Source organism: Rhinoraja longicauda, chromosome 25, assembly GCF_053455715.1.
Source record: "Rhinoraja longicauda isolate Sanriku21f chromosome 25, sRhiLon1.1, whole genome shotgun sequence".
In the NCBI taxonomy this organism is placed as follows: Eukaryota; Metazoa; Chordata; class Chondrichthyes; order Rajiformes; family Arhynchobatidae; genus Rhinoraja; species Rhinoraja longicauda.
The window spans coordinates 12,868,733-12,975,097 of record NC_135977.1 but is presented as its reverse complement, the minus strand read 5'-3'; the positions used below and the strand labels follow the sequence as shown (position 1 = coordinate 12,975,097).

General features: G+C 41.4%; 2 protein-coding genes across 4 annotated transcripts; both read left to right on the top strand.

The window, feature by feature from the left end:
• The first annotated feature begins 8,020 nt into the window (after positions 1 to 8,020).
• LOC144605750 (ras-related protein Rab-35) lies at positions 8,021 to 69,001 on the top strand. Of its 2 annotated transcripts, XM_078421265.1 has the most exons (6): positions 8,039 to 8,555; positions 28,918 to 28,968; positions 30,416 to 30,539; positions 55,607 to 55,731; positions 63,447 to 63,571; positions 64,059 to 68,992. In XM_078421265.1, exons 1-6 carry the CDS (start codon positions 8,504 to 8,506, stop codon positions 64,185 to 64,187), a joined length of 606 nt encoding a protein of 201 aa, XP_078277391.1. In that variant the 5' UTR covers positions 8,039 to 8,503; the 3' UTR covers positions 64,188 to 68,992. The 2 variants fall into 2 exon arrangements, with proteins under 2 accessions (XP_078277392.1, XP_078277391.1); XM_078421266.1 differs by lacking the exon at positions 63,447 to 63,571 and having other exon boundaries at positions 8,021 to 8,555; positions 64,059 to 69,001.
• Positions 69,002 to 74,211: 5,210 nt separating this feature from the next.
• Positions 74,212 to 105,774, top strand: top3b (DNA topoisomerase III beta). 2 transcript variants are annotated; one of them, XM_078421929.1, is made up of 17 exons: positions 74,212 to 74,320; positions 77,174 to 77,305; positions 79,032 to 79,138; positions 83,861 to 83,935; positions 84,699 to 84,895; positions 86,493 to 86,649; positions 87,705 to 87,818; positions 88,878 to 88,968; positions 90,628 to 90,782; positions 91,254 to 91,359; positions 95,462 to 95,608; positions 97,631 to 97,804; positions 98,079 to 98,207; positions 99,118 to 99,267; positions 101,464 to 101,564; positions 102,297 to 102,498; positions 103,872 to 105,774. In XM_078421929.1, exons 1-17 carry the CDS (start codon positions 74,251 to 74,253, stop codon positions 104,348 to 104,350), a joined length of 2,586 nt encoding a protein of 861 aa, XP_078278055.1. In that variant the 5' UTR covers positions 74,212 to 74,250; the 3' UTR covers positions 104,351 to 105,774. The 2 variants fall into 2 exon arrangements, with proteins under 2 accessions (XP_078278055.1, XP_078278056.1); XM_078421930.1 differs by lacking the exon at positions 97,631 to 97,804.
• Positions 105,775 to 106,365: the final 591 nt, after the last annotated feature.

Genomic DNA, 106,365 nt, shown 5'->3' with positions numbered 1-106,365 from the left:
TCATAGGGAAAAATATTCTACCTATGCTTCCAGTTATATACATTTCTATCATTGCCCCTTAACCTCCTTCATTGCAGAGAAAACAAGCCCAACCTATGCTATCTCTCTGACAAGAGTCTACTAATCCAAGCAACATCTGATGAATCTTCACTGCACTCGCTCCAGTGCAACCACATCCTTCCAATCAAGTGCCGACCAGAATTACACATAATCCCCCACATGTGTTCTAAGCAGAATTTTTGTATAGTTGCAACATCCCAACTTTAATACAGGTAGTTCTGCTAAAACATGAAAGTCACATTCCTAAGAAATCTCATGTTGTAGGAAATTGCATCAATGAGGTAAAGGGGATTGGGAGCCGGAAAGTTTGATTCAAACAACTTTTGTATTCTACAGGATTTTAAAAAAAAGGGTATTTTTAATACCTATAATCTTATTTTTGGTACTGCTGAAGGTTGTATGTTACATTGTTCAATAGAATATCACGCACAAGTTTTGGTAGAAGTGATTGCTTGTCAATCGGGTTTAAGATGAAAACAGAACCTTTGAGGAATATAAAACAAGTAGGAAAGAACTCAAGCATGCACTTAGAAGGGTCAAATGAGGCCATGAAATGTATTTGGCAAGCAATATTGAAGAAAATCCCAAGGCTTTTTTGTTTAGATATAGAGATACACGCGGAAACAGGCCCTTCGGCCCACCAGGTCCATGCCGCCCAGCGATCCCTGCACATTAACACTATCCTACACACCCTAGGGACAATTTTTACATTTGCCCAGCCAATTAACCTACATACCTGTACGTCTTTGGAGTGTCATGGTAGGAGATTAAAATGTTCCCAATATAGACTAAGACTATCATAGTGCCAAGGGCTTAGATCGGATGGAATTTGTCAGGTATGTCAGGAAAATTTCCTTGGGTAATATTTGGAGAGTACTAAAAGGGAGAGGGCAAACCTTAATTTATTCTTTATTAAATGGGAAAGGCAAGTGACTGAAGGGTCCACGAGTGACCTTTTTGGGACCTGCAACTACAATTCTATTAGCTTTAAAATAGTTATGGATAAAGACAGGTCGGGCCCACAAGTTAAAGTTCTGAATTGAGGCAAGACCAATTTTGAAGGTATTAGACAGGAACTTGTTAAAGGTCATTGGATTAGGTTGTTTGCGTGCACAGGTATGTCCAGAATGAGGGATGATTTTAAAAGTGTGATGATGAGAGTTCAGGGAATGCAGTATTAGTGTAAGGCAGGTGGGAGTAAGGAAGCTTGGATGATGAGAGAAATTGAGGCTCTGGTCAGGGGAACAAAGGAGGCATGGGACAAAAATTGGCATCAAGTGCATCCCTGAAGGATGTTTCGGGAACTGAAGAGCACACAAAGGAAGAATAGCAGGAAGCAAATATGGGGCAGGTTATCTCTGGCAGATAATATTAAGGAAGATCCAATGGACGTTAAGGGGAAAAAAGATTACAAGGGAGAGAAAAAGGTACCTCAGAAATCAAAGCAGTCATCTCTGTGTGGAGCCTCAGTTGTTGGACAAGGTCCTCAATGAGTATTTCTCCTCTGTTTTTACCATGGAGAAAGACATTAAACCGGGGGACCTGGGACAATTAATGGAGATGTTATGTGAACAGTCTGTATCATGCTAGACCTCCTAAGGTAAGATACTGGAGAGGATTTGGAGGGATAAGATATATGTATTTGGATAGATGGGCGGATTAAGATAATTGGCATGGTTTTGCACATGGGGGATCGTGTCTTATGAATCAGTTTTTTGAAAAATAACAAAAATCTGTGAGGGCAAATATTGTCCATATTGACTTCAGCAAGGCATTTGATAAGGTTCTGCATGGTGGGCTGCTCTGGAAAATTAGTTCACATGGGATCTTGACATCATGTTTGGCAGACATTGGGACAAATGGTCTGATAATTTGCTGCGCTTTTCCATATTCCAATTTTAATAGCCACCTGCAGTTAAAGTTAAAGAGGCAATAGTGGCTGATTGCTGTGTTATGATCAATTTGGCCCTCCTTAATGCAAAATGTTCCCATTTCATCCTTTGTGTTATTTTCAATTCGTGTTTTGGAAAAATATTCGAGCAGAACTATCTATTGTTTTACTGACCTACAAAGATAACAGTCATATGTTTTCTTTACTACCCTATCTGAGTTGCTACTTTCAGAAAACAGTGGAAACTTGAAGCTGTAAACTTGAAGCTCAAGGTTTGTCTGTTGATCAATATTCCTTAGCACCTTACAATTTACTATGTATGTCCCACCCCTATTTAACTTCTCAAAATGCATCAGCTGGCATACCCAATGATTAAATTCGATCTGTCACTGCTCACTCAACTTTCCATCTGATCTATAGCCTGACAACCTTACTCGCGATCCACAAGGTCAGCCATGAATGGGTGCAGTGGTAGCGGGTGTATTCTATCACTATAAAATTGTATATTGCTGGCAAGGACAAGATTGTCACTATAATAACAGATGGTACAGTTTTGGTGTGTAGAGATCTATTATTACATGGGAGTGTTGTTCTACTAGGTACAGGCCTGTCACTGTAAGTCTAGGGAGAGGTATCTGAATATATCTTTAAATATATAATACCAGTGGTGAGGGACTGCCATTATAAATCTTGGATTGAGTAATCTTGAGCACAAATCTGCAGTTGGCATTAATAGGATTTTTAAAAGCTCCAAGGCATTACAGGCTGTAAGATTCTTTGAATTCTCAACCCTCCTCTGGCCTCCCTCCAGATTCAACTCTTACTAAAGACAAGCACATGTATGCAAAAGTACAATTTGGGAGCTGATGCTGTGAAGTACCATAGAATATGAGGATGCAAGAGGATCCACTTTGGTGATAAGAATAGGAAGGCAGAGTATTATCTGAATGGTGTCAAGTTAGGAAAAGGGGACGTACAACGAGATCTGGGTGTCCTAGTGCATCAGTCACTGAAAGGAAGCATGCAGGTACAGCAGGCAGTGAAGAAAGCCAATGGAATGTTGGCCTTCATAACAAGAGGAGTTGAGTATAGGAGCAAAGAGGTCCTTCTGCAGTTGTACAGGGCCCTAGTGAGACCGCACCTGAAGTACTGTGTGCAGTTTTGGTCTCCAAATTTGAGGAAGGATATTCTTGCTATTGAGGGCGTGCAGCGTAGGTTTACTAGGTTAATTCCCGGAATGGCGGGACTGTTATATGTTGAAAGACTGGAGCGACTAGGCTTGCATACACTGGAATTTAGAAGGATGAGAGGAGATCTTATCGAAACATATAAGATTATTAAGGGGTTGGACATGTTAGAGGCAGGAAACATGTTCCCAATGTTGGGGGAGCCCAGAACAAGGGGCCACAGTTTAAGAATAATGGGTAGGCCATTTAGAACTGAGATGAGGAAAACCTTTTTCAGTCAGAGTTGTGAATATGTGGAATTCTCTGCCTCAGAAGGCAGTGGAGGCCAATTCTCTGAATGCATTCAAGAGAGAGCTAGATAGAGCTCTTAAGGATAGTGGAGTCCCCACCACTGATGTCAGACTAACTGGTCTATAATTTCCCGTTTTCTCTCTCCCTCCTTTCTTGAAAAGTGGGATAACATCAGCTACCCTCCAATCAACAGGAACTGACCCGGAATCTATAGAACATTGGAAAATAATCACTAATGCGTCCACAATTTCTAGAGCCACCTCCTTAAGCACCCTGGGATGCAGACCATCAGGCCCTGGGGTTTATCAGCCTTGAGTCCCATCAGTCTACCCAAAACTTTTTCCTGCCTAATGTGGATTTCCTCCAGTTCCTCTGTCACCCTAGGATCTCTGGCCACTAGAACATCTGGGAGATTGTTTGTATCCTCCTTAGTGAAGACAGATCCAAAGTACCGGTTCAACTCATCTGCCATTTCCTTGTTTACCAAGTCCATGCTAACTATCAAGCAGATATTACACTAATCCCATATTTATTCTCCCTTTATTCCAAGCACCCAAGATCAGAATTAAACTGGGTTGGGCAGCAACATAACTACATGTACTACTGGTTGAGCTGCTGCCTCAAAACGATTTTTTTGGTTTAAGCTGAGGTTTATTATTGTCATGTGCACTGAGTCTGTGTCCTCTATACAAGGCATGCTTTTAGCACTACAGTCCTTTTTTCAAATTTTGGGTAGATGTCAGAAATGGACCAAACTATATTTTCTTTTAATTAAGATTATTTATACAAAGTCCACTCTACATAGTAACATTGTTCAGCAGCTAATAACATTATGGTTGTACAATATTTCCATCTCGGGGCAGTCTCACAAATACTTGGGACAACAATAGACAATAGGTGCAGAAGGAGGCCATTCGGCCCTTCGAGCCAGCACCGCCATTCAATGTGATCATGGCTGATCATTCTCAATCAGTACCCCGTTCCTGCCTTCTCCCCATACCCCCTGACTCCGCTATCCTTAAGAGCTCTATCTAGCTCTCTCTTGAATGCATTCAGAGAATTGGCCTCCGCTGCCTTCTGAGGCAGAGAATTCCACAGATTCACAACTCTCTGACTGAAAAAGTTTTTCCTCATCTCAGTTCTAAATGGCCTACCCCTTATTCTTAAACTGTGGCCCCTTATTCTGGGCTCCCCCAACATTGTGAACATGTTTCCTGCCTCTAACGTGTCCAACCCCTTAATAATCTTATACGTTTCGATAAGATCTCCTCTCATCCTTCTAAATTCCAGTGTATACGAGCCAGTCGCTCCAGTCTTTTAACATATGACAGTCCCGCCATTCCGGGAATTAACCTAGTAAACCTACGCTGCACGCCCTCAATAGCAAGACTATCCTTCCTCAAAATTGGAGACCAAAACTGCACACAGTATTCCAGGTGCGGTCTCACTAGGGCCCTGTACAACTGCAGAAGGACCTCTTTGCTCCTATACTAAACTCCTCTTGTTATGAAGGCCAACATTCCATTGGCTTTCTTCACTGCCTGCTGTACCTGCATGCTTCCTTTCAGTGACTGATGCACTAGGACACCCAGATCTCGTTGTACGTCCCCTTTTCCTAACTTGACACCATTCAGATAATACTCTGCCTTCCTATTCTTACCACCAAAGTGGGTAGCCTCACACTTATCCACATTAAACTGCATCTGCCATGCATCCACCCACTCACACAACCTGTCCAAGTCACCCTGCAACCTCATAGCATCTTGCTCACAGTTCACACTACCATCCAGCTTTGTATCATCTGCAAATTTGCTAATGGTACTTTTAATCCCTTCATCCAATTCATTGGATGACCATCACTTGGGTAAGGACAGATGGCCATCAACTTGGGTAAGGACTGGTGGATGAAGAAGCAATGCTATTGCTGGTTATGAGAAAGAGACTACACATCACAAATCGGTTTAATGTAAACCTCTTTAACATAGTCACTAGCCATTAAATAAATGGTGGGTGGGAATGTGTTGGGAAGAATAAGCAGATAAAACACACTGTAAGCAAAATAATGAGCTTGGTAAAATGTTGACTACAACATGACTTTCCAAAGCATTTCCACTGCCAACTTACTTTGGAACTGTTGTTAATGTGATGCAGAAATACAGCAAAGTATGTACAGAAAGGTCCCACAAAGATTTTTATTAAGTGTTTTAGTAATATTGGTTGAGGCATAATTACTATAAACTGCTATCAGCTGTGGCTCAATTCATTGCACTCAGCTCCACTGGCTTTCAAACCCAATGCAAAAGAATATTTTTCACCAGAAGCATCTGTCCATACACCACCTCCTTCACCCCCATCCAGGCACACCAGCAGCACTTCCAGGTGAGACGCAAGTTCACATCTACTGTATCGATATGGCCTTTACATCAGTGAGTTCAAGCATAGAGTAGGCAACCTTTTTACTGAACACGTGCTCTCTTTGCCAAGGCCCGCTGGATCTCCTGCTTGCTAATCATTTGAATTCCCCTTCCCATACTGACCCCTCTGTCTTTGGCTCCATGCCAGAGTGTGGCCACACACAAACTGGAGAACAGCACCTCGTATTCTGCATGGGTAGCTTATAACCCAATTGTATGAACTTTAATTCCTCCAAATTTAAGTAATTACCCCCCGCCCACATTCTCTCGTTCCTGTGCACAACCACATGAACACACTCATTTCTGCCACTATCTCCTACCCTCCACTCATACACAATGCTCATTTCCCCTATTTTGTGCACTCATCTACCATCCCCAAGCCCCTCATTTCCCTTTTATCCCATTTATTTCCGCTTCCCGTCCCATTCCTGTATCCTTCCCGATGGCTTTACATTTCACTCCACCACTTCTCACCTTATCTGACACCATGTTGTCTCCATTTCACAATTGTCTAGTATTTCTCAATTACTCCATCCACCTGCCAATCAAATGCTCCCCCCTCCTTGCGTATCTTAATCTATAACCTATTTGATATTAACCAGTATCTTTAGTTTCTTGTGTTTATTATCACCAAGCTGTGACTGGCCACACATTTTTCCAGCTTTATCTCCACTCTCTAGCCTACCCAAGTCTCAAGAAGGGCCTGAAAGGACCTAAAACCTTTCCATTTCCTCCACATGTGCTGCCTGGCCCACTGAGTTACTCCAGGACTTTTGTGTTTTGCAAAATAATCTCTCTTTTATCACATGGGTGCACATTGGGAAGGTATTTCCCAATATCTCGGCCAATATTTATCCTTCACTCGACATTTTTAGACATATCTCATTGCTGTAGGTTAAATGACTATTATCTTTCCTTTCGTGTGCCATTGACTCCATTTCATAAATATTTCAAAAGCAAAAGGCTGCAGATGCTGAAAATCTGAGGCAAACTGGAAAATAAATCAGCAGGTCTGACAGAAACTGCGGGAAGTGTAAACATTATTAATGTTTCGGGTCCAAACCCTTAATCAGAACTGGAAAGGTGTGAAAATAAATCCGTCCTAAACAGGTAATGGAATATTTTCAATCTCCATAGAAACAGAAAATAGGTGTAGGAGGCCTTTCGGCCCTTCGAGCCAGCACCACCATTCATTGTGATCATGGCTGATCGTCCCCAATCAATAACCCGTGCCTGCCTTCCCCATATAATATAAGAAGATAACTGCAAAATGCTGGAGTAACTCAGCAGGTCAGGCAGCATCTCGGGAGAGAAGGAATGGGTGACGTTTCAGGTCGAGACCCTTCCCCATATAATACCTTGAATCCACTAGCCCTTAGAACTCGAACTCTCTCTTAAATCCATCCAGTGATTTGGCTTCCACTGCTCTCTGTGGCAGAGAATTCCACAAATTCACAACTCTCTGAGTGAAAAAGTTTCTTCTCACCCCAGTTTTAAATGGCCTCCCCTTTATTCTAAGTTCTAGCCTCGACTGGAACTGGCTGTGAAGTATTTGGGGTTCTGAAAGATATTTAAACCACTTTATTAGTGAACCAATCTTGCCTTTAATTACCGAGCGAACTATCTCGAGTTAATTGAGTAGGAAAGAACTGCAGATGATGGGCTAAACTGAAAATAGACTCAAAATGCTGGAATAACTCACGGGTCCGGCAGCATCTCTGGAGAGAAGGAATGGGAAGAAGTAGTCTGATGAGTCTCAACCCGAAATGTCACCCATTCCTTCTCTCCAGAGACGCTGCCTGTCCCGCTGAGTTATTCCAGCATTTTGTGTCTATCTTCGAGGTTAATGGAGGTTTACATTTAAATATGTAATATGCATTCATTTTGAGACCGCATTAAAATACTTAAGTGCTTAACTCTTGGCCAGCCTGCTGTGTGTGACTGCACCGTCATCGATTGCAGACTGGTGAAAGAGCATTGGGGAAGTTAGGGGTTTCCCTTCGCCTCAGTCTTAAACCAGCCAGATGACTGAACACGGATTTTGAAGTTCAAAATACGTTGGTCGTCACCGGTGCGATATTTCCTTGAGGTTTCTGAAGGGGGTTCACTTAAAAAATAGGACGCGTTCAGGCTCGACTACGTCCAAGTGGTCAACCCTTCAGGATATCGGAGCCAACACATTAGCCCAACCGAACACTTTGCAACTACCATTCTTCAGAAGTCGATTTCTTTCAGAGGACACTGCACCGTCTCACAAAAGTCGCCCTCGTCGTGCAGGCCGAGCCCAGCGTTCGTGGCCCGAGAGTCGAATTGAAGTCACGGAAATAGCCGAAGTCGCTGACTGAAGAACCGAATATTTCCGGCAATAATCGGCTTCAAAAAGCGGAGCGAAGTGATTCCGGAAATAGCCGAAGCCGCGACAAGGAGCCGGAGCGGAGCGGAGCCGAGAGCAGCAGAACGCAAGGAGCGCGCGGAAGCGGCCCGAGCTGTTTCCGGAAGTCGCTGAGCGCGCAGGGAGTCGGCGCTGTGAGCCGAGCGTTTCCGGAAAGAGCCGATCCGAGCGGGTGCCGGAGAGCCGAACCCTGTCCTGCTCAAAGACTCGAAGGAAGCGGCGCCGTCACCGAGACACTGAGCCGAGCTGCCTGCTCAGCGCCGCAAACATGGCCAGGGATTACGACCACCTCTTCAAGCTCCTCATCATCGGGGACAGCGGTAAGAAGCCACCGGGAAGGTGGAGTGGCGGAACCGGGGCGGCGGCAGGAGGAAACAGGCCGAGTCAAAGGCCCGACACTAGTGGCGGAATGGGCCGGGCAATGGAAGCCCGAGATAGAGACAGTGAAACAGGGCGGACAGGCCGCGGCCGCCGGAACCCCGCTTGTTTCCTGTCAGAAGAAGCCTTCCGGGAGCGGAGGCTGAACTGTTGTCACGAAGCGCCTTCTGAAAGAGTGGGAGGGCGGAGGGAGACTCAGTGAGTGGGTCCAGCACAGGCAGTCTTTCAGGGAGGGAATGAGTCCGACACAGCGCAGACTCTCGGGGAGGGAGCAAGGCAAGGGAGGGAGTGAGAGCTCGGCCAGGGGCAGACTCGGAGAGGGAGTGTGAGAATCTATCTGTTTAGATAGGGACAATTCAGTTAGTGGGTCAGGACTTTGAGACGGCGGGGCAAAGCTAGGGTGGAAGTGATTGAGCAAACACCTAATGGTATGATGAATTTGTGAATAAATTCTAAATTGCATACAGTTACGGCAAGTACGAAAGTTGGTGTGTCATTGTTACAAACAACCTACATAGGAAATTGGTGTTTTAAAAGGTTGGTTTGCTTGAGAATATGCTTTGTGTGTGTGTTGGGGTTCACTTGGCAAAGAGGTATGGTAGTGTTGAAAGCTTAATTGAGTGTGACAAACCTCGGAGGGGATTCCGTGATGAGATAAGGTAAATGGTGAGCTATGCCTGAAAGTTACTGAGGTGGAGCTAGGTCAAAGGACTGGGGCATTGGTGAGTACAATTGTCTGGAGGTGGTGTCATATTCATCGATGAGGTTTCGCACTTTTGTATGGCAAACCAGAGCAGAACTTGCACCGTAAGTGGTAGAATCCTGTAGAATATTGCAGAACAGAGATCTAGGAGTACAGGTGGACAGAGTGGTGAATATGACTTTCGGCCCACTTGCCTTCGTTGGGAGGAGTATTGAGTACAAAGGTTGGAAGATCATGATGCAGCTTTGCTAATCATAGGTGAGACCACACTTTGAGTACTGTGTACAATTCTGGACTGCCAGAAGGATGTTATTAAGTTGGAATGGGTGTAGAAGAGATTTATCAAGATGTTATATGGACTTGGGGGCTTGAGTTATAGGAAGAGGATGGATAGGCTGGGACCCTTTTTCTTTGGAGTGTTGGAGGCTGAAGGGTGACCTTATTGACATGTACAGGTTCATGAGGGACATGGATAAACTGAACCCTGTCGGTTACCCAGGGCAGTGGATTCGATAGGTAGTGGCGTATGCTTAAGGTGAGTTGGAGAAATTTAAGCGGGACCTCGTGGGCAACATTTTAACTTGGAGGCTAGTCCAGATCTGAAATGAGCTACCAGAGAAAGCTATTGTAGGGGATACAACTTTCAAAAGATAGTCGGACAGATATATGGATAGGAAGGGTGTAGAGGGGAATATGGGTGAAATGCAAGCAAATGGGACTAGCCCATAATGCCAAATGGCTTGGTTATGTTGATTGACTCTGAGGAACTGAACCCAGAGATGAGCCAGTGTAAATAAATGTTTCCAGCGTAGAGAAGATGCCTGATCACTGGTGTGTGTGTGTTTGCCCTGGCATGGGGTTGTATACATGAGTTTCTGTATCAACACACAGGGACATGACTGTTGCTTTACGTGCATGGTTGAGCGTGTCAAGGTCAGAGCCTGAATGCAAGTGTAAAAACTAGCCTAGATGGGAACCAGTTGGTTGTGTTGATGCATGGGAAAGAATTGAGGAGAGGCACATGCACGCATGTAGAAGTTAAAGCGTACGGAGGAATTCTGGAGTTTGGGGCCTAGAAGGTTGCAGGAACAACTTGCAGTTCAGCCAGAGAGGGATGGAGTTTGTGCTGCTCATTTTGTCTCCAGAGCATAGTTTTATTGGACTGCTTGAATTTTGAGGTCAATTTGGTTAATTCAACCAGGTTGTTTGTGGTCTGCAGGCCATAATAAACCATCAGATTCCCCAGAGATATTTCAAAATAATCTAGTAGTTTTGTGGTAATCATTCAAGATGCCAACTTCTTACTCTAGAATTAACCTAACTTGAATTATCCCGCTGTTAGGTTTTTGGTTTAAATGTGTGTTCTCTGATAATTTGGCCACGTTTCTGGATTTATAACCAGTATGTTGCTGCAGTCACTGGAAATCAGACAAGCAGACTGATAAATTATTGGAGGCAACAAGGTAGGTGTCCTATCCCCCCTGGCCAATGTAGCATAGATGTCGGGGGAAGGTAATCTCATCATTCATGTCAAAGTTAGAGAGACTGAGAAGGGAAAATGTCAATTTCAGTGAAATAAGTGGTTCATTGGTAAGAACCTGCTCAAACAGTATTAGATTGTTGTAGTGCTTGGTGGTTTACTTCAATTCCAATGACAGGCCTTGGGGACATGGGCCTGTTCAGGAAATCCAGTCCCTGATTTACAGTTTGTGTAACAAACTATGATCTGTTAAGCCCCTGGCTGTGTACGACAGACTGAACACTTGTTACTGCACCGTTTTGTGTAGCTGAGATTCATTAAATTGAAAATGTTGTATGATCTGTCCAGCGAGTAACTAATTGTGCAACAGTGATGACTAAATTGAAAGATCAATAATTAAGATTCAGACTATACCAAAAATATTTAATGATTTTTGTTATTTCAAAGGTAAATCAGGAAGGAAACGGTTTGTATGACTATGTTATTAAAAGTTCAAATTGTTCACTAATATCAATTCAACAAAAGAAGCTATCCATCATTATCTGGTTTGGCATTTCTTTAACTCTAGTCTCACACCAATAAATCAGATTTTTGCCTTCTTTCTACAAGTCATTCCATGTATCAAACTTTTACTTTAGGGCAACTAGGCATGAGTAATATAAATGCTATGCTTCTTGTGAGTTTTCTTTTGTTTAAATTCAAAAGTGCACAAGTTTGGCAGGTTGCACATTGGACACTTGGTGTGCAGTTTGGTGGTGATCGGGTTGTGGTGGTGGGAATGGAAATCTTTAGACATTAAACTTTGGGACGGATGAATATCTGGAAACACAGCTGTAGGTTTATTTTTCTAAATTTGGAGTCTTTAAGGATGTCATTGAGAAACAGTTCTCAAGCCATTAATGACGGGAACAATTTGAATCACGACGCATGTCACAGTAAAAGAGTATTTTATCATCTGCTACCTATTTCATTTCTGGATTGTCTAGGTACTACCAAATATATGGCAAATATGCTAAAGAGTACCCAATAACATTGACAAATAGGATATAAAGTAGAATCTTATGTTGATTGATCTGATCAACTTCAAACTGGTCATGTCTACAGTAAAGATAAAAGAGGGATTCTTTGTACACGGGTTTAAGAAAGTATGGAATAATTAAAGTTAGGATTCATTGCATTGTCACTCTTTAGTGTTGACTATATTAATGACTGATTTAATGAAAGCAATGAGCTGAATTCACCTTCTTGAGACTCGCTTTCCTCAATTTGAATAAATACAGCTCACAGCACTATGTTCCATCTGCTTTAATGCAACAGACCTGGCTGAAAAGCGCCAGAAAATAATCATAAACAATCAGTTACAAGAGAAAAGATACCAACAAAACTAGAGGCTGGTAAGTTCCCTTGATCATTAGCCACATCCAGGGTTCTTGAAGCAAGTGGCTGCAGAGGCGGTGATTTATCGTGGTCTTCCAAATTTCCATGAATAATAGGTTAAAGACCACGATGGATATGTTTGTTCAATAGTTGAATCTTGTCATGTGAAAAGGGAAGGAAAGTGGTGCCGAGACTAGGATGACATTCAATGGCGAAGCAGGCTAAAAAGGCTGTATGACCCACTCCATTCTTAAGTTCTTTTAATTAGCACATGACAAGAAGCTTAAGAATTAAGGTCCGAACATAAAGTGGTTGTGTTGCAAGGAAATTGGTTGGATTAATCGGGCAATGCAGTGAAATTTAATTCCAGAAGGTGTGAAAACCTAGTCATATTTATGGTTACCATGAGAATAACCTGAAATTATCCAGCAAGATAATGACAGCTTGTTATTTCCACTGCTGGTTGTCATCCCCTTGCAAGTTTGTGTGGTTCTAATTATTCAAACTGAGAAGGAATGTGACAGTCTCAAGTAAGTGAATTCAGCTCATTGCTTCCATGTTAAAGTGGACTTAAGGATGAGACAGCTATGATGTCATGGATGGTGATAAATAAATGTGAAGATTGGAGCAGAGAATGTAGCCTCATGAACTTTATTTATCTAATCATAGAGTCAAACAGTCCTTTGGCCCATCAAGTGCACATTTACCCTAATCGAACACTTATCCAATTTCTATTCTTCCCACGCCCCCAACTCACAAAATGAATTCCTTTTATTTTAAAGAGTGAGAGCTTTGAAGCAGAAATCCAACGTGTTTACACATTGAATTTTGGCGCAATGTCCTCGTCCTATTAGGAAAAGGTTCTATTTTCTTTTACTTTGTGAAGTACCATCATTAATAAGTTTGTTTTCAATTAAGTATAGGGGATGAGGGTGCTCAGAGAGGAAGAAAATCAACAATTGTAACATTGAATTTACTCTTGTAGCTTGGGTCAGAAACAAAATGGACAGATAAGCTAACTGCCTAATGGACTATATCCAGGAAACAGGCAAGCTCAGACTTGGAAGGGGTGGGTGGGCTGGCGAATGGTTTTAAGTTATTTGGCATGTACGTAGTTATTTGCTGTGTACTCCCGGCTCTTAAAGTTTTGGTTGGACAAACCAATTGGCAATACAATAAGCTTGGAACATGCTCTCACACTGTTGTTAGTTACTGCTCTGCCAGCTTCATAAAGTTGTTTTATGCCATTCCAGGCCACTTTCCAGCAGTTCTTGTGAATTGTGATTTTTGGATCATTGCAAACAGAAGCTTAGTGGAATGAGGCTTGATAAGATGTTAGAGTGAGGAGATAAGTTCACATGATTTGGGATGTTAAAATCACAGCACATTTCATTTGTACAATATGTAATCCAGTTCAAAAAGGTCAAAAGGTGCAGGTCTTTCATATATTGTGATGTAATTTTAAGTTTAAATTACAATGTGGTGTTGCTTTCAAGTAACATGTTAACTCCCAATCAGCTAGAGCTGGGATTGACTAAGTTGTTTACCACTGCTCATTTCCTGGTCTTCGAGACAAATCTCATCTGGAGGGCAAGTAACTAATGGAGACTAATCCTTGGATAATAGTTGATGTGGTCTTGTGATTAGCTATATACGGCTACATTCCATATTGTTGAGTAACTGACCACTAGCTGCTGGTAAAGTCCACAGACATGGATTAGCTTGTAGAAGAGAAGCCATAAAAGTTGGAGTTTCTCTCTCAACCCAAACAGTTGTATAATAGTTTTGTTGCTGGACTATTAATCCAGAGTTCAGGTTCTCTTGGTACCACTTGACTGCAGATTCTGAGTGTTCCCTTATCCACGTGTGGGTAAAAGAGCTGACCACCTGAGGTGAGATGGTTTACTCTGGATATCTTAAGTCACATTTGGTTGGGTGTAGTATCAAGTTAATGAAGATCAATCCTGAATGGGCTAGGAGTCACAAATGGCAAAAAAGAGGTTGATGACGCTGGTAGTTGTTGCAGATCAGCCATCTCAGTCCCACAATATCTTTACTGAAATTGGATGCATAGCAGCTCACTGCATTGTAACTGTCAGCTGTATTTTCAATCCCTCAGTTGATGTAAAGGTTTGCACACATATTCGGCAAATCCAGAAAATATCTAAGGTTGTCAGGTAACATCCATAACTCAAAAGTGCTAGGCATTGGCCATTAATGGGAAAATGTAATTATCTTCCTTTAAAAGTGTGCAGCAAAGATATTGCCATATTTTTTACGTTCAGCATCCCGAGACTCACCAAATGGGAGAGCCACATAAATGCTATGAAAGTGATCTAAACCTTGGGTTGGGTACTATGATGAGTGACCGACCTTCTGGCTCGCAAAGCATCTTCATAAAAGACAAGTCAGAAGACCGTCTGAAGAAGAGTCCCGACCAAAATGTCATCTATCCACGTTCTCCAGAAATGCTGCCTGGCGCACAGAGTTGCTCAGGCCATTTATGTCCTCTTGCATATACAGGGGCACCATTAATTTTCTCGCACTTTTGGTTCCAGAGCCTTGCCGGATTATCCATTTTGCAGGACCAACAGAGGTCATGTAATAATAATTCAACAATACAGCTCTGACCAACGAATTATACTCTTTCCATGTCTCTAAAACACCATGGACTGCTAGAAACTTAAATAAAGAATTAATAATTAAAGAAATAAATTAACTCTCAGGATGGAGGCACACATCCTGAAAAAGGATGCGTCACCCGCAATGCTCTCATAATTTTGTCCGAATTAAAGGAAGTGCCAGACCATCTGTTGCTGGAAAATCAGTGACGAACCTGTATTAGCTGCAATAATCTGAATTCAACATCTGGGATAGAAATGGAAAATGCTAGAAGTTACCGGCAGGTCAGGCAACATCTGCGGAGATAGAAACAGATTTCAGGTTAAGGACTGTTTATCAGAATTGAGGTAAAAATAGAAATGAAACAAGTCTTACAAAGAAAGGGAGGGGAAGGAGAACAAAAGAGTCTGTGGTAATGTGGGAGAGCAGGAGAGAATGAGTAATAAATAGACACCTTTTGTAATTCACCTGCCTTTGCCATTCTCTGCTGGTATTGAAAGAGAATAAAAGCTGATGAGGAACAAAAGATATCTTGGGAGAGGTGAAATAGATCTGAAGCTAACAGAAAAGATGTAAATAAACTGGTTGGTTTGATTGATAATCTGAAACTATTAAATTAATTGAGTCCAGAAGATTATAATGTGCCTTGTCAGAAGGTGAGGTGCTGGTCTCCAAGCAGAGTAGGCTTGAAGGATTGCTGTAGAGAGCTCTTGCTTCTGTCCATTAGAATTTTCAGGTTTATGTAGTAGATGTGAAGCTACATGATTTTACTGAGTTGTATGGAAAACAAAGCATTTCACTGTACCTAGGTACGTGTGACAATAAAGTGTCATTGAGATGAAGGGGAGATCTTTCTTACCCACAAGACAAAATTCAATCAGAGTCGAAGTGCAGGAAATTGAACTGTTGGGGTGAAAGATGTCAGTGGGGGCATGGGTGCATAATCAGAGGTTGTGGTGGAGACAGAGAAGCTTGGTGAAGCCTTGGTGCAAGGTGGGAGGAATTGTCCTCAAAATAGGTATATAAACTTGTGGTCTTGTCATGGTTAATGGTTGTTAACTTGTTCCCTAAAATAGTCAGTAAAGCCCCAAAAGATCTGCATTATTTTGCTTTTGGACCATCCAAGGTAATGCTGAATGATTTACATTTCTTGCATTCATCTCAACATCCACCACTGCCTGGCACACCATTAACAATCCAGGACAAGGAGTCCCAGCTCACAACCTCCTTCACCTGCAAACAACAACATCATTGTCATTCTATCACCTTCAAGATCTCTGCCGAGTCACACAATTCTGACTGCCTGATCTCCTGAGTATTTTAAATGGTTTTTCTTTTTATTTCAGATTTCCAGCACCTGTGTTTTGTTGCTTTTTGAATGACCTTGGATTAATAGAACAGCCTTGGGTTAACAGAACAGCGACTTCCTTTATGAAGCCGGCATCTGTAAATTTATATCCCAAATTCTAATTTATTTCCCACATAGAAGCATCCAGTTCGTAGAGTTTTTTTGAATCTCTGTACCTGTGAATTTGCTCAGTGACCAGTTTAAATCCACGAGGATCACTAGTATTTCCAAAATATTTAATTCATTCAATTTGGTTACAGTGGCAAAAAATGATTTGCGTTGTGGGACTCAATGCTGGGCAGCCACAATTAGCTTGAAAAATGTTCTCGGGTTTTTAAACCGGCAAAGCTACCATTTATTGTTGGAAAATAACTGCAGATGCTGGTACAAATCGAGATCTGAAGAAGGGTCTCGACCCGAAATGTCACCCATTCCCTCGCTCCTAGATGCTAGAGTCTGAAGAAGGGTCTCGACCCGAAACGTCACCCGTTCCCTCCTTGATGCTGCCTGACCTGCTGAGTTACTCCAGCATTTTGTGATACCGACCTTTTGATTGTTTATTGCTTGATTGGGGTAAAGGATGATTGACTTTTTCATTCTATAGATTTTGTGTAAATTTATTCCTATAAATGCTATAAGACTGCACATTTCAGGCTTCAGCACAAACGGGAATGAAGAAGCAACCATACTATGTACTCCCATCTATGCCTCTCATAATCTTGGAATGCCAAATTGTGCTTTTTCACAAGTTCCATGTGAGTGCTAAGTTTGCATGCTAAAGTTCTTGAACGTCAAGAAAACAATGTTAAATTATCACAGCATTTGCAATTATCCCTCTAAAGTGCAGTGTAACAGATATATGATCAGAATAGAATTTACTCTATCAATAGCAGCACACGCAAACCAACTAGTCTTTGCCATTGTTTTTGTTTCCCCTGAGCCTCCTATCATTCCGTCACCTGCTATCAGCATCTTCCATTCATTTCAACTTTCTTCTCGTCACGGTTCTAATCACTATGTGTGGAGCAATTTCTTTGTTTATTAGCGTTACTAACTAAAAAGTTGCGAACATTTTCAGTGTCCATCTTCTATTTCTGAAGCCTACTTTTTGAATGCACCAGTGAAAACATTTCTATTAAGTCACCCCATACCCTTTGAACACTGCCTGCAAGCAAGAAATCCACCTATTTTCTGACTCTTGTTTGCAGTTTGTGTTCCTTAGCAGCAGAGAAGAGACTAAGTTAGAAAGGTTTATATAGAGCAGAACATTTTATAGAATAATTCTTAAAGCTTTTGAACATGATTGGAAAGACCAGCATTTTTTAAAAAAATGTTCCCCCATCACTTATTGCCCTTAATAAACTGAAGGAAGTTGCTCTCTTGAAAATCTACCATTGTTGAACTTCAAAATACTTGCTGAGTATACACCGCTTTCTTGGTTAGTGAGTTAAAGACATTTCTCTGCATCTGGCCTCATATCTTAAGATCATGACCCTAGTTCTAAATAATCCAGGCTGAGTAAACCGCCTCTTGGCAATCTGAGAATATTCCAGAACGTAGGGAATTTTGGACATGCATCTCAAATGCAGCCACTCCTGCAGCATTTCTTCAAACCCTTTCATGCAACCTGTGAGTTCCAGGGAATTTGTCAGGTTTTGGTCCCTAAGTTCTCCACTATTTGAGTAACATTAAGTACTAAGCTCTTCATCTCAAAGAGAATATCAAAGACAATAAATTGTTTAATGTGTCAGTAATTATTCTCTATGAATTCTTCTGTCTCTTTCCACATTTATTTTAACTACCATTTTTACACATCAATCTAATAGTTGCTTTTTTTCTTTAATTCGCTTTCCTATTTAAAGACCCCAGTTTTCCATCATCACTGAAAGTTATTAAACCTCTTCCAAGCTAGACACATGCTTTTTATTTGAGGGGAATTCTGCAGACTTTCAATTTAATGCTATCTTTAAATGCTTTAGTTAGCTGGAGCTTTTCCTGAATATTTTTTTATTTCTTTGGGGAATTACATTAATTATAAATAATCTTTTAAATATTTGCCATCTCTACAATCAATTTAACACAAGATAGTCACAAAATGCTGGAGTAACTCAGCAGGACAGGCAGCATCTATAGAGAAGGAATGGGTGACGTTTCGAATTGAGACCTTTCTTCTCTTGACCCGAAGCGTCATCTATTCTTTCTCTCCAGAGATGCTGCCTGTCCCGCTGAGTAACAACAGCCTTTCCTTCATACACATCAATTTAACACCGACATCTTGCTTGTAAATGATGAGCATTGGCTAAGGAAGAGAATAATGCATCTTTGCGACTAGGGTATTTCAGAAAAGGGAAGCATTGCTTAATTTACTTAAGTTACTGGGAAGCTCAGAAACATGAACCGGCAGTGCTCTTGAATAACCTTTCCCTCCAAATACTGGAGGGACATCTCTGGAGATTAATAACTAAAGAAGTATGGTACTTGCCATTGTATCGAAGATGGTGTGTATATTATGATAGTACAGGATTTTCTTGTGGTTTGGAGCAAACTACCTTTCAACCCAGTAGCATGGAGTCTTTTTAGAATTGCAAGGAAGTAATAGGAAAATTTGTAATTTAACATTTGGTGGTCATAAAGCAACTATTAATAAATTTCTGACTATCCATGAGTTTGCAAAAATATTGAAACCAAAAACATTCTGGATGGCATCCATCATTTTGTTATTTAAGTTATCAGCTGCTGCATCTAATTTAATCTCCCTCCACTCCTCATTATCAGCACATGAACCAACTGGTTTAAATTAAATTGTGTATTTGCTCAACAACACTTGAATGTGCTTAACATTAAGCAGCCCACCCCTTTAATGTGCATCAGCTGATACAGAGCACAAGCCAAGTGATGGATTGGGCTCATAACAGCATTGACTGCACTTCAAACTATTTCATTGGTATGGAAGCATTTGGTTGGGTTTGGAGAAGCAACAGCATGAAGCAGGCCTGGGGTGGAAGTGGAGCAGAGATGTGGTTACATTGGCCCAAGATTGTTACGTTTCAAGATATTTTCTGTCAGTAAAGAGAAGTGGAAGTATTTTTGCCCATTCTGTGACTTTGCTGTAACAGGTTTGCATCAGAGGAAATAAACCATTTATGCTGTATTCTGCCATTTCAATAATTAGTAATTGTTTGAAGTTTGGCTCATTCCACTGTTCAAGATGACTGCCTGGATTTATGAGTTCACACTTATTACACTTGGCAAGAGCTCCTCTCTTAGTGGAGCAAGTTCTGTGAATTACTCAGTGAAATCATTGCTGCCAACAAAAGAAATGGGAGGTGGCTATTTTGCCCCTTGAGGCTTTCCACCATCCAGTGACATCATGGCAGATGTGTGACCAAATTCCACATTGCCCATGTTGCCTTGTATTGCTTCTCATTGCAGATCTTCCAACCCTTCCGAATTTGGCGGAAAATTTATGCTTTCTTATTTCATTTCCGCCATTCCGATTTTGACTCACATTTTACCGCAATACACATGCCTTGCCGCTCTCCCTGCCCCTCACCCCGCCTCGCTGCTGATCTGGCCTCGCTCCATAGCGTGAGGCCCGTTGTTGTTGAGAGGGGATGGGGTGGTTGAATGGGGAGAGGTTGGGGTGCGGGGGAGTGGGGATCGGGGGGGCGGAGGAAGGGAGGGGGAGTGGAGGTGGGGGAAAGGGGCGGGAGGGTAGGGGGGAGTGGTGGTGGGGGGTGGGGGAAAGGGGAGTAGTGGAGGTGGGAAAAGGGGGGAGGAGAGTAGGAGGTGGGGGTGCGAGGGGGGAATGGAGGTGGGAATAGGGTGGAGGAGAGTAGGAGGTGGGGGTGGGAAAAGTGGGGAGGAGAGTGAGAGGTGGGGAAAGGGGGGAGGGGATAGGTGAGAGGTGGTGGGGCAGTGGGGGTGGGGGGAGGGTAGTGGGGGTGAGGAGTGGGGTGGGGGGAACATGGACCGTTGTGATTTGATGTTGAAGATCACTGGAGCAAGTATGTCTTCAATGAAATTAGGTATGTGCCGTTTTAAAGGAAACTCTTTCTTCATAACATAGTCATACATTTTATGACCATTGTTCTTTTATTCAATACCAAGAGAATTGGGATGTGTAAGAAAAAAGCAAAATAGGAAAAACAAAACAAAATTTTCTTTGTGTTGTAACAAGTATTTCTGTTCAATAACCTTTCTATAAATAACAGAATATACTCCTGATAGGCCTGACATTGTACATGTAGTCCAAGCACTACAGACTGTTGGAAATAATAGTCGTTTTTCACACATGAATGTAGCGCAACGTGTATGCGCATTTTGCTTGCATACTTTTTTTTGTTGAAAAGTTGCATTACGTGCCATATTGTGAATGTTGATGTAAAATTCTGAATTTTGGACATCAAAATTATGAATTTGTAAAATCAAATGTTGGGAGGTCTGTTCTTGTATCCTCTCCTCATCCACCCTGGCAGGAGCCCTCAGAATCTTGCATGTTTCAATCAAACCTCTTGCTCTTTGAAACTGTGGTGATGCTGCCTCATAGCACCAGGAGCCGGGTTTGATCCTGACTTTGAGAGCTGTCTAATGTTTTCACATGCTTCCTGTGACCGAGTGAGTTTCTGCTCGATACTCCTGTTTCCTCCGACATCCCAAAGACCTGCAAGTTTGTAAGTTAATTGGCCTCTTGCAGTTAATTGTTCTTAATGTGCGGGGAGTAGATGAGAAAGTGGGATAACATAGGATTACTGTAAACTGGTGATGGATGTTGGCGTGGGCTGAAGGTCCTGTTTTCCTGCTGTATGTATCAATGATTAGTGGATACCAATCTAGCCTGATCATTCTTTCCTTAAGATATCCGGCCCATTCTGAGTATTATTATGGTAAACCTCTGAACTGCTTATAATGACAGACAGGAAGCAGTATGTGAGGCTGGGAAAGCACATCTCAGATCTGCAGACCCTCGGCATAGGAGCACCGCAAGGCTGCTTAATCTCCCCTCTCCTTTAAGGGCCTGTCCTACTTAGGCGATCTTTTTGGCGACTGCCAGCGACTGTCAAAGTCGTAGAAGATCGCCAAACTTTTCTTTTACCCGACGACAATGACCACGACAATGCCGAGTCAGGTCGAGATTCAGCGTCTTCTGAAACATCGCGAAAATTCCCACGCTGTCAATGCTTCTCCGGCGTCCTGGTTTTCGCTGAAATCACTTGACAAGTCAGTAAGTACTTGAGAGCTTTGAACTATAATACCTTGTATGGGTTACTTAAAAACCAAGCTTCACTGTAACAAGGAATAAACCGGATTTACTTCCAGTTTACTAATAGCTGTATTTATTTATTTTTATTTAAAAAGTGGTTCAGTGGATTTTTGTGAAAAGTGTGGGCATTCTTTGAAAATGTAAGGGAGATGCATATCTGGTTTCTGGGTTGAATATCTGGGTTTGGAGCCCACTTTAAATGTAATGGCTGAAGCCAAAAACATCTTGTAAATTCCCACGCTTACCTGACCATCAAACTGTCGGCTCCAATCTACCTGTCAAATGTCCTGACGGTAAATAAATTGGGTAAACACAAGCATTTTATGGTATTTTGAAATGACTTTACTTATTTTAATATTATGTGCTTCTAAATGCATCTTAAGAGAACCTATCAAACCTGGGTATAAGAAAATAACTGCAGATGCTGGTACAAATCGAAGGTATTTATTCACAAAATGCTGGAGTAACTCAGCAGGTCAGGCAGCATCTCGGGAGAGAAGGAATGGGTGACGTTTCGGGTCGAGACCCTTCTTCAGACTGATGTCAGGGGGCGGGACAAAGGAAGTATATATAGGTGGAGACAGGAAGATAGAGGGAGATCTGGGAAGGAGGAGGGGAAGAGAGGGACAGAGGAACTATCTAAAGTTGGAGAAGTCGATGTTCATACCACTGGGCTGCAAACTGCCCAGGCGAAATATGAGGTGCTGTTCCTCCAATTTCCGGTGGGCCTCACTATGGCACTGGAGGAGGCCCATGACAGAAAGGTCAGACTGGGAATGGGAGGGGGAGTTGAAGTGCTCGGCCACCGGGAGATCAGTTTGGTCAATGCGGACCGAGACAGGTGTTCAGCGAAGCGATCGCCGAGCCTGCGCTTGGTTTCGCCGATGTAAATAAGTTGACATCTAGAGCAGCGGATGCAATAGATGAGGTTGGAGAAGGTGCAGGTGAACCTTTGTCTCACCTGGAAAGACTGTTTGGGTCCTTGGATGGAGTTGAGGGGGGAGGTAAAGGGACAGGTGTTGCATCTCGTGCGGTTGCAGGGGAAAGTGCCCGGGGTTGGGATGGTTTGGGTAGGAAGGGACGAGTGGACCAGGGAGTTGCGGAGGGAACGGTCTCTGCGGAACGCAGAGAGGGGAGGGGATGGAAAAAATATGGCCAGTGGTGGGGTCCCGTTGTAGGTGACGGAAATGTTGGCGGATGATTTGTTGGATCCGCTGGCTGGTGGGGTGGAAGGTGAGAACGAGGGGGATTCTGTCCTTGTTGCGAGTGGGGGGAGGGGGAGCAAGAGCGGAGCTGCGGGATGTAGAAGAGACCCTAGTGAGAGCCTCATCTATAAGGAGGAGGGGAAGCCCCGTTTCCTGAAGAACGAGGACATCTCTGACGCCCTAGTGTGAAACACCTCAACCCGGGCGCAGATGCGGCGTAGACGGAGGAATTGGGAGCTGGGTATAGACTTTTTGCAGGGGACCGGGTGGGAAGAAGTGTAGTCCAGATAGCTGTGCGAGTCAGTGGATTTATAGTGAATGTCCGTCACTAGTCTGTCTCCTGTGATGGAGATGGTGAGGTCCAAGAAACGGGAGGAGATGTCGGAGACAGTCCAGGTATATTTAAGGCCAGGATGAAAATTGGAAGTGAAGTGTATGAAGTCAGTGAGTTCTGCATGGGTACAAGAGGTAGCTCCAATGCAGTCGTCGATGTAGCGGAGGTAGAGTTCGGGGATGGGGCCGGTGTACGCCCGGAAACCTGGGGACAGCATGCGACAGCGACCGCAATAAGCTACGATGCCTGGCGACAAGCCAGCTGTCGTCGAGAGATTTCAAACTGTTTGATTTCTCGGAGACGCGCCGAGATCCACTACAATCTTTGGAAGACTCCTCACGATCATGCCCTCGACACCCCGGCGAATGTTCGGCGACAGCCTAGTCGCCGGCAGTCACGTTAAAATCGCTTAAGTGGGACAGACCCTTTATTCTCTCTACACCAACGACTGCACCTCCACAAACTCCTCTGTCAAGCTCCTCAAGTTTGCAGATGACACAACCCTGATTGGACTGATCCAAGATGGGGAGGAATCTGCCTACAGACAGGAAGTGACCCAATGGCGTCTTGGTGCCATCGCAACAACCTGGAGCTCAATGCTCTTAAGACAGTGGAACTAATTGTAGACTTTCGAAGAGGTCTCCCTCCCCTCACTCCACTCACCATCAACAACACCGCAGTCACATCTGTGGAGTCATTTAAGTTCCTTAGAATCATCATCTCCAGGGAACTTAAATGGGGGGGCCACCATCGACTCCACAGTCAAAAAGGCCCAACAGAGGATGTACTTCCTGCAGCAACTGAGGAAACACAATCTGCCACAGGCAATGATGGTCCAATTCTATACTGCTATCATTGAGTCCGTCCTCACCTACTCCATCATGGTCTGGTTTGGCTCAGCCACCAAGCACGACATCCGGAGGCTGCAGTGGATCATTTGATCAGCTGAAAAGGTTGTTGGCTGCAGCCTCCCCCCCCCCCCCCCCCCCCTCCTCCCATTGACGACTGTACACTGCAAGGGCCAGGAAGCGAGCGGGCAAGATCATCTCTGACCCTTCTCACCCTGGCCACAAAATCTTTGAAGCACTTCCCTCTGGAAAGCAACTCCGGACAGTCAAAGCAGCCACAGCCTGACATAATAACAAGTACAAGTAGTAGTTCTTGATAACATTCAGACTTATGGAGTAAAGTGGGGACACCTTGTAAAAAGAGATGGGTGGCTATAGGTACTCCATCCATCTGTCATTCAAGGCCCCTCTGGTCTGCATACGCCTATCATTTGCCAGGCTTTATCCCGCCCCATCACTTTTCCAGTTTTCTCCCTGCTACTACAATGTCTGGCAAAGGGTTCCGACACAAAATGCCCATTCATTCCATAGATGTTACCTGACCCACTGAGTTCTTCCAGCACTTTGTAGTTTGCTCAGGATTCCAATATCTGCAGATTTTTTGTGCCAATAACATTGTTGGTTTACTCGCTTTACCTGCTAACCAGCTTTTTGCAAGCTGTGCAGTAGAGCACCGAGGGACCCTCTGCATCTCAAATATCTGCAATCTCTCAGCATTTAGATATGTGCCTTTATTTTACTAAACTGATCTTTACCACTTAGTTGAACCATTTGTATCTTTTTTGTAACTTGGCTTCACTGTTTACTTTCCTACCTATCTATGTGCCATCAACAGATTTACCATTAGCACCTCCATTTCATTTGTATAAATGTAAAAAATAATTGCATTTGCTAACCTGAGAGAATCCTTGTATGCAAGCTGTCTCTTTCCTGTTGCCAGCGATTCTGCTATCCGTACCAAATATTTAATCTTCTACACCATGAATTTTCTGCAATAACCTTCAATGTGGCACTTTAACATATTGAAAGACTCATTCCTCCAAAATGGATGCCCTCACACTCTGAGTCATAGTCATATAGCACAGGCCCTTCGGCCCAAGGAGTCCATGCCAAACAAGATGCCCCATCTAAACTCGTTACATTTTCTCACATTTGGCTCATATCCATCTAAATCTTTCTGATCCATCAAATTTTTTTAAAATGTTATTTTACCCGCCTTAATTCCTTCCTCTCATAGCTCGTTTCATATACCCACCACCCAATGTGTGGAAAAAGCTGCCCATTGGGTTCCTATTGAACCTTTCTTCCCTCGCTTTAAACCTATGCCCTTCAGTTTTTGATTTCTCCTACCCTGGGGGAAAAAAGATTGTATATGTTCACCCAATCCATTGCCCTCACGAATTTGTATGCCTTTACAAGATCGCCTCTCAGTCTCCAGCCTTCAAAGGAATAAAGTGCTGAACACAGTATTCTTAGTGTAGCCGTACCAATGCCTTGTGCAACTGTAACATAAAGTCCCAACTTCTATACTCTCTGACTGATGAAGGCCAGTATGGCAAAAGCCTACTTCACCACCCTCTCTACCTTTATTTACCTACGATGCAACTTTCAGCAGACTATTTCCATTCCTAGATCCCTCTGTCCTACAATACTCCTCACTGAACACTGTTCACTCTGCAGATCCTGTCCTGGTTTGACTTCTCAAAATACAGCACAGAACACATCTGCATTAAACTCCATTTGCTATTCCTTGACCCACTTGCCCGACTTATCGTGATCCTACTGAAATTCTTTTAAAACATTTTCACTATCTAGGTTACTGCCTACGTTAGTGTCATCTGTAAACTTACTAATCATTCCTTATACATTCTCATCCACATCGTTGACCAAAATGACAAATTCATGAGCCACGATCTCCCATGAACAAAACCATGCTGACTATCCCTGATCAACCCCTATCTTTCCAATGCATCTGTGTCTTGCACCTCAGAATCCTTTCCAGGAACCTTCGTACCACAGATGTTAGGTTTACCCGAATATAAGTTCTTAGGTTTTTCTTTGCAGCCCTTTTATACAGAAGCACAACATTGGCCACCCTCCAGTGCTCTGGCACCTCACCCATGCACTGGAATCTGTTTTACACAATTTGATCTATTCACATAATCTATTAACATCTCTGCAGCTTGATGCTTCCATGCACATAATATCCATGTAATTTGTTTTTAATCACTGGCAAATTTGAATAATTTTACCCTATTTATACTTGGAGATTGCAACCATAATCCTTGCAGGAGGGTCACCTGTCAATTTGAATATCTGCTTGCCACCTTTATGCTTTTGGGTCACATTGCTCCTGTTACCTGGGTTTAATTTTTATATCCATTGCTGCCTGTGGAATTTGTACATTCTCCCCATCACCTTGTGGGTTTCCATCATGTGCTCGCTTACCATCCACATCTGAAGGACATGTGGATCGCTAGGTTAATTGGCCACTAAATTGAATCTGGCATATGTGAGGATTAGTGGGAATGTTGGATTAGTCTATATGGGTGGTTGAAAGTCAGCATGGTTTTGGTGGACTAAAGGGTCTGTTTAGCACCTCTTATTGCTGATTAGTCAGTTTATTCAAGATGTCTGTTTCTGGCTTCCTCCACCTGGAATAACTGGAAGTAGTTATTTCCCCTGTTTGCTCATTCCTCATTTTTCTTTGCAATATTCCTATTGTCATTTTTAAGTGGTTCTGGCCACCCTTTTCCCCTAATATGGTTCTTTCTGTTCCCTCCTTTCTATTTATTCTTTACTTTTTTTCACTTTCGCTCTCCAAGTGGCTAGAATTTCTGCCAGATTTCAGATGTTTTAAACACTCTCCTCTTATTTTGTGTTGCTCCTGACAATTTTAGTCCTCCACCACTATTTTCTTTCATCAAGCATGTTCCTGTTTCCATCCACGCTGGAAGGGTGTGTAGGTTGGTAGATTAATCGGCAACTGAGTTGCCTCGAGGGGAATTGATGGGAATGTAGAATTGATGTCAATGGGTGGTTGATGGTTGGCATTGACTCATTGGGCCAAAGGCCCTAGTTCCATGCCTCATGACTTTATGATATGATGAGTGAAGTTGTAATCTCCAAATGAATTGCCAATGTATCACATTTAATTCTTTGCAACACTTCCCACTGGCCGTCTGTCATCCGGTCCATTAGCAAATTTGCACATTTTACTCTGGACAGTATGCCTCGTTGCTTTGAAGCAAATCTCGTCTCAATCTAAAATCTTTGTGGCTTAATGTTTTTCCTTTCGAACACTGCATTAAGTTCTGACAACTATATTTTTAAACCTGGGCACCCCTTCGTGTGATGTGGTAAAATTAGAAGTAGGATGCAATTATGAAAAGTGTTTTTATTGTGTTTTTATAATTAGAGCAGAGAAGCGGGTGGGCAGAATAAAGCAAACCCCCTCAGGGCGGCAGCTGCAACAAAAATATGTTGGGAGCGTTAACTCATCGTGTTATGATGACTAATGTTCAAGCATTGTTTGGCTCTCAGCTCGATCTGACTCAGTACTCATTATTAAATCCAATGTGGTCTGTCAGTTCTGGAGAAAATAGATGTAGAGAATTATTCTGAATGTTCTTGGGTGAATCGGAGATGGTTTGCAAAATAGGCTTTCAACCGATCATGTCTGTGCTGGCTTCAGATGAGTTCTCAAGCCTGATTCCCATCTTGCAGTGCCAGGTCCGTGGCCTGTAGCTCACTGTTATTCAACTGCACATCCGACAGTTGCTTAAATGTGATGAGGCTTATGGCCTCTATGAACCTTTCTGACAGTGAGTTCAACATCCTCCTCCTCCCTGCCACACCCCTCCAAAAAAATAATGTGAACTCTCCACTAAGAGACAAAGTAAATGGAAAGATTCAAAAAGCTGGAGTAACTCAGCGGGACGGGCAGCATCTCTGGAGAGAAGGAATGGGTGACGTTTTGGGTCGAGACCCTTCTTCACCGGATATGTAACCCATTCCTTCTCTCCTGAGATGCTGCCTGTCCCACTGAGTTACTCCAGCTTTTTGTGTCTATCTTTGATTTAAACCAGCATCTGCACTTCCTTCTCACACAAGTAAATGAAAAGGCCATTATGGCCCTCATAATTTTGTGTACCTCAATTAAGTCTCCCATCAGCTGCCTCTGTTTGAAAGAAAACAAGCATAGCTCATCCAGTGTTTCCCATTAGCAAAATTGTTCCAGTCCTGGCAACATCATCTAAATCATCTCTATATGCCCCTCCAGTGCAACCACCGTTCTGTGGAATGGTGACCAGGGCAACATGTATTTTAGTAGGCTATGGTCTAGCTAGACTTTAAGTAATGCAAGCATAACCTTCTGCTCTATTGTTCTGTCAATTGTCTATTTTTCAAATTCATTTTTGGGTATTGTGTGGACTGCTATTTATTATACTTCTAACTTTAATCAAAAGTGGTGGTAAGGTGCTTTCTTGAGTCCTTGTGGTAAAGGGGAGCATGCAGATGGCATGTTCCTATGTGCCAGAGCTTTTGTTCTCCTGGGAGGTAAAGGTGACAAGTTTGGCAGGAGCTGTCAGGGTAGCCTTAGGAAGTAACTGCAGGACCATTTAACTTGAATTATTAACCATTAAAACTTAGTTATGATTTTTTTGTGGTTTACTAATATGACCATACTATTTTGTTTAGTTTGAGGGCATAATTTTTGTAATTGAGGTAATTAACTAATGTTCTGATCTTATAATTTATCAAAATATTTCTGCTTGTTTCAGAGTTTAAACCAGTCAGTGATATTGTACTTTGATATACATTTTATTTTAATTTGAATAGTTTACAACAGAGGCAGCCTATCAGTCTGTAGATGATCTGTATTGCTTTTGTCCATGGCTATTCATGACCAGTTTTTAAAGATTTTGTATTTGATTATATGCTTATTGTATACATGCATATAGATGTTTTCAGTTCCAGTGCATCAAATTTGCAGCCAAATGCAAGTGCAAATTAGATTATCGATTTCCACTTGGAGAGATCACAGGTGTGGGGTTGCTTTTCATTCTGTAAAATGTGCTTTTGATCAAGGATGTATCTCCATTCTTCTGCTCTGTTTTACAGGTGTAGGGAAAAGTAGCCTCTTACTACGATTTGCAGATAACACATTTTCAGGTAAGCGCAGTTGGATTATTGTTTTTATCGTTTAATAGGCAATGGTTCATTCCTGTGAGGACAGAAATTTTCATTTTGCAGTTTCTTAGGTTTTTTTTCTTTGTCTTTTATTCAGATGTAGTATTGTGACACTCCTGATGGCTGTATTAGGTCATTGCTTCAAGCTCCACACCAGATTGCTTGAGTTTCCGAACCAGCCCATCACTGCAATCCCCAAATCTTTTTTTGTTACCTCGGGCAAAAGCTTTTTTGGCATTGTTGTGAAGTCAAGAAGTCTTCCTTTTAAACCCTAGAAAATAATTTAACATCACTAAAGCAGATTATTTGGTGTTATTACTTTGTTATTTATGGGATCCTGATGTGTGAAAGTTAATTTTTGTTTTTTATATCACAACAGTGACTACACTATAAAAGTAAGAGGTGTTTTATTTGTCACAGAGCACGTTGAGTTTTCCTCGGGTTATAAATTATTACCCAACATCGTTTAACTTAATATTGTTCAGAAAATTATAGTGTCCCCGTGAATGTAAGTTCTTTGTCTTTTTTCTTTTCCTATTTGTTTCTTTCATTACTTTCCAGGCGTGTTATCCCGGGCTGTCATAATTTACCACTTTCATCAGTTTCAGATTAATGCACTAATTCTTCTCAAATCTTTCCATCACAAGATGATTGCATCAAATTCTTAACTGTTCAGACAGTCTTGGGAGTTTGAACTGTACATTTGAAATGTGCTCACTACTGTAATGAAAGACATATGACAGTGGTTTTGTTTTTTAGTGACCAGTGTATTTTAATGAGAAATAGATGCTGAATGATGAGCCCTCAGGGAGCAGTTTATGCAGCATTTAAGCTTCGGTACTATGTTAATTTGATTAATGGTACACAATAGCTATTCATAGTGATTAAGAAGGAACTGCAGATGCTGGTTTAAACCGAAGATAGACCAAAAGCCTGGAGTAACTCAGCGAGACAGGCAGCATCTCTGGAGAGAAGGAAAACTTTGAAGAAATCTGAAGTCACGACATGAAACGTCGCCCATTTCTTCTCTCCAGAGATGCTATGCTGCCTGTCCCGCTGAGTTACTCCAGCTTTTTGTGCCTATCTTCGGTTTAAACCAGCATTTGCAGTTCCTTCCTATATACAACATCTGAGGTACATTTTGTAAAAATCCAACCTGTTATTTTGAATTTTGTGTTTTTAACGGGAAAGGAATGCCAATGTTTATGCATCGTGTTTGAGGGGAAACCCTGTTACTCTAGGGAAGCACAGTTTATGCTAAAAGATAATGAGTCTAATTCCTCTGCTCGGCTTGTATTGGTCTTCTGACAAAGTCATTGGCTACACTAGTTTGAATTCTCTGCTTTGTCTTTTTGCATCAGAGCATGCAAGAATATGTCTTTCTGTTGTGAATTTTAAGAAATTATACTCTGTTTTCCTTTGTCTATAGGCAGCTACATTACTACGATAGGGGTGGATTTTAAGATAAGAACGGTGGAAATCAATGGCGAAAAGGTTAAGTTGCAGATCTGGGACACAGCTGGGCAAGAACGATTTCGAACCATCACTTCCACGTGAGTGCAGTTCCCACCCAGGCCAGTTTATAGACCAATACTGTTAACCCTCATGCAAATGTCGTCTTAAAGGGGATGCTCATTTGATTGTACAATGGAGTATACTGCCTACCTGATAACTGGAATCCATAGCTCAGATCATAAAGGGATTATGTGAGTCACTCATTATCATTGCCTCGGAAAATTGGAATTCTTTGCAGAGAGCACCAATGAAATCCATAGATGTTACAATTATTTGTTTCCGATAGTATCAATTCCACATGAAAGCAAAAAAAAATTTTTTAAATGTATATTCATTGTTTCTGCTATGGGAAAAAAAGAAGTTTGTGATAACTGGCACAGATTAAAATAATACAAAAATACACACTATTTAGAATCAGATCTCATTCCTCCTTTGAGGAGTGATTTAAGAAATGTGGACAAAACAGCAGACATGGTTATCTCTTGAGAAGTACTTGAAGGCTTATCTCCACTGCTTTGTTCGAAGGTTGGAGTTGTTAGTTCACATTCAGCCCTGTGTTCTTGGACCGTGTCACACGTCAGAATTGGGAACTGATCTTGAACCACCAACCCACAACTCTCCAACTTGGAGTGTTAAGAAAATGTTGCTGTTAATTAATGCGCACTTGTATTTACCTTGTGATGACAACTTTGTGGGGGAGATTGGATACATTAATGAGAGGTCAGACTTTGAGTGTTGTACATCCAATCCCAAATGTTCATTTGTTCTTAATTCCATTACTGTGTTGTAAAGAGCATCGTCTTGGGGCAGTAAGATTAACAGCAGGTTGAAATGCAAAAACATTGATGGAGTCATTGACATCACGTGACAGAGCTTCATTGGTAATGGATATTTGGCAAACAACATTGAAGCTTATTAAAGACTTTGTTTCGGAGCAATCGAAGAGGCATATAAATTCAGAAACATTGACAAATTATCAAGAGATGTACACTGAGCAAAAAATCTAAGGATGTGTTGACAATTCTTTCTACCCTATGTGGAAGATTATGAATGTTGAAGAAACTATCAGTTCAATTTTGACTTTTGGCTTTTTCAAGCAAAAAGTGCAGTTAAAAATCATTTACAACTTTTAGCCCATTTCTAGCTTTTATCACACTTCTTGCCATTGAACTCTTTCCCTGGAAATACAACCAACTGTATTTTAAATCCATTCTCATTTAGTTCAATCACATGTAAACAGGCCCTTTGGGCTAACTTGGCCAACCAAGTTGCCTAATTGGATCATCCCACATGTCTGTGCCTGATCCATATCCTTCCAAACATTTCCTATCCATGTATGTATCCAAGAGCCTTTTAAATGCCATCACTGTACCTGCCTCTACCACTTCCTTTGGGAGCTCATTCCATTTGTGCACCACCCTCGAAGGAAAAAAAGCCCTAAGGTCCCTTTAAAATACATGCTGCCCAAAATGCCCATCTAAGATATTATTTGCCCACATTTGATCTGCATTCTATCAACCTTTCCTGTCTATCTTGGATAGCCATAACATGACGTCCCAATTCTTGTACTTAACACATCATGCCGACGCCGCCTTCACCACCCTGTCTACTTGTCGCCACTTTTATGGAACTGTGTACCTGCATTCCTAGGTCTCTCTGGTCTACAACACGCCCCAGGGCCCCACCATTTACTGTTCAAGTCCCGCCTTGGTTTGCCTTGCCAAAATGCAGCACCTCACCTTTATCTGAATTAAACTGTATGCTAGGCATCTGGAGATCTGTGTGCCATATTATTGAAGAGTCAATAACATGTGACCCTTCACAGATGTAAATAGGATTTGCACTTGGCATGTGCTGTATTTTACTGGTCAATACTTATGGTACCTGAATGTGAGAACAAGAGAAAACTATTCACCATCTTCAGGTTTATTCTGTCGTTTGGTTTTATCCTGGCCCCCCTATGCCTAATCTTCATCTAAATGCTTTGGTTCTATAAGCTTTAATACATCTGGCTAACCTAATAAAAATAGTTAATTTGGTTACGAACTTGATATCCCCAATTTTTTTTTGGGGGGGGACTGAGATTTTCAGATTTCTATCGCCATTGCTGTGAGGAAGTTCTCATTGACTTCACCACTGAGCCGAGTAGTTCTAAGTTTAAGATTGCGTTCCACATACTGGACTCTGACAAGTCAGCTAATCCTGACCTTCCTGTTATTGAGCTGTGGTTTCCTAAGCACTTTCCCAGCGCCTGATGAAAGCATGAACAGCCACATGCGTTGAAACTTTTAATATTGTTAAAGATAAAGAAACATGTGAAATCAACTTTCAATTGTAATGCAATGTTCTTTGTAACGTGAGTACGAGAGAGACTTTTAGTTATAGGGAGAACCCAGATGAGTATGTTGCATCAGTTTTGAGGGGTTTTTCTCTGTTCAGTCTATACTGAGGATTGTTAACTGATCAGTGATCTTCTATTCACTTGTTCACAATTTTATGGCCTTTATGGTACTTGATTGTTACTGATCATCTTTGATTTGCCAATAATTTTAGAAGCAGTTGGTTTCAGTAGTGTTAGGGGTGATAATTTACCATTCACAGGAATAAACCATCCTACCTTATCTGCAAGGTATTGACAGCCTTAATTTGGTTATAATCAGGTTATGGTTTCGCTTTAATTAGATCATTTCCTGTGGCATTCTTGCTTTGGACAACGGGCAGGAAATGGACAGCAGAATGACTTTGATTAACTTGTTAGCTTAAAGTGTGCCTGCATTATTTGTCCCTTTTACTCTCAGCAATTGTCTTTGTTTGCCTATCTGAACAGGTGTTTAAATTCACTCTTCTACGTTGAATAATGATCTGGTACATCTAAATTGTTCCAAACTAAGAGTAGAATAGTTTTGTGAAGGCTATCATGTGTTTACTGTTTGATTATCAAGATGATGTGGGGAAGCTGACAGCTAGTAATAGTGGTCAGATCTAATCTTGTTCAGAAAGAATTTGTACCATTAAAAGTTGAGTGGAAATTTGAGAACTTTTTGTTCTGTTTGGACAGTAGTTTGGTATAGAGACATAACTATTGTGACTTAAATCATTTTTTCTCCCAACTGGAGGATCTGGTAGAAAGTATCCGGACTGGCCTCTTAATTAATTGAAAGGATGTCTATTGTGTGCACTTGTTCCCTTCTTGGAAAGTAAACCGTATGTTCAACATTCATAAAAATGACACTGAATTAAGTGTTTATAATACTGTCAGAAATAGATTGGCTGTACTTATGCTGAGAGTGTTGTGTTCGCTAATCTTTAATTTGTAGCGCTAGTTACCAACAAGCTGTTGTTGCCACGAGTGGCTTGCCAATGGATAGGAGTGATATTGAAGCAAAAGTAGTAGGGATATTTTATTTGAATTCCTACTTTTGTTTGGTCTGCACAGACTGAATGTATATTATCAAGTCAAGTCAAGTCAAGTCAAATTTATTTGTCACATACACATACTCGATGTGCAGTGAAATGAAAGTGGCAATGCCTGCGGGTTGTGCACAAAAAGAATTACAGTTACAGCATATAAATAAAGTTAATAAGTTACTAAACATAGCACAAAAAGTGTCGACAAAAATTTAGTCTCTGGGGTTATAAAAATTGACAGTCCTGATGGCCTGTGGGAAGAAGCTCCGTCTCATCCTCTCCGTTTTCACAGCGTGACAGCGGAGACGTTTGCCTGACCGTAGCAGCTGGAACAGTCCGTTACTGGGGTGGCAGGGGTCCCTCATGATCTTGCTTGCTCTGGATCTGCACCTCCTGATGTATAGGTCCTGCAGGGGGACGAGTGTAGTTCCCATGGTGCGTTCTGCCGAACGCACTACTCTCTGCAGGGCCATCCTGTCCTGGGCAGAGCTGTTCCCAAACCAGACTGTAATGTTGCCGGACAGGATGCTCTCTACAGCCCCAGAGTAGAAGCAATGAAGGATCCTCAGCGACACTCTGAATTTCCTCAGTTGTCTAAGGTGGTAAAGGCGCTGCTTAGCCTTACCCACCAGTGCGGCAATGTGCGTTGCCCACGTCAGATCCTCTGCGATGCGGACTCCCAAGTATTTGAAACTGCTCACCCTATCCACAATAGACCCATTTATCTCGAGTGGCGTGTACGTCCTTGGATGTTTAGCCCTTCTGAAGTCCACAATCAGCTCCTTTGTTTTACACTGAAGATAAGAAAGGATTCTTTAAGTCTTTTTTTCTTTGTTTTATTTTTAAACACCATAGTTAACGTCAACATCTTGAGTCTCTGGTTGGACTTTTTAAACAATTGCTGCCTATTCTTTGATCAGGTATTTTTCCCAAACCTGCATTGTATTCTGATCGTCAGTCCATTATTGATCTACACAACCAACGCACAGGAGGTCTTTCTGCATAAATAATAAATGTAATTTCTAACGTGAGCACTAGTTTAGGCCATGACAATATTTAAAGTATTTATTTAAAAAATGTAAGCAATTTAGAATTGCCTCGTTTATGCATCTTTGTGCGTCACAAATTTTTTGTTGTTCAAAAATAGGGAAGTAATGATTAAGGGAAGTAAGCATCTTTCATTTCAATATGCTAAAGCATTTTACAGTCATCAAAAACGTTTCTTCTGGTAATATAAGAAATGTAGTAGTCAGATTGCAGGAAAGTCCTACAAATAGCAATGGAAAAAATAAGTGATTATTTTTGATATTGGAAGAGTAAGTAATATCCTGGATGTTCAGAAGAACTCCCAAACATTGTTTTAAAACTGAGCCATAGATTTTTTACATCCACCTGACTTGGCAAAAAGGAACTCATTTGTATGGTGGCAATGCTGCTCTTTCCACATCATGTTGGATTCTAAGATCAAAACTGGAATTGGGTTAAAAATCACTGCCAACTGACTTGCAAACCAGATAATGGTGGATTGATTGAGGGCAGAAAAAAGTATTTAAAATTGACTTTGTTGAGATGGCTGGTCTGGCATTAATCCCCATAAAGATAAATTTGTAGTTTAATAGTGTAATATTTCAGCCATGCAGTAGGGGAGTTACACTGGTAGGAACAGTTAACACAATAAGTATTTGCTCAATTTGCTTGATAGATAAAAATATTCTTTGTAGATAAGTCAATTGCGCGTTGCCCACTGTACAATCTGTAAAAGCCCAGGTGATCATGGAAAAGATTAATTTGTATCAATATGTCTATAGCTGATAAGATGCAGTAAATTCTGCAATGAACTATCTTGATGCACAGCAGTATGTTTAGATTGTTAGTGATAGACACAAAGTGCTGGAGTAACTAGCGGGCCAGGCTGCATCTCTGGAGAACATGGATAGGTGACATTTTGGGTCAGGACCCTTTTTCAGAGTAAAAGAAGGGGGTGGGGGGAGAGCAGGATTGCAAGATTTTCGACCAAATACGGTTTTTCTCTTGAGCTCTTTTGTTTGACTGTTGGTAAAATGCAATCATTCAGTAGGTGAAATTAGAATTATTATTAGCTCGCTCCCTTTTTTTCTGAATGGTGAATGAAGAACATTTTGATGTGGTTGTTTAAAACAAAATATTTCAACACTTGCTGTTAACGCACTTCACTCAAACTTTCCACAATGGCTTCAAAGGTACTCCCTGTTGTAGACATCCGTTGGTGAAAACCACACTTGTTCAGTGACAGGAAGTTAAGTCTCCATTAAGGGGTTCATTCTGCTGACGCCAGCCAGCATCCAGATGACTCTCGAACTTTTACATTCGTCTTCAGGCTGCGGGAATGCACTGATTGTTTGAATTAGTAAATAAAGATTTTTTAAAAAGAAAATAAACAGTTGGATTTGTTTCAGATAAAAATGAAAAACAGTTACAGTGCCCTCCATAATGTTTGGGACAAAGATCCATTTATTTATTTGCCTCCATACTCCACAATTTGAGATTTGTAATAGAAAAAAATCACATGTGGTTAAAGTGCACATTGTAAGATTTTAATAAAGGTCATTTTTATACATTTTGGTTTCACCATGTGGAAATTACAGCAGTGTTTATACATAGTCCCCCCATTTAAGGGCACCATAATGGTTGGGACGTAGCAATGTCATGTAAATGAAAGTGATCGTGTTTAGTATTTTGTTGCATATCCTTTGCATGCAATGACTGCTTGAAGTCTGCGATCTATGGACATCACCAGTTGCTGGGTGGCTGGTGATGCTCTGCCAGGCCTGTATTGCCGCCATCTTTAGCTTATGCTTTTTTGGGGGGTTAGTCCCCTTCAGTTTTCTCTTCAGCATATAAAAGGTATGCTCAATTGGGTTTAGATCGGGTGATAGAAACATAGAAAATAGGTGCAGGAGTAGGCCATTCGGCCCTTCGAGCCTGCACAGCCTGATCATCCAGCTCAGTAACCTGTACCTGCCTTCTCTCCATACCCCCTGATCCCTTTAGCCACAAGGGCCACATCTAACTCCCTCTTAAATATAGCCAATGAACTGGCCTCAACTACCTTCTGTGGCAGAGATTTCCACAGACTCACCACTCTCTGTGTGAAGAATGTTTTCTCATCTCGGTCCTAAAAGACTTCCCCCTTATCCTTAAGCTGTGACCCCTGGTTCTGGACTTCCCCAACATCGGGAACAATCTTCCCACATCTAGCCTCTCCAACCCCTTAAGAATTTTATATGTTTCTATAAGATCCCCCCTCAGTCTTCTAAATTCCAGCGAGTATAAGCCTAGTCTATCCAGTCTTTCTTCATATGAAAGTCCTGCCATCCCAGGGATCAATCTGGTGAACCTTCTCTGTACTCCCTCTAAGGCTAGAATGTCTTTCCTCAGATTAGGAAAGACTTGGCTCAGATTGACTTGGCCACTTAAGAATTGACCATTTTTGAGCTTTGAAAAACTCCTTTGTTGCTTTAACAGTATGTTTGGGATCATTGGCTTGCTGTAGAAGGAACCGCCAGCCAATGAATTTTGAGGCATTTGTTTGAATTTGAGCAGATAAGATGTGTCAATATACTTCAGAATTCATTATGCTACTGCCATCAGCAGTTGTATCATCAATGAAGATAAGTAAGCCAATATCTTCAGCAGCCATACATGCCCAGGCCATAACACCCCACCACTGTGTTTCACAGATGAGGTGGTATGCTTTGGATCTTGGGCAGTTCCTTCTCTCCTCCATACTTTGCTCTTGCCATCACTCTGATATAATTTAATCTTTGTCTCATCTGCCTTTTTCCAGAACTGTGGTTGTTCTTTTAAGTACTTCTTGGCAAACTGTAACCTGGCCATCCTATTTTTGCAGCTATCCAGTGGTTTGCATCTTGCAGTGTAGCCTCTGTATTTCTGTTCATTAAGTCTTCTGCAGACAGTGGTCATTGACAAATCCACACCTGACCCCTGAAGAGTGTTTCTGATCTGTCGGACAGGTGTTTGGGGATTTTTTTGTTATTATTAGAGAGAATTCTTCTGTCATCAGCTGTGGAGGTCTTCCTTGGCCTGCCAGTCCCTTTGCGATTAGTAAGCTCACCAGTGTTCTCTTTTTTCTTAATGATGTTCCAAACAGTTGATTTTGGTAAGCCTGAGGTTTGGCTGATGTCTCGAACAGTTTTATTCTTGTTTCTCAGTCTCATAATGGCTTCTTTGACTTTCATTGGCACAACTTTGGTCCTCATGTTGATAAACAGCAATAAAAGTTTCCAGATGGAAAGACTGGAGGAAAGACTGGGTGCTGAGAGCTCTCTTATACCTGCATTAAGGAAGCAATTAAACACACCTGAGCAATTACAAACACCTGTGAAGCCATGTGTCCCAATCATTACGGTCCCCTGAAATGGGGGGACAATTTATAAACACAGCTGTAATTTCTACATGGTGAAACCAAAATGTATAAAAATGCCCTTTATTAAAATCTGACAATGTGCACTTTAACCACATGTGATTTTTTTTCTGTTACAAATCTCAAATTGTGGAGTACAGAGGCAAATAAATAAATGGTTCGTCTTTGTCCCAAACATTATGGAGGGCACTGTATAATCAAACCATCAGTTACTTTCAAAGAACTATAAAACCAATGATGTATTTGGTTATATAACCTGCATGTGGCATTTAGCCAACTCCCACAAGTAGCAGTAATAATGTTCAAAAAATGATTATTTTTATCAAGATGATTTATTAGCGATAGCTCCGGGGAGAACACTTGTTCTTTGAAATCGTGCTGTCTATGATTATGTGTTTCCACCCAGGATGGCAGATGAGTTCTTACTTAGAAATCTAAGCCAAAAGTGGCACCACCTCGTTGGACCGCTCTCGACTGCACTGGAATGTCACCCTGGGTTTTTGTGCTAATATTTCTGAAGTGGAAATTGAGCCACAAACTCTTTGATTCTGAAGGCAAGTATGCTGTCAGCTTCTTCTTATCGAGTCCAAATCACAAGATTAGAAATTGTTCAGCTAGAGCTGAACACATTTCTCGGCATCTGCATACAATGGCGTCTTGCACTTGTGCATAGTGGTGGAAACAGGGCTGTGACTCGAACGCTCTATCCTTGACCCCTGCTATCAGCTGAGCCACAGGTCACATACTTTTAGTTTTCTAGACTATAGATTGGAGTTGTCTCTCTCAGATTGTCTATATGAAGATAAGTGCAAATATCTCAATCTAGATTTGGAGCCTGCTGCTGGGGTGGTCATATAATGATCTTATGATCATGTAATCATAGTATGGTTATATAATTTGGTCATACCACCCTGTGCAAGTGCACGTTATGTTGTACAGTATCTTCAGTGTGGTGTTGTATTCAGGGCCATCTAACTGAAAGAGGAGCATCAAGCCGAAATTAGAGGGTGACTGAAAAAAATATCAAAGAATTGTGAAAGAGGAGAGCAATTTTTTAAATCTTGGTTCATTCAGAAAATTCCGACATTCCTTCTGCCATAGTCTAATTATTTTCTCAAGACAAAATAATTTTACTTTACTACTCTTATTCTGATGTGTTACTCATGCTCTGTTAAAAAAAAAAGATCTCGTTGAGCCTTAAATGTACCTTTCACTAGTTTGAACGTGTGTTTAATCTTCTCATTTTGTTTTGCTATTTAAGGATGTGGACTGGATTTGCCCTCTTCACTTCCGTAGCTGTATTCATCATTGGCAGTGTTAGAGCTCTTATTTTCAGGACAAAAATTTATTGTAATTCCCCAGGTCTGACCTGTCACAATGAGGGTTGGCTTCTCGGTACCTTCTCTATTACTGGAACATTTCTGTGTCTTGGCAACCAGAGCTGATGTTATGTTTGAGCACAGTTCCCACTGACTTATATCTTTTTTTTCCTCTAAGTGGATATATTTGCCATCAAATCAAATTTTCAGAACATTTTCAGTTTCATTGCTATTTCAACAGCTTTTGCCAAACATGTTTCACCCATTATTTCTACCTGCCTATGGATTTTTACCATTTTTCTGTAGTTTCTGAGGTCCTTCAATTCCATTGCTGCTTCTAGTTTGACACCAACAAATCTGTTTTAGTGTCCATTTTGAAATGCACTGCAAGCCAGCAGAGATTCATGGAATAGATTAGATGAGTGAGAATTAGTGCAAACTGATGTGTAGACAGTGTATAAAATGCTGGAGTAATTCAGCGGGACAGGCAGCATCTCTGGAGATAAGGAATGGGTGATGTTTCGGGTCGAAACCCTTCATCAGATTGAAGTTGAGTTAGACAGTGGAGTTCAGTATTAGCCAGTTAGATCATTTACAGTTGTGAACTATGAAGCCAGAAAGCAGAACATTAAAGAGGGATTAAACCTGAAAGTGACTGATGTGTGTATTTGATGTGGTTAATTTTAAAGCAACAGATCGTGCTTATCGACGGGATGTTTGCTCTAATCCTGAGGAAGAACAGTAAGTTGGAACATGTGGTAGTGGATCGATGTTAGAGTGCAGAGTTTCTAAAGCAACTAGTTTTAGACCTGAAAACATGAAGAGGTTGTTATGTTTTGAACACCTTGATTATGAACAGATCCGAAGGTGTCAATCATGGAATTGTTCATTCCCTTACCGAAGTGGGTGGTGAAAAAGGGGCTGGTGATATTTGAATGGAAAGAGAGCAAGGTTGACTTCATATTGTTTAGAAAAAGAGCATGAATAAAACAAGAATATGCCATTTGGCCCTAACACCCTTGTGCTTTTCCTTATAATTGTGGCTGGTTTTCTATCTCCACTGCCTTTCTAAGCCTGTACCCCTCGATTATCTGCAAATCCAAAAATCTGCTATGCTCTGCTGGAATATAATGAATGACTGACTCTCCAAAGTCCCCTTGGATAGAGAATTGCAATCATTCAATGCAAGGATTTTTCTCCTTTCAATCCAGAATGGCCATATCTTTGCTCTGAAGTTGGACATGCAAGCCCATCCCTATCCTGTCCCACAAGAACGATAGGAGGAAATTCCTTTGCTTGAGAGCTGTACATTTTTGAAATTCCCCACCACCGAGGGTTTGAATGACCACTTACACGACTGATAATTTTGTGCATGCTAAAGGAGTTGAGAAATCTGGGGATTGATTTGGAAAGTAGGTATTTGAGTTAATGTTTGAGTCATCTGGCATGTTTGAGAGAAGGCAAATACAGTATGGAGACAATTAATGAAAACACGCTTGTTTGAACAAGTGATATTTAAAGCTCTTTGATATTGATGTTTGAACCACCAGGAGACCAGCAAGCAAGCGGAGATCTGGAATTGCGAAATGCTTTGCCCCTGGTATTACATTACAAGTGTGCCAGTAGTCCTAGTTTTACATATGCAATTATTATGCTGACTTGTTTACATGCATCACTACATCCCAGATCTCCGATTTTGCACATCAGCAATACAAGCCCGTGTTTGTTTGTGCTGCTTTTCAACCAGTCATTATTGGATGCACAGACTAACTATACTACTGCACATTCTGTGGACTGTGCCAAGAAGAGTCCCCAGCTTATTAAACCTGTGTCTAACAATTGTACAGATTTACATGTAAATGGTCAGTGTCTGTCTTTCTCACCAAATTACTAACCATTCACATAAAATCCTGGAATTGTGATGCAGACGAAAATTGAACAATTTGAGCAACACTCCAAAGAGAACAAAATCGTTTGGCATGATTTCTCAAACCATGCACCCAGCATTGAAGCCACCACATAACCCACACCACCCATCATTCTGCAGCATGAGATAGTTGTGCTAGTAAATCTAAAAATCTTGTACTATTGACACGATGACCCTTCAGATCAATAGAGAGCAAGTCGTTCGTGCTCTTGCATTTGCAATGTCAAGAGTGTTTAATTGTCACAGGACTGGGACCAGAACAATGAAATCCTTTAATTGCTGCTGCTTTACAGGCACAATATATGCAACAAACAATAAACACTAAATTGTTCAGTTACCCTTGGTAAACCAGACCACGATAGTGCAAGCTAAGCTACATAGTGCAAGATCTGTAATAGTTTGGCGTTGGCCAGGATGATATGGGTATCTGTTAGTAGCTACCACCTTGAGACAGCTCTTCCTGTAGATGCCTTCGATAGTGGGGAGATGGTATATCTGATGAACCAGGAAATGTCCACCATTTTCTGCAGCATCCTTCATTCTTGAGTGTTTGTGTGTATTATGTGTGCAACTTGAATACATGTGTGCAACTGTAAAATATAGGACAAAAGAACAAATTTGTGTCAATATTTTGTATTCTGTATTATCTAGCTTCTTCGCATGCATTGTATTCCTGGATCCAGTTTACTAATTAGCTGCCCTGAGCTAATCTGAGCAGCCGGTTTTATTTTTCCATTTGAGCAAACAGTGAAGTCATTTGACTTTGGAATAATCCGAGGCATAGGATATGTTTGTTTAAATTGCAATTTGTAGAGGATTATCTTTATTCTGCCAGTTGATTAAAATTGCATGATCTGGACAATTGTTAATGGTAATCCCAGGAACTTTGTAGATTGCAATGTAATTAGTGCATACATTAAACAAAAAATAAGATTTTATTCTTTTAAATAAGATGGGATAATATCACAGCATTATGGCCAATTTTGTATCAAAGTTGAGAGCTGCCAGGTTGTAAAACTGAAAACGTACCATTCATCTTCAAGAAGGATCCTAAGGTCATACTACAGAGAGTACACACTGTGGTCTGTGAGATCAGGGTCTCCTGAGGAGAACGCAAGCCTTCAATATTGATCCAGAGATAAATAACATATCATATCATATACATACAGCCGGAAACAGGCCTTTTCGGCCCTCCAAGTCCGTGCGGCCCAGTGATCCCCGTACATTAACACTATCCTACACCCACTAGGGACAATTTTTACATTTACCCAGCCAATTAACCTACATACCTGTACGTCTTTGGAGTGTGGGAGGAAACCGAAGATCTCGGAGTAAACCCACGCAGGTCACGGGGAGAACATACAAACTCCTTACAGTACAGCACCCGTAGTCAGGATCGAACCTGAGTCTCCGGCGCTGCATTCGCTGTAAAGCAGCAACTCTACCGCTGCGCTACCGTGCCGCCCATATATATATACGTACATACATAATAACATACATTCAAACATTCAGCCTAATATAACTAAGGTGGCGAAAAGTGTCTATACAAAGAGATGGCAGGTCAGAGGTGCACATTTCAGCAGTTACGTTTTCCCAGTCCATTGCTTTGTCCACACTTTTGCCCACCCCATTTATTTTGCTCTGTAAATAGAAGCTGTTTTTAATGTTTGTACTAAGCTGAAATGGATCTGGCTGGTTTTGTCTCTCTAATAACCCTAGTCCACCAGGAATCAGCAGCACAATCCCAGTATAAAGGATTAGCATTGTCTGCCTTTTTCCTCATTTATTGTGGAGCATATGTCTGATGCAAGTTGTTGACGAGGACAGATCCCCACTGCTTGCCAGTGTAAGAATGAATAATTTGTGTCCATGACAACTCCATGGTATCAGAGTGAAAGTCTGTATCAATGTGAGCAATGGGCCAATGAATGCTGCTGATTCTGCAAGTGAGGCATAATCATATAAAAATAATCGGTCCCACACTGTTCCAGTTTTTAACCCTTGTCTAGACTTCACTTGTCCACTCCCAGGGAAAAACCCCTCTTCTACACGTCTCCCCACATCTCCCCAAAAATTTTGAATCCTTTGAATCACTGACACCTTTCTTTTCAGAGATTATTTTACTTTCCCTTTCAACCTCCTTATCAAGTATTTGGATGTAAATTTCATGCAGTATTTAACCTGTGTAGGAAGGAACTGCAGATACTGGTTTAAACCGAGTTGGACACAAAAAGCCAGAGTTACTCAGCGGGTCAGACAGCATCTCTGGAGAAAAGGAATAGGTGATGTTTCGGGTCGAGACCCTCTTCAGACTATGAAGACTGATTCGGTCTAAAGAAGGGTCTCGACCCGAAAAGTCACCTATTCCCCAGAGATGCTCTCTGACCCGCTGAGTAACTCTGGCTTTTTGTCTATATAAGAACTCGTGATGTCCAATCATCACCCTACTCTGACTGTCTGAGCCTGTTCTGTAAGAGAATTGTGTCCCAACTGATATGTAAATCAAATTACTACTATTATTGGGCCTCGCTTCTAAATGGTATTTGGTACTTGGCTATGGCATAGAATGTCAGAATACAAACTGATGTTCTGTTCTTTGGCGGGGGGGGGGGGGGGGGAAACAGTATTTTTTCTCAATAAATTCCAACCCTTAGCTATCATATTTAATTTGTGACTTTTTTTCCACTAATGATTACCATGAGACTAGTGAATGAATTTTTTTTAAACTGCAGATGCTGGAAATCTCTAAATTAAAACAGAAAATGTTGGAAATACTGTAGCGGTCAGGCTGGGTCTGTGGGAAGAAAAATAGTCGCGTTTCAAGCTGGAGACCCTTTGTCAGACTGGGAGAGAAAAGAAGCTTGTTAAGCTGCCGGGAGAGTGGGAGGATGTCTCTGAGGGTAAAGCTTGGGTGACGGTGGATAAGCTGTAAACAAGGCTATCTGATCAGCGATTAGCGGGAGCAGATACAGAGTGAGAACATGGGCTCGGTGGGAAGAGAAACAGTGAAACAATCATCCCATTGTCACACCTATTGTGTCCTTAAGGAAAAAACCTTCCCACCTCCAATCACCCAGCAAGTTAGCAAGTTTCTTTTTCTACCTTTTGGCAAAAGATCTTCAACCTGAAACATTGAAAATGATCATCGAGGATGTTTTGTCACATATCCTCACTGATTGTGGCCTATGGATCAGAAAGTAAACTTTTAGAGGATCAAGACCATCTGTGCACTATGACCAGCCTCTCAAAGCACTTCATGATGGAGGCCTAACATGCTGTGTGTTTCCAGCCTTTTGTTTTAATTGTAGGCTAGGGGTTACATGTGGACTTGTGCTGCTTCTAATGGGCAACGCTCACAGACTGCAGGAAGAAAAACCTTCAAGAAACGTCCGCTGCCAGTTTCATTTCTCTTAAAAATAACTGAGTTTTGGGTGGCCTGGGTCAGAGCAGTTCATTGGCTCACATGAAGTGGAGGATTTTCGAGGAAGTGTCCAAACATTGCCAAATCACGATTAATTTCTATTGTATAAACAGTTCTCTGAAAATTTATAATCATAATCAGCAAAATGCCAGCTCTAGCCTATCCTACAGAAGCACTATGATGAGTTACATCCTTCCCTTTTAGGCAGGCAAATTACTTTCTTTATTTTATTAAAAATTCAGCATGGAAACAGGCCCTACAACCCACCGAGTCCACGGCGGCTATCAATCACCCGTTCCCATTGGTTCAGTTGTTCCCCTTTCACATCCACTCCTTGCACATTAGGAGCAATTTTCAAGGCCAATTACCATGCAAACCTGTACCTATTTGGGTGTGATTAGGGGCCAGGAGCATCCGGAAGGAACCCACATGGTCACAGGAAGAACATGCAAACTCCACACAGATAGCATCCAAAGTCACAATCGAACGCGGGTGTCTGGCACTGTGGGGCAGCTGCTCTGCCACCTTGCCACTGTTCCAAGTTAAAAAAGCAAGGTGGCTAAAGCAAAATAAACCCTGGAAATGTTCCCTTGAGGAATCAAATGGGCATGTATTATCTATTTAGGTTTTTAGCTGGGAATAATGAATAATAGGAGGGCACAAGTAACTAATGCTGGAATATTGAGCGAAAACAGACTGGTGGAGGAATTCAGTGAGTCAGGCACGAAATGTGGGGTGGGGTGAAATGGGTTGACATTTCGGGTGGAAACCCTTCTTCAGATGATTAGCGCAAAAAGAAAATGTCTGGTGGAAACTGGCATTAAAATAACAGGGAACTAGCTGGTCCTGGAGTCCTTGTCTGTTTAATATAAATTTAGAATTAGCTCCAGGCTTTTTGTAACGCTCTGCAGTTAAGGGCTGTTTGTATGTCCTCATGATAATGTACAACTATAGCATAATTATCTGCCATCTGGCATTCAATTATTGTCGTCAATTTAGTTCTGTTACGGGGCCACGAGCAGCACAATGCTAATGCCCAATGGATTTGGATTACCATCTCCATCACTGCCAGAAAAATGAAGAGAGTAAAGGGCAACACAGTGGCGCAGTGGTAGAGTTGCTGCCTTACAGCGCCAGAGACCCTGGTTCTATCCTGACTACGGGTGCTGTCTGTACAGAGTTTGTACATTCTTCCTATAACCATGTGGGATTTCTCCAGGTGCTCCGGTTTTCTCCCAAACTCCAAAGACATACAGATTTGGAGGTTAATTGGCTTCAGAAAAAAATTGAGTGTTGGATAGTGTCAGTGTACAGGGTGATTGCTTGCTGGCGTCGACTTGATGGTCTGAAGGGCCTGTTTCTGTGTTATATCTCTCAAGGGTAATGTCGCAGTACAAAAACCTGTTTTGCCCTAGTTTGGATGACAAAGGGTTTTGAGATAAATCCATTATGTGGCGGCTGTCATTTGTTCATGGAGGAGGTTTAAAACTAAAATTATTTAGGCAGGCAAGCATTGACATTAATTTTCATAGAACCTCTCAAATGAAAGAGTCAAAAACTGTGATCAAATCAGCAAACACCATCAGCAAACAGCTCTAGGGGTTGTTCTGGGTACTCTTGCTGGATCTGCCTGTTTAAAATCTGGTCAGTAATGCGCTTTGATGGTCTGAAGACAAACTGAGATTCTGGTGTTTTTCCTCTGCAAGAGTCCCCCCCCCCCCCCCCAGCAAAAGGGAAGAGTTGTCACAGTTGTCTTTTATTTCTGTTTTTAAAATGTGATGTTGGCTTTGTACATGTTGGTATTGGTGTATTATTGTACTGTGTACTGACATACAGTGGAAAACTTTGTTTTGCATGCTGTCCAGGCAGATCATAATGTACATAAGTGCAATCATATCATGTGTAAGAACACGGTGCCAAAGAGAAAATAAACAGAATGCTGAATAAAGTGTTGAAGCCACAGAAAGGTCAGATAAAAGTGCAAGGCCACAACAAGCTAGAGTAAAAGACGTGGAAGATATATGCAAAATGCTGGAGTGACAGCGGGTCAGGCAGCATCTCTGGAGAAAAGGAGTAGGTGGTGTTTCAGGTCGAGGCTCTTCTTCAGACCCTTGGTGGAATGCATAGGGAATACATCCTTGGCCTTGGAGAGATTTGTCCAAGATTCTAAGATCAGCAGGGTAGAAGCTGTTCTTGAATCTGGTGGTACATATTTTCAAGGATATGGGTCAAATGCAGGCAAATGAGATTAGCTTAGGTGGCATCTTGCTTGACATAGACAAGTCAGGCTGAAGGACCTGTTTTGGTGCTCTATGACTGAGTGGAAGGTTTGTATTTTTTTTTTTTTTTTTTTTTTTTTAATATTTTTTATTTTTGAAAAGCATATGTACAAATAGAAATAAAAAAAACACATTTGTTACAAAGTTCTTACATAGCTTCAATTTTTAAATTTTTGAAGAGAGAAAATAAAAAAATAAAAAAACAAACTATAAACTTGGGGAGAGAGAGTAAGAGGGTTAAAAAAAAAGGGTCTAACAATAAAAATTAAAGGGAGTAGATCCGGGAGACAATAACCACAGTTGTACATCCAACCCCTAACTCAAGTTTCAACTTTTAATTTAAATTTTTTATTTTAGTCCTGTGCCAAACCCATTTACTTTTCTAAAAATTCAATAAATGGAGACCATATTTTTAAAAATAACTCAGGTTTGTCGATTAAGGCAAACCTTATTTTTTCCAAATGCAGGGTCTCTGTCATTTCCGTAGTCCACATTTTAATTGTGGGGGTTATTGGTTTTTTCCAAAATTTAAGTATTAATTTTTTCGCAGTTATTAGACTGTAATCAAGAAAATGTACCTGACTTACTGTAAAATTTGTAGTATGTTCTGATAATCCTAATATAATTAATTTTGGGTCCATATCTAATTTTTTATTAATAACTTTAGAAACTATTTTAGGTTTGTATCTTAAGCACAATGTAAAATAGAGAAGATAAAAAGAATCAGGGTGTGACTGGTCCATGATTGTATTGGATGCTTTCCTAAGGCAGCGTGAATGTAGATGGAGTTGAAGGGAGGGTGGTTTGTGTGATAGACTGGGCTGTGCCCACAATTCTAGCGATCTCAGGCAGCACAGTTGCCAAACCAAGTTATGATGGGATGTTTTCTACAGTGCATCTGTAGTTAGTCTGAGTTGTTGGGGAAATGCCGAACGACCTCATTTTCTTGAAGAAGTAGAGACGTTGATATCCTTTCTTGGTTCTAACATCAATGTTGTGATATTTACTCTGGAAATGTAAAACTTGACCATTTGTGTACCACCATGCTTCTTTCAGTTCCTTCATTTTGCTGACATTGAGGGAGAGGCTGCTATCTTGACACCATGCGACCAACCTCTGTATCTCCTTCCCATACTCTGTCTCATCATTGAGATCCAGCCCACTACCCTAGTGTTAACTCCAAATCTGGATGTGGGGTTAGAGCAGAATTTGGCTGTGGAGTGTACAGGGAGTATAGAATTTAACCGTGCAGGGTGCCAGTGTTGAGAATTATCATGGAAGATTTTTGTCACTTGTCCTTACTGATTGTAGTCTTTGGATCACAAAGTCAAATTTCAGTTGATCAAGGCCATCTGAGAGGCTGGAGTTCATGTGCGCTATGACCAGCCTATCAAAGCTTCATGATGGCGGATGTCGGAGTCCATATTAACGTAATCATTTACCTTGCTTCTCTATGATTGTGATCTCGAAGCAGGTAGGAACCACAGAGCTTTGGGTGTAGGGAGAGTTTAAAGATGCTGAGAATACTGCTAGCTGTTAAGTGCAGGTTCTGAGGACACAGCTGGGGATTCCATCCATGCCAGTCACTTTTTGCATGTCCAGTCTTTGGAAGGCAGATCTGAAGTCTGTGACGGTGACCTTGGATACAGGTGCACCTAAGACTGACAGTGACATCATTTCACAACTTTCTGTTATTAAATGAGCTTAAAGTGCATCGAACTTGTCAGGGAGAGATGCATTGTTGCCAGCAAAACTGCCCGGCTTCGATTTGTGGTCAGTTCTAGCATGCTAGCTTGCCACAATCAATAGGCTTCCCTGATAGCTTCACAAAGATCACACTTAGATTTCCTGAACCGGTCAGGATCATTCGGCTTGATTGCCACAAGCTTGGAAGATAAAACAAAGGACTGGAGTGACTCCGCAGATCAGGCAGCATTCCTGCTGGACAAAAGTAGATGGCGTTTCTGATCCGCTGAGTTTCTCCAGCAGTTTTTTCTTTGTAAACCAGTGCTTGCATTTCCATGTGTCACCACAAACATAGATTTCACCAAGCAGTGGACCTCGCAGATCATCTATGCTCTCTGAATTGGGAACATTTGGGTTGATTTATTTGGTGTGCAGCCCTGTACGTAATGACTGAGGTAGGTGATGACGGTGGCATGCTCGTTTGAGTTGGCCTGAACCAGGGAGTTGTTCTGGAGGCCACGTTTTAAGGAGTGACAAATGGTGCTTCTTTGTCAGTGTTTCTTCCCTACCATTTATAGTCTGTGTTAAATCACAGTTGCCTCTACTTATCCTTGCACTCAACTGCACTACTTGCTCTGGTTTTTGGTTCAGTCTTTTGTGGCCTTCTGCATTCGCATTGATTTTTTTTTTGCCTTGCCAGACAGCATTAAGGATATATCTGCTGGCTAAAAGTTATGTTTGCAAAATATCAAAGACATCCCCCCCCCCCCCCCCCCGCCTTGGTAGGAGTTAATGTATTTTCAGCAACACGGTTTTTGCTCATCCTGTCTTGGTGGCCTGCTGCTCACACCTCCCTCTCTGGCTGTTGCTGGCACCATGACATGAAAGCAGCTTTGGGATTGCTGGTGATGGCACTGGTATTACATCATTCATGTTGCCATGCTCCCATTGAAATCAACCTGTGCTAATGTATAATTATCTGTCAGCAACTCTAATGAAGTTGCGTGTGCATCCATCACCGCTGATTGCTTCATATTGTGCCTCGGGGGGCTGACACACACAAAGAAGGGAAAACGTCTCTCAATGACTATTATTTGTGTGTTTTTTTTAAAAAACCTCACAGGTTCTATTTTTTAACTAGCATCTATTTTTAATTCAAACTTTGTGTCACCCACGGATGGTTCAGGTAAAGGAAGCTGAATTTCTCATTTATTTGCTAAGTTCATAGGGTTTCATCTCTGTTAAAAGGGAACTTTGCAGTTTTGATAGAGAGCTTCAAAATGTCACCAATAAAATATTAGAATTTAATGTTCTAATCTATCCGCTAGCATGTTGAGTTGCTGTCATTATAGTGCCATGGTAATCATTAACATCAACATCTATCACATTATTAAAAAGCTACATATACCTGGAGTTACTCATCTGCTTCAGGCTTAATCCATACCCACCGCACGAAAGCTTCCACCTTACAAAAGTGAAATACTGTTTATAAAAAGCTTCCAGTGGAGCAGAACAAATGGCGCGGCAGGGTTTGGCTATTCATATTTATTTGCGCGTCTGCCCCTTCAGAGGTTGTTGCCTCATTTAAGTCTAATTAACAGTGAGTTCCTTCGCTTCACCGCGAGCTTTTGACAATCAAATTGGTCCTATTGTGTAGGCTGTGGCTGCCAGCTACAATACACCAAGGACCTAATTAAAGAGGAGGTGTCTGCGGTGTGTCCAAGATCAGGTTTACGTAGAAATGCTTGCACTGTACCCAGATCTAATTTGTGCAGGAGATATACATCCTACTCTGGGAATGGATGCATTTGGTTTAATGACTGGGTGAGTTACCCCGAGGCCTGGATTAACCATCTGGTGTCATGCTCAAACCCCAATGCAACAGCAAGAGAATTTAACTTCACTTAAGTGAATAAAAAAAACTGTTGTGGATTTTTTAAAGAGAGCATTGTAATTGTAACCATGAAACCAGTTAGTTGGTTCAAAATAGCCAGACTGATTCACAGACAACGTGGCTCATCTCATGTGCTCCATGAACCAGCATCTCATCTGCTCCCATTGCACTTTTGTGCCCATATCCTGCCCTACTGCAGGTGATAGGACAATGATGTAGAGTCAGAAGGGAATGGCCCTGCATGTTTTTGTTGTTGAAGTCTCCATTACTTCCCTTCTATCTCTTGGTCTCATCGCACCAAGTCAAATGGGGACAAGGAAATCCTGCACATTATCCTGGACACGAGGAACTGCTGAATCTGAAGAAGGGTCACAACCCAAAATATCACCTATCCATATCTTCCAAAGATGCTCTCTGACTCGCTGAGTTACTCCAGCACTTGGTTGGATCAAAATTTTGGAACTCCCTCTCCAACAGCGTTGTAGGAGTACTTCACCAGAAAGCTCGTTCAACAATTAACTCGCCTCCATCTTCTCGTGTAATTTATGTTAGCCAATAAATACTGACTTTACGTGACGCCCACATCTAATAAATGTCTGCGTCATTGATAGTTGTCCGCAGTGATCTTTTGTATCATATGACTGCTATTCAGTGATGAATGTGGTCAGGTGCATGGACAGGTTTTATATCCACAGTCTGCCAGCGACTTTTCGTTGCAGCTAGGCTTGAGATCTGCGGTGTTGTAAAATGTGAACTCAGACTTTGTGGTTTCCTTCATAAGCTTAGTTTCCTTTCTTGGTACTTTGAGACTATTCATGACAATCTAAATGGAAACTATAGTTAAATTAGAAACATATTTTACAAGATATATTAAATACCTTTTGCTGTGGTAAAGTCTGTGTTGTAGGAATCTACTTCCTAATGATACTCCTTTTGTTGGCTACTGATAAATTTTGTCTCCTTCATAGTTAGAATTTATAGACAAGGGAACTTGCATATCAAAGAAAGAATTTGCATTCATACAACCTTTTTTTTTACCAACCTCTCGACATTACAAAGCACTTTGTACAAATGACATTTGTTTGAAAACTGGTCACTGACAATGTAGGAAACTTGGCAAATGATTTGTCGACACCAAGCTCTCACTTGTAATTTTAAATGTAATGACCAAATCATCTGTTGTTGATGTTCCTTGAGGGATAAAAGATGGCCAGGATACCTCTGAGTGCCACACAATTATAATACAGCGTAGTTAAGACTTGTCTAAGGCGATAAGGCAAGGCCCCGTCAGGGTACACCAACACTCAGTAATGACTGCGGTGTTAGCCTAGACATCTCTAGTGCAAGGTTTGATCTCGCAGACTCGGAATGTCAATGATAAACAATTTGTCAGATGTGCCCTTTTTGTTGATGTGCTTCTTTATTAGCTATAATTTGTATTACTTTACCTTGCTACAGTGAGAATGTCAACAGACTAGCAACATGGAGACCCAACCACCAACCCAGAGAATTGAGCTCAATCCCAACAGGGCAGCTGTGGAATTTAAATTAATTATCCAGAATTAATAATCCAGAGTTTGGTTTGGACAAAAGTGCCAGTGAATATCTGTAAAGACGACCGTGAAAATTTGCCTGATTGCAGACAAAGAACTTTGTACAAATGGTTCACTCCTGTCGTCTTTCCCTGGTCTAGCCCACATTCGGTTGCCATTGAAATGCTCTCTGAAGTGGCCAAGCAAAATCCCTAGTTGTACCGATGTTTAAACAAAGTAATAAAACTGCACAGATCATCCAGCATCGCTATGGGCACTAAATGCAAAGTTGCTCCAAGTCTAATGGCTGATATGCCATCACTAATATGGACAAGGGGAGCAGGCATCTGCCTACAGATTCTCCTCCGTCACACAATATTAGCTTGGAAATACATAGCTGATCCTTCATTGTCACTGGGTCTGAGGCGAGAGCTTTCTGCACTGTAGAAACACCCCTACCAGAAGGACGGCACACTTCAGAAGATGATTCATGCCTCTCTTGCTGATGATGTTCAGATCCTGAAAATAGTTTTTTTTTAAATGAATTGGAGTTTAGTTAATCTCCATCCCAGCTGTTTTCTACTTCCTGTTGCTTGAGTCATCCTAGCAACCTTGTGTCAACAACCTGGGTTCTTGTGTTAGGAAGACAAACTACTTATTACCTGCTGATCCAGGTGAACTGGAGGGACAGCCAGCACTGAATCCTAAATGGTTGAAATGAGGAACTTGGATTTAAAATATGAGCAGTTTATTTGATCACTTTTAATCCCAATCTGATGGAGTCATGCTAATTCATTTTGGATATCTTGAAACACCCCTTTTTGCTGAATTCAAAACCAATATGCTGTGTTCATTTAATATCAAAGCCAATTCCTGCTTTCCACATATCAGTTTGAACCAACAATGTGATACTTTTGGGTTTCTTGACCAGACCTCAACTTTGATGTCAATTTAGTCCTAACATTGATAGCACTGGAATTCCCAGAGGTTAATGAAACTGTTTGAAGTGGAATTTGATAGATCAGGTACTATCTGCTCTGGCGACGGGTGTTCCACAACATGGGGTGGGGTTATTAAGTGAGAGCCAGACCAGGCATCACATACAGATCAATTTAGTTTAATTTATTGTCACGCGTATCGAGATACAGTGAAATGCGTTTGTTGCATGCAACCAGTCAGCAGAAAGACAATACGTGATTACAGTCGATCCATTTACAGAGTGTAGATACATGATAAGGGAATAACGTTTAGTGCAAGGTAAAACCAGCAAAGTCCAATCAAGGATAGTCCGAGGGTCATCAAAGAGGTAGATAGGACGTAGAAAAGAGGTAGAGATAGATCATGGGTATTTGGAATTTTTATGCCAAAAGACTGTGAATGGGGCAGTCTCGAAATTAACGAGGTTAGATAGAGAGTTGTCAGGTAAAGATATTAGGGAGAGTGGAAGAAAGGAATAAGTGGTATTGAAGATTAAAATAAGGATCATAATTGAATGGCCGAACAGATATGAGAACCTGAATGAGCTGTTCTTGCTATACTGAGTAAAGCATTGAGGAGCCTCCTGCCGTGCACATATTAAGGAAGTTAGGCCGGTGGTTCATAATTTCTCGGTTATGCCACAGCTGATTAGGGTTGTCTTCCTCAATTTCTTGCAGGTTTTTTGTAGTTAACAGTCTTCAGAGCTGGGAAATCAGTGTTACCAGGCAGTCAATTACCTAGTTTGCCTTGCTCTCCGTCCCTCCCCCACCCTAGTCGTTGTACTTGTTTCACTATCATCCTGTTGAGTTTCACTGTCCATATAACTTGTTATCACCTATCCCACTGCCAACAATGGACCATTGTGAGCTCCACCTTTCCTTGATCATTGTTGCTTTTTGCATATCTTTCATTCATTTGTTCTATGCGCCATCTATAATCTCTTGTTTCCCTTTCCCCTGACTCTCAGTCTGAAGAAGGGTCTCGACCCAAAATATCGCCTATTCCTTTTCTCCTGAGATGCTGCCTGACCTGCTGAGTTGCTTCGGATTTTTGTGTCTATAGTCAATTATCTAGGCCTGTTACAGCAGCTATTTTAAAGTCATCATTTTGATTTAATTTAATTTTCAAGAAGTGCTTTTAAAATCCTTTAAATGATTAGGAGGCATGGCACTCGTCTTCACCTATTGAAAGTGACACCACCAATAAAATGTAAACCAGCCTTGGCCTCTGCAGATTGCAAATCTTTAACTGTCGTTCTGTGAAGATTAGCTAACTCGGCACAGATCAGAAGTCATAGCTGAGACCATCTGGTCTATATAAGTCACTATCACACCAGATGGCAAACATAACCAAAATGCCTTCTGGGAAGCTTCAGTTGCTGGGTTGTACAAGAAAGTCCAGGAATATCCACTCTCCTGACGTGTGTATGTTTGTGTAAGGCAAACTTTTCCTCCACCACTATTTGAAGCAAGAGTTCCTCTTCCCCCCCCCCCCCCACTGCTCCATCATATCAACAGAATCATTGAAAGAAAATTAACATAGAAAGTAAGTATTAAGATTGAGAATACTATGAATGCACTGGTGATGATGAGTGAATGTGTACTTGTGCATTGAGTTATATCCATTGTGGCAAAACCTCTCTATTAGAGTGGCTTTTGTCTTTCTCCTGTGTGGGATGTTGTGGGAGATCCTGAAATGCCAAGATAATCCTTGAATGCCGTAATTCATGTCTATGTTTGTAAGAGGAAGAGACCTGGGCACGTGCATAGTCAAGGCCAGACAATTGAACTTGCTCACAAACTCTTTGTCGCTAACACAATTAACACAAATAAGCCTATTGAAATTTTCAGCGGAGGAATACAGTGCAAGAGGAAAAGGAATTGGAAACTGGGAACGATAATTTAGGAGCAGAGAGCGCTCTCATTTAAAAAGTTATTAATGGCAACTTCAAAACCACATAGCATTTCACAGCCAATAAGCTTCTCGTCTCCCTCTTGAAGATAAGCAGCATTCATTGCGCGCAGTACAAGTTCTCACTAACAGGATTGGGCTGACTGATGACTGTTTTTAATCTTGTTAATGTTGGCCAAAGAAAAGAAGAAAATCTCTTCCATTCAGATTTTCTTTCAGGATTTTTTATATACACTCCCTCAAAGTGTCAAGCTGAATTAAATTGAGCATTAACTTCATTGAAATCAATCCCAAGTGTCTTAAATGTTGTCTCTTCTTATTTGGCAGGTATTACAGAGGCACTCACGGGGTTATAGTGGTATACGATGTCACCAGTGCAGAATCATTTGTTAACGTCAAGCGGTGGTTACATGAAATAAACCAAAATTGTGATGATGTGTGTCGGATACTGGGTATGTATATCATTACCATTGTACATTGGAATGAAATAAGGAAATTGTTTGATGATTCACTCACTCATGCAATAAGAATGCCACTCATCCACCTGTGCCCCTCCATTTCTAAAGATCTGATGGATAATTTTACAAACATAGGAGCTTAGGTAAGTGATTACCTCTCAACCCTGCTCCACGTGTGACTTAAAATCGTGGCTGATCTGATTGTCAACCCCCAACTCTGCATTCCCATCTGCCCACCATAATCGTAGACCCCTTTGCTTATTAAAACTATCAACCTACCTTAGATATTCAAACATTCTGCTTCCACCACCCTTTGAGGAAGAGATATCCAAAGACTCGTGACCTTCAGAGAAATTTCTTCTCGGGTCAAGTCTTCAATGGGCAACCCTGATATTTAAACAGTCAACCCTCATTCCAGAATCTCGAGGAATCGTCGCCCCACGCGACAAATGGCAGCAGAGTGGTCGAACAGTAGAGTTGCTGCCTCACAGCACCAGAGACCAGGGTTCAATCGTGTCTACGGGTTCTGTCCGTATGCAGTTTGTACGTTCTCGCTGTGGCCGCATGGGTTTTCTCTCTGTGCTCCAGTTTCCTCCCACATTCCAGAGACATGCATGTTTATTGGTTAATTGGCTTCTGTAAATTGTCCCTAGGATCGCTAGTTGGTGCAGACTCGGTAAGACGACAGCCTGTTTGCACTCTATCTCTAAAACTAAAAAAAACCTAAAACAAGTATTTAATTGTCATATGTAGCAGGAATGAAACAATGACTTTTCTAACTGCAGCATTACAGGCCAATTAATGCAATAACACAACAAATAAATATACAATTATTAATGGTTCAAAAAATTAATAATAAGTAGTACTAGGTAACCAGTCCATAATAATATAAAGCTGAAGTATGTAGTGCAACCAAAAATAAACTCCATGGTAGATTGTTGCTGAACTGGAGTTGTGGTTAGGGTGCCGCAGTATAGTTCAAAAGCCTGCTGGTTGCTGGAGGGAAGCTGTTCTTGAATTTGGAAGACACAGTTCTCGGGCTCCTGTACGTTCTTCCTAATTGTCGTAGTGACATGAGAGCATGGTCCGGGTGATGTGGGTCTTTGATATTAGCTGTCTTTTTGAGGCAGCACTTCCTGCAGATCCCGTTGACAATGGGGAGGTCAGTATCCCTTGGGACCTGGCAATGTCTGTCTACTACTTTCTGCAGCCGCCTTCGCTCCTGGGCGTTCATGTTACCGAATAGTCCTGATGCAACCAGTCGGTATAATCCCTACCGTACTGCTGTAGACGTTTGACAGATTATTCCGTGACATTCCAAATCTTCTCTTCACAAAATGCTGGAGTAACTCAGCAGGTCAGACAGCATCTCGGGAGAGAAGGAATGGGTGACGTTTCGGGTCGAGACCCTTCTTCAGACTGATGTCAGGGGGGCGGGACACAGGAAGGATATAGGTGGAGACAGGAAGATAGAGGGAGATCTGGGAAAGAGGAGGGGAAGAGAGGGGCAGAGGAACTATCTAAAGTTGGAGAAGTTGATGTTCATACCACTGGGCTGCAAGCTGCCCAGGCGAAATATGAGGTGCTGTTCCTCCAATTTCCGGTGGCCTCACTATGGCACTGGAGGAGGCCCATGACAAAGGTCAGACTGGGAATGGGAGGGGGAGTTGAAGTGCTCGGCCACCGGGAGATCAGCTTGGTCAATGCGGACCGAGCGCAGGTGCTGAGCGAAGCAATCGCCGAGCCTGCGCTTGGTTTCGCCGATGTAAATAAGTTGACATCTAGAGCAGCGGATGCAATAGATGAGGTTGGAGGAGGTGCAGGTGAACCTTTGTCTCAACTGGAAAGACTGTTTGGGTCCTTGGATGGAGTTGAGGGGGGAGGTAAAGGGACAGGTGTTGCATCTCGTGCGGTTGCAGGGGAAAGTGCCCGGGGATGGGGTGGTTTGGGTAGGAAGGAACGAGTGGACCAGGGAGTTACGGAGGGAACGGTCTCTGCGGAACGCAGAGAGGGGAGGGGATGGGAAGATATGGCCAGTAGTGGGGTCCCGTTGTAGGTGACGCAAATGTTGGCGGATGATTTGTTGGATCCGCTGGCTGGTGGGGTGGAAGGTGAGAACGAGGGGGATTCTGTCCTTGTTGCGAGTGGGAGGAGGGGGAGCAAGAGCGGAGCTGCGGGATGTAGAAGAGACCCTAGTGAGAGCCTCATCTATAATGGAGGAGGGGAAGCCCCGTTTCCTGAAGAATGAGGACATCTCTGACGCCCTAGTGTGAAACACCTCATCCCGGGCGCAGATGCGGCGTAGACGGAGGAATTGGGAGTAGGGGATAGACTTTTTGCAGGGGACCGGGTGGGAAGAAGTGTAGTCCAGATAGCTGTGCGAGTCAATGGGTTTATAGTAAATGTCCGTCACTAGTCTGTCTCCTGTGATGGAGATGGTGAGGTCCAGAAACGGGAGGGAGATGTCGGAGATAGTCCAGGTATATTTAAGGGCAATCTTCACAATCATCTTTGGAGTTGATGAGTTTTCTTTGTGATTACATGAGTGTGTTGGGCCCAAGACAGACCGTCAGAGACATGCACACCCAGAAACTTGAAGCAGTAGACCCTCTCCAGCATCATCCCGGTTGATGAAGACGGGTTCATGGAACCTTGGCCTTTCCCTCCTGAAGTCAATAATTGGTCTTGCTCATGTTGAGAGCAAGATTGGTGTTCTGGCACTATTCAGATGATCAATTTTCCTCCTGTACTCTTAACTCATCGTTACCTGGTATTTGCACATAGTCATGAGATGCTCTGACATCCACCCAGTCAAGATCCCTCAGAATATTATATTTCAAATTAAGTCCCCTCTTTCTCTTCTAAGCTTCAATGACACAAGCCTGCTCAAACTTTGCCTGAAGGGAATGAGTGATAATTCCAAATATTGCTGTGGCAAACTTTTTCTGAATTGCTTCCAACTCCTTCGAATGTGGCAGAAGAACTGGAATGATGTGTATGCAAGAGCAGGGAAAAATGGGATTAATATAGATGGATACTTAATGGCGATGCGCATATATGGTGGCTGGGAGGGCCCGTTTCGCACTCTATCACTCCATGCCCTTTTCCATCCCTCCTTGCATAAAACCACCAATGTCGTGCACAGATAAGGTTTCTCAATGCCGTGTATAACTGTGGCTCCCAGTTCCTCTCGCAACAAGTGATAACATTTCATTAGTGCTTCGAATGACCTGGATACTAGCCATTTTAAGAATTGTGCATTGGGAGCCCTAGATGCCTCTGCACTTCAGAGCACAAGAATCTATCACCAGTTCTGATTGCCCCATTACAGGAAGGATATGGAGGCATGGCGAGGGTGCAGAAAAGGTTTATCAGAATGCTGCCTGATTATTGGTTGTAAAAAGTGTTTGTACAAAGGTCATTTGTTTTCCCTGGAGTGACGGAGGCTGTACAATGCCCTAATATAAGTTTATAAAATTATGAGAAGCATTGATAGTCAGGTAATCAGAATCCTTTTCCTCTAGTCAAACACTAGAGGGCATAGTTATACGGTCAGGGAGAGAAGGTTTAAAGGAAAAATGCGAGGCAATTTTTTTTAAAGAGGGGTAGATGCCTGGTACGCGCTGGCAGGGTTGGTGGTGGAAGTAGTGGTGTTTAAGTGGCTTTTAGACAGATGTATGAATTTCTGGGCAGTGGGGGGATATGGACCATGTGCAGGCAGAAGGGACGAGTTTAAGTGGGTAGTGTGTTCACCACACACATCACTGCATGAAGGGCCTATTCCTGTGATGTACTGTTCTATGTTCTTTTTTCTATTCAAGTAAATGTTATTTTTCCTGCCAAAATTTCTGATGTTTTTATCATTCATTAAAAGCTTAGGGCAGAGTTTTACATGCTGTCATTTTTGCCATATAAAGGCTGTGTACTTCACTACTCAAGGCCACAAATAAAATTAAATTCAGGGCACCTGTTAATTTGCATATATTGCACTCTACAAAACCTGATGTGCTGTTTGTCTAATTTCAGAATTATCTACCAATAAGTTGCCCAAAAAATTTCATCCAGCCATCTCAGTGCAAATGACAAAACAGTTGAGCATGTGCTGTGAAAGGGGATTGATCTTCCAGTATTTTATTTTTGGTCTCTGAATCTGCTGTAGCACAACATGGGTTTGGTGCAGAAAATCCCCACTATGGTGTTATCTGTTGTAATCTGGGAGTCATTTCTGCTCTAACTTTATGTTTTTATTGTATTATCAAAGATAGCACGATAAATTGGCTATGGGTGTCATGATCCAGCACTCCTAGCTGGTGTATCAATACAAACTCTTCAGGCACCCCCTTCCCTCCTGCCCGCCAAGAATTCCACAGCAACAGCGAGCACTGTTTCAAAGTGTGCTTCCTTCAGCAGTCATTTCACTTTGTGTACTCAAGTGTAATTTAGATAAGATTATCATCTACACTGAGCTATTGGCATTTGCAACTTTCATAGCTCAAGGGCTGCGTTGAGCGTGTTCAGCATCAGCTCACACAGACTGACACTGAACAAAAGGTCTTTGTCTGGTCTGGATCAGAAGTAAACCTAGGTCCAAAAGGTTAAAGGTCACTGTGTTAAATTATTTGACAGCTTTCTCAGCCCTTCACTTTAATTTTGTAAACAGTTTGCCAGGTTACTGTTCAATTATGAACATTTTGTCAATTATAGAACAGAAACCAAATGATATATCTCAGATGGTGGCCATTTTGCTCACCAGCCTGTGCTATTAAAAGGAGCTCCACTCATCTCTTTTCCTCTTAGCTCTGGAAACATTTTCACATGTGTATTTATCCAAAACTCTTTCAGGAACTATTTGTGAATCTGCTCTTTTGAGTATTCCCACTCGTACTCCATACTTAAGGACAGCTTCCCCTCGCCATGCCTCCGGTTCTGTTGCCATTTTCTAAAAGCAGGAAATGATAGAAATGCTAATTGTCAGGAAGCAGCCGTGGAGGGAAAAGCAGGTGTAACATTTCAAGTGCTGATTGTTTTATTACAACTGGAAAAAAATAATTAAAAATGCAACCAGTTTTAAGTTGCACAAAAAAGGAAATGGTAGGAAAGAAGAAACTGGAAGATCTGCGATAAAGTGGAAAGTTGGAGAGTTCAAATTATGGGGATATGATGCTAGGCAAAAGGGGAAGTAATGAAACTAAAGAAACATAAGATGGATCGAGAGGAGGTGTAAATCAGAATAATGGGATGGTCTGACACTGAGCCTAGTTTTGCATTTGGGAATTTGATAAGTGCCATTGCAATAGATGAGGAATGACATGCAAAGAGCTTCTTGGATGACCACCCTGACAGAGATAAACGTAAAATGGAAAAGGGGATCTTCATGATAAATACCAGACACAGTGGCTGACCAAAGCATTTACAGAAAGTAAACAGAAAATGAGTATTGGAATAGCGTAATGGTTAACATAAAAGTAAAACAAAAATTATTTAATAAATGAACCTGCTGGAGGATGAAAGGTCCCCACCCAAAAGATCACCAGTACACATCCTTACACAGATGCTGTCTGACCCATTGAGTTCCTCCCGCAATTTGTTTTTGCTCAATTCCAGCATTTACAGTGTCTCATGTTTCGGTTTTAATAAAGTTGATGAGTATAAAGGTGAATCTGTTAAAGGCCAATATGGATGGGGGGAGAGGAAGATGAAGGGGTGCTGATGGAGGCAGAGGGCATAGAAGATCAAGTGATTGCAGTTAAATGTGTTGAAGACTTTGCCATGTTACAAATTCATGGTTATAAAGCACAGAAACTGCCTCTTTGACCCAACTCTTCCATGTCGGCCAAGGTGCCTATCTAAGCTAATCCTATTTGCCTGTGTCTGGCCCACATCCTTCTAAATCTTCTGGGCCAAATATTCTTTTAATTTTGTATTTGAACCTAATCTGCGCCTGCTCTTGTCAGTGTAGAGGAGCCACATCAGAGGCACCAAATATAAAAGACAAGGTTGGAAGAGGTGGAAATGAACCTGCCTCACAGGGTGCTCCCCCTTATAGAAAATAGGTGCAGGAGTACGCCATTCGGCCCTTCAAGCCAGCACAGCCATTCAACATGATCATGGCTGATCATTCAAAATCAGTAACCCGTTCCTGCTTTTTCCCCATATCCCTTGATTCTGTTAGCCCTGAGAGCTATATCTAACTCTCTCTTGAAAACATCCAGCGAATTGGCCTCCACTGCCTTCTGTGGCAGAGAATTCCACAGATTTACAACTCTGGGTGAAAAAGTTTTTCCTCATCGCAGTCCTAAATGGCCTTCCCCTTATTCTTAAACTGTGACCCCTGGTTCTAGACTCCGCCAACATCGGGAACATTTTTCCTGCATCTAGCCTGTCCAATCCCTTAAGAATTTTATATGTTTCTATAAGATCCCCTCTCATCCTAAATTCCAGTGAATACAAGCCCAGTCGACCCATTCTTTCATCATATATCAGTCCCCCCATCCCGGGAATTAACCTGGTGAACCTACGCTGCAATCCCTCAATAGCAATAATGTCCTTCCTCAAATTAGGAGACCAAAACTGCACACAATATTCCATGTGTGGTCTCACAAGGGCTCTGTACAACTGCAGTAGGACCTTGCTCCTATACTCAAAATCATCTCGATATGAAGGCCAACATGCCATTAGCTTTCTTCACTGCCTGCTGTACCTGCATGCTTACTTTCAGTGACTGATATACAAGGACACCCAGGTCTCGTTGCACCTCCCCTTTTCCTAATCTGACACCATTCAGATAATAATAATCTGCCTTGTTCTTGCCACCAAAGTGGATAACCTCACATTTATCCACATTACACTGCATCTGTCATGATTCTGCCCACTCGCCCAACCTATCCAAGTCTATCTAACCTATACAGCCTCATAACATCCTCCTCCCAGCTTTGTGTCATCTGCAAATTTGGAGATGTTACATTTAATTCCCTCATCTAAATCATTAGTTACATTGTAAATAACTGGGGTCCCAGCATCGAGCCTTGTGGCACCTTGCTAATCATTGCCTGCCATTCTGAAAAGGACCCGTTAATTCCTACGCTTTGCTTCCTGTCTACCAACCAGTTCCCTATCCATGTCAATACCCTACCCCCAATACCATCTTTAATTTTACACACTAATTTCTTGTGTGGGACCCTGTCAAAAGATTTTTGAAAGTCCTGGTACACCACATCCACTGGCTATCCCTTATCCATTCTACTTGTTACATCCTCAAAAAATTCCAGACGATTAGTAGAGCATGATTTCCCCTTAGCCACTTGCTGGCCTCATTTCCTAGAGGAAGTGGAATACAGCCCCTTCTCTAGTCTCTATAAAAACGATGATATTGTTTAACTGGAAGAAAATGCACGCCATGCGCAATCTCCATTCATGGGTGGATCTACATTTGTGGTGGTTAAACCCCCACCGCCCACTTTGGTGTGTCCGTACATACACACTTCCTTCGCCAAAGACTGGTTCTCCCCAACCCCCCCCCGCCCTCCCCATTGTGTCATTTAACTTTTCTTTCTCCCCTCCATTCACATATATTCCTAACTCCCTCCATCCATCTCCTATTTCACCCATTCACTTGCACCTCTTCCCCACTCCCATTTACATCTGTAAGCTACTACCTTGCCCAATTCCCACCAGACCTGTTATTATCAAATCTTTTGCTTCTATTGCAGTGGGCAACAAGAATGACGATCCTGCACGCAAAGTAGTAGAGACCAATGATGCACAAAAATTTGCAGAACAGATGGGCATTCAACTTTTTGAAACCAGTGCAAAGGAGAACCTCAATGTCGAAGAGGTAGGCATTGCCTTTGATGGGGTTATGTGAATAATTCGGGTCTTCTCATCTGTCAGCTCCTTCTCAGAGCTTCATAGTTTTACAGCGTGGTAACAGGCTCTTCGGCCCAACAAGCCCACACCAACTACCCATCTACATTGATCCCACCTGCCGTCGTTTGACCCATATCCCTCTAAACCTGTCCTATCCATGTACCTGTCTAAATGTTTCTTAAACGTTGCGATAGTACCTGCCTCAGCTACCTCCTCTGGCAGCTTGTTCCATACATCCACCACCCTTGCATAAAAGATTTAATAGGAATCACTCAGGTTCCTTTCAATCTTTCCCCTCTCACCTTAAACTTATGTCCTCTGATTCTCGAGTGGACTCGTCTGGGTAAAAGCCGAGTCCTAGCCTGCTCAACCTCTCACTATAGCTCAGACCCGCGAGTCCTGGCAACATCCTTGTAAAGCTGTGGTCCAAGCTCACTGTCTGCTTTTGCTTTCAGATGTTCAACTGCATCACAGAGCTCGTGCTGCGTGCCAAGAAAGAAAACTTAGCCAAACAGCAGCAACAGCAGCAGAATGATGTCATCAAACTGTCCAAAAACAGTAAAAAGAAGAGGAAGTGTTGCTAACGAGGAACAAAATAAACGGACTTCTTTGCAATGAACAGTCCCTTTCACTCGGACTTGTATATCACAAATTCAGAAACGAACGTTCTTTTACATCCCCACCCCACCTCTGCCCCACAACTCTTCCCTCACCCACACCCTCACCCCGAGCCCTGGGAGGATAATGTTTGAGAGCAGATGTGGAGTCTTGTTGGCTCGGTGCTGTTGCTCCGATATTTCAATTTCCGAATTATTATTTTTCCATTGAAAGTGACCTCGGCAATGGAGCTCAGTGCCAAGATCGGAGCAGATCATCTCATTCCATTTGATTTGTATGGATCTACAGAGAAAATAAATGAGTGACTTGTCTCGCTTAAGGGATTTAAAAACCCTGTACATAATGTACAGCTTTAATGCCACCCCTTTCCTCATCGCTTCGCCTAATACTTTCAGATGCCAAGAAATCATGAAGCACCTTCATTCTATCTTCTATTTTGATTTTTAAGAAGTAAATATTTTTGGATCCAAGCTGCTGACTAATGTTGATGCACGGTGGCCACTAGCTGCTTCCAGTTTTGCACCATTTCCGCTGTTAGACTCGCACTGTTGTTATCTGATTCATCATTTGTGGTTGGGGAAGAGGTGGGGTAAATATGGAAAGCAACTGCAATGGAGGGGGAAAGGGACATTGGCTTGCTAATTGTGCTAGGCAATTTTATGAATGGAATTGGAGACCTCATTTTGATTTGGAGTTTTTTTTTAATCATCAAGTAACTACTCCATTATTTATATTAAAAAATGGGTCCAGAGTTTTTGGCTGAGGAATTTATCATCTGTGGGATGATAATTAGTCTTCTACTATGATGGGGAGGGGTGGGGCAGGGAAATAATGAAAAAAAAAGTAACTAAATAAAGTGTGAAATAAGGTAAGGTGAATGAACGGTGTTTTTAATATCTGTCAATCATGTGCATTGGCTTAACGTGTGTTAATACCTCAGCCCTTCAACGTAGAAGGCATGCTTGGTATGTGATGTATTTTTCAAAGCAGCACACAGTTGATGCCCTGTAGTAAAATAAATGCAACAGTGCATCTTGTACTGGGGTGGAGGTGAGGGTCGTCTTGCATTTTAAAATAGAAGGTTAGAAATTATTGGGGAGACCGGATCCATGTTGTGTAGGGGGGAAAAACAATTGAAATTTCCATTACCGATGTGAAAGCCCTTCGAATGAGTTTGTGCAATTGGATTCCAATTGGGCCACCCTTTTTTATTGCTAATTTAATAACTCCACCTGAGAAGCTGCAAAGCGGCTGAAATTGGCATGATTCGTGAGTGTGGAATGCAATAGTAAGACTGGATTATAGCTATGTGCCCCATGTTACAATCCAAGAGTACAAATTGAAGAAATATAAAAAGGTTTACACTTGACCATTCTATACTTGATGTTGACGTGGGGTGCCTGAAACGGACGTGCCCTTTTCCCAAACATTAACATCCTGCACCTTGGTAAATCCACAGCCCCTGTTCCACCTTATAACACACCAGCCAGTCATTGCCTCATTCAGCATAGAGATCTCTCCTGTGTGTATAGGACAATTAACTGCCTCCAGCTGTGAGAGTTCAGAATGCAATCAGTGTAGGTGGAATCTGCAGCACAAGACTGTCTAAAGGAGAACTAATTGCCGCTAAATGAAGAGTCTAATGCTTATGGGGATGGTTGGTGCAGGATATGGAAAGGTCACCTGGTGCAAAAATGAAACTCTTACTATGGGATAATGCCACATTGGTCACTGCACCGGCAGTTTCACACTGGATTAAACATGTGATTACCTGACCAGACAAATGCTTGATTAGGAATAGTGGATGACATTGTTTTTTTAAATGGTATGTAGGATAAAAAGTAACTTAATAACTTTTGTTTTGAGATTACCATTTACTGACAGTTTTAAAGAAAGTATATCATTTATTTGTGTACAAGCTGGTCATTATATCAAAGGAGAAGGCCTGTTTTATATGTTATATTGTGGACTCCCATCTGTTAAAAGGTGTATCTTAAAATATCTGAAATCTTGTGGCATTTGGTTATGCGACTGTTCGTGATGACGATTATGTATTAAAACACAGAAATTACTGCAAAATGTGGTGCAGGTTACAATATCTGTTTGTCAGTTGTCCCTGTGTGTATTACCAGCATAGAAAACGTGCACCTTTGCATGAGCATTCCTACAATGTGCATCTTCCATCTGCTTTTTGCATCCATTGCACCCATTTTGAGCGTTTGTAAGTTTTACCCAAGAGCCTGCCCGCCCGGCAATATTCATTTTTGTTGTTTGAGTGTATGTGACTGAAATTGGTCTCGAAGCGTCTGGTTCTGTAGGCACTGCACTGAAGTATGTGTCTGCACATACATGATTTAATTTTATATATATCGCATACTTCCAGTTGGAGTATTGTGGTTAACTCTGAGCTTTTGGCACTTTAGGCAGCATACAAAAGAGAACTACTAGAAATGTACATAGGATAGATTTAGTTATGTGAGGAAACTTCGGAGAGCAAAGGGGCATTCTAGTTCATGAAACATTTGATGAAATAACCAATGTGAAGTTCTTTCAGTGATAGAAAAATACAACAATTGGCAAAAGAATCAGAGGTGCCCTGAAAGTAGGATGAGGGCGAGCCAATGGTGTCCAAAAAGAATTGGATCATGAGGAAAGAGCGGGGACATTTTTTTTGCTCAAGATTCCAGCACCTCTTTTAAAGAGTTGTGAAGGAGTATTTCCATAATATGACTTTCCGATAATGGAAGTTGTGCCAAAAGGTAACAAGCACAGGATATTAAACAAGAACATAAAATAGAGCAGGGGCAACAGAAGGTTGGCTGGCCTAAACGTGCTCTGATTTGATCCTTTTAATTGAGATCATGGCTAGTTTACCAGGGCACCATTTTCCTGCACTGTCCCATATCCCTTGATTCTCTTATCATCAGGAAATCTATCTCTGCTTTGAATGAACCGGATTACTGAGCCTCCACAGCCTCCTGGACTAGAGAAATTAAAACAGCATTAACCTCTGCATAAAAGAATTTCTCATCTCTGTCCTAAATAGCCGCCCTCATATTCTGAGACTGTAACCCAGGATCTAGATTCCTCAGTCAGGGGGAAACATCCTTCCCGAGTCTCGTTCATTGAACCCTGTATGAATTATGTACATTTCAATAGATTTCACAAATGCAGCCCCAGTCTACTCCATCTCGCCTCATGCAAACAATCTGTCTTCTCTTGAACTGGTGGAGTGAATCTTTCTTGCACTCCCACTATGGAAAGTATATATGTTCCTTTAGGGAAAGAGATCAAAGGTCATGTCCAAGTTATACATGTTAAACAAAAGGTGGGTTAGAGGGTGTGGACTAGCAGAACAGTAGCATAATCATAGCAGTTATGGTCTGAAATTATTGGACTCTATTTGAGTCTAGTACCTAATCAAAGCAAGTCATCACTTAGACTGTGTTGCCTCCGAGATCAATGAGATTGCAATGGTAATTTAAAATGAGAATCAAATGGACTCTCATGGTTACACTGGCAGTTGAATGGAGGTGTTCCACAGTGCGAGTACTTGTTCTGTGTTTTGTTTCTCTGTCCCAGAGGTGGAAATGGTAGTGCAGCAGTTAAATTATGGGACTGGTAATTCAGACGACAGGACCAAGAATCCACACTGAATCCCAACAGGGTAATTCTAGAATTTCAATTCATAATCTGGAAACATTTTAATAACTTAAATTATCATTAAAATCCTTCTGATTCATCTGTATCATCTGAATTGGACAAGTCTGCCACATGTTTCATGGGCAAAAAAAAAAGGAAATAACTACCATCCTTGACAGCAGACCCCTAATACCATCAACAAAACTAAAAGTCTACCCACATAAAATGGTACAATGTGTGGATTTTCATGGAGTGTGTAGGCAGGGGCAGTGAAGTAAAGGGATGGATGTTTTGCCACCTCTGGACTAGAAAGGTGACTTTTGAAGCAGAAGTAATTGAAGTGTAACCCAAGGTATTACAGAGGGAAAGGTCGTTTCACAATGCTTAAAAAGAGGGTGAGGGGTAGATGTGTTTTGGATCGTACTTAAGGTCTGCTATGTACGTACCTTGCTTTGTGTGCAACTGCCTTGAAAGATATGAAGTCTTCATGTTCTGGACTTGTGATTTATGTACATCTCTTATGGAGTATCCTTGCATGCAAAGTTTGTGTATGCTTTTAACTCAAAAGCATGTTCTTGAACTCAGACCTTATTTGGCTCATCCATACTTCATATCTACATGTACAAATTGTGCTTGTAAATCCAAAGTGTATTTATACTGTGAACATGTGCATGCATGTTGGGTATCCATGAGTGTGTGCGCATGTACAATGCATGTCCAGGTCTCATTTTCTCAGCCATGTGTTTTAGTTTTATCTCGTGTTTCTGTTTCTATGTCAATTACATTATTGATATGGATAAAAATAGGCCTTTGTCTTTGTCCATATTGTCTGTTTCGTCTATTTCCTTTGGTGCACTTGGTATGCATGCATTGTTACTGCCTGTTCAGTTGGACGCATCAGTTTTGTGTATTCCCCGATAGTTTTTCTGTGCTTGTAATTTGTATACGTGGACGAAGAAGGATTAAAGAGAAGTTGATTTTTACAATCCCCTTTTAGATTTCAGAGCAGCGCACACACCATGTTACAGCCAGTGGGGTCGGTTTGAAGTGCATTGTTGCATAGTGGTGAATCCAGATGTCAGCAAATGTTCCCTATTACACAAGCCACAGCTAGATTTTCATGTTTCTGTCTTTATCCCCAAGTGTCATGCACTCCGAGTGTACATTCAAGTTGTTTGTAAATTCTTCATTGTGTTTACAAATGTGTTGTACACCACAAGACATTTTAAAACTATTTATTTATATGTGAATGTTGATGCAGTTTGGTATGCCTAACAGTTACACGCAAAAGAAAACTGAGACTGGATTTTGCTCTGGCCCAACGCCAGTTGTTCTGGCCCCACGCAAGTTTGGTAATTTTTTGAAATGTGTCATAAATCCCACATGCCGTCCAGCAGTGGAGCAGCAACGAGCTAGTATTTGCTCTCGGATCCTGTGCCAGTTTAGACCTAGAACAGGATTCAAGTTTTTTCACCAAAATGGAGATTTTCGGCTGTGGGGTAGAAAGATAAAAATAGGTTGGTTATTTTGCAATTTGTCCATGAGTATTGTCTCCTTAACATCGCAGGATCATGTGGCCACATCTACCCGCTTTACTGGACTAGCAGTAATATTTATAACTGTCTTAACGGTCTAAAAATATTAACAAACAGAAATAATTGTAAGACTTTTTAAAATGTAATTGTTTCTCAATGATGGGGATAATTGGAGGAATTAAAGGTATTGACAGCTTTGACAGATGGCAGAGTGGGAGTGTCGAGGTGCGTGGCTCTTCCAAGCATCATGGGGTTCCAGAGGAGGTTTGTGGACGGGTCTGTTCTTGCTTACCCATCTCACCTGGCTAGGTCATTGAGACCCAAAGGTCTACAAGTACAGTTCACACAATGTGATAGGTATGGTCACCCCAAACTACCATACCTGATGAGTGCTGTAAAAGCTTGAAGATGACTTTGGAAAGTAATGTTGGAAAGCACCATTATTTTTGTGTAGAGAACATTGCTAAGTTGCACAGGCCAGCGTGAAATTATAAAACCCATGTAAATGGACTTGAAAGATGCTGGTGAACCATGGGTGCTCATGAAGATCTTTCAGCAATTAACATTTATTTATTGCATTAAAATAACCACTTAGAGCTGTTTCTCTGCTTAAAGAAATAATTCAATTAGACATTTTTTTAAACCAGTGAACATTAAACTAGTGCTGAAGTGCAAATGGCAGTGGTCTAGCATTTATGGGATGCAAGTGATAGCCCTGAATGCAGATTAAAACCATTCCATTTGGTAATAATGCTTATTGCAATGACAAACGATCGGGGTAAAACCTTGACAAGGCAAACATGGATAGGTGGGAGTAGTGATGGGAACCATTCCGATATTTTGGGTAAAGTGCCTTGGTTCAGTATGTTAAGCACATGTGACTGTCAAGGGAGGTAGGCATTTATTTTATAAGACTAATTTATGCTCCCTCTTGTGTAGTAGCTGTGTCGATGTCTGTTTTGAATGCAATCAATGGCTGAACCTCCTTTTTCAATACATGCATCTTTCCTGTGCAGGTTTCCTAGTGGAGCTGCTGCTTGTGAATTCAGCTGTTTCATTGTTTTTCAGCATGCAATTTTAAATGTCTGTACATGCATGAAAATGAACATATGCACCTCTCATTTATATAACAGCCAAGTAATTAAATGGCATTAGAGATACTGGGAAATGTAGATACTGGAATCTTGCGCAAAACACAGTGCTGATTAACTCAGTGGATCAGGCAGCATCTGTGAGAGAATGGACAGGTAACGTTTCATAGCAGGATCCTTCTTCAGACTGATGCATCTTCTTACAACCAATCCTCTCCATTTTCATGGCAGTCTCACTTTCTATGCATCCATCTTGTGTGTGTGCGCATTCTAAAAGAGGCTTATCCGTTTGGCAATTTACGTAGGGTCTTAAATCCGTTCTTTTCTTTGGAATTACGTAACCTGGGTGCAATGCACACAACTTAATACTTAATGCACTCAACTTCTGAGTGTAAATTTGTCTCAAATCTTTAACATAAACTATTGATCTGCCTCGTGTTTTTACTATTATTTTCTTACAATCCGAGGACGTCATTTTGTTGATTAATGAAACTAGAAGAGCGAGAGCAGTCGGTGCAATTCTGGTCCCTATATGAAACCTCATTTTAAAATGCTTCCTGCTTCAAGAACAAAGTGGTTCTTGCTCTCGGCTGTAGCGTTGGTGATCACCAGCAGATGGCATTGAGGAACTGGTAGCACAAGGCTGCCGCCGAGTGGAGGCGGGCGGAGGAGCTTAACAAGTTTTGGGATGAAAGTGATAATACCAACCCCTTGGGGCCACACATGTAAAGCTAGTTACAACTCATGTACAAGTACAACACTTCCAGCATAAATGTTTTGCGATAGCATACACAGAGCATAATTTGCAAGCAGGGTCTCGACCCGAAACGTCACCCATTCCTTCTCTCCCGAGATGCTGCCTGACCTGCTGAGTTACTCCAGCATTTTGTGAATAAAATAATTTGCAAGCATCTGTACAAAGCTGAAAATGTAACATGATAAAAGGACTATGGCGGAGGGTGATTGTCCCTTGGTAAATTGGAGCCGCGGATCCTGGATCGGATGGTGAGCAGGAGTTGGGGTACCGAGCGCATTGGTGAGTGGGACCCAAGGGGTTTGCGGATGTGGGTGGGGCCCATGGGTGTTGTCGGGAACAGAAGCCGATGAGATCATTGGTGAGCGAGGATCAACTGCTCCGAGACATTATGTTATGTATCAATTTATCTGTTATGGTGCAAGCGTTCGAAATGCCAGTTAATTTGTTCCCCGTCGGTCAGATCACCGTGGGTTCCATTGAACCCCCACGGTGTAAAAACAGACTGAGCAGAACATAGAATCAAAGGCCATACTTACCATAAGGGACAACCCATTTGAGATTGAGGTCAAGGTAGAATTTCTCTTTGTGTCCCTGGAATCTTTCCCCAAGAGAACTGAGGCCACTGAACTATGAAGTATAATCAAGGCTGAGGCAGAACTACAGGAAAGTCAAAAGTTGAACAGGCAGGATTTGCCCAAATCCAAACCAATCCAGACAATAGTGAATGGTGAAGCAGTCTGGAGGGACCAAATTGCCCTCTTCCTTTTCTTTTGGAAGAGTTCCTCATGTTGTAGATCATGGAGGTCACTTATGATGGAGCTCTGTGTAAGACACAGCACACAAAAGGCTGGTCCTCATGTGGTTAGAGTCTGACAAATCATACCTTTGGTGCAGGAAATGGTGGTAGCATCTGTGAAGTGCCATGGGATCTCCCAAAGGAGCTGGCAATGGCCCTTGCACCTAAAATAAGAGAGGGCCAAGTTGCACTTAGAAGAGCCACAGGTGGGGAGACCCACCTTTAACTTCCTGACTACAGAATAGTCATTCCTGTAATGGGTCAACTGGGACTGCATGCAATACTCCAAATGTGGCCGAACCAGTCTTATTGAGCTGCATCAAGATTTCCGGACTCTTATACTCAATGCCCCTGGCAATAAGGGCAAGTATACCATATGCCTCCTTTACCACCCTATCTATTTGCACTGCCACCTTCAGTCAGCTATGAACTTGAACTTCAAGATCCCTCTGCAGATTAATGGTCGTGAGGGTCTTGCCATTAACTGTATACTCTCACCTTGCATTCATCTTCCCAAAGTGCTACACCTCACACTTGTTTGGATTAAACACCACCTGCATTTCTCCGCCCATTTCTACAGCTGATCGATATCCCATTGTATCTTCTGCTATCCTTCCTCATTGCCTGCAACTCCTCATATTTTGCTGTTTTGAACAAACTTACTCACCAACCCATTTACATCCACAAAATGCTGGAGTAACTCAGCAGGTCAGGCAGCATCTCGGGAGAGAAGGGTCTCGACCCGAAATGTCGCCCTTTCTTTCTCTCCCGAGATGCTGCCTGACCTGCTGAGTTACTCCAGCATTTTGTGAACAAATACCTTCGATTTGTACCAGCATCTGCAGTTATTTTTTTATACTACATTTACATCCAAGTCATTTTTTACATATATTACAAACAGCTGCGGTCCTAGCACAGATCCCTGCAGATCTCCACAGATCTCTAGCCAGCATATCTTCCTTCCACCACAATCCTCTATGTCCTCTATGAAAAAGCCACTTCTGAATCCATACAACCAAGTCACTTTGAAAGCCATATATCATAATATTCTGGATCAGCCCATTCTCCTTCAATCTCGAAGAATTCTCCCCAATAGTTTCCCTACCACTGACATGGGACTCACTGACTTATAATTCCCTGGATTGTCTCTATTTCTTAAACAGAACAAAAAAAACAACATTGGCCATTCTCCAGTCCTCTGGGACCTTGCCTGTGGCTGGAGAAGAGACAAAGATCCTTGTCAGGGTCCCCACATTCTCCTCTCTTACCTCCCTCAATAATGTGGGAAAGATCATATCATGCCCTGGGATCATCCACCTTAATGCTCTGTAAGAGCCTCAGCACCATCACCATCTCAACCTCAAACTGCCCTAGCATATTTGTATTCTCCACATTGATCTCGCTGTCCTCCAACTCCTATGCTCCTCAAAATTTTGTATACCACTGTAATATTCTGCCACAATTGGGTGGGCACAGGGAAGGAAGGGAGAAGGGGGGAGTATGTTGTAAGTTCCACAAAGCAGTATGAATAAGAGTCCCAACCCAAAACATTACCAATCTATCTTCTCCAACGAAGCTGCTGGACCTGCTGTGTTACACCAGCATTTTGTGACTTGCTTTTGTAAGCCGGGTAAGAAATGGGAAGCAAAGCAAAACCATGGTTCGACATTACAGGACGATAAATCATTGGACTGAAACCTTAATCTGATTTCTCTAGAGGTGTTGGTTGGCCCTGCTGAGGTTTTGGGGGAGAATGTAGTATTATTCGATGAAGAGATAAGGCATTTGTGATGTGCAAGTACACACAGAACGAAGCATCACTGGACTCTAAAACTAATCCACGAGTGGTATTTCCTCCAGCAGTTTGTGTTTTGTTCAAGTGTCCAGAAGCTGCATTCCCTTGTGATTGTGGAAACACTCAACATGTCAGGTAACATTAGGGCAAAAAAAAAAAACAGGCTTCTGACAAAGGATTCCGGGCCTGATGATAGCACCGACTGACCCCAATGAAAAGTTTTCCTTTACAACATCCCCCGGCACCGGCCTGCGCTGGGTGGATGGGTGGGGGGAGAAGGCAGCGGTTGCCTTGACAACGACGGGCTCCTCCATCGGCCCAGCAATCGGAAGTTGTGCACATGCGCCGGAAGTGGCGGTGATGTGGCAGCGACGGTTGTTTGAGCGTGAGGCTGGTGTGCGCCGGCTGGGGAGATGAAGACGGTGCTGATGGTGGCGGAGAAGCCGTCCCTTGCTCAATCCATTGCCAAGATCCTGTCGCGGGGTAAGTGAACCGCAGTCTGAAGGAGGCTTGTAATTGTATCCATATATGGCTGGGCCCTTTTAAACTCAGATTAAAATCAGGCAAATGATGCTCGCTGAGCAGGGGCCGCCTGCGGTGAAGGAAGAAGTAAGACACGGTTCCACAGAAATTCAATAAACTTTGTTGAAAAGTTAAAAGGTTCTGCAACTTTGCAAATCTTTTATAAAAACAGAACATACCGGGAACACCCGTAACGGCACCTGTCAATTACCCTCCACAGATGCTACTCTGATTTTCTCCAGGAGTTTGTGTTTTGTTCAAGTTTCTAGCATCTGCATTCTGTCGTGTCTGTGGAAACATTCAACTTGTCAGGCAGCATTTGTGCAAAAAAACTTCTGACAAAGAGTCCTTGATCTGAAACATTAACTCTGTTTCTCTTGCCACAGTTGCTGCCTGACCTTCTGCCTGTTTCCAGCATTTTCTTTTTTTTTTGTATTTCTGGTTTCCGATATCTGAACTTTTTTCCTCCATCTGCAAAGTGTGGTCCCAGTATAAATCATAGAAAAAGAGCACAAAAGGAGGCCGTTCAGTCCATCAAATCTGCCAGTTCTTTCGGAATCTAAAATTGGGCAGTCAAGTTTGTGTTGTTTTCTTTTCCCCCATTCTTTCCTGATAGTGCTGCAGTCTTTTTCTCCATGCGGTACTTAACTTGTTTTTTGCTTTAGAAGGCAAGCACATTTTTTAAAGTTTATTCTATCGTTCTTTTGACAGTCACTTTAAATCTATTCCTAATGATTGTCATAATTGCATTTGCTCCCATTAAACTTGGCATCATTGTAAATAGTTATAACACATTTCCTCTTGGTTTCCTCTGTTGCAGGGAAAACAATATCAGGTTTTGTAGTCCCATCTATTTTACCCCTTTTGTGCTGGAACTATGTTTTTAAATTTGCTGTACGTCCCCAAAAACATCTCGTCCTTGGAAAGTGTGATCCCTAAATTGGATACCAAACTTGGAGTAGAACAAGTATTGTATTATTTCCTAGAATTTAATTCAGTTTATTCTCAGGTGTACCGAAGTACAGTGAAAAGCTTTTTTGTTCTGTGCTATCCATTCAACATGAGTACAATCGGGCCATCCACAGTGAACAGATATGGAATTGCAGGAATAATGTTTAGTGCAAAGTAAAAATAGTCCGAGGGTCTCTAATAAGGTAGATGGTAGCTCAGGACCGCTCTCTACTTGGTGATAGGATGATACAATTGCCTGATGACAGCTGGGAAGAAACTGTCCCTGAATCAGGAGGTATATGTTTTCACACTTCTGCACCTTTTGCCTGATGGGAGAGAGGAGAAGAGGGAGTGTTCAGTGTGAGACTGGTCCTCGATTATGCTGGTGGCCAGGCAGCGTGAAGTGTAGAAGGAGTCAATGGTAGGAAGGAAGGTTGGCATGATGGTCTGGGCTGCATCCACAATTCTCTGCAATTTCTTGCAGTCATGGATGGAGCTGTTCCATAAATGAGAATTTATGCTCCATGCATCTATTTACAAATACCAATTAACCACGTCATTTTGAAACCTTTATCTATAAGCCTGCCACCTTCAAAGATTATTCACGTGTTCTCCCAGATCTCTCTGTTTTTGCATTCCATTAGAAAATGTGTGATTAGATGCATCTTGATTCCCCATTCTTCAGATTGGATTGTATTAAATTTCATATCAAGCAATCTCCTATTCTATGTATAAGAAAATAACTGCAGATGCTGGTACAAATCGATTTATTCACAAAATGCTGGAGTAACTCAGCAGGTCAGGCAGCATCTCGGGAGAGAAGGAATATGTCATTTTGATCTTTTCCTCTCTATAGTATACTTCCAAATATGTTGTATGTAAATTTTGAAATTGAATTTTGCACCACCCATTAATTTAAAAGTCAAGGCACTAAAACATTGTGGTCATTGTACAGAATCGGAGAGAACTGAATTATAGAGCTATGGACAATTTTTTTGAGAAAACAGCTGTACCTGGCAATTTTTAAAAAACAATTCCTGCTGCTTTTTGTGCATAAAATCATATGTTGAATGCTGAATGTAGTTTTTGTTTCCTTGCCTACATAAGCATATGTTAATTTAAGAGAGATTTTTGAGATAGATTTTTGGAGATTTGTTGGAATAGGACTATATTCTCCAGAATTTTGAGACTGAGGAATAAAATTCTTAGATTGTTTGACGGGGTAGATGCTGAAAGGGTGTTTCCCCACATGGACACAGGTAAGTCAGTCCACCACATCTACGCTGATCATTGGGTACAAATCCACATGAAACCCATCCTTCAGCACTAGGCTCATGGCCTTCTATATTTCAGCAATGCCTGTGCTTATTCTTAAATTCTGTCAGCATCTCTGTCTGTCTCCGCCATTCTTTCTGGCCTTTCATTGCAAATAGTCACCACTCTCAGGTCCCCACTAAGGTCACTAACCCAGGGAAGATAAGTAATATCTTCTTATTCGCAATTTATTTAAATAAGTGAATTTATGAAATCTCTCTGACTTGTAAATTTGTATTTTTGGAATCATTAGTCTAGACCTATGAATTGACTACCATAACCACAGTGCAACCACTCCTGTTTCAGATCTACTGATTTCTATTTTAGATGCGTGTTTTTTTCATGGCTGCAATTCATAGCTCACATCATATGGTGGTCAAGAGATTGATAATTATTACATATCCTTAATCATTAAAAAAAGCTTTGTAAATTATTAAATTTTAATCTGGAGCTGGAATACACATTGTATAAACTCTGTTTGGCTTCCGTTCCCTGAAGAAAAGTTGTGGAAGAAATGTTAAACTTTTTTTTCTTATGCTTTCCATTCAGGTAACTTGAACTCCCGGAAAGGTTTGAATGGAGTATGCTCTGTGCACGAGTACACTGGGACCTTCCTGGGGCAGAATGTCAGATTCAAGGTGACGTCAGTCTGCGGTCATGTGATGACCTTGGATTTCATAGGTAATCTGGATCCTGGTGGAACTTTTACTTAGCAGAGATGTGAATTATTGTCCAATGAATGAGGATACTGGACACTGCCAACTTTCCTGACAGTTTTAGTCTTCAAATGAGTATTCCTCATTTTTTATTAAAGTATCGCAGAATTTGCAGATACTGCTATGAATGAAAAACATACTCCTTTGTTTTATGAGGCCACGGGTTAGAGCGTGCAGTCACTGAATTGATCATATCCATGCAAAAGTAAACCTAGCTTCAAAAGAAGACACAAAATGCAGGATTAACAGCGGGTCAGGCAGCATCTCTGGTGAACATGGATAGGTGACTTTTTGGGTTGGAACCCTTTTTATTTTGTTGTTGCTGTAAACCAGCATCTATAGTTTCCTGTTATTAGAAGGGTCCCGACCTGAAATGTCACCTATCCATGTTCTCCAGACATGCTGCCTGACCCACTGAGTTACTCCAACATTTTATGTCTTGGGTATAAACCAGCATCTGCAGTTCCTTGTTATGATAAATGTAACTTCATTTGGATCAAGTAAATCCATCAGTGCTTGAATTCTTGGTTTTAGCTCAATATGTTCCTGAGGGTTTCAATTCAATTTCCTACTTCAAGTCAACCCCATGATAAAAGTCTTTTTTTGCCTACCTCCAATATTTTAATAACTAACAATCAAAAGTTTTGAAAAAAGAATGAGAAAAGTGAAGTATCTTTTTCCTACTGTCTGCTGTCGGCAGTGCTCTGGAAATTAGTATCAAATTCAAACCCCAGAGTCATCCTGGTCTGTTGATATTCCCCAAAAATTGGGCTTGCCTGTCTGCTGATGTTGATTCACGAATCACGATCTGAAGTTAAATAGATTTAATCCATCATTCAGATTGTTGTATTTCATTATGATATTAATGAAAGTCATGCAGTTGTTAACAGCTAATTTGGCATGAAAACAAGTTACATTTTGTCAGTGAGAAAATGTATGCTGATTTTATACAACCCCTTTGCCGTGCCAGGTACCGAGTTGGGTTTTTTCAGTATGTGATACAGTAAAGTGTCATGCTTAGTAATTTCAGAGACCAATTAAGATCAACCATGTTGTTGAGGATTTGGTATCGCATGAAGACTGGATGGGTAAGGATGGCACATTTTCTCCCTGAAGATGAAAAAAAAGCACCATAAACCAATTAAGTAGCTTTTTAACTTTTTATTTCGTGCTTCTGAACAGAATTTAAATTCCACATCTCCTACGATGGAATTTAAATGTGTCTGTTGGTGATTTATTTAAACCTTTAGATTACTAATTCTGTATCATAACCACTATGCTCCTTCCTCTATCCAGTGCCTTTATTTAGTTTGTTATAATCTGAACAAAATAGCCAATAACCTAACCAAAATGAACGCACCTGTAACATTTGTTTCAAATTCCTAACCTAATTCTAATTCAAAGCCCAGCTTATTAATGGTGCATATAGTAAGTTTAAGAATTGCAGATTTGCAACTGGAATAATATATAAATTGTAGAAAGACATACCTTTGCATTGATGTGACTTGTTTTCAGCATTGCTAACAGACCTTGGTCATTGCAGTCTATCGGCAGGTGAGGTCTGGAACAGGTTTGGACAACAAGGAAGTATTTTTGTCTGGGATTGTTGTTTTCAATACTCTGATAATGGGATTGTAGATTGTGGGGATTGATTCAGCCGGAATTTATAACATCCTTTTTACATTTTTCAGGAAAATATAATAATTGGGACAAAGTTGATCCAGCAGAGCTTTTCAGCAAAGCACCAACAGAAAAGAAGGAAGCTAACCCCAAACTCAATATGGTGAAGTTTTTACAGGTGCCAAAGCCATTAGTATGGATTTTAAATGGTTACATGTACATGTGCTGTATAACAGGTATAACAGGTATAACAGAGCTTTATTTGTCGTTCGGTACCGAAGTACCGAACGAAACTACATAGCAGTCATAGAAAAAAAAAAAAGAACACAAGACACATAACCCCAACACAAACGTCCATCACAGTGACTCCAAACACCCCCTCACTGTGATGGAGGCAACAAAACTTCCCCTCTCTTCCCCACGCCCACGGACAGACAGCTCGTCCCCGACCGTCCCGCACAGTCCCCGCACCGGGCGCTGAAACGTCTCGCGGCCGAACCGGGCGATGAAAGGCCCGCGACCAAGCCTTGCGCAGCTAAGTCCCGCAGCCGAGCCGCACCAGCGGTGAAAAGTCCCGCAGCCGAGCTGCACCGGGTGGTGTTAAGCCCCGCAGCCGAGCTGCACCGGGCGGTGTTAAGCGCTGCACCGGGCGGTGTAAAGTCCCGCAGCCGAGTTGCACCGGGCGGTGTTAAGTCCCGCAGCCGAGTTGCACCGGGCGGTGTTAAGCCCCGCAGCCGAGCTGCACCGGGCGGTGTTAAGCCCCGCAGCCGAGCTGCACCGGGCGGTGTTAAGCCCCGCAGCCGAGCTGCACCGGGCGGTGTTAAGCCCCGCAGCCGAGCTGCACCGGGCGATGTAAAGTCCCGCAGCCGAGTTGCACCGGGCGGTGTTAAGTCCCGCAGCTGAGTTGCACCGGGCGGTGTTAAGCCCCGCAGCCGAGCTGCACCGGGCGATGTAAGTCCAGCGGCCAAGCCGCACCAGGATGTAAAGTCCAGCGGCCAAGCCGCACCGGGGGATGTTAGGCCCCGCAGCCGAGCCGTGAGGAAGAGAAAAGTTCCCCACCCACACCCACCCCCACCCCCCACACACCACCACCCCCTCCCACACATACACAACCAAAAAAATATATATAAAAATCATCCCAACACCGACACTCAACAAAAAAAAGACGGACAGACTGCTAGTCAGCTGCTGCCGTTAGGCGCCGCGATAGATACATAGAAAATAGGTGCAAGAGTAGGCGATTCGGCCCTTTGAGCCAACACCACCATTCAATGTGATCATGGCTGATCATCCACAATCAGTACCCGTTCCTGCCTTCTCCCCGTATCCCTTGATTCTGCTAGCCCTAAGAGTTATATCTAACTCTCTTTTGAATGCATCCAGTGAATCAGCCTCCACTGCCTTTGAGGCAGAGAATTCCACAAATTCATAAAACTCTGGGTGAAAAGGTTTTTCCTCATCTCAGTTCTAAATGGTCTACCCCTCATTCTTAAATCGTGGCCCCTGGTTCTGAACTCCCTCAACATCGGGAACATGTTTCCTGCATCTAACGTATCCAATCTCTTAATAATTTTATATATTTCTATAAGATCCCCTCTCATCCTTCTAAATTCCAGTGAATACAAGCCCAGTCGTTCCATTCTTTCATCATATGACAGTCCTGCCATCCTGGGAAGTAACTTCGTGAACCTACTCTGCACTCCGTCAATAGCAAGAACATCCTTCCGCAAATTAGGAGACCAAAACTGCACACAACACTCCAGGTGTGGTCTCACCAGGGCCCTGTACAACTGCAGAAGGACCTCTTTGCACCGATGCTCAAATCCTCTCGTTATGAAGGCCAACATTTATCCACATTATACTGGATCTGCCATGCATCTGCCCACTCACCCAACCTATCCAAGTCGCCCTGCATCCTCATAGCATCCTCTTCACAGTTCACACTGCCACCCAGCTTTGTGTCATCTGCAAATTTGCTAATGTTACTTTTAATTCCTTCATCTAAATCATTAATATATATTGTAAATAGCTGCGGTCCCAGCACCGAGCCTTGCGGTACCCCACTAGTCACTACCTGCCATTCTGAAAGGGACCCTTTAATTCCTACTCTTTGTTTCCTGTCTGCCAACCAATTTTCTATCCATGTCAATACCCCACCCCCAATACCATGTGCTCTAATTTTGCCCACTTATCTCCTGTGTGGGACCTTATCAAAGGCTTTCTGATAGTTCAGATACACTACATCCACTGGCTCTCCCTTATCCATTTTTCTTGTTACGTCATCAAAAAATTCCAGAAGATTAGTCAAGCATGATTTCCCCTTCGTAAATCCATGCTGACTTGGACCAATCCTGTTACTGCTGTCCAAATGTGCCGTTATTACATCTTTAATAATTGACTCCAGCATCTTCCCCACCACCGATGTCAGGCTAACTGGTCAAGAATTCAATGCTTTCTCGCTCCCTCCTTTCTTAAAAAGTGGGATAACATTAGCTGCCCTCTAATCTACAGGAACAGATCCAGTATCTATAGGACATTGGAAAATGATTACCAATGATTTCTAGAGCCACCTCCTTGAGTACCCTGGGATGCAGACCATTACGCCCTGGGGATTTATCAGCCTTCAGTCCCATCAGCCTACCCAACACCATTTCTTGACTAATATGAATTTCCTTCAGTTCCTCCGTCACCCTAGATCCTCTGCCCCCTAATACATCTGGGAGATTGTTTATCTTCCTTAGTGAAGATAGAACCAAAGTATCTGTTAAACATGTCTGCCATTTCCTTATTCCCCATAATAAATTCACCTGTTTCTGTTTACAAGGGACCCACATTTGTCTTAACTAATCTTTTCCCTTTCACGTATCTAAAGAAGCTTTTACTATCCTCTTTTATATTCTCAGCTGGCTTATCTTCGTACTTCATATTTTCTCCCCATATTACCTTTTTAGTTACCTTCTGTTGTTCTTTAAAGGTTTCCCAATCCTCTGGCTTCCTGCTCATCTTTGCTATGTAAAACGTCTTCGCTTTTAGTTTTATACTGTCCTTGACTTCCCTTGTCAGCCATGTTTGCCTCTTACTTCCCTTAGAATCTTTCCTCCTCTTTGGAATGAAATGATCCTGCATCTTCTGGATTATTCCCAGAAATTCCTGCCATTACTGTTCCACCGTCATCCCTGCTGAGGTCCCTTTCCAGTCAATTTTGGCCAGCTCCTCCCTCATGCCTCCCTCGTCCCCTTTATTCAACTGCAATACTGCAATATTTTACCTTCTCCCTCTCAAATTGCAGATTCAAACTGATCATATTATGGTCAATACCTCTTAATGGTTCCTTTACCTTGAGTTCCCTTATCAAATCCAGTTCATTACACAACACAAAATCCAGAATTGCCTTCTCCCAGGTAGGCTCCAGTACAAGCTGCTCTAAGAATCCATCTCGGAGGAACTCAACAAACTCCCTTTCTTGGTCCAGTACCAACCTGTTCTTGGGATCCAGTATATGGTACCAAACCCATGGTTGTCAAGTATATGCAAATACTTTGAAGACTGCTTAAATACAGTTTATTGGCTGTAAATTCTGATCAATTACTGTAGAGCTATATAATCTCTCATTTAATTGAGAATGGTTTGCTTTCTGTCTAAATGAATGAAGTTGTGATTTATTCATAAGAATCAAAAGTAGGATGAGGGCAAGAAATACCCTGAACCTACTTTGCCATTCAATGTGATCTTGCTTGATCCAATTTTGATCTCAGTACCACTGTCTTCATCTCTCCTTATGTTACTTCTCCCCCTTTCAGTTAAAATGTGCATCAATTTCTTGAACATATTCAACTGCAACTCAGTTATTGAAAATTACAAAGTCTCAGTCCTCTGAGATAAGAAATTCCTCATCAATTCTATCCTAAATAGGTTACTTCTTATTTTGAAGTAATGGCTCCCAAGTTCTTAATTCCCCCACTAGGAAAAATAACTTTCAACATCCACTGTGTCATTTTCCCACAGAAACGTTTATGTTTCAATGATATTGCTTTTCATTCTTCTAAACTCCAATGAATATAGAACCAATCTACTCAACCATTCTTCAGATATATGCTATTTTCATCCCGCAAATGGACAATGCACCTTCTCTGCACTTCCTCCGAAACAAACATATATTTCCTTCAATATCCTTCCAAAAATGCTCACAGCACTGCAGCTGTGCCCTGTCAAGTTGGTTCAAAACATTTATACTCTGCAAAAAAGTCCGACATTCCGTTGCACTTCCTAATTATTTGCTGTACCTGCTTGCTAACTTTTTGTTTCATGCACTAATACTCCATATCCCTTTGAACTACAATATTTTGTAGTTTCATTGGGCTTTTTGTTATTTAGCAGGTTTGGGATTACAGTAGTTTGGTGTTACTACTTGTTTAACATCTTATTGTGCTGTCCACTTGTGTGGGATTTAGCTTTTTGTTAAATGTCAGTTATTTTACTTGTCCAACAACATATCAAAGCTTTGAGTTTATTGCTTTAATTAAATGCAACCCTTTCTTCATTTTCAGTTTTTTCTAATTCCTCGGTGATCTTCTTAAAGTGCTTAACAAGCAATAATGTATTTTTGAAGTGTGCCCCATTGTGAGGAAGGAAACACAAATTAATATGCATCCAACATGCTTTCTCATGGCAATATGATGATTAGAGATGTTTATGAAATATGACCATTGAGACATTAATGTTTGCAAGGTTATCAGTAAAAATTTGCATGTTCTTCAAAATGGTGCAATGACTTTGTTTATCATTTACCTGAGAGATCACTTTAACTTCTGAACATGAGGATAGCTGTTCCATTAGTATTGCACCAGAGTGGATTTGAGTAATTCATCCCATTTATTCATGTACTATCTGTTTTGTGCAGGTGGAAGGGCGAGGCATTGACTACATTGTTCTCTGGCTGGATTGTGACAAGGAAGGAGAAAACATCTGCTTTGAGGTAAGATTTTTTTTTAATCGTAGGTTTAAAAAAAAGCATATTACATTTCATAGTATTCAAAGGAGATTTTCTTTTCCACCCAAAACTGAGAACTGGACAACAATGACAAGAAGAAGAATCAGGGTGGCGCAGGGGTAGAGTTCTGCCTTTCAGCGCCAGAGACCCGGGTTCGATCCTGACTATGGGTGCTTGTCTGTACAGAGTTTGTATGCTCCCCGTGACCTGCGTGGGTTTTCTCTGGGATCTATGTTTTCCTCCCACACTTCAAATAAGTACAGTTTTGTAGGTTAATTGACTTGGTAAAATGGTAAATTGTCCAGTATGTGTAGGATAGTGTTAGTGAGTGTGGATCGCTGGTCGGCGCGGCCTCGGTGGGCCGAAGGGCCTGTTTCTGCTCTCTATCTCTAAACTACATAACCATTGCTAATATATATATATACGTAATAAGCCAAAATCTTGCCTAAATTATTCCTAATGATGTAAAGGTTGGTGTTTGTATAGGTTGAGAATGGCAGCCAAGTAATGATAAATTAGTGGTGACAAAAAAGTTCACTTGCAAGATGCTTCAGAGCTCTATTCTAAAATGTTTTCCAGCACACTTGCCTTTTATTTTGAATTTTCATCCTTCTTTTGGATTCGTTGCGATATAAGCATTGACCCATCAATCATTTCAATAAGAGTACTTTTTTGCGCAATGTGCATTTTTCCACAGTTTGTATTCTTTGCATTCAGACTTGCACTGTGTATTTTTGTGTTTATTCAGGTACTGGATGCCATTAAACCTGTTATGAACATTCCCCGTGGAAATGAAAGGGTGATTTATCGTGCAAAGTTCAGTGCAATAACGGATTGTGATATTAACAAGGCCATGAACGAATTAGGAGAGCCTAATCGGAATGAAGCACTCTCAGTTGATGCACGTCAGGAGCTTGATCTGAGAGTGGGTTGTGCTTTTACAAGGTACAGCAAGAGTGCATATATATATAAAGCATTCAGAAACACCGGGTCTGATATTCAATAATCATGTTGCAAGTCTTGACGAAGTAGATTGGGTTTGATAAATAGAACATCCCAAAGAAAGACCTTCAAATTGTTGATTAAAAGTCCAATGGAATAATCCTAGGTAGTTGAATTCCTAGGTAAGGTATTTGAATCTAGCACTTGTTTTCATCCAATATAATATGAAATCATTATAAACCCGTAACAATATTCTTCAGAACATTGCTTTCTTAAGAAATTCCTTGAATCATTTAAGCATCCTTTGTGACAAATCTAATATAGTCTTTAACAATAACACTACTACTTTGACATTGTTGCTCAACAAGCTCTAGAATTTAAAAAAAAAGTTAAAGTAATTATCGCAATATTTTGAATTCTTTTGTGTAAAAGTGAAATCAAATTTTCACAGTTTGGCAAAAAAACTAGCAACAGTAAAATTTTGCTAATCTGGTATCTGATTGTTTGGAAATTCTGATGTTTCCGCATTGGGCTCGCTCTTTATCTTGAAATTTGAATAGGGAATCTGGAATGTGCAGCTGATGCTGGGATACAGAATGTGGCTACACTCCTCACTGACTGGCTGAAACTCACCAGGTTCTATCTCCCACTTACTCTACGCTTAGCGGAAGCACCGAAAAATGTATCAGACTAATGTGTAGTATCTTTATAAAAAGAAAGCGCTTGCATTTGGATATTAGTAGATGTAATAACCACAGTCCATTGAACTTTGTCGGAAGTTTTCTTAAAATTCATACACACTAAGTCCATCACATTCCTCCTTCAATTTTTGAATTTTTTAAATTAGGATTTGTTCATCACTGGCAAGGCCATCATTTATTGCCCAATCCTAATTGTCCTTGAGAAGGTGGTGGTGAGTCATTTTCTTGAACCATTGTGGTCAATGTAATGAAGATGCTCCCATATTGCTCAGCAGTCAAGAGTTCAAAAGTAGAACCCATGACAAAATGATTGTTATTTCCAAATTAGGATGGTGTTGCAACTTGAAGAGGAGCGGCAGGTAATGTTCCAATGAAACTGTCACCCACGTCTTTGATAGTAAAGGTTCGGGGTTGCTTCATCAGAAAACTTATCTAGGCTGGTCAAACTTTCTGCTGTCTTTGCTATTTCTCCTTAATTAACTCAAATCTTCTCTTGTACCTGTTTTACTCCCATTGATTGTTTCCAAAACCCTACCAGTGATATTAGTGTTTAGAAATGATCTAGCTCTCTTCCTTGAACAAGACTGGCACATTTGCCACTTTACAATACTTTCTACCTCCTCTGTACCTAGGGAAATAAGGAGACAAATCATCTAGACAAACTCTTGTTTCCAATATAACCTGCCTGTCACATTTCGCCCTATCCATTATCTCAATCATCCATGCTTCTGGTATTTTATCAACACACATGTCTCTTGGATGTTGTTAATGCAACAAAAAACCTTGTGTTGGTGATTAACCATAGACTGAGATAGGTTTCATTGAATTTTAAAGGACTCTGCAAGGGCAGAAAACAATCATTTCCGAGTAAGTAACTGACATTTCCACTTGTTTTCCAGGTTTCAGACCAAATATTTTCAGGGTAAATATGGGAATTTGGACAGTACTCTCATCTCATTCGGACCCTGCCAGACACCCACTCTTGGTTTCTGTGTAGAGAGACATGACAAGATACAATCTTTCAAGCCTGAGGCTTACTGGGTCCTGCAAGCAAAGGTTTGTGATGAAGTCATAGTGGTATATAGCGTAGTCCCTTCAGCCTGCTGCATTCTCATTGACTATCAAGGACCAATTTGCACAATCCTAGACAAATGCCCTTTGTTTAGCAGACTGTCAAAAAGTTATTTATTTAAAGAGGAGTGGTTGTCAGTTCCGAAGAGACTGGATTTGCACCTGGATTTGCATTTGTCCGTATTCTGTTGGCATGCAGTATCTGCAATGGTTGTAGAGACCCACATGGGAATGGCAGTCCCATTTGCATCTACTGTACTTGATTGTGGACTTAACCCAATCATATATGGGTGCTGTTTGTTCTATCTGTGGGCTTTTCCTGCATATTGGCGGCACGTTGGAGCAGTGGTAGAGTTGCTGCCTTACAGTGTTTGCAGTGCCGGAGATCCGGGTTCGATCCCGACTACGGGTGCTGTCTGTTTATACATTCGGAGTTTATACATTCTCCCCTTGGCCGTGTGTGTTTTCTCCGAGATCTTCGGTTTCCTCCCACACTGCAAAGACGTACAGGTATTGGCTTGGTGTATGAAAATTGCCCAATGTGTGTAGGATTGTGTTAATGTGCGGGGATCACTGAGCCGAAGGGCCTGTTTCCGTGCTGTATAACAAAACTAAACATTGTTAGTAATTCTAATGTTAATGCTTGGATGGTGCAAATTTTGATCCACAATGATATTTTGCCTTTAAGAATGTGATAATCATATTTGGAGAGCTTCAGAAAACCAAGAAGCATTTTCCATTCACAGACAGTTAAATGCAGTTAATAAATAAATTGTAAAATGCAGTGTCTCTTGCCTGGCTGACACCATCTTTATGACATGTTGGAACATCCTACTTTTAGACATGAGTGACGCAAACCTTTCCTTTATTTTCCTTCTGGGAGCTGATAGATATCTGCTGTTGTTGTCGTCAGTATTATTCTATGTTTCCTGTTGCCATGCAATTTGAAAAATAATGAGTTTCTCAAGAGCGAACTGCTCTGCAAGCACAAATGAACAATTTGGGGTCATTGCACTCTCAATTTACTTATTTCGTTACAGGTCACTAATTCTGCTGGTGATTCCATGGTTCTAGACTGGGACAGAGTCAGAGTTTTTGATCGAGATATAGCACAGATGTATCTGAATATGACAAAGTCCACAAAAGAAACAAAGGTAGGTGGGGAGTGGGGGAATGGGTAAGCCCCTGTCATGCTCTGTTATTGTGTCCCTTGGGGTATCACGAGGGGAAAAGATGCATGGGGATGTGGTTTTCAGGGTATAACCATTTCATAATAACAGTGATCTAACAATGATTTCAAGATTCACAGACGGAGTCCAAAAAAATTTAAAGTTTGAGAATTTTCATTGAGTTTAAGAAATCTGGATCTAAAATCTGATTTCAGGAAAAGTGATCATAATGACAATAGGTTGTTATACAAGCCCAACGTGTTTATTCAAACTTCTATCAGGAAAGAGGCCCATCATGCTGGCCTATTCTGATCTTCACTTTATCTGCATTTTGCTGTGATCTAAAAAGTACTCATTATTTTTAAACTGCTACAAGTAGAGTCCACAGACATTTGAAAGGGTTGTTAACATTTTCAATGGTCTAGAATGGGCAATAACTGCTTGTCAATGACACACAAAATAATCGCCTAAATGCAGATAGGTAGAAATATCTAATCTACATAAAGGGAATGCACTTGTTTAACACAAGTGTAGAAAGAATGGGAATTGCAATTTTTTGAGAGAAATGGTGTGAGAGGAAGCAATAAGGGAAGGGGTTAAGTGTGGAAATGATATACTGGAAGGGTAGAGAGAAGCAAGGGATGGAAATGATGGGGAAAATTGATAAATTGAGAAGGAGACGGGAGAAATGGAAGAAGAGAATTTTAGGCTGAAAATAAAACTCTTTGGTGCTGTCTCTGCAACCTATAATGAGGATGCCTATGTGTCAGCCAACATACCTGGGTAAAATTGTAATGCGTACATAGATCATTGAGAGTCCTTGAATAAACCGAAACACCTGAAATGATATACTTCCAATGACATGCTTCAGTCATTCAGATTATGTTATGTAGTTAGTTCCAGGACTTTTGATTTACAAATATATACCATTCCTCAGCATACCCCTGCTTATGATAGATGGCATCCAACTGAAAGTAGAGGTTCTCATCTTTAACTCTGGAGGTAGTTTGTAGCCTGGTTATTTATTTTCATGTTTTATTTCAGGTGCAATCTGTCAGTAAAAAGGAGAAGGTGAAGCAGAGACCACAGGCTCTGAACACTGTGGAGATGTTACGTGTAGGAAGTTCTGCACTGGGTATGCCTTGCATTAACAGCTCTTACTGATGAGTTACTTTTCTTCAGCTGAGTACGATCAAAGTGTCTTGAGTATTTCAAATGAATAATGCCTAAACTTTTTATTTCCTTTTATCTTTTTAAATATGCAACTTCAACTATTTATTAGGTATTGAAATTAGTGCAAACTAATACATTAATTTGGCTTTTGAAAAGATTGTAGGGTTCATACATTTCTGGTCACGTTGCCTTTTTCACTTAATCGTGGAGCTGTGCACCACAGAACAGGCCCTTCGACCCAACTCATCTCTGCTGGCCAAGTTGGCTACGAGCTTGTCCCACTTGCCTGCGTCTGGCCCGCATCTCTGGAGTCTGGTTCATGAGACCTTACCAAGCCTTTCCAAATGTCTTTTAAATGTTGTAATTATATCCACCTCTATCACTTCCTCCAGCAACTCTTTCCATGTATGCACCATCCTCTGTGTTAAAAGGATCCCTTTCAAATCTTTCCCCTCTTACCATAAACCTATGCCCTCTCATTTATGACTCCCCTACCCTAGAGTAAAGAGTTTGACTATTCGCCCTAATCGTGACTCTGATGAATTTTGTAAACCTTGTATAGCTGTAACATGATATTCCAACTCCTGTACTCAATACCCTGACCAATATCTCAATCCATTGGTCTGAAATTTATATTCAGTTACTGTATGTGTTGTACTTTAATGGCAGTTTGACCAAGGTGTTATTAGTCAGCAATGGCAAAAAAAATAAAAAGAAATTCTGATTGTCCTCAAGAATTGAATGTAACTATTTCTACGGAATTATTCTTGCTGGCTGCATTGATAATGGATCATTTTCCAAAGTATTTGCATTTGTTTTTGGGGACATTCTACAATGGAGAAGGAAAGGTGACACAGGATTCTTCTTTCATTTTTTAGGATTTTCTTCCCTGTCCAATCCTCTAAGAATTTTATATGTTTCTATAAGATCCCTTCTCATTCTTCTAAATTCCAGCAAAGACAAGCCCTGTTGACTAATACTTTTGAAATGGTGGAAGTTAGTCTTTGGTTATATTTCCCAATATCATTACATTGAACCTCTTGGTTTCAGGAATTCCATTACTTTAACGTGATAGTCTTTAAACCAATCCACAGTAATTCTTTCTGTTCACATTAGTGCATCTGCCTTGTACTTTAATTCTACAGAGGATTGATATTTCAAGTGTAAAATGTTTTATTCCCTTCATGGATCCTGACTGGCATTTATATTTTCTAAATTTCCTAATTTTGTTTCAAACGTTCAGTATTTCTTAATGCATTCATTGTGTTAAGTGTTGCTGATATATCAGAGTTCATTTTCAATTATTTTTAATTGGTATCAAATTCAATATGGAGTAATTTAATCCCAATGAGTAAAGTATATTAAAAATATATTAGATGAACATACTGGTCATTTAGTTATATATTGTTGCATTCTACATTATTGAGTTTGTAAAACCCAAATCAATATTCTTATTCAATCTATTCAAAAGCCTTTAAGGCAGAATAGCAGGCTGTCAGGAAGATGTTAAAATTAAGACCTGTTATTTGGGCTGCATATCTATGAACTGGGTTGATTGTTTCTGTCACTGACTTTATGATGTATTTAAATCATATTATTTTTCATATAATTGCCTGACCAGGGATGGGCCCACAGCATACCATGCAAATAGCTGAGAAACTCTACACTCAAGGATACATCAGTTACCCTCGAACAGAGACCACACAATATCCAGAAAACTTCGACCTCAAAGCAACCCTCCGACAGCAAGCAAATAACATCAACTGGAGTGACGTGGTTGGTAAAAAGAGACCTACATATACATAGCATCTTTTGAAGTCTTTCTCAAGATGCCCCAAAGCGCTTTGAATCTGATAGTGCTGGTAAACATGTGCCGTTCCTCCTCCTCAAAGTGTTATGGGTTTACTCCAGTCTGTTGTTTTACTTTTCAACTGAGATGCAACCAACATAATTATTTCAGTCATTTGTTTTGCAACTATGGCTTCAAAAATAATTTTAAATGGCCAGTGAAAATAGACACAATCGCACCTTACTGCTCCCATTCTGTCTGAAAGTGGTAGCTTTTTTTTCTTTGTTCTACTCTCTACTCGCTCATTAGAAACACTGAATGCCGATCTATTGTTGGTTGTACTAGTTTTATTTCGTCACCCTATCCTAATAATTACTTTGAAAGATGAAATTAAAATGAATGGTGAGATAAAGGTGAAATCACTTATCTGGCAATAATAGAGTTAAATTATTTTGTAGGTGAAGGCTTTACTTACTGAAGGCATTAATCGTCCTCGGAAGGGTCAGGACGTTGGTGATCATCCACCCATCACCCCAATGCGATCAGCAACAGAAGCTGAATTGGGTACGTCTGTGTTTCATTACAACAACAAACATGTCCAAACTTAGTCTGTGTGTGGGCTGTGATGTTTGTGTTTATTAATTACCACTGAATTTCATGGGCCTTAGGTTTGGATAGGATTTTGTTCAGTGCTGTGGCCTTGGTGGATAAATGTTAAATCATGGAATTAGATGTACAAACAATCTGTGGCTTACAAAGTGATGTAATTTACGAGAATAGTCTTAGAACATTAATTATACAGAATGCAAATTCCTGAGCAGAGTGAATGGAATGACCTAAATGACTTAACAACTTCAAAAATGTTGAAGATACTGTAAATGAGGCAGGTATCACAAAATGCTGGAGTCAAGTCAAGTCAAGTCAAGTCAATTTTATTTGTATAGCACATTTAAAAACAACCCACGTTGACCAGAGTGCTGTACATCTGATTAGGTTCCAATGGGAAAAAAAATGAAACATACAGTAGCACGCAAACAGTTCACAGCGCCTCCTCAATGAGCCTCAAACGCTAGGGAGTAGAAATAGGTTTTGAGCCTGGACTTAAAGGAGTCGATGGAGGGGGCAGTTCTGATGGGGAGAGGGATGCTGTTCCACAGTCTAGGAGCTGCAACCGCAAAAGCGCGGTCACCCCTGAGCTTAAGCCTAGACCGCGGGATAGTGAGTAGCCCCAAGTCGGCCGACCTGAGGGACCTGGAGCTAGAGAGGGGGTTTAGAAGATTTTTGATGTAGGGGGGGAGTGTCCATTTAGGGCTTTATACGTGAATAGGAGGAGCTTGAAGTTGATTCTGTACCGTACAGGGAGCCAGTGGAGAGAGGCCAGAATCGGGGTGATGTGGTCCCTTTTACGGGTACCCGTCAGGAGTCTCGCTGCGGCGTTTTGGACCAGTTGCAGGCGGGACAGGGAAGATTGGCTGATCCCAGTGTATAGGGAGTTGCAGTAGTCTAGGCGGGAGGAAATGAAAGCGTGAATGATTTTTTCTGTGTCGTCGAATTGGAGGAAAGGTTTGATTTTAGCTATGGTTCGAAGTTGGAAGAAGCTGGCTTTTACCACAGCGTTGACTTGCTTATCAAATTTTAATGCAGAGTTAAATATCATGCCGAGGTTTTTGACATGCGGTTTGACTAGGCAGGATAGACTTCCAAGACTGCCTGTTATCAATTTGATGGAGTCGGGGGGGCCGAATAGGATGACCTCAGACTTGCTCTCATTTAATTGGAGGAAGTTCTGTGCCATCCAACATTTTATGTCCTCAAGGCAGTGTAAGAGGCTGTTTAAATTTGACTGGTTGTTGGGTTTCAGGGGGAGGTAAAGCTGAGTGTCATCGGCATAGCAGTGGAAAGAAATGCCGTGCCTTTGAATGATTTGGCCAAGGGGGAGCATGTATAGAGAGAAGAGAATAGGGCCTAGGATGGAGCCTTGTGGAACTCCGCAGGAGAGGCTAGCTGGAGCAGAGGAATAACTGCCTATGTTGATGGCGAAACTCCTATCTTTGAGGTACGAAGCGAACCAGCTCAGGGCAGTGCCATCAATGCCAACCGCGTACCGGAGACGGTCAATAAGGATGGTGTGGTCCACTGTATCGAACGCTGCGCTGAGGTCGAGAAGGAGCAGGATTGCACAGTCGCCGGTGTCGATGGCGAGTAACTCAGCAGGTCAGGCAGCATCTAGGAGAGAGGGAATGGGTGACGTTTCGGGTCGAGACCCCCCTTCAGACAGTAAATGAGGCAGCATCTGTGGAGAGAGAAGCTGTGCATATCGCAGATTGAAGACCTTTCATCAGAACTACAAAAATGAAAAACTTGGGAATAAATTCAGTAAAGGATTCCTGGACTTTCTCAAGGAATATAAAACTATGGCTACAAAGGGGTATTGGTTTTGGTTTATCTTGGTATTATTGCTAGATTTGGCCATGTGATGAAATGCCTTGGGCAGATTATCTAATTGTGGGTGAGTAGTTCAGTCATGGTAGTGCATTCTAAGATTTGAAATTGAACGAATAAGGGTAAAGGTTAGCAGGAAAGCTGTAAATATATGGAATAAAAATACTCGACTTTTTAAAAAGTTTTTAGAATTCCATGAATAAATAAGGAAATTAAAACTAATTTCAATCCTGGCACTGAGGTAAACAAAAGCTGCAAAATGCTGAAAGCATTTTAGGTTGCAGACCAGTGTTGGTGTGAGAATGGTCAAAGGGAGAGCATTTCTGTGAAATCCTGTCTTCCATCTATATGAATTCTTTGTTTGGATACTTCTGGCCTTATCTGGATTTCCCCAGATTTTCCTGGCAGGTTTGATGCTGGGTGCATTTTTCCTGAATCATTCCAAAAATCACAAAGCAAAATTGGAGCTTAATTTGAGTCGTCATTTACTTTGCCTGACTTCATTTGGTGGACACATGATATCTCCACTCTTGATATTGCTACTTGGAAATAGTAGCAGCAGAATTTGATTTGCATTACCCCGCCACCTCATTCTTGCTGGTCAGTAAGGTGGTTAAAATTTAACGTTTGTTATTGTGAGATCAGGCCTTTTTATTTTTAAAAACTGCGTTAACCATACAATGCAATAGAAATAGTGGAAGAGTAGTATTGTCTTAGTAAATCCTCTCAGAATGTTATAGGCTGGGCTAGAATGCTACCGATGCCAGGGGCAATTATGTAGGAAAAAACATAAGATTCTATTCAAAAAGTGTGGAATATAAAATCAGGAATAATAACTGCTGTTTAAATTCTCAGTTCACAAAATGCAGTATCATACACTCAGGCTGATACTTGCCATGACAACTGTTGCTTAGTGCTGGGGCAGTAATTATCTCTCAGTCAACTCCAAGCATAAGCAATCTGTTCACTCTCAAATCACCAGGCAGCAAATTTGAAAACTGGGTCAAATAAAATCCTGGCAGAAATTTGTTGAATTTTGAGACAAAGCTCCTTTTAGTTGGTCTTTCCCATAATTATTAGGAGGTCTGGTCACTCTACAATTTAAAGATAGGCATTACTTAATATTGCAAAATTAGACTAAACAAATATTGTTTTGAGGTAATAGACAAATTCAAATTACTTACAAGAAATGTAAAGGCTCCCAAATAGAGCTGTGAAGATGTAAATCCTGAAATTGTTTGAGAAGGTGTAATGTTATTTTGAATCTCTACATTTTCAGGAGTGCTAGAGAAATTTGGCTGTAAATAACAAACCCATCTCCAGATTGGATCTTGTAATGCTAAATTGGCAATCTTTTAATATTGGATGTGAGCTCTACAGGAAATCAATGCAAAGTTAGCAATTAGCAATTAACTTGGCTGGGCTGCTGTACATGCTGTGCTAAGAAAATGTACCAGCAAAGCTTCCTGCTTTTGATTTGTTTTCCTTTGATTTGTGCTGGTAATAATACCTGTGAGATTACATGCTCAAATTGATTTTATCTGCTCTTTGACGGAGGTTGGTTAATTAGATAATCACCTTCATTTCTCTATTCATTGTACCAAGTTGCCCCTAAGCAACATTTTAAAATTTAGTATTTTTTAACAGGATATTTATAGATGACAATTGACGTAGCATTATGATTGTATAGGATTTTTTTAAAATACTTCCAGATACAAGCATTGTTCAATAACCAATAGTTGACAAGATTTGATATATAAGAAATTGAAAGGGATTTTGGAATTCATGATAATTTCCAATAGAGCAGAAACAAAACGCCACATTTTAAAAAAATCCAAAAACTAAATGAGCCTACTTGTAAATGGGATCGAATTGCAGAATGTAAACTCAAAAATATAATTGAAAATTACGGCATTCATGGAGCACGAGTGAAGTTTCACACAGTGGTTTGTGATTTTCTGCTTTAAATAAGATTGCGTACTAATTTTATATTTTCCCATTTCAAAAGCATTTTGTCAAAAAAAGCAGATTCCTTCAGAACAAATGACCAATCAAAAATTTGAAGAAGAGTTTTATATTCAAACTATTTTTTGTAATGATTGTATTAGTAATGAGGATGCACGAGTCCAATTGGACTAAAACTGGAAAGATCTGATTCTCCTGTCACTGTCATTTTGAACTCCAGCTTACTTCTAACCTATTGTTATATTGACTGCTGTTCCAGGTAGTGATGGCTGGAGGCTTTATGAGTACATCACCAGGCACTTCATTGCTACAATCAGCTATGACTGCAAATACCTCCAAACCACAGTCGCTTTCAATATTGATGAGGAACATTTTACTTGTACAGGGAAGACTTTACTTTCAGCTGGTAAGGATGGAAAATCAGTTAAATGTTGTATGCTGGGTACATAGTATAGTAGTTGAATTTGTTGAATTACTGAACTATCAGTCGGAGTTCTGAATCATCGATCCAGAAACGTGACTTTGAATCTCACCGTGGCAGCTGGGAAATTTAATTTCAATGAATTAAATAAATCTAGTTTATTTTAAATCAAATCATGATTACAACCTTGGAACTATTGGATATTTTGTACAAACCTATCTACTTCTCAGATGAGAAGGTAATCTACAAGGAAACTGACATACTTATCCAATTTGGCCTATAAGTGACTCTAGACCCACCGTTATGTTTGGCTGTTAACACCCTTCTCAATTCTGGAGCAACTGCGGGTGGAAGTATTGCCAGCAATGTCACATCCTGGGAATGAATAAAAAGAAAACAGCAAAGGGGGGAATGGTGGGTGATATGTATTGGAAAGTGTTTGGTAAACACATCAATTGCTTAACCATTCTATCAGATTTGGAACTGTCATCATTTTGTTAGGGACAAGTATCATCTATTTCCAGCCTAGGTTTTCTTTGACAGTTTACAATATACATGTGGAGTGGAAATTTATCATAGAAAGTTAACAAAAGTACATATGGACATAACATAACTAATAAATTGATATTGACCGTCTACTTTTTACTATAGACTTCTAAATATCCTTGTTGTTACAGGGCACAATTACCACAACAAGCAATCATAAGAAATGGCATTGACTATGATGGAGTTCTTAGCTAGTTTGGTCCAGGCAAAAGTTTTATGTTACTAATCGCTAAAATCCTAGGCATTTTAAAAAAATGTAACTAAATTAACATAAAAAACATGCTTGCCGATCGTAGCATTCGCCATTTGACTGAGAATATAATTGAATGCAACCCAGAAGCTTTTTGGTGCAGATTTACTTTCTGATTTTTCATCTGTTCTCCACAGTTTTGTTTGCAAAGGAAACAATTGTTATGTATGTTTGCCTCTTGTTTTCTAAGCGTATTGTTGAAAAGAGATTAGAAAGACAATAGACAATAGACAATAGGTGCAGGAGTAGGCCATTCAGCCCTTCGAGCCAGCACCGCCATTCAATGCGATCATGGCTGATCACTCTCAATCAGTACCCCGTTCCTGCCTTCTCCCCATACCCCCTCACTCCGCTATCCTTAAGAGCTCTATCCAGCTATCTCTTGAAAGCATCCAACGAACTGGCCTCCACTGCCTTCTGAGGCAGAGAATTCCACACCTTCACCACTCTCTGACTGAAAAAGTTCTTCCTCATCTCCGTTCTAAATGGCCTACCCCTTATTCTTAAACTGTGGCCCCTTGTTCTGGACTCCCCCAACATTGGGAACATTTTTCCTGCCTCTAATGTGTCCAATCCCCTAATTATCTTGTATGTTTCAATAAGATCCCCCCTCATCCTTCTAAATTCCAGTGTATACAAGCCCAATCGCTCCAGCCTTTCAACATACGACAGTCCCGCCATTCCGGGAATTAACCTAGTGAACCTACGCTGCACGCCCTCCATAGCAAGAATATCCTTCCTCAAATTTGGAGACCAAAACTGCACACAGTACTCCAGGTGCGGTCTCACCTGGGCCCGGTACAACTGTAGAAGGACCTCTTTGCTCCTATACTCAACTCCTCTTGTTACGAAGGCCAACATTCCATTGGCTTTCTTCACTGCCTGCTGTACCTGCATGCTTCCTTTCATTGACTGATGCACTAGGACACCCAGATCTCGTTGAACTCCCCCTCCTCCTAACTTGACACCATTCAGATAATAATCTGCCTTTCTATTCTTACTTCCAAAGTGAATAACCTCACACTTATCTACATTAAACTGCATCTGCCATGTATCCGCCCACTCACACAACCTGTCCAAGTCACCCTGCAGCCTTATTGCATCTTCCTCACAATTCACACTACCCCCCAGCTTAGTATCATCTGCAAATTTGCTAATGTTCCTGAGTGTGCTCCATGCACTCTATGTTTGATTTTATTGCTGCAATGTAGGTTACACTGCAGTGATGCCATGGCAGAGCCTAGCAGATGAGGAGACTCTTCCAGTCTGCGAGGGAGGTGATGTGTTCGCTGTCAATGAGGTCAAGTTGCTGGAGAAACAGACAAGTCCACCTGATTACCTAACAGAGTCAGAACTCATCACTTTAATGGAAAAACACGGTGTTGGTAAGTTCATCTTACTATTCCAGGCTGACTTTTAGATTTGAAACAATACTATTATATCTGGGATTCAAATTATGATGCTGCCTGACCAGCAGAGTTACTCCAGCACTTTGAGTCTCTTATTTTGTAAAATAACATCCTTGTTTCACCAAGTTCTTGGCCTTTGTTTATCTCAGTAATGATGTAACTGTTGGTTCTGAGGAATGCAACAGTAGAGGCTTCATCTGAGATTTAATCTGGAAATGTTTAACCTTATATTGTTTATTTTCGATAATAGGGACAGATGCCAGCATCCCTGTCCACATCAACAACATCTGTCAACGCAACTATGTTACCGTGGAGAGTGGCCGTAGATTGAAACCCACTAACCTTGGGATTGTCCTAGTTCATGGATATTACAAAATTGGTGAGTGAAATAATCTGTACCTAGGATCTTAATTTGGGGGCCTATATTTAACCTTAGAGTTATACAGCATGGAAGCAGGCCCTACAGCCTACCTAGTCCATGCCAACAAAGTTGTCATACTAGTCTTCTCTCTTTCACCTGCATTTGGCCCATGGCGCTCTAAACACCTTCCTATCCATTTTTTGTCCAAATATATTTTTCAAATTTATAATTGTATCCACTTCTATAGTTTCCTCTGGCAACTCATTCCAGTTATGGACTACCCTCTGAGTGGAAAATGTCGCCCCTGAGATCCCTCTTGAGTCTCTTCTCTCTCACCTTAAGCGTATACCCTCTAGCTTTTTAATCCTCCAGCCTGGGAAAAAGACTTTGAGTGTTCGCATTATCCATGCCACTCATGATCTGTACACCTCAATATGGTCACTCCTCTGCCTCCTGCACTGTAACAAAAAAGTTACAGCCCATCCAACCTCTCCATGTAACTCAAGCCTGCAAGCCCAGGTAATATCCTGGTAAATCACCTCTGCACCCTTTCCAACAATGATATTCGTCCTTTAGCTGTACTCTAAGTGTAGTCTCACCAACAACTTGTACAGCTGCATCATGATGTCCCAATGTTGGTCTTTGCAGTGCGGGGTGGAATGGACGGAATGTGGATTTTGCCTGGGGCAGAATTTCATTCTTGAGAGTAATCAGGTCGGGTTTCAAAAATCTTGAGGCTGAAGTCAGCTTCAGTCTTGGTTGTGGTCAAATCAGGTTTTAATTTTGTCTTCAACCGCATCTCTAGGGTCGGGTTGGAGAGCAGTGATTAATTAATCAAATTTGTGCAGTTATTTGCAGCATCCTTTCTCTTATTAGCAATTATTCTGTAATATCATGTAAAATATATGATCTGTTTACTTTTTGACAGACCAGGAGCTTGTCCTTCCCACCATCCGCAGTGCTGTTGAGAAACAGCTTGGTCTCATTGCGGCCGGCAAGGCCGATTTCCCCCCGGTCCTGGAGCATGCTCTGAATATCTTCAAAAGGAAGTTCCATTTCTTTGTGGACTCCATAGCAGGTATGAATCAATCCATTGACAACTTGTACCAAATTCCTAATTGCTCTGCGGTTCAACTCATCACTTGCAAAGACACATTTTGTAAGGCTTCCCTTAGATGCAGTCCTGCAGGTGGTTTAATGCAGTCGAGTAAAATTCAGTGGTGGCAGCAAAAGCTTGCAATATTTACCCATAACTCTGGACTATAACCTGCACATTCACCTGTGGATATTTCTGATATGGATTCTTGCATTTGTTTGTTCATGAAGCTAGCTTTCATAATTTTCTTAAAGTAGAACGTGACCAATAAAAGGCAATAGATACCCTGTCACTTAGTAGAAAAGCTTTAACCATAATTATTTCAGCAAAAAAACTTTCATCAAATGTTGTTAAGGAAAGCATTGTTATTAGTCACAATAAATACTGTGCTTAAATTCTTTCACTTCTTAGGCACTCCACTGAGAAAACTTCCCCAATCCCTCTGTTCCTCTTAAGCCTCAGAATTGGTTTATAGGCAAGAAAGTTGTGTTCATGCTGTTGTGTTCCCCTGCAAAAGGAGTTTGCCACTCTAAGGTAGAACATGAAAAAGATACGGCAGCATGTGCAATAAACTGTATTCTTTCTTATAGAAAATTGAGTTTTATTATGAATGAGTTGCTGCCACTTTGCTGCACTAAGTCCACATCCCTTGATTCCTTTATTATTGAAAAATCTATTGATACCTGTCTTGAATATACTTGGCAACAATGCCACCACAGCACTCTCGGGTAAAGAATTCTCAAGATTTACTAATCTTTCGATGAAGTAATTCCTTGTAATCTCAGTCCTGGATGGCTGAGCCTGAGTTCCTTGAATCCAGGCATTCTGTCAGAGGAAATGTCATTCCTCATTTTGTGTCTTTATGAGATCACTTCTTATCTTCCAACTTGAGAGGGTGGTCTGCTTAACCTGTCTTCAAAGCACAAACTCCCCCTCCCAGGAGTCAATTTAGTTACCCTTTTTAGCTCTGGTATGGCGTATATACTTAATTAGAGCGGGAGACTAGACCTGTACACAATGTTCCCGGTGTGGTCTCATTAGGTTATATATATTCACAGTAATATATATTTCTTTATACTTGCACAGGAATCCTTCTGCAACATAGGCTAAAAACATTTAGCTTAATATTACTTTCTGTACTGCTACGGGTCAAATAGTTCTTAACATGCTTCAAATTCTTATGTTTTTAATGAAGACTGAACAATTGTAATTTGTATACATGTGCATGGGTGCTAACAACTTTCTCTCGCCATTTAAAAAAAAACTTATTTTCCTAAGTTTGTTCTAACAAAGTGGATGACCTATTTCTCCACATTATATTTCATCTGCCATGACAATGCCTATCTATATGTCTGTGAAACCTCTGTATACTCCTCGGAATCTACATCGCAGCTTATTGTAATTAGATAATAACATTGTAGAAAAATAATCTCTTTGTCCAGATTTGACTAGTTCCATATCTTGCAGAAATGTATTTTTTGTCCCTAGAACATATTTTCTAAAAATAAACAGTAATTAATCTTGGACAGATTTATAGATTTTTGATAACTAAGGAATGTGGTGAAATGGCAAGTGCATTGGTTTAGTTTAGTTTATTATTGTCACGTGTACCGAGATACAGTGAAAAGCTTTTGTTTGCGTGATATCTAGTCAAGAGAAAAGACTATTGATGAATACAATCAAGCTGGCCACAGTGCCAAGATAAACGGTACAACATTTAGCGCAAAGATATGAAAATAAAGTTTGATTGAAGAAAGTTTAAAGTTTTCCAATGGGGTAGATGGGAGGTAAGGACCGCACTAGCTGATGACAGGACCATTCAGTTGCCTGCTAACAAAGGGACACGTACCTTCCTGAATCTGGAGGTATGTGTTTTCAAACATCTGTACCTCCTGCCTGAGGGAAAAAGAGGGAGTGACCTGGGTGAGACTGGTCCTTGATTATGCTGCCGTCCTTGCAGAGGCAGTATGAAGTGTAGATGGAGAGGATGGAAGGGAGGTTGGTTTGTGGAGTTACGCCAAAGGTTGAATAGCAGCAAAAACACCAGGGGCTAAATGGCTTGATCCTGTCCAAAACTTTGAAAGATTAACTCCAGGGTTCTCCTTTGAATGTCAGTGACATGGTGGCTCGTGCCCCCTACTTACTGTTTTGCTCAGTCTGTTCTTGATCTCTCGACAGGCATGGATGAATTAATGGAGGTGTCATTTTCTCCCATTGCTGAAACGGGGAAGCCTCTGTCCCGTTGTGGCAAGTGCCATCGATTCATGAAGTACATTCAGGTTGGTAAAGGGAATGTGCAATTTTAGAGTGCAGGGATAATCAATTGTTAATCCAGTATGTTCTATCACACTGATTACCGGGCATGGAATAAGTCCAGACTAATTATTTTAGATATTAAATAAAGAATGAAAGTACAGAACACCGTCAATATATGTGGAGGGCAGGCACAGGAAAGTACAAACCCCTCTGTATTGTTCTGGATATCTGCAAAGAGTCCTTCACACCCTCTTTCACTGTAGCATTAGAAAAGGGAGTGAACATCCAATCGAATCGAACTATAATTACTGAGCCGGGAATTTGATTCCTGAACACACTATATTTTCTCGGTAGGAAATATGAGACCAGAATTATTTTGCTGTAGGTACGAAGCAAGGAATAGGATTTCAGAACATTTTCTCATTTATTGGATTCAGGGCAGAGAATGTGACTCCCATTTTCTTGCACTTTATTTCTTGGATATTGAAAATAGTGTCACTTACACGGGCGGTGAATGGAAATGCAACAATTCTGAACAGGTCCATGTGCAAATCTAAGGATCTTGTTTTGTAGTTACCACACTTGTGCACGGAGGTCCAAACCTCTGATTATACAGTTACCAGATCTAGACATCCAAGCTACTCAATGTACATTTGGTAGACGTGTCATCCCAGAAGTAAAAAATAATCATTGTCATTCTGCAGCAAAACCGAAATGAAATAACATACCACTTAAATCTGATTCTTACCTTGCAGGCCAAACCAAGCCGGATGCATTGTTCCCATTGTGACGATACTTACAACTTACCCCAGAATGGAACTATCAAGCTCTATAAAGAGCTCCGCTGTCCGCTCGATGAGTTTGAACTGGTCCTCTGGTCGTCTGGTTCCAGAGGGAAGAGCTATCCTCTGTGTCCGTATTGTTACAACCACCCACCATTCCGTGATATGAAGAAAGGTAAGAAAGCTGTCAGTATCATTGCTGACTCAATTCACTTTATTTGTGAATCTGCTGTAATTGGAACATTTACAATGGAACTGACTTCATCAACTTCACAACTAATTTCCATCCTGCACTCAAATTCATTTGGACCATCTCCGACATCTCCCTACCGTTTCTGGATCTCACCATCTCCATCAGAGGAGACAGACTATTGACTGACATCTACTACAAACCTACTGACTCCCATAGCTATCTACACTACAATTCTTCCCTCCCTGCTTCCTGTAAAGACTCTATCCCCAACTCCCAATTGCTCTATGCCGCATCTGCGCCCAGGATGAAGTTTTCCATACTAGATCATTGGAGATGTCCTCATTCTTTAGGAAACGGAGGTTTCCCCTCTTCCAGTATAGATGAGGCTCTCACTGGGGTCTCCTCGATATCCCGCAGCTCCACTCTTACTCCCCCTCCCCCTCCCCCCATTCGCAACAAGGACAGAGTCCCCTTGTCCTCGCCTTCCACCCCATCAGCCATCGCATATAGCATATAATCCTCTAACACTTTCCCCACCTCCAACGGGATCCAACAGCTTTTCACTGTACCTCGGATCATGCAACAATAAACTAAACTGTAATTCACAATTTGCAACTCTTCCAACCTTATCTCACACCTTTTGTCTTTTCATCTCTGGACAACCATCTGCCTATCACTTGCCAGGCTTTGCCCGCCTCTCTTCTGCTTTCTTTTCCCCACTCTCCTTCTTCACCTCCCCAAACAATCAGTCTGAGGAATCGTCCCAACCCAAGACATTACCTATCCATGATCCCCAGAGATGCTGCCTGACTTGCTGAGTAATGTTTTAGAAATGTCCCATGTTTCATTTTTTTATTCCTGGGCATGTGTAGTAATACCTTTTAGTGACAGATTTCCTTCCTCTTGTGTTCTCTTAAAAATTGTTATACGCAATTTAGGCACAATGTAGAAAAGGTCATGGATGTCCCTGCTCTGTTGCTTTAAGTTGGTCCTGCAACACACAAGGTACCTAATGGTAATCACAATGGATTTCATGTGATGTGCCATGCATCCATATTTGAAGACAATGTGGATAAATATCAATGTGTAGCTATAGCTCTCAAAAACTCAATTGTGCAGGCCAGTAAAGTTAATTTAAATAAATAGCTGGTGGTTGTTATGTTTTTGCATCATCCTAAAGAATAATTTGGAGTGCAAACAACATAACTATTATCTAGTATTTATTTGCCTTATGCACCAGATGTGAGCTGGACAATTTAATTATTTCTTGCTGCAGCTTTAAAGGTTATTATGGGTTTAGCCAATAAGAACATTACTGAGTTGCGGGAGACTGACATTTGTTTTTACTTTCCTAGGAATGGGATGTAATGAATGCACCCATCCAACCTGTCAGCATTCGCTGAGCCTGCTGGGGATCGTCCAGTGTGTTGAATGTGAGAGTGGTGTGCTGGTCTTTGATCCCACCTCAGGACCCAAATGGAAGATGGCTTGTAATAGTTGCAACGTGGTCGTGCACTTCTTTGAAAATGCCCACAGAGTGAAAGTATCATCTGAAACCTGTGTATGTGAGGCAGCGATCGTTGATGTGGACTTCAACAAAGCAAAATCCCCACTGCCTGGTGAAGCAACACAACACTCAGGCTGTGTCTTCTGTGATCCAGTGTTTCAAAACCTTGTGGAACTTCAGTATGCCAAAATGAAGCACCCAATGCACAGAGGCGGTGGAGGACAGGGACGAAGACGGGGAAGAGGCAGGGGGCGTAGACCTCCAGGCAGGAGCAATCCAAAGAAACCCAAAGACAAAATGGCTGCACTAGCGGCTTATTTTGTATAGGTGTGAACTAGGAACCTGAATAACCGATGGCTTGCATTTTCTTTGGTTTGTTTAAGGAATTTGTAGTATGCTTATTCTTGTTCCAGCTGAAACATTAAAGCAGAGCCTTAGAATTCAAGGAAATGAGGCAAAGGAAAAGAAAACTCAGAGAAACAATGGAATCTGCAGGCTGCGCAACTCAGATTTGGGCAGTTGACTATGTCCAACTGAAATAACTCACTTCTAAATAAAATACATGGTTCATGAGGCCTCGATCTAAATTTGGTGCTAATTTTCTGCTTGTCATTAACATAGACCGACTATTCATTCATTATATATGCTTGTCCTGTAGATGTTTAATTTTATATTTGAAATGTATTTACTAACTTCTAATTACTGAACTGGAAAATGTCTGACACAATATATCATTGAGCCAATCAATATTCAATACTGGTCATGGTCAGGCTAGGAACAGCAATACAAGAGGCTCCTTTCATGCCCTCAGTTGTGTCTGAATCAGAGGGAACTTATTATTTTCTTAATTATTCTTAGGAACCTCTGATGCACAGTACACGTGCAATCCTATAAAATGAATAAATGCCCTTCAAAATGAAGATTCAATATTGACCATCTCTGCACCCAAATTAAGAATTATCAATGTAATGATTTAAGCCTCGGATCTTTGTCGCTGCAGTTGACCTGTTGATGCAAATTTTTTGCAAAGCTCCAGAAATGATCACCTGGGAATAAAACAATGTTAAGCATGGAGTGAAAACAGTGTGAAAAAAGGGCAAGCATCTTCAATTGGCAGAATGGATATTAGTCCTGGAACATTTGCAGCTGACATTGTTTACAACGTACAACCATCTTTGACAAAAATTCTAGTCAGAGTTGCATAAAACAGTAACAGGTCCTCTGACCCACTATGTCTATGCTTACCTTTACCAATCCCATTTGCCTTCATTAGTTCTGTAGCCTTCTATGCCGTGGGTAATTAAATCAAATGCATGTACACATCCGTCTTAAATGTTGTGATATCTGCCTCCACAACCATTTCTAACAGCATGCTGCAAATAACCATTCGGGGGGAAACTCTGCCCCCTTCGATTCCCTCTATACCTCCCATTCACCTTAAACGCATCCCTTCAATTTTAAGCCTCCTCCCGCCCCCATTGGGAAAAAAGATTTTTCCTATTTACCACATGTGACAAATAAATTGACTATTGATATCTTAACCTCTTATTTGAAACTGTCAGGTCACTCATCAGTCACACCAAGAAAAAAAACATCTAATCCAGCCTACATCCTGGTGAATCACCTTTGCACCCTCGACACCCATACAGTCAATTCACAAAATTGCAGTACTCATAGTCAACTTGCTTTAATGGGTGAACAATGGAGGCCCTCCAGCTGAGTACAATTTCCATCAGTAACAAAATAGAAATTTCCTACCTGAATGTTCTTTTACGATAATGTTCAATTAGTGTTCTATTACTTCATTTAGATTGCTGAGAGTTTCTGCCAATACCTGGTTAAATAAATATCCAGTCTGCATGTGTTCTTCCTATGATTGTTTAAGTGGTGATGGTAGTTTTGAAGTTGCTCTTGATTTTTACCTGTTCTCAGCGAGATACTTAAGTGAGAAACTGGCCATACAGGGCCGACATGAGAGGAAATCTCTACACCCCGAGGTTAGTTGATCCCTGCAATTCTCTGCCTAAGTGGTGAGAGAGGCTGAGTCACTAGTGATATTAGAATTAATTTATTTATCAAAATTAAGGTTAGTTAGTTTAGGAGGGTTAGTACAGGAAAGTGGCAGCGAGTTAAAAGATGAACCAAGATCTTATTGAATGATGGAGCAGGCCTGAGGGCATTGCTATTTATTATGCAATATTATGTAATTATTATTATCTTGTCTTTCCTATTTTTTCAAAGAGGTGATCTGTGTTGATCAGTTTTTTTCCCCTGTGCCAGCTGGGTGAGATGTGATCATTGCCAAACAACTTCTCAGGACAGTTTTGTTGGTTTAATTCAAC

Bases quoted from the DNA above. Each gene is read 5' to 3' on its own strand.
- LOC144605750 (XM_078421265.1), top strand. From the start codon at position 8,504: ATGGCCAGGGATTACGACCACCTCTTCAAGCTCCTCATCATCGGGGAC. The intron at 28,969-30,415 runs GTAAGCGCAGTT...CTTTGTCTATAG, and splicing joins TGCAGATAACACATTTTCAG to GCAGCTACATTACTACGATA. The intron at 55,732-63,446 runs GTATGTATATCA...CTTCTATTGCAG, and splicing joins TGATGTGTGTCGGATACTGG to TGGGCAACAAGAATGACGAT.
- top3b (XM_078421929.1), top strand. From the start codon at position 74,251: ATGAAGACGGTGCTGATGGTGGCGGAGAAGCCGTCCCTTGCTCAATCC. The intron at 91,360-95,461 runs GTACGTCTGTGT...CTGCTGTTCCAG, and splicing joins AGCAACAGAAGCTGAATTGG to GTAGTGATGGCTGGAGGCTT. The intron at 95,609-97,630 runs GTAAGGATGGAA...GCTGCAATGTAG, and splicing joins GAAGACTTTACTTTCAGCTG to GTTACACTGCAGTGATGCCA.